General features: G+C 44.6%; 1 protein-coding gene across 2 annotated transcripts; it reads right to left on the bottom strand.

Annotated features, from left to right (window-relative positions):
- Positions 1–6,361: 6,361 nt before the first annotated feature.
- Positions 6,362–116,196, bottom strand: LOC122930385 (transient receptor potential cation channel subfamily V member 1-like). Of its 2 annotated transcripts, none has more exons than XM_044283745.1 (16): positions 115,862–116,196; positions 101,934–102,231; positions 84,051–84,193; positions 61,064–61,216; positions 51,558–51,698; positions 48,318–48,616; positions 47,819–47,995; positions 46,360–46,518; positions 44,513–44,608; positions 42,920–42,990; positions 39,338–39,503; positions 22,652–22,718; positions 20,095–20,396; positions 11,012–11,139; positions 9,492–9,601; positions 6,362–8,668 (listed from the first exon to the last, which is right to left on the bottom strand). In XM_044283745.1, the coding sequence occupies exons 2-16, from the start codon at positions 102,155–102,157 to the stop codon at positions 8,565–8,567; spliced, it is 2,340 nt and encodes a 779-aa protein (XP_044139680.1). In that variant the 5' UTR covers positions 102,158–102,231; positions 115,862–116,196; the 3' UTR covers positions 6,362–8,564. The 2 variants fall into 2 exon arrangements, with proteins under 2 accessions (XP_044139680.1, XP_044139679.1); XM_044283744.1 differs by lacking the exon at positions 115,862–116,196 and adding an exon at positions 114,742–115,080.
- Between the last annotated feature and the right edge of the window lie 27,983 nt (positions 116,197–144,179).

Consider the following 144,179-nt stretch of genomic DNA (forward strand, 5'->3'; position numbering starts at 1 on the left):
GACATAATGATCTCCAGCCTTGTGTTTCGTCAACATTCTCACCTGAGTTAACAAGACGATTACTGAAATGATCTCAGCAGGTCCTTTAATGACACCAATAAAATGCAGTGAAAAGGTTTTTTTGGGATTAAGTTAATTTTCATGGCAAAGAAGGACTATGCAATTCATCTGATCACTCTTCATTATGGAGTATATGCAAATTGCTATTATAAAAAAACTTAAGCAGCAACTTTTCCAATTTCCAATATTTATGTAATTCTCAAAACTTTTGGCCACAACTGTACTATCGGTAACCGCTCCCTCCACGCTAAGTCCCAGTTGCACTCACCTAGTCGACACTCTGGACCGTGACATACTTTTGGGTGAATACCGGCTGAACTGGAGTCGCGATGTCTGTGATGTCCCTCGTCATGGCAGAGAGATTCTTGGAAAGGCTCCAGCGAATGAGTAAAAGCCGCCGTGAAGCGGAACGGTGAGCAGGTGAAGCATTGTTGTGGAGGCTGGACACTGTTGAGTAAAGATGAGGTTGAGGCCTAGGGGATCTGGAGTGGTGGGGAGCAGAGGTGCGACAGCGGGAGCTATCTGCAGTAGATCCTCTTGCTGATGCTACAGGTGGAGGGATTGGGGTTATGAAGGTGTAGCCGCAAGGCTCACAGACTCAGGGGACATACTGTTAACAGTGCTGGGATGTACAAGTGATGGTCTAAAATGGGGTTCAGTATACAGAGGGGACTAGTGACGTGTGTGACAACTGTCAGCTCACTTCTGTCCTTAGGATGGGACTTCCTATATAAGAGGCTCTGTAAATTGCTGCTGCCTCAGGCCTATTGCTGGCAGTGCTGGGGTTAAAGGGAACCTGTCACCTCCCAAAACCATCCCAAGCCAGTCAGCAGTACCCGCATGTAGCCAGCAGTGTGTTTCTGATGATGCCTTTTTTCCTGAAGGCAGATGCAGCAAAAGTACCGAAAACGTTCTTTTATCCCCTGCTGGCGTGCTTCTCCACACATGTTTGAAGTCAAGGGGACAGCGGCCTCCTTGCTTCAAGTCACAGTAACCACGCTCCCTTCCCTGCCCCTTCGCTGTGACTGACAGCCAGCTGTTCAGCAAAGGCAGCCGAACTCTCGTGCACAATCGCTGTCAGTCACAGCGAAGGGGCAGGGAAGGGAGCGTGGTTACCGTGACTTGAAGAAAGGAGGCCGCTGCCCCCTTGACTTCAAGCATGTGTGGAGAAGCGCGCCGGGCAGGGGATAAAGTTTTCAGTACTTTTGCTGCATCTGCCTTCAGGAAGAAAGGCATAATCAGAAACACACTGCGGGCTACACGCAGGTACTGCTGGTGCCTTGGGATGGTTTTGGGAGGTGACAGGTTCCCTTTAATGAGGACAGGACTGTGCAGGGAGGGCAGCACCTGGATGCCGCCGTGGGCTGGCTGGTGAGTGGCCCTGCACTCCTGAACTCTGGGCACAGGAGGAGAGCTCTGGAAGCTTGGCAGGAGGGAGGGGTCTGTGAGTGAGGATGATTGCCCTGAGGAGCAGGCTCTGTGATGATACAGATAGAGGTATGGGGATTATGAAGGTGTCGCCACAAGGCTTACAGACTCAATGCTGGGATAAACAAGTGATGGGCTAACATGGGGATTAGTGATGAGCGGCAGGGTCATATTCAAATTCGCGATATTTTGCAAATATTTTGTAGAACATTCGTCGAAAATTCTAGTTTTTTTTTTCTCTCGAAAAATTGGCAAGGTAATGATTGTGTAATATGATAATTTTCGTAATTCGAATTTTCGGATTCGATTTTTTTATTGCGAATTTTTCAACTTAAAAACTATTAGACAAAGAAGATTATAGCACTATATTAGCTAAATTGCTCTATATTCAATTTTTTTTTTGAATATTCGCTATATTGCTATAATAGTTTTTTTGAATATTCGTAATATTCTAAAACAAAAATATATAGCAATATAGCGAATATTCGAAAAAATGAATATAGAGCAATTTAGCTAATTTAGTGCTATAATCTTTTTTTTTATAGTTGTAATTTTTTTCCAATCTGAACTTCAGATGAGAAAAAAATTACAACTATTAGACAAAGAAGATTATAGCACCATATTAGCTAAATTGCTTTATATCCGTTTTTTTCGAATAGTCACTATATTCCTATAACTTTGTTTTTTCGAATATTCGTAATATTCTAAAACAAGAATATATAGCAATATAGCGAATATTCGAAAAAAAACGAATATAGAGCAAAATTCGCAAACACTACTACTCCTAAAGTCAAGTATATTGCAGCCTTCTTATTGGCCCATAAGCTAGAAGCAGGGAGGGATCATGTGTACTGATAAAAAAAATAAAATTTAATAAAAAAAAAAAGAAAAAATAATTTGAATATTCAAAATTACGAATATATATAACTATATTCGAAATATTAGTGAATTTTCGAAGTGCCTATATTCGCGATAAAAATTTGAATATTCGTGATCAACACTAATTGGGATTAGTATACAGAGGGGACTGGTGACATGCGTGACAACTGTCAGTTCACTTCTGTCCTTAGGATGGGACTTCCTATAGAAGAGGCCCTCTAAATTGCTGCCAGTGCTGGGGTTAATGAGGACAGGACTGTGCAGGAAGGGGCAGCACCTGGATGCAGCCATGGGCTGGCTGGCTGGTGTGCGACACTGCACTCCTGAACCCTGGGCACAGGATGATTGCTGTGAGGAGCAGGCTCACTCTGCTGGGCTCCATAAGCGTCTGCAACTACTCCAAAATTCTCACCATCCCGTGGGGACTGGTGGGGGACATACTAGACCTGATGTGGAGGGGAGGGAGGGGGCTGTGATGGAGGATGATTGCTGTGAGGAGCAGGCTCTGTCTGCTTGGCTCTGTAAGTAGGATGAATGTCAGCAACTACCCCAAAATTCTCACCATCCCGCGAGGACTGATTGGGGGGGATACTACACCCGATGTGGAGGGGGGGAGGAGAAGTGCTCCGGTGTCTGGATGCCATTTATCTCTCCTAGCAGGCTTCTTACCTCTAGACCTCTGAGCCCTGTGTACCGGGCTGGGGCTCAGGCATTGAGGTGGTGATACAGGTGGTGGGGATGATGCAGGGAGTGCAGAGGGTCCCATGTCTTCATGACTCTTGTCACCTTGAAAGACTGAAGCTGCAATGCATTTGTGCTGAAGAACTAACACTGAAGGTAGGAGCTAACCCCTCCCTCCCAAGGGGGGTGACCAATAAGGAGAGGGAAATCAAAACTAGGTTTTGACTGGAATATGTGACCCAGACATGACCCCTGCCTTGCTGGATGCTAGGGCTAGCCATGACCTCCATACAGAGGCCCCAAAAGTCACTGTCTGTAGCTGGGATGCCTCACAACCATAGGTGTGACTTAAGATGTGACACCATGCGCCAAAATTGCGCATTTACTAAATTTTAGACTGCATTAGTAAATCATCCCTAATTTTAACTTGCTGTAAATACTCTTATTTTCAACATACAAACCGGATTCCAGAAAAGTTGGGACACTATACAAATCGTGAATAAAAACTGAATGCAATGATGTGGAGGTGCCAGCTTCTAAGATTTTATTCAGAATAGAACATAAATCACGGAACAAAAGTTTAAACTGAGAAAATGAACCATTTTAAGGGAAAAATATGTTGAATCAGAATTTCATGGTGTCAACAAATCCCCAAAAAGTTGGAACAAGGCAATTTTCACCACTGTGTGGCATCTCCCCTTCTTCTTACAACACTCAACAGACGTCTGGGGACCGAGGAGACCAGTTTCTCAAGTTTAGAAATAGGAATGCTCTCCCATTCTTGTCTAATACAGGCCTCTAGCTGTTCAATCGTCTTGGGCCTTCTTTGTTGCACCTTCCTCTTTATGATGCGCCAAATGTTCTCTATAGGTGAAAGATCTGGACTGCAGACTGGCCATTTCAGTACCCGGATCCTTCTTCTACGCAGCCATGATGTTGCGATTGATGCAGAATGTGGTCTGGCATTATCTTGTTGAAAAATGCAGGGTCTTCCCTGAAAGAGATGACGTCTGGATGGGAGCATATGTTGTTCTAGAACCTGAATATATTTTTCTGCATTGATGGTGCCTTTCCAGACATGCAAGCTGCCCATGCCACACGCACTCATGCAACCCCATACCATCAGAGATGCAGGCTTCTGAACTGAGCGTTGATAACAACTTGGGTTGTCCTTGTCCTCTTTGGTCCGGATGACATGGCGTCCCAGATTTCCAAAAAGAACTTCGAATCATGACTCGTCTGACCACAGAACAGTCTTCCATTTTGCCACACTCCATTTTAAATGATCCCTGGCCCAGTGAAAACGCATGAGCTTGTGGATCTTGCTTAGAAATGGCTTCTTCTTTGCACTGTAGAGTTTCAGCTGGCAACGGCGGATGGCACGGTGGATTGTGTTCACTGACAATGGTTTCTGGAAGTATTCCTGAGCCCATTCTGTGATTTCCTTTACAGTAGCATTCCTGTTTGTGGTGCAGTGTCGTTTAAGGGCCCGGAGATCACGGGCATCCAGTATGGTTTTACGGCCTTGACCCTTACACACAGAGATTGTTCCAGATTCTCTGAATCTTCGGATGATGTTATGCACAGTTGATGATGATAGATGCAAAGTCTTTGCAATTTTTCGCTGGGTAACACCTTTCTGATATTGCTCCACTATCTTTCTGTGCAACATTGTGGGAATTGGTGATCCTCTACCCATCTTGGCTTCTGAGAGATACTGCCACTCTGAGAAGCTTGCATGGATTGTGTTCACTGACAATGGTTTCTGGAAGTATTCCTGAGCCCATTCTGTGATTTCCTTTACAGTAGCATTCCTGTTTGTGGTGCAGTGTCGTTTAAGGGCCCGGAGATCACGGGCATCCAGTATGGTTTTACGGCCTTGACCCTTACACACAGAGATTGTTCCAGATTCTCTGAATCTTCGGATGATGTTATGCACAGTTGATGATGATAGATGCAAAGTCTTTGCAATTTTTCGCTGGGTAACACCTTTCTGATATTGCTCCACTATCTTTCTGTGCAACATTGTGGGAATTGGTGATCCTCTACCCATCTTGGCTTCTGAGAGATACTGCCACTCTGAGAAGCTCTTTTTATACCCAATCATGTTGCCAATTGACCTAATTAGTGGTAATTGGTCTTCCAGCTCTTCGTTATGCTCAAATTTACTTTTTTCCAGCCTCTTATTGCTACTTGTCCCAACTTTTTGGGGATTTGTTGACACTGTGAAAATTTGAATCAACGTATTTTTCCTTTAAAATGATGCATTTACTCGGATTAAACGTTTGATCTGTCATCTACGTTCTATTACAAATAAAATATTGACATTTGCCATCTCCACATCATTGCATTCAGTTTTTATTCACAATTTGTATAGTGTCCCAACTTTTTTGGAATCCGGTTTGTAGTTATGGTGTAAGAGCATGACTGGCTGGGTGGTGGTCATGTGTGGACAGCATCTGCACCAATGGACTGTAATATGTAAAGAACTGCTTAGTACCTTTTTATTTATTTTAAGCACTTATATAGCGCTGCTATATTCTGCAGCACATTACTGACATTCGCATCAAGCTTTCCCCAACGGAGAAGGAGGAAACCAGAGTACCTGTAGGGAACCCACACAAACACAGGGAGAACAAACTAAATCCTTGGTCGAATTCGAACCTAGGACCCCAGCACTGCAAGGCACCGGTGCTAACCACTGAGCCACCATGCTGTACAGTGGTGGACCACCACCTTTAATCTGATGGAAAAGGATGGGGCACAGCCCTGTCTGTAACTCTCTTTAGACTTTCCGTACTCTCTGCCACAGGATGTGGTGATGGTGAACTCACTAAAAGTTCAAGAGGGGTCTGCATGTATTTTTGGAGTGTAATAGCATTACATGTTATAATTACTAAATTTCTGAAGAAGGGTAGTTAATTCAGGGAGTTATCCTGATTGCCTGATAGGAGTTAGGATGGAATTTTTTCCCCCTAAAAGTAGGAAAATTGGCTTCTATCTCATGAGGATTTTTTTTTGCCTTCCTCTGGGTCAACTTTGCAGGATAACAGTCCGAACTGGATGGACGCATGTCTTTTTTCAGCCTTACAAACTATATTAGTAGTAAACTGAAAATCACTAGTAGCACATACCAAAGTTCACCGTTCCTAAAATTCAGATAACAATTTCTGGAACAGAACCATTAAAAGTAATTATCAATAGTAAACCCAATGTAAGAGGTTAAAGTAAGAAACCCAACAGAATCTTCCAATCATGTATTCATCATGTACTGTAGTTATTAGCTGTTTATTCCAGTATAGTGACTTCACAGTCATATGTAAAGAATATTTATTATGAATACATGTAAAACTGATATAAATGCATGATTTCATAAAAAAAAATACAGTACAAGTATAATAAAAGCCAACAAGATTTTTGCTCCAGTGCAGCTAATAAAATAAATGGATAAACTAGCAGCAGCTTTTAACTACTGAAACGTGCAAGGTTATATTTGGCTGATCTAGGAAACAAGTAGAATAAAGCAGAGTGTTGTTCACACACCAGCAGCCGACAATAATTATGATCCAGCACATTGACTAATGGTTTCCATTGCACCATGTTGAGCACACATTGATACTAATGCAAATGAAAGTTACTGTTAAGTCATTTATTTTGGCAGCTCGCTGTCTACATCCCTCCTTTCAGCTGAAGTGTACAGTCAGTTAACTAAATTATTTTAGACAAACAACCAAATCATTTGGTTTAGAATACAACAGGGATCCCCAAAACTTCTTCTGGCCAGGGGACCTCAAAGATCTACTGAGGAACCTTTCTGATAACATCAGCCTTTAATAATAACAACATCTACGCAGTGGTCTGAGGTTGGCCACTATGGCCATCATAATCTGGGAAGTAGACTGTAAGGACAAGGGGGATTGGTGGTAGCGCAGCACAGTAGACATAGGCCAGTATGTAATTACAGTGTAGCATGCACCTTATTTCCCAATAAAGTCATTATATGAGCTATATCCTTCACATCACTGTGAGACGGCCATTACCAAGAACCATTCCATGAGTCCCACCACCAAACCACTGGTAATCAAGAACATTCAGTAAAACTGTTAGGTTTTGAAAATATTGTTATTAAAAAAAGTCTTTAAGTGTTATAATAGGCCTTCAAGGCGACATTGTGTTGCTGCTAGTCATGAGAAGATTGCAGTGTTACCATGATTTCTACACAACCTCAATGTTCTCTTATGGATAGAGAAATCTTGCAATATTTGCAATAATTTGTAGAATACTCATCATTGTTGTGTTTATTGGAAGTTGTCCTCCACTTTCCTTCACAGGGAAGCACTCAGGTCGCCCAGGGAGAAACTCGATGTCAACATGGAACATTAGCTTTAAAGTGCATTTCTGCCACAGGTGCATGCCGATCAGATAAATTGATCAGTTATGTCTCAATCTATTCTGTTTTTGTAATCTCAGCAATTACAGTAGCTCTTTGGAAATTAGAGGGACGTTAGACAGTAGCAATAATTATAGGCAGGTATTGAACCTCTACATGGACCAAAATACCTAAAATGACTCTCCTAGCACTTTTTTTGCCAAGTTTAATCCCTTTTTTAACTTCTGTGAACCATCACATTTCATACCGCCCAACTTTTGAAAATCGCGAAGAGTTACAATATATGCCGGAACACAATGCAGCCATTTTTTTTCATACTATGCCATGCCTCAAACTCCGCCCAAAGCATAATTACTGATTCCATCAGAACTGCAGCAGCTGGGGATCGGTTAGGTAAGTGTAAGCTCCTTTATTCTTTTACAGCATGTGGAGCCCCTGGGACAATTTTCACTTCAATATCCATTTAAATATTAGCACATAAATCATCGGATTATAGATATTTTAAGGTCCAAATTGCACCAAATAGGGAAGGTTATGGTTTAATATACAGGTAGAAACCATACAGGCACTTTAGTGTCAGGTCAGAAAGAGGGACATTTAAGGATCAAAGAGGGACGGAGGGACTTGGGTCAAAAAGAGGGACTGTCCCTCTAAAAGAGGTACACTTGGTAGATGGGACATTTTTGTAAGCTTGCTGTATCTGTATTGTATGTGATACATGGACTTAGTCACCTAGCATAAAAACAGAGAGAGAAAGTTAAGTGCATACACCAGCTGCTGTAGTATCTGATACGTATATTGCAAGGACTGCAGGGAACTCTTGATGAAGCAGATGGAGGAAGTTATGCTTCTAACAACCTACTCTGCTTCTTTGCCTATAGCAATGGTTATGGTCAGTGATGAAGGGGGAAGAGGGGAAGAAATCTAAGAGGAGAAGACATTTGTTTTAGAATTCTCTACTAGAAGTATAGATGTAGTGAAGATGGCCTAGAAAAGTTCTTTGCAATATTGCTTCTATGAAACCAACATTTGAAGTACATTAATATCTCTTCAATCGTGGTGCATTGTCAATATGAATGAGATGTATCATTGGTAAACATAAACTGAATATAGGATGACATTGATCTTAAACTTTTTCCCCGTCTGATGGACTTGTGGACACAGAATGTAATGGCACTTGCTCCTCCTCACGCGCTTTTTCTTGAACTCTGGAAACCCAGTGGCTCCACCCTGTGAAAGTAATAGAATATTTGTGTCAAAAACATCATCCATATTTTCTTCAAATTTATACATATCTGCGAATTGACTTATTCTTTTGTATGTGGTATTGACTATCTTTATTTTCTTTAGCCAAAAAAAGGAATGAATGGGTAAGTTTACACCCCAGGCCCAAAATTATAGTAGATACTATCAAGGAATCTTTAAAATCAAGCAAATATAAGAAAAATAACCAGATGTTAAATTAACTACAACTATTAGGGCTCTTTCACACGACCGTAGGTGTCCCGTTGCCGTATTGCCGACCGCATATGCGGATCCGCACTACATGGGCACAGTTCTGTATGCATTACGCATCACGGATGCGGACCCATTGACTTGAATGGGTCCGCGAATCCGGAGTTGCGGAACGGAAGCACGGAACGGAACACTACAGAAGTACCATGGTGTTCCATTCCGTACATCCATTCCGTACATCCGTTCCGCAAAAAGAGAGAACTTGTTCTCTCTTTTTGCGGAATGGATGGATCGCGGACCCATTCAAGTGAATGGGTCTGCGATCCGCATGCGGCTGACCCACGGTCGGTGCCATGCATTGCGGACCGCAATCTGCGGTCTGCAGCACGGGCACGGAGCCCTTGCGTTTGTGTGAATGAGCCCTTAATAAAATACTCAGTGGTCCCTCAAGTTACAATATGAATTGGTTCCAACTATTGTATGTTGAAACCATTGTAAGCTGAGTAATCCGTTCCAAAGCATGATAGTTGAGGTTCATAAGGCAGTCCAAATACCTCTAGGGAAAGTTAGCATATGGATATATTTTTACTGGCCTTACCTTTGGGTTGTTTGTACATTGATTTCAGTTTTGCTTCCTCTGTGTCACCGGGTTCCTCATTAAGATTGAATGGATTCTTCCCAAATGATCCCCATTGCATTTCCTCCACCCTTTGGAGCAGAAAGACATATCATTTCTTCACATTTTACTTTGGAGAAATACAACATTATGAATCATCTAAGCAGAGGTGTAAGCCATAAGTGGTGCAGAGACCCTGCAGAAGCCAAAGGCCCTGGTAAGTGGGGTCCAGGGGTAAACACAGATCACATAAGGCTCCATAGTAAAACTCAGCATGGGCCTACCCAATGAGCTGTATCACAAACCCTCATTTTTTTAAAGATTTTTTATTTTGTCCTGGAAATTTTTATGGAAAAAGTTACTTTCCTCCCCACTTGCTGTTTTTTAAGTCAGAAAAAGTTGTGTTTTATTGACTACTCTTTCTGAACACCATAGTGATCAATGTATTTCCACCAGATAACTGGCATAAATGCATTGAAAAACCCCTGCATAGGAATTTAGACAGTTCACCACAGAATTTAATAGAAGCTGTGAAAATCACTATGCACTCAGCTCCCCTAATAGTAGCTGCTGGGAAATGCTTTGGATTTGGGTCAGCAATAGAACAAGAAGTTCCTTAACCCCACCTTCCCCCACCATGGCCCCGTGGCAGTTGCATGGAGGTAGGTACACCACTGTTGGGAGGGGGGAACGTCCTGTTACCGATTTAGCATTGCGGCCAGAGAGTGTCGTAACGTGTTAGTCTTAGTTACCGCCACATCCCACTGTCTAATCAGAAATGTGACATCCCACTGTCTAATCAGAAATGTGACATCCCACTGTCTAATCAGAAATGTGACATCCCACTGTCTAATCAGAAATGTGACATCCCACTGTCTAATCAGAAATGTGCCACCGGTCGGCAGTGTAGGAGTGAACGAGCAATCAATGCAATAATGAGCAAACAGGGAAAAATACCCATACACCTTAGAAGTGACAGCCATAGTGTTTTCCAGTCCGCAACGTGCAGATCCAGAAAACATGGATACTGGCCGTGTAGGTTCTGCACTATGATAGAAATGCCTGTTCTTGTCTGCAATTTTTTTGCTCTATCTTTTTTGAGGGGTCGCGGAATGGAACTACGGATGCAGACAGCACACGGTGTGCTGTCCGCATATTTTGCGGCCCCATTGAAATGAATGGGTTCATCTATATACGGTAAGTAATATTACAGGAAATTAACCCACTTCTAAAGGGTTATTTGTATAATGCAAAGACATGTTTGTTACATTACAACAGGGGTAGGCAACCTCCGGCACTCCAGCTGTTGTGAAACTACAACTCCCAGCATGCATACTTCCTCTGCTCTTCTCAGAACTCTCACAGAAATAAATGGAGCATGCTGGGAATTGTAGTTTCACAACAGCTGGAGTGTCAAAGGTTGCTGATCCCTGCATTACAAGTTCTATCTCCAGATCTGGTTTGACCTTTTGTAACTCATCAGTGCTGTTAAGTAAGCCCACCTAAAACACCATCTTTCATCTCTTTTTCCATCAGGTGTTTTCCCCACTGTGAGTCGGCGACCGCACCTCAGTTTTCTCCTAACGAACCTTGGCAGGAACCTTTCAATATCCAATATTGTAGCAGCTCTCTATAAAGAAAATTATATTTAACAAGATATTATATACAAGTTTTCTGACATAAAAAATACATGTACAGTATGCAATTGGAGATAGACACTTAGAATAGATGGATTGCCCTGCACCAGTGTATCTTGATCCCCATGGCTTCAGCTGTCAACCAAACAGAGACTACTCCAGGAGGTAGTGGCCTGGTGGTTGTTGCTAGAGATGAGCGAATCAAATCCCACAAAGTGGAATTCGATCCGAATTTCCGGATAAATTCGATTCGCCTCGAAGACGAATTTCCTCGTGCTTCATGTTAGCGAATTGATTTAACCTGAAATAGTGTAAAAAACAAAAAAAATTATTTGCCTCCATTTGCTCGCGATGGACCGCCAGCCTCCATCTTGATTGAAGTCGAAATCGGTCAGCGGCGTTGTGACGTAATCTCACGCCATGCGAGATTTTGCTCCAGATCTTCAAGCAAGATGGTGATAGCCGGCGAGCGTGTTAATGTCACACTGTTTTTACACTCAGATGCCGCGATCATGTATGAATGTTGCATCTGAGGGCACAATGACGGGGGGGGGGGGGCGGCGCTATTGCAGCTCACTGTCATTTCACCCACTACATACAAAAAAATGCGCTTCGTCATGAAGTTATTTGTCTCGAAGCAATTTTTTTTGTAACATTCGGCGAATCAGCCGAATCGAACTTTTCATAAGTCTACTCATCTCTAGTTGTTGCAGCAAATTCCGGATCCCTATATAGGGACTAAAGGCTGATAACCAGGGGACTGCCAAGATAACACACTTAGGAGTAGTCCCAAGTCAACACCACAGCTCCGTGCCCTCTGCTCACTACTGCCCCCTATCCTCTGCTGGAATGTGTTAGCAATCTGCAGGAGAGGTAAGTATGAGTGTGTTATGTTTAACCACTTGCATTTGTTTTTCCCCCCAGTCATAACCATTAAATACTATAATATCATTTAACTTTATAGCGAGGCTTTTTGCATGATTATTACAGGTATATATAATGGGTTACTATTTTCATGCAGAATTTGATATTAATGAAGTATAGGGAAAAAGTCCATAATGACTACAAACTACGCGTGGAGTATAATACAGTAATGAGTATACAGAAGAAGTGAATCATGTGTCATGCAGTATAGGGTTTTCAACCAGCTCCATAAGACTAATATTGAAAATGTGTAATGCTCAGCGCTAGACAACCACTAAGAAGTCAATTCTAAACCTAATAATAGATCATACGGTAATTCATAGAGCTGAGCCCCACACCCTGTCACTGGGTTCATCCAGATAAAAATTTGAGTATGATCTAAATTCCTGTACTTTGCATAACTAGTCTTCTAGTCCCCAGCTACAGCCGGCATTATAGCCCAGAGCTGCATTCACAATTATGCCGGTGTCTACTGATATCAGCTAACACTCTCCGTTATATCAATGGAAGATACATACATCTGGCTGTTTCCAAAAATCTCCCAGACTATAATAGAGAGTGTTCACACATGTGCACCTACATATACCATAAACTTTATTTTTCAGAAAACTGCTTTCACTGTGTCCCTATAATGCAATGTATTATTGCTTACTCTGCAATGTTACTGTAAAAACGCTGCAGCCAGTCCCTGACCTCAGTGGGCTGGTGCTGTAAACCACCAATGCCAGTAATTGGCTGCAGCGGTTACCTGGGTAACTGTACATGTCAGTGCTGCAGCATAGTAGGCAACAACTGATGGGGATGACTGGACAGATGGTACAGAAACAGCAAGGGATTTCATCAGGAGAGTAATGAGTCTTTTATCATTTTATGATATTTGCCACCTTAGCCAAATTTTTGCTGATCTCATAAAACCAGTTTTCCATTTCTCCATGTCTTAACCAGGAACTGAAATATGGACTGTAAGCAGGGTCCTTACCATGCACAGATGTTTAAATCCCTGGTTATTCTGGATCTAGACATTAGTGACCTATCCTCATGATAGGTCATCCTCAGGAGAGGTCATCTATATCAGATCAGTGGTGGGCCAACACTCGCCACCCCACCGATCAGATGTTTTCAGCAGCCACCAGCGCCTGAAACTAAACAGTGGATGGAGATGGATGCAGAAGGCGCCATCCACTGTGTAGTAGCTATGACGGCGTACTGTATATCAACTCCCATTCAGTATCTATGTCAAGATGTATAAGCACTGGACACCACTACAATCTCCATCTCACGGCACCATGGTAATGCAGGTACTTCTTTTTATATAATTTGGAAAACTGGTTTTGGCTCCCCAGCTGTTTAAAGGTTACGACAGCACCTCAACGTGAAAGCATCTTTTGCTGAAACGTCCATTGGGTTGGACGCCATCCTATAGTCCGTGTAATGGAACTAATGCACTTTATGCACACTTTACATTACCATATATATATTCTGAGGTTCCATGTCTTGAGGGATATTTTTATATATTACTTTTTGTTCTGAGAATGTTGTGCTGTCTGTGTTTGCTATTATCTAATAAAGATAATTTTTATGTACGTCTGGCTACTGTGTGCATTTCTATGTGTAGGTAGAAAATGATCAATTCGAATGCATTCTACGGAATGTTTATGTTATGCCAAAACCTGAGCTTAGAGGCTTTTCCAGATCTTAGAATGAAAAACTGCAAAACCGAAACGTCATCTGATGTATTTCTGTATCTTATGAGTAGCCTAATGACAACAGTGTCTAAAACCCCCGAAGTGGGAGTCATACTCATCACATTTGACTGAGGTATAAGACTACTTTGTGTGACACTCAATGTCTCTACTGGAATTAAGAGTAAGTTTGTTCTCTTTTTCGGTTTCTCACTAGAACTAGGTATTTAAATTAGGTTACGTAATACTGTATTTCTGTCTATCACAAAGCATAATCTTTCTTTCCATTTTGACTGGTGTAAAAGCAAGTGTGGGAAATTGCCCTTCATCTGCAATTTACAGAATATAATCATCTACAGCAGTAGTCCCCAACCGCCGGGCCGCAGCCCAGGACCGGGCCCTTGAAGATTGTTTGCCGGGCCGCGGCAATACAGAAGAGCGGAAACGCCAGGCGCATGCACGCCCAACAATCACATCACACACAGTGGGCGGCCGTACAGCAGGAAGGAAGGAGAGCGTTCCTTCCTTCCAACTGTGATGCCGGCCAGCCACTGCCACCAATAAGGAGAGAGTGGGCGGAGGAGGGGAGGGACTGTGGCCACTGTGCCACCAATGATAATTAACCAGAGAACCTTTCATGGGTCTGGACTTTATTAACTAAGTAGAAGGACATGTAGAGGGGCGCCCAGGGATCTCCCTGCACTTACTATTATTTCTGGGCGCCGCTCCGTTCGCCCGCTGTGGCCCCATTACCGTCTCCCGCTCTGTATGCTAATTACTACTATCGGAACACCACGGAGGAGACATCAGTTTCTCTCCCTGGGAGTTCCTTCTCCCTGGCTGTAGCCCTGTCTAATCACTGCGCAGAGCGTCACAGCCAGGGAGAAAAAAAAAACTCACATTCTTCCTGGCTGTGATGCTCTGGCTGTGAGGACACATTTATCTGATGCTGGCGGTGCCAGGGGCCTGGACATAGGGCTGCTAACTGCCCCTTGACCACGGAACCCATGGACTGTGAGTTTGCTCGGCGGTCTTCATTCTATGCCAGGCCTGTCTGTACTGCAGACACCATGATGAGCGCTGGTGAACCTCCCATGTGCCAGGTGTCCATTAACGGGTACCAGATTAACGCACTGTTAATGCACTCCAGGAGTCTAGCGACCCTAGTGCACAGATCACTGGTTTGTCATAAAAATCCCTCTGAACAAAAGGTCTCTGTTATCTGTTTCCATGGGGATATCCGAGATTATCCAACAGCGATGGTTGTCATGGGCACGGCAGCGGGGAGGTACAGCACGTGGTGGGAGTGGTAAAGAATCTTCCATACGGGGCTATTTTGGGAAGAGACTTACCCATATTCTGGTCCTTATGGAAGGGCGGAGTGCGATCTCTTGTGAAGAAAGACTCTCCAAGTCCTGAACCCGAAGACTCCGATTCCGGGGTAGCGGCCGTAGGGGTCCCCATCATAGGGCCAGAGTGTAACCCCAATAGGTTTCTCCTAGAGGTATTGGCCGGTGAGGCCGAAGAGGCCACATCTATCCTGGAGCTGGAGGTGTCCTGGAACAAGTTTGGGCCGCCCAACTCCAGGACCCCACTCTGGTACGGGCCAGAGAAAGAGTGACTGTAGTCAATGGGGTAACCCAACAACTGGGCACAGAAGCGGTGTTTCGCCATATGGCTGTTTCCCAGGACTTATTGTTCCGCGTCGAACAAGGTCCAACAGGAGGTAATGGAGCAGCTAGTAGTACCACAGCCCTACCGCCGGGCAGTATTAGACTTGGCTCATACACATGTAATGGGAGGTCATCTTGGGGTCAAAAAGACACTAGAGCAAGGGTGGCCAACCTTACAGACACAAAGAGCCAGAAAAAAACACAACGTATGACTACCAGGAGCCACAAGCTATATATTTACACACGAGTCACCGTATTTTTCGCCCTATAAGATGCACCTAGGTTTTAGCGGAGAAAAATAAGAAAAAAATATATTTTTCATCAGACTCCCAGACTCAGACTCCATGCTCCGACCAGACTCCCCCATGCTCTGACCAGACTCCCATGCTCAGATCAGACTCCCCCATGCTCCGACCAGACTCCCCCATGCTCCGACCAGACTCCCCCATGCTCCGACCAGACTCCCCCATGCTCCGACCAGACTCCCCCATGCTCCGACCAGACTCCCCCATGCTCCGACCAGACTCCCATGCTCAGATCAGACCCACAATGCTTAGATAAGACCCCCCCCATGCTAAGATCAGACCCTCTATGCTGAGATCAGGACCCCCCATGCTCAGACCCCCGTGCTCAGATCAGACCCCCTCCGTGCTCAGATCAGACCCCCTGTGCTCAGATCAGACACCCTATACTCAGATCAGACCCCCCATGCTTAGATCAGACACCCTATACTCAGATCAGACCCCCCATGCTTATATCAGACCCCCCATGCTCAGATCTGACTTCCCCATGCTCGTAATCTGACCCCCTATGCTCAGACCAGACCACTAATGCTCAGATCAGACCCCCATTGCTCAGATAAGATACCCCCATGCTCGTGTAAGACCCCCCATGCTCAGAAAAGACCCCCCATGCTCAGATCAGTCCCCCTATGCTCAGTACTATAATTTAAAGAAATTGCCTACCTCTCCTGATCAGGCACCTGCTACTCTGCAGGTCTGATACGGTCTCCACTGTGACCTAATGCGCACAGCGTTAGGTCATAGTGCGCGTCTCCACGCACAACGTTCTAACACTGTGAGCATCAGAACGTAGTGGCAAGCGAGCTGGAGCTGCAGAGTAGCAATGGTGCCCAATCAGGAAAGGAGATCTGAGAATGGGGTGGAGAGTGCGCTGCCCTGACTTCTTCCCAGCTCCACCGCTAGAGCCGCACTTGAAGAGGCAAAGAGCCGCAGGCGGCTCGAGAGCTGTGGGTTGGCCACCCATGCACTAGAGCGAAGAGCGTGTACTCCAGCGGTTCTTTTGGCCTAGTGTCTATGAAGAGGTTAGGAGGTTTTGTGAGTCGTGCCCAGAGTGTCAGATTACTGCTCCCACAGCTAATTTCCGTAGTCCACTGATACAGTACCTCTTCCCATTATAGAGGTACCATAGTAAAATATGATCCATACTGTGATTTTCGTTTCCCATGCAGCCTACGTATGCAGGACAGCACTTTACATTACAGCATGGTCTGAGGACATATGCATATTTTACTGAGACAATAGCTCTCCTTATATGTATATAAGTTGTGTCTTACTATGTCTGGTGCATGTCATTTCCTTCCTCTTGTTGTGGTATACTGCTACTCTTCAGTACTGCTGTGCGGTTTTTTGACAGTGCACAATGAGCACAAGTTTGCACACCTGCGACACACTTTGCAGCATATAACCTAGTTTCTAAAGAAAACCTGTCACCTCTCCTGCAATGCCTCTTTTAGTAACTATTTGAATTCACCCTATAATAAGAATTCTGGAGCATCTTTTCTTATACTGCTATCTTATTCCATTCTTCAGTTATTGCTACTAGAAGTTTATTAATGAATACTCCAGTTACCAGTTAGAGGTGTGTCTCTGCACAGTCAGTCTGGCACTGGCAGCACTGGCTGAATGGGATCGCACTGTGCAGGGTCACACCCCCAACTGGTAATACCCAGTTGCAGGTTCATCAGTAAACTTCTATGAATATGTTATATGAAAATATGCCCAGGAATTGTTATTAAATGGGGAATAAAATGATTTAGTAAAACAGACATGTCCGCAGTGTTGACGGATGCTCTTTAATCTATTGCACAGATACAATACAAAGTTAAAGGGGTTATCTAACCCCTATAATGCCCCCCCCCCCCCAAATGCCCAGGCCCCTCACACAGATTGTACTTACCTCGCTCCCTGACACCCTCGTCGCTTCTGATGCCCGCACGGCCGCCGCTGCATCTCCCTTATAGGGAGGTTCGTCCCTGTTGCAGCCTGCTATTGGCAGTTTTCATCCGAGCGACAGGGAGATCCCGGAGATGCAGAGGCGGCCGTGCAGGCATCAGAAGCGACGCAGGTGTCGGGGAGCGAGGCAAGTACAATCTGTATGAGGGTTCCAGGCATTTGGGGGGGAAATCATTGGATGACCCCTTTTAACTAAAATGTTTCCTAAAATACCACTGAAAATGTGAATTGGCAAACAGTGGACAAATCATCAACCTTGGACACAGGTGGCACGTTTTCTGTCTCTCTGAGACTCTGGCGTCTGCATCTACATGTGTCTGCATGCCACCTGGGCCCTGCTCCCAGTCATACCCAGTGCCAGCCGATGCCTACTGATAAGGATATTTATTAGTACTAAAGCAACCCCCATCATGCACATTCAGCATCTTTGATTGGACTCTCCCCCGATAGCAGATGCTGGGGGAGACAAGAATGAAGCTGTTGGGTGTCAGGAGTGAGAGGGATCAGTTTGATTCTTTTCGGCAGGTATGCGGCTGCCAGAGCCTCTTTATTGAGGTCTTGTATGTTGAGCCAACAATGGGATCAGATCTCATCAGAATTCCAAACAAATTGTCAGGACAGTGTGTGTATGCAACACGCATTTACATGGAATATAGCTAGCAGCAGACAGTCCTCTAGTGGGCACAGAATCTAAAACACTAAGGCCCCTTTCACACGGGCGGGATTTCCGCGCGGGTGCAATGCGTGAGGTGAACGCATTGCACCAGCACTGAATCCGGACCCATTCATTTCTATGGGGCTGTGCAGATGAGCGGTGGATTTCACACATCACTTGTGCGTTGTGTGAAATTCGCAGCAAGCTCTATTTTGTGCGTTTTTCACGCAACGCAGGCCCCATAGGAGTGAATGGGGCTGCATGAAAATCACAAGCATCCGTAAGCAAGTGCGTATGCGGTGTGATTTTCACGCATGGTTGCTGTGTGACAATCGGGATGGGGACCCGATCTTTATTATTTTCCCTTATAACATTGTTATAAGGGAAAATAAAAGCATTCTTAATACAGAATGCTAAGTAAAATGTGGATTGAGGGATTAAAAAAAAAAAAAAATTAACTCACCTCCTCCTCTTGATCGCGTAGTTGCCGATCTCTTCTTACTTATTTAATCATGAGCTGCCGGCTAAAGGACCTGTGGTGACGTCACATCACATAGTCCAATCGCATGGTCCATCACCGTGGTGATGGACCATGTGATTGGAGCATGTTATCTGACGTCACCACAGGTCCTTTAGCCGGTAGTTGATCATTAAAGAAGTAAAGAAGAGACCGGGAACTACGCGATCAAGAGGAGGAGGTGAGTTAATTTTTTTATTTTTTTTTAACCCTCAATTGATCACCTACTAAGCATTCTGTATTCAGAATGCCATTATTTTCCCTTATAACCATGTTATAAGGGAAAATAATAACATCTACACAACACCGAACCCAAACCTGAACTTCTGTGAAGAAGTTCGGGTCTGGGTACCACAGTCGGTTTTTTATCACGCGCGTGCAATACACATTGCACCCGCGCGATAAAAACTGAACATCGGAACGCAATCGCAGTCAAAACTGACTGCAATTGCGTACCTAATCGCGCGGGTTTGCCGCAATATACCGGGACGCATCCAGACCTAATCCGGACACGCCCGTGTGAACCCAGCCTAAGGCCTCTTTCACACGAACGTAACGGATTGGCTCCGGATGCGTTCAGGGTGCATTCAGTGAAACTCGCACCATTCTGCTAGCAAGTTCAGTCAGTTTTGTCTGCGATTGCGTTCAGTTGTTCAGTTTTTTCTGCGCTCGTGCAAAGCGATTTGATGCGTTTTCACGCGTGTGATAAAAACTGAAGGTTTACAAGCAACATCCCTTAGCAACGATCAGTGAAAAACGCATCACACCCGCACTTTCTTGTGGAGGCAATGCGTTTTTCACGCAGCCCTATTCACTTCTATGGGGCCAGGGCTGCGTGAAAAACGCAGAATATAGAACATGCTGCGATTTTTACGCAACGCAGAACTGATGTGTGAAAAACAACGCTCATGTACACAGACCCATTGAAATGAATGGGTCTGGGTTCAGTGGGGGTGCAATGCGTTCACGTCACGCATTGCAACCGCGCGGAAAACTCTCTTGTATGAAAGGGGCCTAAAGTATATGATGAAATTAAAAATATAGATGCACATATAACTGCACATACATCCAATATAACTGTTTGCAGGGGTCCCCATGTAAAGGGGTATTGGGCATATATAAATGTTGCATCAATGAAGGTCTACAAAGATACCTTTCTAGTCTCATTGAGAGGACTGAGTAATGGAAGCTACATGCTGGAGGCACCAACTACATTCAGGTAGTAAAACATATTCAACCCACCTGGAGTTTCCAAATGTTCTTACTCTCACTAGAGATTTTGTTGACAGTTTCACTCATTAAGGCGATGAGCATGTTAAGGAGGAGAACGTATGTGAGGACCACATACAGGATGAGCAGGAACATGAAGAAGTGCTTGAACTTCAGATTCTCGTTAAACTCCAGATCTCCCATGCCAATGGTAAATTTGAATAACTCCAAGGAAGTGATGTAAAGACCAGAATATGAGCTCGCTGCTTCTTTTTCACCAGCTTCGGTGCTGTTTGCTACCTCTTGTGGTGCTTCATTGATAAGTGTTACCAGCGCTGTGATGGGTAAAATTAATTGTTAATTACATGATTTTTTGATTAAGATGCAACACCAAATGTAACATATTTTTCCTTAGGTTGGGTGGTGCCATGTGCAAAACCTTTTACTGATCTACCTCTCTTTCTAAGGCATCATTCACACGTCCACAAAATGGGTCCGCATCCGTTCCGCAATTTTGCGGAACAGGTGCGGACCCATTCATTCTCTATGGGGACGGAATGGATGCGGGCCCCGATCTACGGGTCCGCAGCTCCGCAAAAGATAGAACATGTCCTATTCTTGTCCGCAGCTGCAGACAAGAATAGGCATTTCTATAGGGGTGTCGGGCGGGTGTGTTGTGGATCCGCAATTTGCAAAACACGGATGGCGTCCATGCGCGTTCCGCAATTTGCGGAACGGCACGGACAGCCTTTAGGCCCCTTTCACATGGGCGAGTATTCCGCGCGGATGCGATGCGTGAGTTGAACGCATTGCACCCGCACTGAATACCGACCCATTCATTTCTATGGGGCTGTTCAGATGAGCGGTGATTTTCACGCATCACTTATGCGTTGCGTGAAAATCGCAGCATGCTCTATTTTGTGCGTTTTTCACGTAACGCAGGCCCCATAGAAATGAATGGGGTTGCGTGAAAATCGCAAGCATCCGCAAGCAAGTGCGGATGCGGTGCGATTTTCACGCACGGTTACTAGGAGACAATCGGGATGGAGACCCGATCATTATTATTTTCCCTTATAACGTGGTTATAAGGGAAAATAATAGCATTCTGAATACAGAATGCATAGTAAAATAGCGCTGGAGGGGTTAAAATAAATAAATAAATTAGTAACTCACTTTGGTCCACTTGTTCGCGCAGCCGGCATCTCCTTCTGTCTGAACAGGACCTGGGGTGAGCATTAATTACAGGTAAAGGACCTTTGGTGACGTCACTCCGGTTATCACATGGTACGTCACATGATCTTTTACCATGGTGATGGATCATGTGATGACCGGAGTGACGTCACCAAAGGTCCTTTACCTGTATTTAATGCTCACCACAGGTCCTGTTCAGCAAAGGAGACAGAAGGAGATGCCGGGCCGCGAGCAAGTAGACTAAGGTGAGTTTAAAAATTTTTATTTTTTTTTAACCCCTACAGCGCTATTTTACTATGCATTCTGTATTCAGAATGCTATTATTTTCCCTTATAACCATGGAGCTTCACTTGAAATGCTTAGGACATACCGGACTGTCACATTAGAAGATGCCAAACATTTAAAAAACGATATAAAAGATAGCTTCATGTCAGACCAACAGACTACACTACACACTAGCAGAAAAGTGCCAGTAGATTTAGGTTTCATGGCAGAATGACAGATCTACTTTATTGCATGAGCCAAGATAAGCAGAATTTACAATGACATAGGGTTTTAGGTAGCTAACACCAAACAAAATGAGGGTTAGGGTTATTCGGCTCCTGCCTCTGTTTATTCCCATATTCAGTGGCAAACCCACTGACTCATGCCAGATCACAGGGATCAGCAACCTTCTGCACTCCAGCTGCTGTGAAACTACAACTTACCAGCATGCACACTTACTCAGCTATTCTTGTAACTCCCATAGAAGTGAAAGGAGGATTCTGAGAGTTGTAGTTTCAGAACAGCTGAAGTGCCGGTTGCTGATCCCTTCCCTATCATGTTGTCCTGAGAGGGTGCTGAGCAATGAGCAGCTCCTTTAATTACCTCCACCCCGCGCCCCTCCCCCCCCCCCCCCATTGCCTGGGCACCTCGTATAGGTCATACTTACCCTGCTCCCAGGCACCCACATTGCTCCTGATCCCCGCACAGCCACTGCTACATCTCCCTGTCACGGAGATCAAAACATCCAGCAATAGCAGGCCGCGATGGGGACAGGAGGCTCCTATAGTGCACTGGTAATATTATTACTATAAAGCATTGATTATCTTTGATGGTTAAACAAATCAAATGTGATTGGCAAAGTGAGCAAACTCCAAAAACTGTATAAGTGACGGCATCCTCGTTTGTTCCCATTTCAAACACGTGCCACAAACAGCGAGAGTGACATCTACTGGTTGAGATAGAGAAAGACATGCAAGAAATAAAAGCTTGGCACAGCCTACGAAAATAATAAATAGCTTATTTTTAATTGAATATTGACAGTCATCGCTACAATGAGTTTTACATTTTTCCGCATAAAGATAGTTTCAAATCTGTGACAAACAGTGTACGCACTGCCACCCACTAATATAATTACCTGCTGCAAAACCAAAGAGGAAAACTATGTAGACAAGCAGGAAGCGAAGCATGTCACGCAGAATCGTCTGGAAAAAAGATATTGCATATTAATAGCGGTTCTCTAATGGTTTTCCAAGCATTAATGAGAATGTATAGCTAAATCTCCTGGAAATTAGCACCCAACTTATTTTTGTGAATAAATGACTTTCCAAACTTTTCATCTGCTCCATGCATTTAAAGGGGTTGTCCCACGATAAACCAACACCTGGATCTGAATACTTTTTGTGGTGATAGAGGGATCCAGATAATACAATTATTGTTAGGAGTAGGCAACTCCTCCCTTTACTCAGGCCATGTGTATGCTTCCATGGTATTAAAACCTAATCAATCTCAGCTCAGTAACAGGAAGCAATTAGATAACTCCATCTATCCTGCCATTACCTCCGCCGTGTATGGTCCGCACGTGTAAGGGACACTCAGACGGAGTGGATGGACGTAATATGAAATTGCTGAAGTGAATATCCAAAAAGATATTTCGATACAAAGATTTTGAGGCCGACTTGGTTCCAGTGGTTGTAAAAATTTTCATAAAGTTCATTACATTACTCCCTGGCCTCCTCGGACATCACAGATAGGGGGGCGATGGGGTGGAGGATACTGACCCTTTTTAACACATGCATGACGAGAAAAAAAGTGTCATTTCTTTGGGGGTCACTAGCTTGATGGACTGACCGATATTTCTGCTTCCCCAGGCAACCGACGTGTAAAGTATTAAGTTCTGTTTTTATCCCATTTATTTTACCAACTGTTATTTTGCACTGTATGTATATGTCTGTGTATGTTATGTTATATTTCCTATGATAACCCCATTGTTTGTACGTGCTGTCCTTTTTTTTATATTAAAACTTCTTGTGACCCTTCTTGTGTTCTAACGATTCTATGACCTTAGAAGAAGCGTTACCTATATTGAGTAATTACCCCTGTGAATGCTAGCGGTTGTAGCATGTATTTAGGTGATATTTCATGCAAAGGTATCTCGTCAGCCTGATATGACCAGTGGTGGCAGCTAAGATTGATTCGTTTCAGGAAGGAGTGCTGACAAAGGGAGGTCCAGTGTGACCCTGCATGCTCCCCTCCTGAATCTAGGTCCGCAAATCCTGACACTTTTGTAATTGCATGTAATAAAAAATGTAGCATAGCCACTGAACTATTCAATAAAATCAATCTGTATAGCGCCACCTGCTGTTTGCTTCTTTCTTCTTCATTTGTCCTGCTCACTGAGAAGGCCGCACATGCTCTGTTTCATCTTTCAACTGTCTCCTGAACTGTGATAGGGAGAGCTGAGACACGCCCCCTGAGCTGTGATAGGGAGAGCTGAGACACGCCCCCTGAGCTGTGATAGGGAGAGCTGAGGCACGCCTCCTGAGCTGTGATAGGGAGAGCATGGACACACTCCATTTGGCTGAAGCAGAAAGGACACTCCCCTTGAGCTGTCAGCTTGATATAAATCTAGCAGAGCAATGAATGGGGAGATCTCTGGATCCATATGAGGTACAGAGCTGGTTCTAGCTTAGATTTTTTACATTAGCCATGGGATAACCACTTTAACCACCTCCGGACCGCCTAACGCAGATGTGCGGTCCGGAGGTGGCAGCGCTGCGCAGAGTCACGCATATACGCGTCATCTCGCGAGACGCGAGATGACGCGAATATGCGCCCGCGCATGCGCAGTTCGCGCCGGCATTTCGTACAGGAGTATTTCGTCAGCAACCTGCCAGCCGCGATCATTGGCTGGCAGGTTGCTGATTTTTAAAAAATCCAATCAGAAGCCAGATAACAGATCATATTTGTAAATATGATCTGTTATATGGCTGCCTGCTCCTCTGCTGGTTCTTTTCGTCGGTTGGATCCAGCAGAGGAGCAGGCTTCACAGTGAGTACACCAAACACTACACTTTAGCCCCAGATCACCCCCCTGAACCCCAATTAACCCTTTGATCACCCCTTTGATCGCCCCTGTCAATCACAAGTGAAAAGAAAAAAGTGATCAGTGCAAACTGTCACTTTTTTTTTTCACTGGTATTGACCGTTAGGTTTCAGTATAGTTTAGGCCCCTTGGTTAGGTAGTTTAGGGATCGGTTAGCGCCCAGCCCACCGCACCGCAGTCCGTTATTCGCTGATTAGCGTATCGCTAATCAGCATTTGTACTTTTATAGTATCTGGAAGTGATCAAAACTGATCACGGTCAGATCTATAATAGTACTAGTGTCACTTTAGTTCTCCCTCCACCCAAAACGCAGTGTTTGCCCGATCAGGCCTGATCGCTCGCCCACACGTGCGTTCGCCCACACCCGCCCCACCGCAGTGACAAAAAAAAATTTTTTTTTTGATCGCTGCACATTCACTTTACACGCACTGCGGCGATAAAAAAATCTGTTTTGATATTTTTTATCAACCGCAGCGGCCTCCGGTACTTCGCTAGGATCCCCTTTGTAAGACAGGCTTGCTTTTTTTTCTTGGGTAGTCTCAGGGAATACCCCTAAATTTAGTTGCCCACATGTCTAACAGGGGGTATTCTTCTGAAGAGGCCTACAGGCTTCTGACCCAGTCGGATGAGGAGTGGGAACCCTCATCTGATGAATCCAGCGGGTCAGAATACGAACCTGTAGAAAGCAGTGGCTCTCTGACCCAAAGTTCAGATGAGGAGGCTGAGGTCCCTGATAGCACCAGGCGTACCCGGCCCCGTGTCGCTAGACCGCAGGTTGCGCAGGATCCGCTTCAAGAGCAGCAGAGTGGGGCTGGTGCTGTCGGATTACGTGGTGAGGCATACACCAGCAGCCCAGCCCTCCCTGGACCTAGTACCAGCACTGCCGTACAACCTGGTGAAGTGGCGAGCACCAGAAGGGCAGTTGAAGCTGGTACGGTGGCACGTGCAGTAGTGACCCCGTCGCAGCCACCGCAAAGACGTGCCCGTAAAGCCCCTAGAATCCCAGAGGTGCTGGCAAACCCTGATTGGCAGTCCCCAACTTCAGCCGCACCTGTAGTTTTCCCTTTCACCGCCCAGTCTGGAGTTCGGGTTGAGACAGCTCCGATCGGTTCGGCCCTGGGATTTTTTGAGCTGTTCTTGACTGCGGAGCTCTTAGACTTAGTTGTGGCAGAGACAAACCGGTATGCCACACAATTTATAACCGCTAACCCGGGAAGCTATTATGCCCAGCCTTTCCGGTGGAAACCAGTCCAAGTTTCCGAAATTAAAACTTTTCTGGGCCTCCTCCTCAACATGGGCCTGACAAAAAAGCATGAATTGCGGTCATATTGGTCCACGAACCCGATTCATCACATGCCCATGTTCTCTGCTGCTATGTCCAGGACACGATTTGAGGTCATCCTGCGTTTCCTGCACTTTAGTGATAACAGCACCTCCCGTCCCAGAGGCCACCCTGCTTTTGACCGGCTCCACAAAATTCGGCCCCTCATAGACCATTTCAACCTGAAATTTGCAGATTTGTATACCCCAGAGCAAAACATCTGCATATACTATGCAGTATAACTACGCCACAAGTGACCCCATTTTGGAAAGAAGACACCCCAAGGTATTCCATGAGGGGCATGGCGAGTTCCTAGAATTTTTAATTTTTTTTTCGCAAGTTAGTGGAATATGAGACTTTGTAAGGAAAAAAAAAATAAAAAATCATCATTTTCCGCTAACTTGTGACAAAAAATTAAAAATTCTAGGAACTCGCCATGCCCCTCATGGAATACCTTGGGGTGTCTTCTTTCCAAAATGGGGTCACTTGTGGCATAGTTATACTGCCCTGGCAATTTAGGGGCCCAAATGTGTGAGAAGTACCTTGCAATCAAAATGTGTAAAAAATGGCCTGCAAAATCCGAAAGGTGCACTTTGGAATATGTGCCCCTTTGCCCACCTTGGCAGCAAAAAAGTGTGACACATCTGGTATCGCCGTACTCAGGAGAAGTTGGGGAATGTGTTTTGGGGTGTCATTTTACATATACCCATGCTGGGTGAGAGAAATATCTTGGTCAAATGCCAACTTTGTATAAAAAAAATGGGAAAAGTTGTCTTTTGCCAAGATATTTCTCTCACCCAGCATGGTTATATGTAAAATGACACCCCAAAACACATTCCCCAACTTCTCCTGAGTACGGCGATACCAGATGTGTGACACTTTTTTGCTGCCAAGGTGGGCAAAGGGGCACATATTCCAAAGTGCACCTTTCGGATTTCACCGGTCATTTTTTACACATTTTGATTGCAAAGTTCTTCTCACACATTTGGGCCCCTAAATTGCCAGGGCAGTATAACTACGCCACAAGTGACCCCATTTTGGAAAGAAGACACCCCAGGGTATTCTGTGAGGGGCATGGTGAGTTCCTAGAATTTTTTATTTTTTGTCGCAAGTTAGTGGAATATGAGACTTTGTAAGAAAAAAAAATAAATAAAAAATCATCATTTTCCGCTAACTTGTGACAAAAAATAAAAAGTTCTATGAACTCACTATGCCCATCAGCGAATACCTTAGGGTGTCTACTTTCCGAAATGGGGTCATTTGTGGGGTTTTTCTACTGTTTGGGCATTGTAGAACCTCAGGAATCATGACAGGTGCTCAGAAAGTCAGAGCTGCTTCAAAAAGCGGAAATTCACATTTTTGTACCATAGTGTGTAAACGCTATAACTTTTACCCAAACCATTTATTTTTTTTGCCCAAACATTTTTTTTTTATCAAAGACATGTAGAACAATAAATTTGGCGAAAAATTTATATATGGATGTCGTTTTTTTTGCAAAATTTTACAGCTGAAAGTGAAAAATGTCATTTATTTGCAAAAAAATCGTTACATTTTGATTAATAACAAAAAAAGTTAAAATGTCAGCAGCAATAAAATACCACCAAATGAAAGCTCTATTAGTGAGAAGAAAAGGAGGTAAAATTCATTTGGGTGGTAAGTTGCATGACCGAGCGATAAACGGTGAAAGGAGTGTAGTGCCGAAGTGTAAAAAGTGCTCTGGTCATGAAGGGGGTTTCAGCTAGCGGGGCTGAAGTGGTTAAAGAGGTTTCCTGGACCCAATCCGTTTTTACATAGCCCCCTAGAGTGTTTAGTTTACTATAAGAATCTAAAACTATGTCAAACGACTAAGTACACAAACCTTTACAGAATTGTAAAGACAATTTCTAATCGATATGCTAATATAATGTGGCAAAAACATTACATTAACTGTAATGGACCAATGTATAGGTCCTTGTTGAGGTGGTGGGAAGGATAAAGGCATCTGTCAGCAGATTTGTACCTATGACACTGGCTGACCCGTTACATGTACACTTGGCAGCTGAAGGCATCTGTGTTGGTCCCATGTTCATATGTGCCCGCATTACTGAGAAAAATGAGGTTTTACCATATGCAAATGGACCTCTAGGGGCAACCATTACACCTAGAGGCTCTGTTCTCTGCATCTGCCGTGTCCTCTACACTTTGATTGACAGGGTGTGATGATGTTTACACTGCCATGCCCCATCAATTAACCGCCTCCCGACCATGTAACGCACGGATGCGTCCGGGAGGAGGTCGATTCATTCCTCCTGGACACATCCGTGCGTCATCTCGCGAGACGCGAGATTTCGGACTGAGCCGGCCCGCGCATGCGCATCGCGGGCCGGCAAATGAACGAGAACAATTTCGTCACCAGCCTGCCAGCCAATGATCGTGGCTGGCAGGCTGGCGATTTTTAAAATGACAAGTAACAAGCCATCTAACACATCATATTAGTAAATATGATGTGTTAAATGGCTTCCCTGCTCCTCTGCTGGTCCTTTTGGTCGGTTGGTTCCAGCAGAGGAGCAGACTTCACAGTGAGTAGCACCAAACACCACACATAGCCCCAGATCACCCCCCTGCACCCCAATTAACCCCTTGATCACCCCTTGTTGCCCCTGTCAATCACTAGTGAAAGGGAAAAAAGTGATCAGTGCAAACTGTCACTTTTTTTTTTCACTGGTATTGACCGTTAGGTTTCAGTATAGTTTAGGTCCCTTGGTTAGGTAGTTTAGCGATCATTTAGCGCCCAGCCCACCGCACCGCAGTCACTGATTCGCTGATTAGCGTATCGCTAATCAGCATTTGTACTTTTATAGTATCTGTAAGTGATCAAAACTGAATCACAGTCAGATCTATAATAGTATTAGTGTCACCTTAGTTCGCCCTCCACCCAAAACGCAGTGTTTGCCCGATCAGGCCTGATCGGTCGCCCACACGTGCGTTCACCCACGCCCGCCCCTCCGCAGTGACAAAAAATTATTATTTTTTGATCACTGCACATTCACTTCACAAGCGCTGCGGCGATAAAAAAATCTGTTTTGATATTTTTTATCAACCGCAGCGGCATCCGGTACTTCGCTAGCCTCCCATTTGTAAGACAGGCTTGCTATATTTTCTTGGGTAGTCTCAGGGAATACCCCTAAATTTAGTTGCCCAAATGTCAAACAGGGGGTATTCTTCTGAAGAGGCCTACAGGCTTCTGACCCAGTCGGATGAGGAATGGGAACCCTCATCTGATGAATCTAGCGGGTCAGAATATGAACCTGTAGAAAGCAGTGGCAGTTTGACTCAAAGTTCGGACGAGGAGGTTGAGGTCCCTGATAGCACCAGGTGTACCCGACCCCGTGACGCTAGACCACAGGTTGCGCAGGATCCGCTTCAAGGGCAGCAGAGTGGGGCTGGCGCTGTCGGATTACGTGGTGAGGCATACACCAGCAGCGCAGCCCATCCTGGACCTAGTACCAGCACTGCCGTACAACATGGTGAAGTGGCGAGCACCAGAAGGGCAGTTGAAGCTGGTACGGTGGCACGTGCAGTAGTTACCCCGTTGCAGTCACCGCACAGACAGGCCCGTAGAGCCCCTAGAATCCCTGAGGTGCTGGCAAACCCTGATTGGCAGTCCCCAACTTCAGCCGCACCTGTAGTTCCCCCTTTCACCGCCCAGTCTGGAGTTCGGGTTGAGACAGCTCCGATCGGTTCGGCCCTGGGATTTTTTGAGCTGTTCTTGACTGCGGAGCTCTTGGACTTAGTTGTGGCAGAAACAAATCGGTATGCCACACAATTTATAACCGCCAACCCGGGAAGCTTTTATGCCCAGCCTTTCCGGTGGAAACCAGTCCAAGTTTCCCGAAATTTAAATTTTTCTGGGCCTTCTCCTCAACATGGGTCTAACTAAAAAGCATTAATTGCGGTCATATTGGTCCACAAACCCAATTCATCACATGCCCATGTTCTCTGCTGCTATGTCCAGGACACGATTTGAGACCATCCTGCGTTTCCTGCACTTTAGCGACAACACCACCTCCCGTCCCAGAGGCCACCCAGCTTTTGACCGGCTTCACAAAATTCGGCCCCTCATAGACCACTTCAACCAGAAATTTGGCTTCAAACAATACATCCCAAGCAAGCGCGCCCGGTATGGGGTCAAATTGTATAAGCTCTGTGAAAGGGCCACAGGCTATACCCACAAATTTCGTGCCTATGAGGGAAAAGATTAGACCCAGGAGCCGGTCGGTTGCCCTGACTACCTGGGGAGCAGTGGGAAGACAGTCTGGGACGGACTTGGTGTCACCCTTATTTGGCAAGGGGTACCATCTTTATGTGGACAATTTCTACACAAGTGTGGCCCTCTTCAGGCATTTGTTTCTAGAACAGATTGGCTGCTGTGGCACCGCGCGAACTAGTCGCGCAGGCTTCCCCCAACGGCTCGTTACCACCCGTCTTGCAAGGGGGGAGAGGGCTGCCTTGTGTAACCAAGAACTGCTCGCGGTGAAATGGAGAGACAAGCGTGACGTTTACATGCTCTCCTCCATTCACGCAGACACGACAATCCAAATTGAGCGAGCAACCCGTGTCATTGAAAAGCCCCTCTCAGTCCACGACTATAACCTTCACATGGGAGGGGTGGACTTCAATGACCAGATGTTGTCTCCGTATTTAGTTTTCAGACGCACCAGACGCTGGTATAAGAAGGTGTCTGTATATTTAATTCAATTGGCTCTGTATAATAGTTTTGTTCTCTACAGTAAGGCTGGGAGAACACAATCCTTCCTCAAATTTCAGGAAGAGATCATCGAGAACCTCCTGTATCCAGGAGGTTCCGTGACCCCAACCACCAGTGTAGTTAGCCGTCTACACCAGCGACATTTCCCCAATGTCGTTGCTGGTACCTCAACCCAACCGTCACCCCGAAAAAGATGTCGTGTCTGTAGCAGGAGTGGAATAAGGCGTGACACCCGCTATTTCTGTCCTGACTGCCCTGACCACCCTGCCCTATGCTTAGGGGAGTGTTTCCGGAAGTACCACACACAGGTACACCTAGCATAGGGATCACATCTAACCAGGACAGGCACACAGGGCTATTAGGGCCCATTCACACACAGAGCTGCTGGCAAACCTCTCCTTTCACCTGGGACAAAGTGCATAATGCACTTCGCCACATCTTTGGGCGATTTGCGCTTTGCACATTGTCCCATGGGGAAGGAGAGGTTTGTCCTATAAAGGTAAAAAAAAACAAGCAAAAAAAAAAAAACACCAGTAAGCAAAAAAGTTAACGTTCAGTTCAAAAAGTTAAATAAAGTTTATATGTTCTGTTCAAAGGTTATTATAAAGTTAATAAAATTATTGCGTTGCGGCCTGGTTTTTTCTTTTTGTTTATTTTTTTTTACCTTCCAGGTGGACCAACCGATCAACCAGCTGCAGCACTGATGTGCATTCTGACAGAAGCATTGCGCTGCTGTCAGATTACACACAAGTCGGTGTATGCAGCGCTGCAAGACGAGATTTCTCCTCTGCAGTACAAGATACGTTTGCCGAGGCATATGAGCTGAGGAGGTGGCGGTGTTCATATGCTTTGGCAAACACTTTGTATATAAAAAAAAATAATTAAAAAAAAATCCCGGCAATGATTTATTTATCCACATCGATTGATGTGAATGGAGAAATCTGGTTTGCCAGGGCATACGAGCTAAGTGGGTATGGATGTTGGGCAGGGCTCCTATGTCCTGGCAGACGCCTTTCCCCTCCTTTTTTTTTTTGGCAGAGATTTTTTCATCCACATTGATCGATGTGAATGAAGAAATCTGTGCTGTCAATTTTTTTCTTTCAGCCCAGAGGCTGAACGGAAAAAAAAATCTCATTACCTGTATGCTCAATATAAGGAGAATAGCAGAAACTCCTAATGCTGGCCATACATGTAATGATTGCGGAGACCCTCAAATGCCAGGGCAGTACAAACACCCCACAAATGACCCCATTTTGGAAAGAAGACACCCCAAGGTATTCGCTGAGGGGCATATTGAGTCCATGAAAGATTGAAATTTTTGTCCCAAGTTAGCGGAAAGTGAGACTTTGTGAGAAAAAAATAAATAAATCAATTTCCGCTAACTTATGCCCCAAATTTTTTTTTTTCTATGAACTCGCCAGGCCCCTCATTGAATACCTTGGGGTGTCTTCTTTCCAAAGTGGGGTCACATGTGGGGTATTTATACTGCCATGGCTTTTTAGGGGCCCTAAAGCGTGAGAAGAAGTCTGGGATCCAAATGTCTAAAAATGCCCTCCTAAAAGGAATTTGGGCACCTTTGCGCATCTAGGCTGCAAAAAAGTGTCACACATGTGGTATCGCCGTACTCAGGAGAAGTTGGGGAATGTGTTTTGGGGTGTCATTTTACATATACCCATGCTGGGTGAGAGAAATATCTTGGTCAAGTGCCAACTTTGTATAAAAAAATGGGAAAAGTTGTCTTTTGCCGAGATATTTCTCTCACCCAGCATGGGTATATGTAAAATGACACCCCAAAACACATTCCCCAACTTCTCCTGAGTACAGCGATACCACATGTGTGACACTTTTTTGCCGCCTAGGTGGGCAAAGGGGCCCACATTCCAAAGAGCAACTTTCGGATTTCACAGGGCATTTTTTACAGATTTTGATTTCAAACTACTTCCTACACATTTGGGCCCCTAAAATGCCAGGGCAGTATAACTACCCCACAAGTGACCCCATTTTGGAAAGAAGACACCCCAAGGTATTCCGTGAGGGGCATGGCGAGTTCCTAGAATTTTTTATTTTTTGTCACAAGTTAGCGGAAAATGATGATTTTTTTAATTTTTTTTATTACAAAGTCTCATATTCCACTAACTTGCGACAAAAAAAAAAAAATTCTGAGGAACTCGCCATGCCCCTCACGGAATACCTTGGGGTGTCTTCTTTCCAAAATGGGGTCACTTGTGGGGTAGTTATACTGCCCTGGCATTTTAGGGGCCCAAATGCGTGTGAAGTAGTTTGCAATCAAAATGTGTAAAAAATGGCCTGTGAAATCCGAAAGGTGCTCTTTGGAATGTGCGCCCCTTTGCCCACCTAGGCGGCAAAAAAGTGTCATACATGTGGTATCGACGTACTCAGGAGAAGTTGGGGAATGTGTTTTGGGGTGTCATTTTACATATACCCATGCTGCGTGAGAGAAATATCTTGGTCAAGTGCCAACTTTGTATAAAAAAATGGGAAAAGTTGTCTTTTGCCGAGATATTTCTCTCACCCAGCATGGGTATATGTAAACTGACACCCCAAAACACATTCCCCAACTTCTCCTGAGTACGGTGATACCACATGTGTGACACTTTTTTGCCGCCTAGGTGGGCAAATGGGCTTACATTCCAAAGAGCACCTTTCGGATTTCACAGGCCATTTTTTACAGATTTTGATTTCAAACTACTTCCCACACATTTGGGCCCCTAAAATGCCAGGGCAGTATAACTACCCCACAAGTGACCCCATTTTGGAAAGAAGACACCCCAAGGTATTTCATGATGGGCATAGTGAGTTCATGGAAGTTTTTATTTTTTGGCACAAGTTAGTGGAATATGAGACTTTGTAAGAAAAAAAAAAAATCATAATTTTCCTCTAACTTGTGACAAAAAATAAAAAGTTCTATGAACTCACTATGCCCATCAGCACCTTAGGGTGTCTACTTTCCGAAATGGGGTCATTTGTGGGGGTTTTCTACTGTCTGGGCATTGTAGAACCTCAGGAAACATGACAGGTGCTCAGAAAGTCAGAGCTGCTTCAAAAAGTGGAAATTCACATTTTTGTACCATAGTTTGTAAACGCTATAACTTTTACCCAAACAATTTTTTTTTTTTACCCAAACATTTTTTTTTATCAAAGACATGTAGAACAATAAATTTAGCGAAAAATTTATATATGGATGTCGGGTTTTTTTGCTAAATTTTACAACTAAAAGTAAAAAATTTCATTTTTTTGCCAAAAAATCGTTAAATTTCGATTAATAACAAAAAAAGTAAAAATGTCAGCAGCAATGAAATACCACCAAATGAAAGGCTCTATTAGTGAGAAGAAAAGGAGGTAAAATTCATTTGGGTGGTAAGTTGCATGACCGAGCAATAAACGGTGAAAGTAGTGTAGTGCAGAAGTGTAAAAAGTGGCCTGGTCATTAAGGGTGTTTCAGCTAGGGGGGTTGAAGTGGTTAAAGAGCAGAGAGAGCGGCAGTTGCAGAGAGAGCACAGAGCTTCTAGGTGTAACAACAACGCCCCCGTTGCTCCTAGAGGCTCATTTGCATATATTACAAAAAAATTCTCAGCAATGCGGGCACATATGAACATGGGACCAACACAGATGTCTTTAGCTGCCAAGCGCACATGTAACAGGTCAGCCAGTGTCATAGGGACAAATCTGCTGATAGATGTCCTTTAAGACTAGCCACACAATGCTAAATCACACTAATCACAATAGATAGGGATTATGTGTGCCATTTTTGGGTGATCCGACTATATCTGTGTTGGCAGTGGTTGATCTGTCAACATGATATACACAAGGGTCACTTGACTTTAATATGGTGCGTTGAGTTTTATTATGTAGCCTCAAACGCAAACGTGAACACAGTCTAATTCTATATACACCGATAACATAAAACAATAAGACCTTCAAATATATTTTAATACAACCCATACTACTAAAATATTAACCCAACAAACTACATTACATTCATGTCTCTACATACTGTATAACAGCTATTATTCCACTATAAGGCCTTTAAGGGGTTGTTCACCTTTATGATGTTCACCTTTACAGACCCCACAGCATGGCCAGACCTGTGGTGGTGATCATACTTACCTGATCCCTGCTGCTGGTTCCTGCTCTTTTGCAGCCCCACCAGCTCTGCAGGTCATGGGTCTCCCCATATCAACATCCAGTTTAACACAGAGCATGAGATCACTGCAGCCAGTCATTGGCTGCAGCAGGAACATGTCATCCGTGTGGCACGTTACTCAGTGACATACCGCACTGGTGACATGTGACCACTCCAGACAGTGATTGGTTGCAGGGGTCATGTGCCATGTGTCAAACCAGTTGTTGATACAGGAAGACCCTGGACATGCAGAGAAAGGCCTCATGCACACGACCGCTGTTTCATTCCGTTGTCCGTTTTTCATGATTTTCTGCGGACCCATTGACTTTCAATAGGTCCGTTGAAAACTCGGCTAATGCACCGTTTGTCATCCACGTCCGTGATCAGTGGTTCCAGTCCGTCAAAAAGATATAACCTGTCCTATTTTTTTCCCGGAAAACGGTCCTCGGACCCATTCAAGTCAATGGGTCCGTGAAAAAACACGGAGGCACACAAGATTGTCATCCGCGTCCGCGGCCATTTTTTTGCTATCATTTGCATGGCAAACTTGACTTAGACTTTTTTTTTACTTTCCTTCATGTCTGGTGATCCTCCAAAAATAAAGGAAGACACACGGAAACAAAAACGGAAACGGATAACGGAACAACGGAACCCCATTTTGCGGAACGGAACACAACGGTCGTGTGCATGAGGCCTAAGTATGATCACTATCGCAGGTCCAGCCACTCTGTGGGGTCTGTAAAAAACATCATAACGGTGAACAATCCCTTTAAGGTCCTATTCTGTCCTCCGAATAGGTAGCGGCCTTTCTCATATGACAAAGAAGGGCTAGCTTGGTGAAGTCTCAATTTGACATGCAACCATATTATATCACGTCCTGACATTTGGTGTCATCAAGAAAGCATTAACTGGAATATTCCCTTATTATTTGCACTTATAGAAAGTGCATTTATACAGAAATAAACAGTGCCTTGAAAAAGTATTCATGCACCTTTAACTTTTCCACATTGTTTCACCTTACACCAACAAGCATCTGTGAATTGCAGTTTTCAGGTCTTGCCACAGATTCTCAATGGAATTTAGGTCTGGACTTTGACTGGACCATTCTAACACATGAATATGCTTTGATCTAAACCAATCCATTGTCGCTCTGGCTGTATGTTTAGGGTCGTTGTCCTGCTGGAAGGTGAACATCTGCCCCAGTCTCAAGTGTTTTACAGCCTCTACTAGGTTTTCCTCAGGGACTGCCGTTTATTTAGCTCCATCCATCTTTCCATCAACTCTGATGAGCTTCATTGTCCCTGCTCAAGAAAAGCATCCCCACAGCATAATGCTGCCACCACCACGTTTCACGGTGCGGATGGTGTGTTCAGAGTGATGCCCAGTTAGTTTTCCACCACACACAGCATTTTGCATTTAGGCCAAAAAGTTAATCTTTGGTCTCATCTGACCAGAGCACCTTTTTCCACATGTTTGCTGTGTCCCCTACATGGGTTGTGGCAAACTGCAAACGGCACTTCTTATGGCTTGCTTTCAAAAAGGTCTTTCTTTTCGCCACTCCTCCATAAAGGTCTGATTTGTGGAGTACACAGCTAATAGTTGTCCTGTGGACAGATATTCCCACATGAGCTGTGGATCTCTGCCAGTCCTTCAGTGACCATGGGCCTCTTGGCTGCTTCTCTAATTAGTGTTCTCCTTGCCTAGGCTATGTTTAGGTGGACGGCCATGTCTTGGTAGGTTTGCAGTTGTGCCATACTCCTTCCATTTTCAGATGATGGATTGAACAATGCTCTGTGAGATGTTCAGAGCTTGGGATATTTTTTTTATAACCTAACCCTGCTTTACACATCCTCATAACTTTATCCATGACCTGTCTGTTGTGTTCCTTGGTTTTCATGATGCTGTTTGATCACTAATGTTCACTAAAAAACCTCTGAGGCCTTCGCAGAACAGCTGTAGTTATTTTGAGAATAAATTACACACCGGTGGACTCTATTTACTAATTAGGTGACTTCTGAAGGCAGTTGGTCACACTGGATTTTATTTAGGGGCATCAGAGTAGCCGGGCTGAATACAAATGCACGCCACGCCTTTCAGATTTATATTAATGAAAATTTTTGAAAACCATGTATCATTTTCTTTTCACTTTACTCATACTTGCTACTTTGTGTTGGTATATCATGTAAAATCTCAATAATATACATTTAAGTTTGTGAGTGTAACATGAAAACATGTGGAAAAGTTCAAGGGTTATACAGTGCCTTAAAAAAGTATTCACTCCCCCTTGACTTTTTTCGTATTTTGTTGCCTCACAACCTGGAATTAACATGGATTGTTTGAGGATTTGAATAATTTAATTTACAGAACATGCCCACAACTTTGAAGATTTTTTTTTTATTGTGAAGCAAACAAAAAATAGGACAAAATAACAGAAAAAGTCAATGTGCATAACTAATCACCCCCTAAAGTCAATACCTTGTAGAGCCACCTTTTGCAGCAATCACAGCTCCAAGTCGCTTTGGATAAGTCTCTATGAACCTGCCACATCTTACCACTGGGGTTTTTGCCCATGCCTCCTTGCAAAACTGCTCCAGCTCCTTCAAGTTGGATGGTTTGCGCTTGTGACCAGCAATCTTTACTGACCACAGATTTTCTATTGGATTGAGATCTGGGCTTTAACTAGGCCATTCCAACACATTTACATGTTTCCACTTAAACCACTCAAGTGTTGCTTTAGCAGTGTGTTTGGGGTCATTGTCCTGCTGGAAGGTGAACCTCCTTCCTAGCCTCAAATCACACACAGAGTAGTACAGAATTTGCTCAAGAATATCCCTGTATTTAGCACCATCCATCTTTCCCTCAACTCTGACCAGTTTCCCAGTCCCGGCTGCTGAATCATCCCCACAGCATGATGCTGCCACCACCATGTTTTACTGAGGGGTTGGTGTTCTTCCGGTGATATGATATGTTGGGTTTGCGCCAGACATAGCATTTTCTTTGATGGCAGAAAAGTTCAATTTTAGTCTCATCAGACCAGAGCACCTTCCTCCATACATTTTGGGAGTCTCCCACATGCCTTTTCGCATGCCTTTTAGCTGAAAGTAATGGCTTTCTTCTGGCCACTTTGCCATAAAGCCCAACTCTATGAAGCGTATGGCTTATTGTCGTCCTATGTACAGATACTCTAATCTCTGCTGTGGAACTCTGCAGCTCCTCCAGGGTTACTTTAGGTCTCTGTGCTGCCTCTCTGATTAATGCCCTCCTTGCCCAGTCCATGGGTTTTGGTGGGCGGCCGTCTCTTGGCAGGTTTGGTATTGAGCCATGTTCTTTCTATTTGGTTATGATAGATTATGATTTGATGGTGCTCCTGGAGATCATCAAAGATTTTAAGATTTTTTTATAACCTAACCCTGACTTGTACTTCTGAACAACATTGTCCCTTACTTGTTTGGAGAGTTCCTTGGTCTTCATGGCAGTGTTTGGTTAGTGATGCCTCTTGCTTAGGTGTTGCAGCCCCTGGGGCCTTTCAAAAAAGGTGTGTATATGTAATGACAGATCATGTGACACTTAGATTGCACACAGGTGGACATCATTTCATTAGTTATGTGACTTCTGAAGGTAATTGGTTGCACCAGAGCTTTTTATGGGCTTCCTAACAAAAGGGGGTGAATACATACGCACATGCCAATTTTCTGTTTTCTATTTCTATAATAGATTTATTTATATATTTTTCTCATTTCAGTTCACCAACTTAGACTATTGTGTTCTGATCCATCACATAAAATTCAGATTAACAAAACATTGAACTTAAGGCTATAATGTAACAAAATACGAAAAGAGTCAATACTTTTGCAAGGCACTGTAAATACTTTTTCAAGGCACTGTATGGTAAATTGGCTGTAGGATCAGCTGTTATTCCCCAGGGAAAACGTGCCTAGGCTTACATTTCTTCTGGAGAAGCCACTAAATAGAAAATGCAGCATTTTGGCCACCCAGGGGAATCACTGTCTATGTAATGCATGGTTCAGGGGGGTGGTTGGAGTGGGAAAATCTCCTCTATGATGTCCATATGCCCAATTAAGGCGTGTAGACAGACATAGTCATTGTCAGACAGTCATTTAATATAGGCATACAGTATGTGCATGATCTGAGTAAAGTACCATCTCTCTACTGTTGAGATTAAAAATATATTGGCTCATAGTAAACACTAGGGGACACATTTAATTTCTGGTCTTAATAAACCCCTAAGCTGGCGGTGGCTCCGCCGAAGTTATGAAGAGTCGCAGTTTCCGAGCTGTCTTACATTTAGACCATTTTCTACGCCTGAAACAGGCGTGGAAAATGGTAAATAAGATAGACCTGCTGACCCATCCCCTTCCCCACCCACGCCATGCCCACTTTTTTTTAGAAGTCGCAGATATAGGCGTATTTCAGCTTAATAAATGACCCCCTAGATGATAATTAAATTATTATATATGACATTAAAGAACATACAGGACAATCTCACCTTTTGAATCATCACACTGTATATTCCAGTCTGCTGGAAGCCACGGGTGTAAAATAAAATATCCACCCAGCCAATCACCAATGAAAACACCATTAGAGGCACATAGAGTTCGCTTCCTGCAAGGTAGATTATGCCGCTGCATAGAAGAAGGGTTGCTTGAAGAAAACTGTAAGAAGAAACATTATGTTTGCTGTAATTTTGTAATGTATTTATTTTACCTTTATTGCTCCTATCTCCTGTTCTGGGCTGTGGTCACATGACCATGTCCATGCAGCTTTTTCTTATTTCCTGTGATGTTATGTCCATACAGGGGCAGTGATAGGGGAGTGTCTATGTAACTAGCTGGGTGGGAGGGGCTATAAATTACCTGGTTGTGGCAGAAGAGGGAGAAGTGCATCATGGGTATGGTTGGATACAGCAACAGGAAGTGCTACATACAGGATGGAAACATACCAGAGGGATTTGTTTACATAGTGAAAATGGGTCAGGAGGGTCCAAATTAGAAAAAAATAAATAAAACATGGGGTAGATGTACAAAAGGTAAGCAACTACATGAGCATATCTGTTAAAGACCATAATAATCTCAGAAAACCCGTTTAAAGCTTGTGCCAACAAAGTCAGATTACTCCATTCCTCTTCTAGTGGGTCCAGATTTTTATCCCTTTGCTTCCAGCACCGTACATGAATGGTGCTGAAGCGATGGGCAAACATGGGGCCCGCTCGTACGTGTCGTGGGCATCATGGCTGGCGGGTCTCCGCTGTTTAAAACAGCAGAGAGCCACGGCTAATAATGCCGATCGCGGTCATTAAAGCCTTTAGATGCCGTGATCAAGTGAGATCACGGCATCTTAATGGTCAAAAACCCGGAAGCTCGCTCTGCGGCCAATGAGGATGCCGATAATTGAATTTAATGACCTAGGTCTTGCTGAAGTGACCAAGGGTATTTAAGCTGCAACTCTTATTTTGGCCGGCAGGACAATATAAGAAATGAGCAATTCTGAGCAATAAATGGATGTAAAAAATCAGAATAAAAAAAAAATATTTGGATTTCACCGTGACTGAAAACGCCGGTACTATAAAAATATAAAAATATTTTTCCAGAAAAAAGGGTCAAAATGGCCAATTTGCCCTTTTTTTCATTGCTTCTCTTACCCCTAAAAATTTAATAAAATGAGATAAAAAATTTACACACCAAAATGGTATCAATAAAAACGACAGATTGTCCCACAAAAAATTAGCCCCCACACATCTCAGTAGATATAACTATTATATATTACATAATATTATTATTATATATTATATTATATATAACTTTTGTTAGTCAAAAACGTTCTGGGGGTCAGAATATGATGATGTAAAAAAAATTGTTTTGCTGAAAGTTGAAATTTCTTTTTACACTATTTAGACGTATAAACCTATGCATATGTGGTATCGTTGTAATCGTACTGACCCAGAGAATGAAGAGCACAGGTCAGTTTTGCCGCAAACGGAACACTGTGCGAGCAAAACCCTTAAAGCGGTGGAGAAATTGTGTTTCTTTTCCAATTCAATCTCATTTGGAATTTTTTCCTGCTTTCCACTACATCAGGGGTACTTAACTGGTGGACTGCGGTCCGAATCCGGACCTGGGATGCCAACTGTCCGGACCCACTGAGGAGAGAGAAGCAGCAGAGAAAGGACCTGCCGTACAGCCAGTGAGGGGAAGAAGCAGGACAGGACCTGTGAAGTGTTCCAGCCAATCGATGTGCTGCACACAGGCAGCTTTACCCAAACTACCAATCACTGGTAGGAAGGGAGGAGTTGGCTCTGCCTACATAGTTTCTACCCTGAGTGAGTCTGGGATGGCAGTCTGTGGATGTGCAGAGCAGGTTTCTTCAGCTCCTGCACTGGAGAGGTGGCTTCCACATGTAAGGAGGAGATGTCTCCACAAGACCAGGGCTGCAGGGGAGAGAATGTCTGTCTAGCACTGGGAGGAGGAGGAGAGGTCAGTGTCTGCACCAGGTCAGGGCTGCAGGAGACAAGATGGCTGTCCAGCACTGGGAGGAGGAGGAGAGATCAGTGTCAGCACCAGGTTCGGGCTGCAGGAGACAAGATGGCTGTCCAGCACTGGGAGGAGGAGGAGAGGTAGGTGTCTGCACCAGGTCAGGGCTGCAGGGGAAAGGATGGATGTCCAGCACTGGGAGGAGGAGGGGGAGAGGTAAGTGTCTGCACCAGGTCAGGGCTGCAGGGGAAAGGATGGCTGTCCAGCACTGGGAGGAGGAGGAGAAGTCAGTGTCAGCACCAGGTCCGGGCTGCAGGAGACAAGATGGCTGTTCATCACTGGGAGGAGGAGGAGAGGTCAGTGTGTTCACCAGGTCAGGGCTGCAGGGGAGAGGATGGCTGTCCAGCACTGGGGGGAGGAGGCTTCCCTCCTTTGTAATACATTTGGACATGTCCTGCCAGCAATCATCTCCACTGTGCTATCTGTGGGCAGAACTGAGGACTGTGGACGATCTCCCTGTCTGTATGACCTGTATGAGCCTGTCTGAGCTGTCATGCACATGCCCCTAAAACACAAGCACTAAACCCCCCATAAAATTAGCCAGAGTGTCCCTATAGTCAGTGAGTAGTCAGAGTGCCCCCATAGTCAGTAAGTGGTCAGAGTCCCTCTGTATGGCAGTATCAATAACAGCAGAGTGCCCCCACAGTTAGTGAGTGGTAAGTGGCCTTCCTAGTGGCATGCTAGAAATGTGGAGTACTAGAAATGTGAGGTAAATAGGACTATTAATTTAGTGGCCCCCAATGAGTGTGCGGTACCCGCACCTCTTGGCGTTTGGTCTGGACCTCCACCTCACAGCAGGTTTAATTATGTAGACCTTTACAGAAAGTAGTTGAGTACCCCTGCACTACATTGTATTCCATATTAAATGGTGGCTTTAGAAAGTACAACTTGTCCCACAAAAAATAAGCCCTCCTACAGCTATGTGAATAGAAAAATAAAAAAGTTATGGCTCAAGGAAGATAGGGAAGAAAAATTATACATATATACATCTGAAAATACTCCTGACGTACACCTCTGATGGAAGAATCAACCCTGATTTTAAAAGACACTAAATTATGTCACTTGCGGCCACAATGATAAAGCCTTATTCACGCGTCAGTGTGTAAGGTATAAGGGAAAGATCTGTACCTGTTCTGTGTTTAGAGCCGCACCGGTTTTGGCTCAAAATAACTGAAGAAACTCACTGACTGCATCGGGCCGCCGGCGGGGCTATTGTCCCGCACTCATAATATCATATGAGTGCAGGACAATAGTCCCGCGGGCGGCCCGATACGCACAGCATCATAGTAACCTATGATGCTGTGCGCTCCCGTGCGCACGATGTATGCCGCTCCGGGACATATGGGCATACGGTCGTGTGCATAAGCCCTAAAGGCGTAATAACAACAAATCATTTAGAATATCATCTGACATGGCCTCTCACATTTTCTGAGTACATTGATGTAAGCTCTCATTTCCTCTAGGGGCTCCAGGCATCATCCACACCCTTGCTCTATAGCTACAATACACCACTGATCCCACAAGAGAGACAAAATACTTACAAAAGGATTTCAAAGTAGCCATCCATCATTAATATTTGTAGTGACGGTCGTCTCTTCCAAAAATATATGATCTGTACAAAAACAAAGACGGATATCCAAAATGTGATCCAAGGTTTATACCACATACTCTTGTATCTATTGATACACAAAACTTTTAATACAAAAGCACTAAAAAGGAGATACATTTTTATTACTATAGAAATTTAGCACAATAACTTTGACCTTTGAGCTTTTCACTAAGCACTGGCTTTAATAAACTCTCCCCACTGTTGTCTATTGTCTTTCTATTCTTGCACAAATGTATATAAAACCATCTTGTACTGTTGTAATATGCAAGGTGGCTAGCGCCATCTGGTGGAAGTGGCTCCCTATAAATCAAAATCTGACTTTCTAACGTACTGTTGTAATGAAATTTGTATTTATTATTAATTTATATAATCCAGTGCTAATATTTATAACTAAAATTACATGTAGGCTACTTTCACACTTGCGGCAGGACGGATTCGACAGGCTGTTCCCCCTGTCGGATCCGTCCTTCCGCTATTTCGCCATGCCGCCGGACCTCCGCTCCGTCCCCATTGACTATAATGGGGACGGGGCGGAGCTCCGGCGCAGTACGGCAGTGCATGGCGAAAGGCCACCGGACTAAAAGTCCTGCATGTCCGACTTTTTAGTCCGGCGGCCTCTCACCGCGAACTGCCGTACTGCGCCGGAGCTCCGCCCCGTCCCCATTATAGTCAATGAGGAGGGAGCGGCGGTCTGGCGGCACGGCGGAATAGCGGAAGGACGGATAAGACATGGTGAACAGCCTGTCGGATCCGTCCTGCCGCAAGTGTGAAAGTACCCTAAATCACCTCTATGGTCGCTGTCGTTTCAACTGCATTTAGTTCAAGCAATTTTGATGCACTATTCATCAAAGCAACATCCACCTCAAATTACACTAATGTAACCTAGTGTTGTACCTACCTTAGAGGTCTTGTAGACGAGTGCCACAACTGAACCACCATACTTTCACTACTTGCTGTGACACATAGTTGACTTCAGGTAGCTACCCCTAGGCATTACACTGTCTATAGAGTTCGAATTCAACATTAGTTAAAGGGGTATTCCGGTTAGAACAAGTTATCCTCTATAAACTTGATAGGTGATAACTATTAGATCAGTGGAGGTCAGATCACATGGACCCCCATCAATTATGAGAATAGGGGACGTATGTTCCCTGTTTGAGCATGTGTACCACCACTCCCTTCAAAGTCTATGGGATTGCTGTACTCGATTATCTCTAACAGTCCAAAAGAGATGAATGAAACAGCTTGAAAAATCTCTAGTATTAAGGTCTTGGAGAAATATTGTAGTGGCCAAAATAGGGAATAGATCACAAAAAGAGAAGTAAACCCCTGTTTTGGTGTAAGAAATTACTAATATTTTCAGTAATTTTTTTACACCAAAACAGAAGTTTGTTGTCAAATAATTCACAAATGTCCATTGTAAAGTGGATTATAGAGAACTACTGTATAAAGACAGTCTTTATGCAAAAGTTTAACCTAAAATGTCCACAAGCACAGGCTGTGGATCCTTGAGATGCCTGTGTACCTGGCAAATGAAGATGTAAACTCCGCCAAGCATGATGAAGACTTCTCCAGCTCTACGTGCATTATCTTTGGCAGTTCCTTGTAGTGGAAAGGGGGGCTGAAATAAAATACCACGTGTTATCAATCAGAGGCATTAATCGAGCACAGAAAAAGTAGATAAATGTTTAAAAACGTAACTTCTTGAGGACCAGGTCAATTTTGAACTTGAGGACTAGAACAAATTTTGGACTTTTTTTTATAGATTTTTTCAGCACAGTTGTTGGTTTGAGGCCTCGTTTTTGCAGGGTGATTTGTGTTTAATGTAGGTGTCGTATTTGGTATATACATGCATCTAAGGCTACTTTCACACTTGCGTTGTTAATTCCGGTATTGAGATCCGGCTGAGGATCTCAATACAGGAATTAAACAGATCTGTTTTGATTTTGCACATCAGGAGGAATCAAAATACATTGTCTAAAAACATTGAAAGTCAATGGGTGATAGATCCATTTTTTAGGCTCCTAAAAAAAAACGGATCTGTCACCATTGACTTACATTGTTTTCAGTGCTGTTTTTTTCCGTTTTTATGACAGGACACAAAACCGCAGCTCGCAGCGGTTTTGTGTCCGGTCACAAAACGGAATTCTGCGAGACTGGAAGACATCCTGATGCAACCTGAACGAATCTGTTTCCATTCAGAATGCATGAGGACTAAACGGAAACGTTTTTTTTCTTTTTTACAGTATTGAGATTCTCTGCCGGATCTCAATAATGGAAAACAACAACGCAAGTGTGCAATTAGCCCAAGGGAGTGTTCACACCATTGATAATGATTTCCGTTGTTGTGCTCTGTTATAAGTACGTAACAGAAGCCAAAAGCAGCAGACGGACTCCACGGACTATAACGGGGTCTGTCAGGTTTCCATTAGGAAGTCCACCATTTTACTGGACAATTTTGACACATTCTGCCTGAATGGAGCCTCGGATGCAGATGTGAACACAGTCTAAGTGGTTATGTAGGGTGCTACCTCTCTTACACTATTGCCCCCGCTACATTATCATGGAGTGCTAATGGCTTGCTTGTCCTGTGCACATGTGCCGCAGCCACTTCAAACAGCTGATCAGCAAGGGTTCCGGAATTCGGACCCCCACCGATCTGATATTGATGATCCTGAGGATAAGTCATCAATGTACCACCACTTCACAACCCTTAGGCCTCTTGCACACGACCGTATGGCTTTTTCAGTATTTTACGGATGACGTCCGTGTGCATTCCGTTTTTTTGCGCAACGGAACAGCTGGCCCCTGATAGAACAGTACTATCCTTGTCCATTATGCGGACAATAATAGGACATGTTCTATATTTGAAAAGAAAAATGGAAATACGGAAACGGAAGGCATACGGAGTACCTTCCATTTTTTGTACGGATCCATTGAAATTAATTGTTCCGTATACGGAACGCAAAAAACGGAACTTAAACGAAAAAAATTAAAAATCCCTACCATTAGAGTGGGGTATAAACTGCATAATACAGCCAGCACCCGTTAGTGATTACTGCGCAATAATGGTGCGGGGATTTGGGGGAACTTCATAGCAATGTGCAATTATGGCGCAGGGTGCTAAGGGGTTAAAAAGAAGAGAAATAAGCTGTATATATAATGCTTAAAGAAGTTACATTTACATTGGCCCATGCAGAGGAAATCTAGCGTTAGATCGTGGACAATAAAATAAACGGTCGTTCACGCTCCTGGTACTTACAGGGGGGGGGGGGGGGGTTATATAGCTGCTCTGCATTCTGGTACATAGAGGGGGGTCCCATGGATCTAAAATGACCCCAATCATTTTCTACCATGTATTAAGCTTCATACCTGCCCTTCCAGAGGCCTGTGGTAAGCTGTGGCTGTGAATATAATCATATATACAATGTACAACAAGAACTTCAGATAAAATATCTTTCCAGCAAAGCAGTCCCACTTCTCCTGCAGCAAATGGTTCAGGGGTTCCAGTACTATCATTTTATGTCGGTTCTATAGAAAAGAATCAGAGAGACGTGTGTTAGATGATGGCGGTGAGGCATTCATTGTAACTTGTAATAGGAGCATACACTTGTGACCGTTTTGGGTAGGAGGAAATGAAAAATTCCAGGACTAATGTATTTTTTGATTATTATAGATTATGTGCACCTTTGCAACTGATTCAGTAATTTTTCCAATGATTTTAAAATACTGAATGAAGCAAATCTGCAGACAATTTGGTTTAAGAATATCCTACCATTCTCTGTCTACAGACGTAGGTGTTATCTCATGTACATCTTCCCCATGCTTTCAAATTTAGACTCTCCTGACCCGTTTTCTCCATGTAACCCAAACCTTCTGGTTTGTTTCCCTCCTGTATGTAGCACTTCCTGTTGCTGTCTCCAACCAAACCCATGATGCACTTCTACTTTCTCTGCCACACCTCCAGCACCGCCACTAACAATGCCCAGCTAGCTTATAGCTCCTCCCACCCAGCTAGTTACATAGACCATGCCCTATCACTACCCCGCCCATGGACATAACATCACAGGAAATAAAAAAAATCTGCATGGACATGGTCATGTGACCACGGCCCAGAACAGGAGATAGGAGCAATAAAGGTAAAAAAAAAAAAACATTACAAAATTAAAGCTAAGTTCTTAAATGATTATTTTAGAGAATGTTGCTGCAAAGCCAAAAAACCCTTAAAGGGGTTGTCTCATCTCAGACAATGGGGGCATATTGCTAGTCTATGCTCCCATTGTCTTAAACAGAGCCCCGCAAAGTGGCGGCTGGAGGACTCCAGTCCAGCCAACATATAGCGCTCTCCCCATAGAAGTGAATGGGAGCGCACCGCACATGACCGGCCACCGCTCCCATTCACTTCTATGGGCCCCACAGAAATAGCCGAGCCAGCGCTCGGTTATTTGCGGGGGGCCCTATAGAAATGAATGGAGGGCTGCTGCGCATGTGCAGTGCGCCCTCCACCACTTTCGGGACTCCGTTCTTGATATAGGTGCAGGTCCCACTGCTGGATTCCTAGTGATATGCCCCCATTGTGTGAGATGAGACAACCTCTTGAAAGGTTCCATAGGAACTTTAGACACCAATTGTAAGATAGCTTTTAATGAAAACTATTTAGAGCTTTATTTTATATTTTAGATAACTTGGAGCAATAAAAATAGGTTGCAAAGGTGGACAACCTCTTTAAGCAGAAATGTTAACAAGTTACTAGCAACACTAAAAATATGACTAATATCTCCTGTATAGCAATTTTGAAAATTTTGGATGAATTAAATCAAGTCTTACTCACATAGGCATTACTCTTAAATACAATGGTTTCCAGAACAGAGTCTTGCTCGTGTGTATCTACAGATGAGATGTCATACAGAGAAGTGTGAACAGGGCCATATGTCCATTCTGTAAACTTCCGAGACAAATGTCTATACTCTGGCTCTTCAATCTCCCTCCGCATTATGTGCTTTAACAACTAAAATTGGAAAAAATTCATGTAACAAATGACAAACATGAAGCCATATCAAAATGGTCACTAACAGTCAAAGACATATTGCATTGAATGTGCTTTAGAGTATACAACAGTCATGGACAGGGGTTGTCTTCATGAGACTCTCCCTTTAAAATAAAATGGTTTCCAGTGGTGGACAGTCAGCTAATATTTTTACAAAGTTTCCATAAATCTCTTCGGTTTTTCGTCCTTGATTCCCAGAGCTGTTTTAGTAGTTGTTAGGTTGGCTGTTCTACCAACACAGACTACAGACAATAGTACAAAGATTAACAGACCTTGGACTAACCTCAATTTTACCCAATTTTGCTGCCAGCTTCATAGGAGTAAGTCCTTCTATGTTATACTGTTCTTCAAGTTTCTTCTGTGGATCAATCTGGACTGACTTCTTCAGAATGTCATCATACATATTGGTAATAATCTCAGTATTCTCTTCAGAGTCATCAGCCACTAAGACCAGAGCATGCAGGACTGTATTTCCATGACTATCCTTGGCGGCCAAGTCAGCTCTCCGATGTGGATTATTTAGGAGATAGTTCACAATATTGAGCTGATTAGTGCAGGCAGCAAGTGAGAGAGGGAGTTCTCCTGTAAAGAAAACATAATCTCAGGCTATTACGACTCTATGGACAAGAATTTGGATTATATTTAATAGGGAACTGGGAAACTTAGAGTTGTGAGTAGGTAAAGTGACCATCTCTGAGGAAAAACAACTCCAAAACACTGCTGTCTACTGATGGGTGTTTCGGGTTTGGCTGATAATTTTAGATGTCTAGATCTTGACTTACCATCAGCTGTTTTTGGCAACTCCAGAAACGACAAAGAAGACAAAGCCAGAAGCAGAAAGCTCTGTCCACCATGCAGTGTTCATGCTGAATTACTGAAGCTCAGCACCCATGCATGACCACTTTGAACAGAGCTGTGCTTCCAGCTCGTTCTCAGTGGTGGTTATGGCACCAGCGGTTGCAGGGAACATCTGATCTGTGGGGGTGCTGGGTGCTGAACCCCACCAATCTGATAAGGATAGCTTATCCTGAGGATAGGTCATTAATATTGGGACATTGGAAAACTCCTTTAAAATGTGGAATGACATGTGGAATGGCAATACTCAGTTGCCATTTTTTTCAATACATTTGGAGGAGGAATGACCAGGAACATTGCATTGCAGAGTTGGAAGAAAAGATTCTTCAGAATTGTCATTTAATGGTAAATGAAAGTACAGGGAGTGCAGAATTATTAGGCAAATGAGTATTTTGACCACATCATCCTCTTTATGCATGTTGTCTTACTCCAAGCTGTATAGGCTCGAAAGCCTACTACCAATTAAGCATATTAGGTGATGTGCATCTCTGTAATGAGAAGGGGTGTGGTCTAGTGACATCAACACCCTATATCAGGTGTGCATAATTATTAGGCAACTTCCTTTCCTTTGGCAAAATGGGTCAAAAGAAGGACTTGACAGGCTCAGAAAAGTCAAAAATAGTGAGATATCTTGCAGAGGGATGCAGCACTCTTAAAATTGCAAAGCTTCTGAAGCGTGATCATCAAACAATCAAGCGTTTCATTCAAAATAGTCAACAGGGTCGCAAGAAGCGTGTGGAAAAACCAAGGCGCAAAATAACTGCCCATGAACTGAGAAAAGTCAAGCGTGCAGCTGCCAAGATGCCACTTGCCACCAGTTTGGCCATATTTCAGAGCTGCAACATCACTGGAGTGCCCAAAAGCACAAGGTGTGCAATACTCAGAGACATGGCCAAGGTAAGAAAGGCTGAAAGACGACCACCACTGAACAAGACACACAAGCTGAAACGTCAAGACTGGGCCAAGAAATATCTCAAGACTGATTTTTCTAAGGTTTTATGGACTGATGAAATGAGAGTGAGTCTTGATGGGCCAGATGGATGGGCCCGTGACTGCATTGGTAAAGGGCAGAGAGCTCCAGTCCGACTCAGACGCCAGCAATGTGGAGGTGGAGTACTGGTTTGGGCTGGTATCATCAAAGATGAGCTTGTGGGGCCTTTTCGGGTTGAGGATGGAGTCAAGCTCAACTCCCAGTCCTACTGCCAGTTTCTGGAAGACACCTTCTTCAAGCAGTGGTACAGGAAGAAGTCTGCATCCTTCAAGAAAAACATGATTTTCATGCAGGACAATGCTCCATCACACGCGTCCAAGTACTCCACAGCGTGGCTGGCAAGAAAGGGTATAAAAGAAGAAAATCTAATGACATGGCCTCTCCTTGTTCACCTGATCTGAACCCCATTGAGAACCTGTGGTCCATCATCAAATGTGAGATTTACAAGGAGGGAAAACAGTACACCTCTCTGAACAGTGTCTGGGAGGCTGTGGTTGCTGCTGCACGCAATGTTGATGGTGAACAGATCAAAACACTGACAGAATCCATGGATGGCAGGCTTTTGAGTGTCCTTGCAAAGAAAGGTGGCTATATTGGTCACTGATTTGTTTTTGTTTTGTTTTTGAATGTCAGAAATGTATATTTGTGAATGTTGAGATGTTATATTGGTTTCACTGGTAAAAATAAATAATTGAAATGGGTATATATTTGTTTTTTGTTAAGTTGCCTAATAATTATGCACAGTAATAGTCACCTGCACACACAGATATCCCCCTAAAATAGCTACAACTAAAAACAAACTAAAAACTACTTCCAAAAATATTCAGCTTTGATATTAATGAGTTTTTTGGGTTCATTGAGAACATGGTTGTTGTTCAATAATAAAATTTATCCTCAAAAATACAACTTGCCTAATAATTCTGCACTCCCTGTATTTGCTAATATCAAAAAGGCTTTCCAACAAGCAGGGATTGTATAAAAGTGGGGAACTAATTGCAAGTAAATTATGTTTTTGATTTCCATAACTAGGAGCCCCAACTGAGAAAATTATGCCCATTGCCGTATTACAGTATGTCTTTGATGTAATAGGGCGCTCATAGAAGTATATAAGCCCATACTGTACCTCTGTATGCTTACATATGAATATAGAATTCACAAAAAATTGTGTCTTGTGATGTATTCAGTGTCTGATTGACCCACCAGAATACCAGAGCATTCATCAGTAGGCCTAGCCTTTGATATCATAGGGAGCCCCAAAGGTCCAGGAGAAAAAAATCCCATTTGGAGATGCCTTTGGAACCAGTCATTTTCTACTAAGGTCTATTTCTTTTAAGCAAAACCTATTAGACTTTATTGATATAGGGTTTGGGCTCTGAGAATATTTTTTTCTGGTTGGCCCAAGGAACCCAAGTCCGGCACTAACTGTATTACAGAGGTATTGTCTCCTAAAAGCATTGTTTTTAAGAGGAGAATATTTCCACAATACAGTCACATATGGAGGCGTCATTGGGTGGGACTTAGAGTTCTTACACCTCCTTAGTACAAAGCCATAGGGACCTTGTGTGCTTCCATACAAGCTTGCAGGCTCAGTGTAATACTGCAGTGTTGGATACTTACATTACATATGGTTATTCATTAAATTTTTTAGTCCATGACTCCATTAGTGAAAACACTTACCAAAGTAGAAACTGACGCCTTTCTTTTTCTGCTGGAAAAACAGCCCATCTGCCGTTGCGTGCACATCAGCCTTGTTTTCCATTAAAAGCTTCACTAAATGGAAATTTCTTCTTTCTATTGCAATGTGAAGTGCTGTCTGTCCTGTGGGAGACATAGAGAAAACAGCCGAGGTATTACAAATAACAGCTTGTGGCAACTAGTCTGCACTAAAAAAGGTGCCATAATAATGTGAGATATCCCAAGCGTGAGCGTTAAAGGGGTTATCCAACCCCTATAATGTCCCCCCTAATGCGCTGGCCTCTCATGTAGGTTACACTTACTCAGCTTCCTGGCACCCGCGTCGCTCCTGATGCCTGCACATCTCCCTGTCGCGAAGATCAAAGCATCCAGCGACGGGTGGGGATCGGGGAACGAGGCTAGGGCAGCCAATAGCATATTGCAATGAGGACGAGCCTCCCTAGCGTCACCCGCTCCCTGGCACCCACATCGCCTCTGTTGCTCACACGGCCGCTGCTGCCTCTCCCTGTTGTGCCGTTCATAACGTCCCAATTGGGAGGAGCCTACCTAGCATCGCTCGATCCTGTTGCGGCCTGCTATTGGCTGTACTCCACAGTCGCCGGATGTTTTGATGCGCGACGAGGAGACGCAGCATTGTCCGTGTGGGCATCAGGAGCGAGGTAAGTATAACCTACATGAGGGGCCCCGGTATTAGGGGGGACATTATGTTTTTGTTTTGTTAAAAGGCACAGGTTTAGACCATAGTGGTTGTCCACTCCAAGGCCATACAACCCCTTTAAGACTGTCATACTTCAGCAAATAGAATTTATTATGTGGAAGAAGTTACTACAAGGCACTTACTAATGTATTAGCATCCATATTGCTTCTTTTGGTGGCTGAATTAATTTTTCCATCATATTATGCGCTGGTTTCCATGGTTACGACCACCCTGAAATCCATCAGTGGCAGTTGTGCTTGCACACTATAGGAAAAATAACCAGCCTACGTGTGCTCCCACAGTCCCAGCCACCAAATAGACCAGCGCTTTTTCCTATATTGTGCATGCACGACCTCCACTGATGGATTGCAAGGTAGTAATGACCATGGAAACGACCAGTGTATAATGTGAAGGAAAAATGAATCCAGCCAGCAAACGAAGCAATATGGACAATAACAATACATTAGTAAGTGCCTTGTATTAACTTTCTCTATATAATAAATGCTATTTGCTGAAGTGTAACAACCCTTCCTATAGGTGGCATAACCTTGTTCCATTACAATACTGGACTATTACGTTTTACACTGTAGAGCACTCCAGGACATCTGTCAGCAGATTTGTACCTATGACACTGGCTGACCTGTTACATGTGCACTTGGCAGCTGAAGGCATCTGTGTTGGTCCCATGTTCATATGTGCCCGCATTGCTGAGATAAGTATTTGCAAATGAGCCTCTAGGAGCAACGGGTGAGCTCTTGAATGACAGGGCCAGGAAGTGTAAATGTGATCACACCTGGTTCTGTCAATCAAAGTGGAAAAGGCACGGAAGTTGAAGAGAGAGCTGAGCTTCTAGGTGTAATGGAAACGCCCCCGTTGTTCCTAGAAGCTCATTTGCATATATTAAAACATAATAATTTTTCTCAGAAATGCGGGCACATATGAACATGGGACTAACACAGATGCCTTGAGCTGCCAAGTGCACATGTAACAGGTCAGCCAGTTTCATAGGCACAAATCTGCTGACAGGTGCCCTTTAAATATGTCTGTGTGAATGATAAGTGATGTTGTGATGCTATTTTACACTGTACTGTATTATTGGTTACCATATACCAAGAGAATCCAGACACACCAGGAAAAGGTTCCTGGATATCATTCTACAGGACGAAGCGTCAGTCAGAAGGGGCCGTTTTCCTGGTGACCTGATGGTGGTAGGGTTGAGGTGCATTCATAAATCTGTGTGTGTCTGGAGCTTTTTTTGAGTGAGTGCCCAGCAAGGGCTCATTCAGATGCGCACTCCAACATATGACAGCGTGTGCGCACTAGAGGAATTGGACTTGCCGAGATCAACGGTGCAAGTGTAGTGCAGTCATACGTTGGAGTGCGCACACGCAGGATCTCAGCGCTAGACCAGTGAGTCTAGCGCTGTCAATCAAATAAATGGGAGTGTTTTATTACATACAGGGCGGCACTAACAGGCGGTGCTCGGAAGCAATAAGCACTCTGTTTGCTCATTAGCAAAGTGGATTTTACAGTGTGATCGGATCTGAAATAAGGGAAAGAAAGGTATGTTTGTGATCAGCGTTTGGAGACCTACCTCCTCCTATACATCTAGCATGCTATACTTTAAACAGGTGACAGAGCCTCTTTAAAAAAAAAAAAATTAAACACAAATTTAAATTTGTATTGTATTATTGTTAATAAAAACAAGTCTGTGCCACATACTGTACATTTCCTTTCTTTCTCTCATACAAAGGATTACCGTTTATCACAGATGTCTGGGCTGCACCTTCCCTCTGCTGGAACATTTTTAACTTTAATCATTATGTAAATTGCCAAAAGCACATCTGCAAATAAATCCGATAAGAGATAACGGAGCTATTCAGTGATTATCAGATTTATCTGTTTCTTTCACCTCCGCCTTTGAACAAATAACATTAGCAAAGCATAATTGCCATTAATGTATTGTGATTGTGAACCATTAAGTCTAAAGGCATTACAAGAAAGAAGAAATGCTCTCAGAAGTATTAATAAGAAATGATGTTTTATTTTCCTTTCTGGGATTGATTTTACCCTTTTAAAAGAGCGGTCAACCTGACAGTATTCACAGATTTAAAAGGTACACTAAGAAGAAGTTATCCCCTATGCACAGGATAGGGGATAACTGTTATTTCGGTGAGGGTCGAGTCTGAGAGAGCATCACAGGGTAGTCTCCTCCTCCCCGTTCCGTTACAAAAATTAGCATACCAGGCGGGAGAATTTAAAGGGGGCTACAGTGGGCGAATGGAGCAGCGCCCAGAAAAAATAGTAAGTGCACTATGCCCTACATATCCTGATACTTAGTTTATAATGTCTGGACCCATGAAAGGTCCTCTTTAAGTGATGCCTCCAGTGGCTGCAACTGTTAGGCAACTTTCACACGAGCGAGTCCCAAGCATCGGACTCGCATTGTGTGTCTGGGAGAGCACTGTATTGATTTGTGATGCTGTGAGATGGGAAACAGCTCTCATTGTTTGAACACTGTTTATGTGGGTTAAATTAAATGTTCTGGACTGACATTCTGCTGTTTGGCCACAAGATGCCGCTGTTTCTTAAACACAGCTAACAGACTGCAGATATTTGAAAATTCAAAGGAGGTGGGGGTTTTGAGAACCTGCTAGAAAGGAGACAGCATCCATCTTAGAAGCTGAGCTGAGACTGAGGAGCTGTGTGTGTGAGCAGAGAATCTGATGGATCCAGGAGCAAGAAGTCCCCTCAGTGACCACAGCTGCAGCTGAGTGAAGCTGATCGTTGCCCAAAACCAAGATCCTGTGCAGAGAAAGGAGGACTGTTTCCAGGAAGGCTGATAAGAGCTGAGGAATAAAGCTGCATACCCTGTGGGATCTCATGTTTGCTGGAGAGACTGGTTGTTCAGTTCAGTCTCATCAGCGGATGAAGAGCAGACCCGGGTCAGTAAGATTGTGCAGGCACTTCATTGCAGAGTTGGCACCTAGAGACTGAGACCAGGCCTGTAGTTAGCTAGTTAGGGTCTCTGCTTTGTGCCAGGCCTAAAGTGTTGCTATGGTTACTACAAGGACTCCATGACTAAAAAGGACATTGTACGTTTGAGAACTGATAAACATCTCCCGAACTCCACCCAGTTCAGAGTTTTTGCTCAGAAGCAATAATCAGGCACGTGCTACCGTACTAGTTATGAGAGGGGGTATACTATAGAGCACGGCAAAATTCTAAACTGTTGTGTTGCACCGCAGGCTAGCCCGTACTAAGCACCCAAACAATTGATCGTGTTTGCTTTAGGGTAATAATAGGTACGGCAAGGCAGTTTTATTTGTGCCTGCCAGTAGGTAAATTACCGCAAAATTTCCTCTGGCATCCATCAGAGGGCACCGTGCTGTGCAACACAGGAGTCTCAGCCTTTGGGCTGGGTGTATGTAAATTTATTTTATGTTCTTAAAATTCGTGGTTGTGTTCAGTACCACGTGTTAGTAAAATTCTGTTTTGGCAAAAGCTGGTGTCGGAGTTGCTTTCCTCGTTCGTGACTTCGCTGTATCCTGGAGAGCCCACCCCGGTACACTACTTACAACTTGGCGTAGTCGGCAGGAGACCTTCCCCCAACGCCAATGACACCGGTCCAGGACCCAGCTCAGGGTGCACCAGTGCAAGGCCAACTTGCCCCCGCCATTCCCGCCCCAGTAGGATACTTCCCCGTGGGGACACTGTTGCGTCATCTGCCAAAATTTGACGGTAAACACATGACATTGCAGGACTGGACTGAAAGGGTGCGAAGTGCGGTTAGAGTGTGTAACCTGACCCCCGAGCTGCGGGCAAAGGTTGCATTGGGGGCTCTAAAGGGTGACATCAGACAGACAGTGATGGTAAGACCCAAATCCGAGAGACACCCTACAAAAAATATTCTCCCTGCTGGAGAGAGCCCGGGGGGGGGGGGGGGGGAGATAGGGGCGTGCTAAAGTAGTGCAGTTGCAGAGCCACTTCTTTAACCGACCACATCAAGAGGGCGAGACCCTGATGAAGTACTCCAATGCCTTACAGGATATGCTAAATTAAATACAGCGGCGAGACACAGAGGCCATGGGAGCTTTTCGGGAGGTGGACTGGCTACTAAGAGACCAGCTCATAGTGGGGCTCTCCAACAAGTTCTTACAGGACAAATTGCAAGAGATGAGCTGGACGACAGCCGACATGACATTCTACAGTGTCTACCTAGCCGCCGTAGAGAGAGAGGAAGAGTACATGCCTGTGGCGGTGAAAGTAGCAAAAAGTACCCATGATACAGGAGGTCAGTCTGCATCTGAAGACTCAGAGTCCTTAAAGCATGTGGCCCAGGCCAGACAGAATTGAGAGAACTTTGGCTGGAAGTGTCCGAGATAAAGGCAGAATCATCCCAGCTTCCGAAAATGACCCCAGCACCCTGTGCCACTCCACCCAGGATAACTCAGGCGCGGATGAATGTCAAAAGGAGGCCCCACTATTGAGCTTGTCGACAGTATGGCCATATGGCCAGAGTGCCATGAACAGATAAGGTCCAAGCCGACGTTAAACTTCCGACCGCCACAGGAGCTGAGCGTCCTGCGGCTGTACACCAGAAGCTAAACCCTATGCGTGACGTGAGGAACACGACCTGTATGCAAGCAGCCACCTTATGGAAGCTGAGTTGGAAGGCCAGAAGGTATGCTGCCTAGTTGATACAGGGTTGGAGTGCACCCTTATGCCTCTTGAGTTCTTCGAAAGACACTTTGGACATATGATGGAGCCGGAAGACGGGAGCTTCATCAGGCTGATGGCTGCCAATAACAGAGATGGACGTCCGATGAATAGTCTGGATGTGGGTACGACTGTTTGGGCAAGACATCGGCAAGAAGGGGGTCGTGCTTGTGGACTATTCGTCCCGGATCGATGTGACACTAGGTATGAATGTACTGAGAGACCTAGACCATCAACTCTATGCCAAAGTAGGGCCGAAGTATTGGCAACAGGCCACCATGCGCCAACCAACCCAGAAGGTTGTACAACTCATGAACAGCGCCCTCTATTGGTTGCATAGTCTTATGACAAGACTATTCGCTGTTGTGAGTTCGTGAAAACTCAGATCCGATGGTATATTGTAACCCCGAGGCGTTCCCATGGTGATGGGGATGCTCCATGCACACGGCAATGGGCACTGACTGGAGCGGGCTGAAATCCTAGGGAGCCCGGACAGATAAGAACAGTTTTTTTGGGAACCAGACACCCTGAGCAGGGAGGAATCATGTGTACTGTTCACTTTAGATGGATGATGAAAAATGACGAATAATCTAAAAAATATTCAATATAATGCTATATATTAGTTTTTTTTGAATATTCGAGAATATACGACGAATATTCAAAAAAATATTTGTCAAATATCACGAATTCGAATATAGCCCCTTCCGCTCATCACTATTGATCACCCAGGAGGGGGTAAAGCTGGCCCCCAGCAAGGTGGAGGCCGTCCAGAAGTGGCCCCAGCCGAGTACACTACGAGAGGTGCGGGCGTTCGTGGGACTGGCCGGCTACTACAGGAGGTTTATACCCAAATTTACTAATTTGGTGGGCCCGCTAAATGAGTTATTAAGGGGCGCTGCAGAGGGCCCGAAGAATCGTCTCATCAAGTGGGGACCCCGGCAACAAGAGGCCTTTGAAGCAGTGAAGGAGGCACTGACAAGTGCCCCGATTCTGGCTTATATGCGGTGCGACACCCCATTTCTGCTGTACACTGACAGAAGTCTACATGGTCTGGGGGTCGTGTTATCCCAAGTCCAGGATGGACGTGAGAGAGTTATTGCCTATGGCAGCCAGTCTCTGAGGGAGTCAGAGCGCAATCCTGACAACTAAAGCTCCTTTAAATTAGAACTACTGGCACTGGTGTGAGCCATGACGAAAAGGTTTGCGGAGTACCTGACAGGTGCAGAGGTAACCGTGATGACGAATAACAACCCGTTAGCACATCTTGAGAATGCCAAAGTCGGTACGCTTGAGCAGAGGTGGTTGGCTCGCCTTTCCAAGTACCAATACCGCATTAAGTTCCGGTCAGGCAGCGAGAACGGAAACGCCGATGCACTCTCCCGAGTCCCTGTTGGGTTGTCGACTCAGAATGCCAATGAGGAGCTAGAAGATACTGAAACTCCTGACCTTGGTCGATTACCCATGTTCCAGGACGTGGCACATTCAAGTGGGGTGGCGTCCGGGATGCCAATGGTGCTGGGAAAGACGTTGGCTGATTGAGAGAGGGTCCAGAATGGCTGTCCGGACTTGTGGAAAGTGAAAGAATGGGTTCAGACCAAGAACTGGTCTCGGCCAGAAGAGCGGGCTCGTTTGACTTCCGAGGGCCAAAAGTCGTTGAGGCAGTGGGATAAGCTGACTGTTACCCGGGGCCTCCTGTGTCGGACCATATATTTACAGTCAGAGCTGCAGTACCAGCAACAGATTGTTCTCCACATGTCATTAGGACCAGAGGCCGCCCAGGAAGCCCATGAGAGGGGCGCCCATTCCGGGAGCGACAAAACTTTCAACTGGCTCCAACGGCTGGTATACTGTCCAGATCTGGCAGACATGATGGCCGAGGCATGTCTTTAGTGTCGGCCCTGCGGGCTGAGTAAGAGTACTGAACAGCGAGCTCCTGTCCAAGCCATCCGGACCTCAGCTCCCCTAGAGCTCCTTACGATCGATTACGTACAGATTGGGTACTCTACCTCGGGACACTCATACTGTTTAGTCATGACAGATCATTTCACAAAGTATGCTGTGGCTGTGCCCACCAGGGATCAGACGGCAGAGTCGGCCACCGAAGCTGTCTGCAAACACTTTATACAGGTGTTCGAGTGTCCACGAAGGATACATTCGGACCAGGGGGCATGTTTTCAGGGTACTCTAATGAATGAGTTGTACCAACTGTATGGGATCAAACGTTCCCGCACCACCGCATATCACCCCCAGGGAAACAGGGCGTGCGAGCGATTCAACCGCACCTTGCTCTAGATGCGGTGGACTCTGAAGGACAGCCAAAAAGCTTGGTGGCCCGAGTACCTACCTGAACAGATGTGGACCTATAACAACCGGGTCCACAGTACCACCGGATACTCCCCACATATGCTCATGTTTAGGAGAGCCGGGCGGGAGATTGAGGATCTCCACATGCCCGATCCGATGGAGCCACCACCGAGAAATACCACCACATGGGTGCAAGAGCACAACTGCCCGGCTGAGAGCAAACCACAAGGTTATGGGGGAAAGCCTGGGACAAGTGGTACACCCTAACCCAAGACCAGTGCAGAGGGATGGGTGTGCCCTGGGTGATCGAGTGATGGTCATAGCCAAACGGCCGTCTGGGAAGTTGCATGGGCGGTGGGAGGCGGTCCTATACATGGTGAATAGGAGGGTAGACCTTGCCATCCTGGTCTATGAGCCAATAGGGACTGGGAGGCCCTCACGAAACTTGCACCGTAACATGTTGAGGCGTTGTAATTTTGATGAGCCAGTGGGCTCGGAGGAGGTGCCTCCTCCTGCTCAGAGTACAGAGGAAATTCCCTTAGACGAGGAGGAATGGTGGGTTTTCCCTGCCCCAGTACCCACAGAGGCTCTAGCTGTGGCAAGTTTGCCACCCAGGGAAAGTGTTGAGCGGTCAGTAGTTCCTCTCCCCTTAAATGCGCCTGACGTCCCCAGTACTTCTGAGCCTATCACTCTACGAAGGTCAACGAGGCCTAATGCTGGTGTGCCCCCACAGCGTTATGCCCAGGATGAGTTTGTATGGGGAGAGTTGCCCAGGACTACAACCTCTAGTGGGGTTTATGTGGATTAGATTAAAGGTTCTGGACTGACATTCTGCTGTTTGGCCACAAGATGCCGCTGTTTCTTAAACACAGCTAACAGACTGCAAATATTTGAATATTCAATATTCGAATATTCAAAGGAGGTGTGTTTTTTGAGAACCCGCTAGAAAGGAGACAGCATCCATCTTAGAAGCTGCTGAGACTGATGAGCTGTGTGTGTGAGCAGAGAATCTGATGGATCCAGGAGTGAGAAGACCCCTCAGTGACGACAACTGCAGATGATTGAAGCTGATCGTTTTTGGTCAAGAGTAATAATCAGGCACATGCTACCGTACTAGTTATGGGAGGGGGAATACTATAGAGCACGGTAAGATTGTAAACTGTTGTGTTGCAGCGCAGCCTAGCCCGTACTAAGCACCCAAACAACTGTTTGTGTTTTCTTTAGGGTAATAATAGGCACGGCGAGGCATTTTAATTTGTGCCCGCCAGTAGGTAAATTACCGCAAAATTTACTCCGGCATCCATCAGAGGGCACCGTGCTGTGCAACACAGGGGTCTCAGCCTTTGGGCTGGGTGTATGTAAATTTATTTTATGTTCTCAGCATTTGTGGTTTCCTCGTTCGTTGTATCCTGGGGAGCCCACCCCAGTACACGGCTTACAATGCTATGTAAGCCTTACAGTTCTGGAATGTATTGGATAACACTGACAGCATTATGTCAGTGTCATACCGTACTATACATTCCAGACCTCTAAGGGTTACATAGCAACATAAATCAATATAATGCTATGTAACCCTGTTACTGCTGGGAGGTCAGAACAGGAGCTGCCGCATACTCATGCTGCGAGTAGGATGCATGGGACCTGCTCGTCTGAAAGGGGCCTTATGTACCTGTTATCTAAGCATGCTCAGGCATCACCTGCTGTATAAAGCTTGCAAAAAAAAAAAGTTAGAATAGTAAATAATTATTATTATCTTGGCTTCACTTACCATGATAATAGTCATTAGTATATGGTGCATTAACCAGTTCTTCCAAATGACCCGTGTTCTTTGCAGCATCCAGCAAAATTGGGATGGTGTCATTTCTTCCATTTCTTAAATTCCACATAGCCTTTAATAAACATGTCTTTCCAGTGTCGGGATCTGAATATTAACAAGAAATATGTATCTGGTTTATGCTTGCACAGTACAGAAGTTCATTACGTATTTAGCCTACTATAATGTATACCCTTCTATGGATCTGTTCAACGAGGTCGCACGAAAAGTACCAAAAGATGGGTTGTTCTGTCTTGTTTCAAAAATGTTGCTTTTGAAGCAAGTTAATCGGTCAACTGATGAGGACAACACAGACCAGAGATAATAAAAAAGGAAAAATACTGGTCAATTTTACTCACAATAGTACTGACAAATCCATAGATGAAGACACAAATTCATTGCTCTACTGTCACGGCCTTTGGTGTGCGCTGTGACACTGTTGCCACACTTGCGGTTGCCCACGGCAACGTGTTGCTGTGGGAGAATGCGGTGGCAGTGTCTTGGCCTTCTGGGTGATTGCCGTGACATTGTTGCCACACATGCTGTTGCCGGTGGTAACGTGTGGCTTAGTTTGCATGTGTGTGCACTTCCCCTTTAAGTGGCTTCCTTACCCTGCCTGGTGTTGGAAGGGTTAACTCCCTTCCTAGTTTTCTGTGAACACTGGGTTTAAGTGTGTGTGGGTGTGGCTGCTTGGGCTATTTAGCCTCTGCTGGATGCCTGAAGCTGGGGGTTCCTCCAGCCTTGGTGTATGCTGGTGGTTCTCTGTTCCTGGCTTTTACCATCTGTCCAGTGAGGGCCACCCTTGTGGTCATCAATGTTATCCCGGTGTCTCCTTCCCTTCCTGTCCCTATTTGTATGGAGTGGGTTAAGTTCAGGGTGTTTGTATGTCTAGTTTGGTGTTACATGTCCGGTGGTGTTTGGTGTCATGTTTGCTAGACATTCCCCTGTCTTATGTTTATTGCAGCTATGGGTGTCCTGGGTCCCTGTGTGGTTTGTGGTGTGTGCTGTGTCCTTTAATGTTGGTGTGGACACCAGCACTTGTGCACAGATTCCAGTCAGTGTGTCTGTGGCAGGTAAGTGTGTTATGGTTGTCGCTTACCTGCCATCTCCATATGCTGTATGTGTTCCCCTCTCCTTGCAGCCTGGCCTCAGATAGAGACACCTGTTCCTCCATTACTGGGATGAAACGGTCGTCTCTTCCCTGCGCCTTGGTGAGGGATTACCAGGGCGACTTAGGGTTTCTAGGAATCATGAGTATGAGTCGTCCTACCATCGGGGTCCGCTCATACGGTGAGGAGTCAGGGAGAGGATTAGGGAAGCTGTAGGAGGTGACCTGCTTCCCTTTGACACCGCACTGGGTGGGGGGGTTCCCCCACTCGCCGCCGTGACATCTACTAGATTTATATCAAGCTGGCAGCTCAAGGGGAGTGGGTTCTCTGCTGCAGATAAGGGGCGTGTCTCCCTATCACAGCGGTTCGGCTGAGGTTCAGGATCCATCTTCCCAGCCTGAGTCATCTACCTCAGCTGGACAACCAGAGAAGCACCATCCACAGAACAATAGATCTCCAGGAAGAAGACACTATACCCTGCGAGCTGTCCTGTGAGTACAGATCCCAAGACCAGGAGAAGATAAGTACCTCCTCAGCTAGTCAGGCCCATAACAAGCAGAAGACAGACAGTGCAGAAGACTAATACCTGCCAGATCTATAGGCGTATGTACCAGAAGCAGAATAGATCTAAATTCCTGCCACATATTGCCAAAACCTGCTGGGACCCAAGACTATTGCTGTTAACTTGTACGGATTTAAAGCTGCCATTCAGTAAAGACGAGTTGGACTATATCTCTTTTCTGGATCTTAATTATTCCATCAAAACTCCTATTAACAACACTCAATTTGTTGTAAGTGAGCCAGGATACAGGAGTCCAGCCGTACCAAGGTAGGAGACACCATTGACACTGCATAGAGACATTATTCCCCCTCTGGCATTCCTCACCTGGTATGTGAGCTATACCATCTTAAAGGGCCCTGCTACAGTACCTGCGCAAGCTGCAACTGGCGTCACAAACTATTACATATATAAACTGACCCACTGCATAGCAACCCCACTGACTCAGTGTCCTGCTCATTGCACTTTCACCCCTCTGGCCCGCCCTAGGTTTTTCAGAAATCCAGCGCCGTTCACAAGATTCACCGCGCCTGCGCACTTCATTCCCCATTATGGGCAGAGGCACAAGAGCAATTAATGCGCATGTGCCGGAATGGGGAATGAAGTGCGCAGGCGCAGCGAATCTTGTGAACGGCACTAGGGCTGGATTTCTGAAGAACCTAGGGCGGGCCAGAGGGGTGAAAGGGGAGGGGTTTCATATGAATAGCGACAAGGGGCCTGGGTACCGGCCGCTTGAACGCCACCCCTGGGCACCTTCAGACCTAATTTGCATATTGAATAAAAGTGTTTAAAAAATAATAATAAGCGACGGACAGCTGAACAGTAAGTAGCATTCTAATATGGGGACTATAATGCTGATAATGGTGTTAGTGTTCTATAATGGTCAGTATAGGTGAAAGACTCCCTTTAAATGCTCAGATGCTAACTTCAGGGGGCTGCCTGAGTGAAATTATGGGTATGTTCAGCTCTGAACCCGGAGACAACCTCTTTAATCATGAACTTAAATTGCTTGCTATACTATAAATGGAGAGTATCCTAGTGTTAAATGTGCAAAAAGATATTCTGCAAAATCAGCTGTTGGCCTATCATAACTGCTTATCATTAAAAGTAAAATCAGCAATCATTATCAGATATACTGGGTGAGATTTATTAAAACTGGTGTAAAGGAAAACTGGTTTACTTGCCCTTAGCAACCAATCAGATTCCAGATTTCATTTTTCAGACATCCCTTGGAAAATGAATGGTGGAATCTGATTGGTTGCTATGGGAAACTAAACCAGTTTTCCCTTTACACCAGTTTTAATAACTCTCCCTAATTGTATTTCTGAAGGTTAGCTACGGGTTTGTCTGAGGTTTCAATTATCTACCTTTTGGTAAAATGACTTAAAGGCAACATGTAATTGAGCAAAATATTTTGTGTCTTTTAATCTTTCAGATTTCTTATAACGCTTCTGCGTAGATTTCTGACGGCGCTGCTGTCTCAGAGATGTGCTGCTCACAAACAATCATTTCATAAAATGCGATCAGTGTTTGCTCATTTGTCAGCTGACTGCCAGGCCTTCTACCGCAGACTGTGATGCCTACGAACATTTGTTCAGCCAATAGTCAGCCCATCTAAAAAGCCCTTAACAAAAACGAATTTCCAGTGAAAACACAGAGGGGGAGATTTATTTAAAATGGTGTAACTGTAAATGAGAACTCGATTAGTTGCCCATAGCAACCAATCAGATTCTACCTTTCCACCATTCAGAGCTCCCTCGGAAAATAAAAGCTGGAATCTGATTGGTTGCTATGGGCAACCAGACCAGTTTTCTCTTTACACCAGTTTAGATAAATCTCCCGCAGAGTGCGTGTTACAAGTCATGTAATGCGTTTTATTGAGTGCTTGTGTTTGTGTTTTGGAATGATTTTACTGGTGGCTATAAACTCCACTGATTTCTGCTGACCTTCCTCCTCTTTTACCGAACATTTTGCAAGGCTTGGCGTGGAGGAATAAACAGGGGTGGACAGGAAACTTAAAGTGGCCCTGGAGAAAATAATAAAAGTGACACCGTTTTGTAGTCGGGTCCAAATCGATAGAAGGCAGGGCCAGCAATACCATCTTGTGGCACATTATACGACCCCAACAGAGCCAAATACCACAGTCCATCACAAAATACTGCCAGCAGCACAAAATACATCCTCTAAAACTTCCACTGGCCGACCGTGAGGAGGCCTCAGGCGGACCCCTAGGCTTCGGCCCACCGGGAAATTTCTGTGTAAGGTCTATGGCCAATTTGCCCCTGGGCATGAACATTACAGCGTACTGTGGCCTGTGCGTTCCCCTCTGTCTCTCTGTACATGAACTGTAGATTTCTCACTGTACCTAAAAGGTATACCGTATGTCAATGGAAGAAGAATCCAAAGATTATGCAACTATGTAGACTTGTAGGTTAAAAAAAAAAAAAGGACTTGGACACCATGGCTGCTGCTTAGGAACATCTAATAAATATGACATATGGCTGTATCTTTAAGAAAAGATTATACATTCCCTAAGGGTCCATTCACACGTCCGTAAGTGTTTTGCAGATCCGCAAAACACGGACACCTGCAATGTGCGATCTGCAATTTGCGGACCGCACATCACAGACACTATAATAGAAAATGGCTTTTCTAGTCCGCAAGTGCAGACAAGAATAGGACATGTTCACTTTTTTTCAGGAACGAAATTGCGGATCCTGAAAAAACAGATTCCGAAAATGCAGATGCGGATCCAGGAAATGTGGATTTGTATCCGTTCCAGCCCCATTGAAAGTGAATAGGTCCGCAAATTGCGGAACGAATGCAGACCCAAATTACGGACGTGTGAATGGACCCTAATAGAAAATGCCTTTTCTGGTCTGCAATTGCGGACAAGAATAGGACATGTTCTATTTTTTTCAGGAACGTAATTGCGGTTCCCGAATAAAACAGATGCGGATCCCGAAAATGCAGATGCGGATCCCGGAAATGCGAATTTGCATTCATTCCAGCCCCATTGAAAGTGATTGGGTCCGCAAATTGCGGAACGAATGCGGACCCAAATTACGGACGTGTGAATGGACCCTAAGTTTTATTATCCTGTCAGTCTCAAGTTGCCCATACACATTATACTTTTGTCGGCCAAACCCACTGAGAATGGCAGCCTCAGCCGACACGCTAATGTGCATGGGAAGCTCCCGACGCTCCACCGACAGATGATGATGTCGGGGGAGACAAAGATCGGGCAAAATAAATATTTTCACCCAATCCTTTTGTTCTCCGGGGAGATAAGACACCGCCACAACAGTCTGGATGCAGCTTTCTCCACTGACCCTAAGGCCTCATGAACACGACCGTAGTTCTGGTCCGCATCCGAGCTGCAGTTTTTGCGGCTCGGGTGCAGACCCATTCACTTCAATGGGGCCGCAAAAGATGCTGACAGCACTCTGTGTGCTGTCCGTATCCGTTGCTCCGTTCCGTGGCCTCGCAAAAAAAATATAACATGTCCTATTCATGTCCGTTTTGCGGACAAGAATGTATGGATCCCGAAATTATATAGAGGGATCCGCATGGGATTATAATCATCCCATTAGCTTTTATTAGTTTGTGGCGGGAAAATTTCCCGCCTAAAAGTGTGTTAGGTGAGCTAAAAATAGCTGGTTACTGGGGGTCTGGGTCATTCATTGGGTCAGTAAGTGACCTATGAAGTAGTGTTGCTGGGCAGAGTGGCCTGAGATGCCCAGCAACAGTTGGGTCATTGGTGGGACAGTTTCAAGGCCCCCCATAGTTAGGGCTATATAGTAGCGGTAGCGGTCAGTGTTAGGCTGTCATCTCAACAGCATCTGGAGGAGGTGCTGCCCCCGCCCGCCCTTCCCTGTTGAAAGTTTGTTTTCATTGTCACGGCTGCTTTATTAGAAGGAGGGTGTAAAGTCGCTCACTGTAATGGTGAGCGGACGAGTTAAGTCTGAAGTTTAGGCCGAGCTTATGGCTGGTCTAATTATTGTTTATGAAGTTATTGGTATATATTGATACAGTTTAATTTTGGATTAAGCTAATCTTTAATAAAGCTGGCCGTGGCCTAATTTATTCCACCAAAAATATTTGTGTCCACGTGTTTTATTACTTATTTATAGAGTTGAAGATGTGTAAGTAATGTTATGGTACATTCATATGATTTATAATCCCATAGGCATTTCTATAATGGGCCGCCCATTCCGCAAATTGCGGACCGCAAAAAACGGAAACGGTCGTGTGCATGAGGCCTTAAGCAGAGACGAACGTGTATGTGTATGGGGAAGCCGGGAAGGAGACAGGAAGAGATAGCTGACGGCAGATCGTTCAGCCGACAACTATCGAATGTTTATGGCTAGCTTTAGGCATTCACTTCATCTGCAGACTGTTGCTTTTTCTTCTCTGATGGCGCGATCTCTAATCCCTGATAGCTCCACACTAATTTAAAGGGGTTTTCTGAGATTTTTATACTGATAGGTGGGCATCCGACACCTGGGACCCCTGCCAATCAGCTGTTTGAGAAGGCAGTGGCGCTCACAGTAGCGCCGCTGCCTTCTCTCAACTTTTCCTAGGCCAAGTGACGACACGTTCATGCAAATGGAGCTGAGCGCGATACCAAGCACAGCGCTTGGTGAGCTGCAAGAAGGCAGCAGTGCTCACAGAAGCGCCGATGCCTTCTCAAAACAGCTGATCAGTAGGGATCTCAGGTGTCGGTCCCCCACCGATCAGATACTGATAACCTATCCAGAGGATAGGTGTCCATGACCTTTATGTATATATTAAAGGGGTTGTCCCACAAAAAGTATTCTACAGTTTTCAAACCAGTACCTGGATCTGAATAATTTTGTAATAGCATGTAATTAAAAAATTTGTATAAACACTGAGTTATTTATTAAAATGTATCTGTATATCGCCACTTGCTCTTTATTTATTTTTTATTTCTTTGTCCTGGTCACTGAGATGGCCGCACATGCTCAGTTTTATCCTTCAGCCGCCTCCTGGTGCAATTAATGTGGAGGTCTCTGGATCCATGTGAAGTACAAGGCTGGTTCTAGCTTTGTTAGAAAAAGATTGCCATTTACTATGTGATGTAAGAGTGAGGAGGCGGCTCTCTATGGCTCAAAAGGGTGGAATAAGGTGCTCAATCCAGACAAAGCATACCCAACGCTTGTAGTGGAGGAGAAGTAAGTGGAAATAGAGGGATGGCACTCAAAACATTTGTGATGTATGGATGAATTATTTATTAAAGAGTGGCTAGGTATGCCTGATTGAATAAAAGCTAAATAAAAACAATGTCATAAAACAAATCGCTGATAAATATAAATATCCACAAATATCCAAACGTATAATCAATATATAATCGACATATTGGTGGTAAAAATTGTGTATTTGAATGTCAATTTAGTGAAATCCTGTTGGAAAAAAAATCCTATTGAAAAAAGAAGGTTTTATAGATCTGTTGGAGAAGAATCTGTAGAAGGAAAATCCAGTCTCATGATGCGGTATCCAGTGGAAAAAATTTAGATAATAAATCCTGATAAACAATGTCCTGAAATGTCAATTGTATAAAAGTCCTGTTGTAGAAAAAATGTCTGGTAGACTTGTGAGATAAGTGTCTCCTTGTAACATGGATATCACATTAGATTTGGTATAAAAAGTTCTTCACAGGTCCAATAAAATGGGCTGTATATAAACAACTACTGCTATGTAAGCAGGTACATTACCCTCCTGATGGCCGTTGATGGGATGGTGAGCGGCTCCTGCCTGCAGAGCAGCGTACACGTGCGAAGTTCCCGCCCGCTGAGTGTTCCGGCCGTGCAGTCGTCACTTCCGGTGACGTTACATGCGTTTGAAGAGAATTTTCCCGCTCTATTTGGTATCGGCTTGCCACGTGGAGGCTAGTGGCGGGAAAAGGCACTGCAGTTTTACAGGAGGGGAAAAAGATGGCTCCGGAGCTTCTGTTTAGTTGTAGGATCCTTTTTACTTGGTGCTAGCTAGTTTGAATAGGCTGACTCAATACCCGCCACTAGCCTCCACGTGGCAAGCCGATACCAAATCGAGCGGGAAAATTCTCTTCAAACGCATGTGACGTCACCGGAAGTGACGACTGCACGGTCGGAACACTCAGCGGGCGGGAACTTCGCACGTGTACGCCGCTCTGCAGGCAGGAGCCGCTCACCATCCCATCAACGGCCATCAGGAGGGTAATGTACCTGCTTACATAGCAGTAGTTGTTTATATACAGGTCCTTCTAAAAAAAATTGCATATTGTGATAAAGTTCATTATTTTCTGTAATGTACTGATAAACATTAGACTTTCATATATTTTAGATTCATTACACACCAACTGAAGTAGTTCAAGCCTTTTATTGTTTTAATATTGATGATTTTGGCATACAGCTCATGAAAACCCAAAATTCCTATCTAAAAAAATTAGCATATCATGAAAAGGTTCTCTAAACGAGCTATTAACCTAATCATCTGAATCAACTAATTAACTCTAAACATCTACAAAAGATTCCTGAGGCTTTTAAAAACTCCCAGCCTGGTTCATTACTAAAAACCGCAATCATGGGTAAGACTGCCGACCTGACTGCTGTCCAGAAGGCCATCATTGACACCCTCAAGCAAGAGGGTAAGACACAGAAAGAAATTTCTGAATGAATAGGCTGTTCCCAGAGTGCTGTATCAAGGCACCTCAGTGGGAAGTCTGTGGGAAGGAAAAAGTGTGGCAGAAAACGCTGCACAACGAGAAGAGGTGACCGGACCCTGAGGAAGATTGTGGAGAAGGACCGATTCCAGACCTTGGGGGACCTGCGGAAGCAGTGGACTGAGTCTGGAGTAGAAACATCCAGAGCCACCGTGTACAGGCGTGTGCAGGAAAGGGCTACAGGTGCCGCATTCCCCAGGTCAAGCCACTTTTGAACCAGAAACAGCGGCAGAAGCGCCTGACCTGGGCTACAGAGAAGCAGCACTGGACTGTTGCTCAGTGGTCCAAAGTACTTTTTTCGGATGAAAGCAAATTTTGCATGTCATTCGGAAATCAAGGTGCCAGAGTCTGGTGGAAGACTGGGGAGAGGGAAATGCCAAAATGCCTGAAGTCCAGTGTCAAGTACCCACAGTCAGTGATGGTCTGGGGTGCCATGTCAGCTGCTGGTGTTGGTCCACTGTGTTTTACCAAGGGCAGGGTCAATGCAGCTAGCTATCAGGAGATTTTGGAGCACTTCATGCTTCCATCTGCTGAAAAGCTTTATGGAGATGAAGATTTCATTTTTCAGCACGACCTGGCACCTGCTCACAGTGCCAAAACCACTGGTAAATGGTATACTGACCATGGTATTACTGTGCTCAATTGGCCTGCCAACTCTCCTGACCTGAACCCCATAGAGAATCTGTGGGATATTGGGAAGAGAAAGTTGAGAGACGCAAGACCCAACACTCTGGATGAGCTTAAGGCCGCTATCGAAGCATCCTGGGCCTCCATAACACCTCAGCAGTGCCACAGGCTGATTGCCTCCATGCCACGCCGCATTGAAGCAGTCATTTCTGCAAAAGGATTCCCGACCAAGTATTGAGTGCATAACTGAACATAATTATTTGAAGGTTGACTTTTTTTGTATTAAAAACACTTTTCTTTTATTGGTCGGATGAAATATGCTAATTTTTTTAGATAGGAATTTTGGGTTTTCATGAGCTGTATGCCAAAATCATCAATATAAAAACAATAAAAGGGTTGAACTACTTCAGTTGGTGTGTAATGAATCTAAAATATATGAAAGTCTAATGTTTATCAGTACATTACAGAAAATAAAGAACTTTATCACAATATGCTAATTTTTTTAGAAGGACCTGTATATGCACGATAATGAGTTCAGAATGAAATATGAATCCATTGCTAATAAATTTTCATTGGATCTCATCCTGTTAAATATGGAATTCCTTCAAAAGGACTTGTGACCTGTGAAGAACTTTTTATACCAAATCTAATGTGATATCCATGTTACAAGGAGACACTTATCTCACAAGTCTACCAGACGTTTTTTCTACAACAGGACTTTTATACAATTGACATTTTAGGACATTGTTTATCAGGATTTATTATCTCAATTTTTTCCACTGGATACCGCATCATGAGACTGGATTTTCCTTCTACAGATTCTTCTCCAACAGATCTATAAAACCTTCTTTGTTCAATAGGATTTTTTTTCCAACAGGATTTCACTAAATTGACATTCAAATACACAATTTTTACCACCAATATGTTGTTTATATATTGATTATACGTTTGGATATTTGTGGATATTTATATTTATCAGCGATTTGTTTTATGACATTGTTTTTATTTAGCTTTTATTCAATCAGGCATACCTAGCCACTCTTTAATAAATAATTCATCCATACATCACAAATGTTTTGAGTGCCATCCCTCTATTTCCATGTACTATGTGATGTCTGAATTTCATTTTTTACATTAGTTATGGGATAACTCCTTTAATAACAGTTTGTTGCCTCCTTAAAACCATCCAGCAGCTTCTTCCTGTCTGTTAGCATGTCAGACAGAGTTCATGAATTTTATAGCTCACAATTACTGGTGCTATGGTGAAAAGACCTAGGATCAGCTATTGGGGACCAAGTGGTCTATACACTATTTTAATCAGTGGCCCTCTTCTGTCTGAGTCTACGCCAGATAATTTTGGGGTTTGCTGATTTCGGGACCATATCTATTGACTCAAAGTTTATACAGGATATTCATTTTTTTGTATCCAAATGCATGATGCAACCACCATTATCTGCTTGTAATTAGAGTTGAGCGAACACCTGGATGTTCGGGTTCGAGAAGTTCGGCCGAACATCCCGGAAATGTTCGGGTTCGGGATCCGAACCCGATCCGAACTTCGTCCCGAACCCGAACCCCATTGAAGTCAATGGGGACCCGAACTTTTCGGCACTAAAAAGGCTGTAAAACAGCCCAGGAAAGAGCTAGAGGGCTGCAAAAGGCAGCAACATGTAGGTAAATCCCCTGCAAACAAATGTGGATAGGGAAATGAATTAAAATAAAAATTAAATAAATAAAAATTAACCAAAATCAATTGGAGAGAGGTTCCATAGCAGAGAATCTGGCTTCCCGTCACCCACCACTGGAACAGTCCATTCTCAGATATTTAGGCCCCGGCACCCAGGCAGAGGAGAGAGGTCCCGTAACAGAGAATCTGTCTTCATGTCAGCAGAGAATTAGTCTGCATGTCATAGCAGAGAATGAGGCTTCACGTCAGCCACCACTGCAACAGTCCATTGGCATATATTTAGGCCCAGCACACACACAGGCAGAGGAGAGAGGTCCCGTAACAGAGAATCTGGCTTCATGTCAGCAGAGAATCAGTCTGCATGTCATAGCAGAGAATCAGGCTTCACGTCAGCCACCACTGCAACAGTCCATTGTCATAAATTTAGGCCCAGCACCCAGGCAGAGGAGAGAGGTCCCGTAACAGAGAATCTGGCTTCATGTCAGCAGAGAATCAGTCTTCATATCATAGCAGAGAATCAGGCTTCACGTCACCCACCACTGTAAGAGTCAATTTTCATAAATTTAGGCCCAGAACCCAGGCAGAGGAGAAAGGTCCCGTAACAGACAATCTGGCTTCATGTCAGCAGAGAATCAGTCTTCATATCATAGCAGAGAATCAGGCTTCACGTCACCCACCACTGTAAGAGTCAATTTTCATAAATTTAGGCCCAGAACCCAGGCAGAGGAGAAAGGTCCCGTAACAGACAATCTGGCTTCATGTCAGCAGAGAATCAGTCTTCATATCATAGCAGAGAATCAGGCTTCACGTCACCCACCACTGTAAGAGTCAATTTTCATAAATTTAGGCCCAGAACCCAGGCAGAGGAGAAAGGTCCCGTAACAGACAATCTGGCTTCATGTCAGCAGAGAATCAGTCTTCATATCATAGCAGAGAATCAGGCTTCACGTCACCCACCACTGTAAGAGTCAATTTTCATAAATTTAGGCCCAGAACCCAGGCAGAGGAGAAAGGTCCCGTAACAGACAATCTGGCTTCATGTCAGCAGAGAATCAGTCTTCATATCATAGCAGAGAATCAGGCTTCACGTCACCCACCACTGTAAGAGTCAATTTTCATAAATTTAGGCCCAGAACCCAGGCAGAGGAGAAAGGTCCCGTAACAGACAATCTGGCTTCATGTCAGCAGAGAATCAGTCTTCATATCATAGCAGAGAATCAGGCTTCACGTCACCCACCACTGTAAGAGTCAATTTTCATAAATTTAGGCCCAGAACCCAGGCAGAGGAGAAAGGTCCCGTAACAGACAATCTGGCTTCATGTCAGCAGAGAATCAGTCTTCATATCATAGCAGAGAATCAGGCTTCACGTCACCCACCACTGTAAGAGTCAATTTTCATAAATTTAGGCCCAGAACCCAGGTAGAGGAGAAAGGTCCCGTAACAGACAATCTGGCTTCATGACAGCAGAGAATCAGTCTGCATGTCATAGCAGAGAATCAGGCTTCACGTCAGCCACCACTGCAACAGTCCATTGTCATAAATTTAGGCCCAGCACCCAGGCAGAGGAGAGAGGTCCCGTAACAGACAATCTGGCTTCATGTCAGCAGAGAATTAGTCTGCATGTCATAGCAGAGAATCAGGCTTCATGTCAGCCACCACTGCAACAGTCCATTGGCATATATTTAGGCCTAGCACACAGGCAGAGGAGAGGTTCATTCAACTTTGGGTAGCATCGCAATATAATGGTAAAATGAAAATAAAAATAGGATTGAATGAGGAAGTGCCCTGGAGTCCAATAATATATGGTTATGGGGAGGTAGTTAATGTCTAATCTGGACAAGGGACGGACAGGTCCTGTGGGATCCATGCCTGGTTCATTTTTATGAACGTCAGCTTGTCCACATTGGCTGTAGACAGGCGGCTGCGTTTGTCTGTAATGACGCCCCCTGCCGTGCTGAATACACGTTCAGACAAAACGCTGGCTGCCGGGCAGGCCAGCACCTCCAAGGCATAAAAGGCTAGCTCTGGCCACGTGGACAATTTAGAGACCCAGAAGTTGAATGGGGCCGAACCATCAGTCAGTACGTGGAGGGGTGTGCACACGTACTGTTCCACCATGTTAGTGAAATGTTGCCTCCTGCTAACACGTTGCGTATCAGGTGGTGGTGCAGTTAGCTGTGGCGTGTTGACAAAAGTTTTCCACATCTCTGCCATGCTAACCCTGCCCTCAGAGGAGCTGGCCGTGACACAGCTGCCTTGGCGACCTCTTGCTCCTCCTCTGCCTTGGCCTTGGGCTTCCACTTGTTCCCCTGTGACATTTGGGAATGCTCTCAGTAGCGCGTCTACCAACGTGCGCTTGTACTCGCGCATCTTCCTATCACGCTCCAGTGCAGGAAGTAAGGTGGGCACATTGTCTTTGTAGCGTGGATCCAGCAGGGTGGCAACCCAGTAGTCCGCACAGGTTAAAATGTGGGCAACTCTGCTGTCGTTGCGCAGGCACTGCAGCATGTAGTCGCTCATGTGTGCCAGGCTGCCCAGGGGTAAGGACAAGCTGTCCTCTGTGGGAGGCGTATCGTCATCGTCCTGCCTTTCCCCCCAGCCACGCACCAGTGATGGACCCGAGCTGCGTTGGGTGCCACCCCGCTGTGACCATGCTTCATCCTCATCCTCCTCCACCTCCTCCTCATCCTCGTCCTCCTCGTCCTCCAGTAGTGGGCCCTGGCTGGCCACATTTGTACCTGGCCTCTGCTGTTGCAAAAAACCTCCCTCTGAGTCACTTCGAAGAGACTGGCCTGAAAGTGCTAAAAATGACCCCTCTTCCTCATCCTCCTCCTCCTCCTCCTGGGCCACCTCCTGTTCCATCATCGCCCTAAGTGTTTTCTCAAGGAGACATAGAAGTGGTATTGTAACGCTGATAACGGTGTCATCGCCACTGGCCATGTTGGTGGAGTACTCGAAACAGCGCAACAGGGCACACAGGTCTCGCATGGAGGCCCAGTCATTGGTGGTGAAGTGGTGCTGTTCTGTAGTGCGACTGACCCGTGCGTGCTGCAGCTGAAACTCCACTATGGCCTGCTGCTGCTCGCACAGTCTGTCCAGCATGTGCAAGGTGGAGTTCCACCTGGTGGGCACGTCGCATATGAGGCGGTGAGCGGGAAGGCCGAAGTTACGCTGTAGCGCAGACAGGCGAGCAGCGGCAGGATGTGAACGCCGGAAGCGCGAACAGACGGCCCGCACTTTATGCAGCAGCTCTGACATGTCGGGGTAGTTGTGAATGAACTTCTGCACCACCAAATTCAGCACATGCGCCAAGCAAGGGATGTGCGTCAAATTGGCTAGTCCCAGAGCTGCAACGAGATTTCGCCCATTATCACACACCACCAGGCCGGGCTTGAGGCTCACCGGCAGCAACCACTCGTCGGTCTGTTGTTCAATACCCCGCCACAACTCCTGTGCGGTGTGGGGCCTGTCCCCCAAACATATGAGTTTCAGAATGGCCTGCTGACGTTTACCCCGGGCTGTGCTGAAGTTGGTGGTGAAGGTGTGTGGCTGACTGGATGAGCAGGTGGAAGAAGAGGAGGAGGAAGCCGAGAAGGAGGAGGTGGCAACAGGAGGCAAAGAATGTTGCCCTGCGATCCTTGGCGGCGGCAGGACGTGCGCCAAACAGCTCTCCGCCTGGGGCCCAGCTGCCACTACATTTACCCAGTGTGCAGTTAGGGAGATATAGCGTCCCTGGCCGTGCTTACTGGTCCACGTATCTGTGGACCTTGCTACAGATGGCGTTGCGCAGTGCACACTTGATTTTATCGGATACTTGGTTGTGCAGGGAAGGCACGGCTCTCTTGGAGAAGTAGTGCCGGCTGGGAACAACATACTGTGGGACAGCAAGCGACATGAGCTGTTTGAAGCTGTCTGTGTCCACCAGCCTAAATGACAGCATTTCATAGGCCAGTAGTTTAGAAATGCTGGCATTCAGGGCCAGGGATCGAGGGTGGCTAGGTGGGAATTTACGCTTTCTATCAAATGTTTGTGAGATGGAGAGCTGAACGCTGGCGTGTGACATGGTTGAGACGCTTGGTGACGGAGGTGGTGGTGGTGGTGTTGGTGGTACATCCCCTGTTTGCTGGGCGGCAGGTGCCAACGTTCCTCCAGAGGCGGAGGAAGAGGCCGAGGCGGCAGCAGCAGAATAGGCCGAGGCGGCAGCAGCAGAAGAGGTAGCAGGGGGAGCCTGAGTGACTTCCTTGGTTTTAAGGTGTTTACTCCACTGCAGTTCATGCTTTGCATGCAGGTGCCTGGTCATGCAGGTTGTGCTCAGGTTCAGAACGTTAATGCCTCGCTTCAGGCTCTGATGGCACAGCGTGCAAACCACTCGGGTCTTGTCGTCAGCACATTGTTTGAAGAAGTGCCATGCCAGGGAACTCCTTGAAGCTGCCTTTGGGGTGCTCGGTCCCAGATGGCGGCGGTCAGTAGCAGGCGGAGTCTCTTGGCGGCGGGTGTTCTGCTTTTGCCCACTGCTCCCTCTTTTGCTACGCTGTTGGCTCGGTCTCACCACTGCCTCTTCCTCCGAACTGTGAAAGTCAGTGGCACGACCTTCATTCCATGTGGGGTCTAGGACCTCATCGTCCCCTGCATCGTCTTCCACCCAGTCTTGATCCCTGACCTCCTGTTCAGTCTGCACACTGCAGAAAGACGCAGCAGTTGGCACCTGTGTTTCGTCATCATCAGAGACATGCTGAGGTGGTATTCCCATGTCCTCATCATCAGGAAACATAAGTGGTTGTGCGTCAGTGCATTCTATGTCTTTCACCGCTGGGGAAGGGCTAGGTGGATGCCCTTGGGAAACCCTGCCAGCGGAGTCTTCAAACAGCATAAGAGACTGCTGCATAACTTGAGGCTGAGACAGTTTCCCTGGTATGCATGGGGGTGATGTGACAGACTGATGGGGTTGGTTTTCAGGCGCCATCTGTGCGCTTTCTGCAGAAGACTGGGTGGGAGATAATGTGAACGTGCTGGATCCACTGTCGGCCACCCAATTGACTAATGCCTGTACCTGCTCAGGCCTTACCATCCTTAGAACGGCATTGGGCCCCACCATATATCGCTGTAAATTCTGGCGGCTACTGGGACCTGAGGTAGTTGGTACACTAGGACGTGTGGATGTGGCAGAACGGCCACGTCCTCTCCCAGCACCAGAGGGTCCACTAACACCACCACGACCATGTCCACGTCCGCGTCCCTTACTAGATGTTTTTCTCATTGTTATGGTTCACCACAACAACAAATATATTATTTGGCCCAATGTATTGTATTCAAATTCAGCGGGATATAAATTTGAGGCCTAGTATTTAGGCGCTGGGTGACCGGTATGGATTTAGTGACAGAATTAGACTTGGAAATGCACAGAAGCGTGTGTGTGAAGTTATTCTGAATGACCCAATGTGCACCTTGAATATTATATACCCTTTTTGGGATAGATTTCAAATAGCTCTGATATAGCAGGAACCACTAAATTATGAAATTGCTAAATTGGGAATTGTACTTCAACCCAGAACAAAAAATGTGCTTTGACGGGCACTAAATAACTTTCCCAGCTACAACAGGACAGCGGTAACGAGAGATTTAGAGGGATTTAAATTTGAGGCCTAGTATTTAGGCGCTGGGTCACCGGTATGGATTTAGTGACAGAATTAGACTTGGAAATGCACAGAAGCGTGTGTGTGAAGTTATTCTGAATGACCCTATGTGCACCTTCAATATTATATACCCTTTTAGGGATAGATTTCAAATAGCTCTGATATAGCAGAAACCACTAAATTATGAAATTGCTAAATTGGGAATTGTACTTCAACCCAGAACAAAAAATGTGCTTTGACGGGCACTAAATAACTTTCCCAGCTACAACAGGACAGCGGTAACGAGAGATTTAGAGGGATTTAAATTTGAGGCCTAGTATTTAGGCGCTGGGTCACCGGTATGGATTTAGTGACAGAATTAGACTTGGAAATGCACAGAAGCGTGTGTGTGAAGTTATTCTGAATGACCCTATGTGCACCTTCAATATTATATACCCTTTTAGGGATAGATTTCAAATAGCTCTGATATAGCAGAAACCACTAAATTATGAAATTGCTAAATTGGGAATTGTACTTCAACCCAGAACAAAAAATGTGCTTTGACGGACACTAAATATCTTGCCCAGCAACAACAGTACAGCGGTGGGTAACGAGAGATTTAGAGGGATTTAAATTTGAGGCCTAGTATTTAGGCGCTGGGTCACCGGTATGGATTTAGTGACAGAATTAGACTTGGAAATGCACAGAAGCGTGTGTGTGAAGTTATTCTGAATGACCCAATGTGCACCTTCAATATTATATACCCTTTTAGGGATAGATTTCAAATAGCTCTGATATAGCAGAAACCACTAAATTATGAAATTGCTAAATTGGGAATTGTACTTCAACCCAGAACAAAAAATGTGCTTTGACGGACACTAAATATCTTGCCCAGCAACAACAGTACAGCGGTAACGAGAGATTTAGAGGGATTTAAATTTGAGGCCTAGTATTTAGGCGCTGGGTGACAGGTATGGGTTTAGTGACAGAATTAGACTTGGAAATGCACAGAAGCGTGTGTGTGAAGTTATTCTGAATGACCCAATGTGCACCTTCAATATTATATACCCTTTTAGGGATAGATTTCAAATAGCTCTGATATAGCAGAAACCACTAAATTATGAAATTGCTAAATTGGGAATTGTACTTCAACCCAGAACAAAAAATGTGCTTTGACGGACACTAAATATCTTGCCCAGCAACAACAGTACAGCGGTAACGAGAGATTTAGCGGGATATAAATTTGAGGCCTAGTATTTAGGCGCTGGGTCACCGGTATGGATTTAGTGACAGAATTAGACTTGGAAATGCACAGAAGCGTGTGTGTGAAGTTATTCTGAATGACCCTATGTGCACCTTCAATATTATATACCCTTTTAGGGATAGATTTCAAATAGCTCTGATATAGCAGAAACCACTAAATTATGAAATTGCTAAATTGGGAATTGTACTTCAACCCAGAACAAAAAATGTGCTTTGACGGACACTAAATATCTTGCCCAGCAACAACAGTACAGCGGTGGGTAACGAGAGATTTAGAGGGATTTAAATTTGAGGCCTAGTATTTAGGCGCTGGGTCACCGGTATGGATTTAGTGACAGAATTAGACTTGGAAATGCACAGAAGCGTGTGTGTGAAGTTATTCTGAATGACCCTATGTGCACCTTCAATATTATATACCCTTTTAGGGATAGATTTCAAATAGCTCTGATATAGCAGAAACCACTAAATTATGAAATTGCTAAATTGGGAATTGTACTTCAACCCAGAACAAAAAATGTGCTTTGACGGACACTAAATATCTTGCCCAGCAACAACAGTACAGCGGTGGGTAACGAGAGATTTAGAGGGATTTAAATTTGAGGCCTAGTATTTAGGCGCTGGGTCACCGGTATGGATTTAGTGACAGAATTAGACTTGGAAATGCACAGAAGCGTGTGTGTGAAGTTATTCTGAATGACCCAATGTGCACCTTCAATATTATATACCCTTTTAGGGATAGATTTCAAATAGCTCTGATATAGCAGAAACCACTAAATTATGAAATTGCTAAATTGGGAATTGTACTTCAACCCAGAACAAAAAATGTGCTTTGACGGACACTAAATATCTTGCCCAGCAACAACAGTACAGCGGTAACGAGAGATTTAGAGGGATTTAAATTTGAGGCCTAGTATTTAGGCGCTGGGTGACAGGTATGGGTTTAGTGACAGAATTAGACTTGGAAATGCACAGAAGCGTGTGTGTGAAGTTATTCTGAATGACCCAATGTGCACCTTCAATATTATATACCCTTTTAGGGATAGATTTCAAATAGCTCTGATATAGCAGAAACCACTAAATTATGAAATTGCTAAATTGGGAATTGTACTTCAACCCAGAACAAAAAATGTGCTTTGACGGACACTAAATATCTTGCCCAGCAACAACAGTACAGCGGTAACGAGAGATTTAGCGGGATATAAATTTGAGGCCTAGTATTTAGGCGCTGGGTCACCGGTATGGATTTAGTGACAGAATTAGACTTGGAAATGCACAGAAGCGTGTGTGTGAAGTTATTCTGAATGACCCTATGTGCACCTTCAATATTATATACCCTTTTAGGGATAGATTTCAAATAGCTCTGATATAGCAGAAACCACTAAATTATGAAATTGCTAAATTGGGAATTGTACTTCAACCCAGAACAAAAAATGTGCTTTGACGGACACTAAATATCTTGCCCAGCAACAACAGTACAGCGGTGGGTAACGAGAGATTTAGAGGGATTTAAATTTGAGGCCTAGTATTTAGGCGCTGGGTCACCGGTATGGATTTAGTGACAGAATTAGACTTGGAAATGCACAGAAGCGTGTGTGTGAAGTTATTCTGAATGACCCAATGTGCACCTTCAATATTATATACCCTTTTAGGGATAGATTTCAAATAGCTCTGATATAGCAGAAACCACTAAATTATGAAATTGCTAAATTGGGAATTGTACTTCAACCCAGAACAAAAAATGTGCTTTGACGGACACTAAATATCTTGCCCAGCAACAACAGTACAGCGGTAACGAGAGATTTAGAGGGATTTAAATTTGAGGCCTAGTATTTAGGCGCTGGGTGACAGGTATGGGTTTAGTGACAGAATTAGACTTGGAAATACACAGTAGCGGGTGTGTGTGAAGTTATTCTGAATGACCCAATGTGCACCTTCAATATTATATACCCTTTTAGGGATAGATTCCAAATAGCTCTGATATAGCAGGAACCACTAAATTATGAAATTGCTAAATTGGGAATTGTACTTCAACCCAGAACAAAAAATGTGCTTTGACGGACACTAAATATCTTGCCCAGCAACAACAGTACAGCGGTAACGAGAGATTTAGAGGGATTTAAATTTGAGGCCTAGTATTTAGGCGCTGGGTGACAGGTATGGGTTTAGTGACAGAATTAGACTTGGAAATACACAGTAGCGGGTGTGTGTGAAGTTATTCTGAATGACCCAATGTGCACCTTCAATATTATATACCCTTTTTGGGATAGATTTCAAATAGCTCTGATATAGCAGGAACCACTAAATTATGAAATTGCTAAATTGGGAATTGTATTTCAACCCAGAACAAGAAATGTGCTTGAACGGACACTAAATAACTCGCCCAGCTACAGCACTAGGGACAGATTTAGCTGGATATAAATTTGAGGCCTAGTATTTAGGCGCTGGGTGACCGGTATGGATTTAGTGACAGAATTAGACTGGGATATGGCCAAAAAATAAACAGACTATTGCTGGTTAAATGCACTTGGTGTGACAGCTTCACCCTGATGTAGGCTTTAGCCAAAAAACAACCACACCATTGAGGGTTAAATGCACTTGGTGACAGGCGCAGCTTGCCCCTGATTTTGTATATGGCCAAAAAATGAACAGACTATTGCTGGTTAAATGCACTTGGTGTGACAGCTTCACCCTGATGTAGGCTTTAGCCAAAAAACAACCACACCATTGAGGGTTAAATGCACTTGGTGACAGGCGCAGCTTGCCCCTGATTTTGTATATGGCCAAAAAATGAACAGACTATTGCTGGTTAAATGCACTTGGTGTCACAGCTTCACCCTGATGTAGGCTTTAGCCAAAAAACAACCACACCATTGAGGGTTAAATGCACTTGGTGACAGGCGCAGCTTGCCCCTGATTTTGTATATGGCCAAAAAATGAACAGACTATTGCTGGTTAAATGCACTTGGTGTGACAGCTTCACCCTGATGTAGGCTTTAGCCAAAAAACAACCACACCATTGAGGGTTAAATGCACTTGGTCGCAGCTTGTGCTAGCGCACCACAAGACACAAAATGGCCGCCGATCACCCCAGAAAAATGAGACTGACAAACGGTCTGTGCAGCCTAAAAACAGTGAGCAATTGAGGATCAGCAGCTCAATGATCCACAGCTGCAGATCGATCAGTTAATCAAGTCCTTTGGAGGAGTTAATCTGCCTAATCTCGCCCTACTGTCGCAGCCGCAACCTCTCCCTACGCTAATCAGAGCAGAGTGACGGGCGGCGCTATGTGACTCCAGCTTAAATAGAGGCTGGGTCACATGGTGCTCTGGCCAATCACAGCCATGCCAATAGTAGGCATGGCTGTGATGGCCTCTTGGGGCAAGTAGTATGACGCTTGTTGATTGGCTGCTTTGCAGCCTTTCAAAAAGCGCCAAGAAAGCGTCACAAAAGCGCCAAGAAAGCGACGAACACCGAACCCGAACCCGGACTTTTACGAAAATGTCCGGGTTCGGGTCCGTGTCACGGACACCCCAAAATTCGGTACGAACCCGAACTATACAGTTCGAGTTCGCTCATCCCTACTTGTAATCCTTAGTTGAGGACGTCTACAGCAGTGTGATAATCTGCAAAGTACAGAGAGCATCAGCTGATGCATCCTCATGTGGCTAGGCTTCAGCTCAAAGTGCCTTTTCAGGAAGCATAGTTATATAAAGTGGATTAAAGCCCTTAAATAATCTTTTAAGTGTTAGAAATCAGAAGTGAAAACTGAATTACCTAATCAACTAAGCAATTTAAATCACAGCACTAATTTTAAGTGAAAGCCCCACACTGTCTCACTTAACTGTCAAAATGCTACAATAAGCAAAACATATTTAATTATGGACTCTGAAAAAGTTTATTTTGCTTGTCTGTTTTATTACTTGCTTTGAAAAAGCAAGGAATTCTGGGTAATTTCAGATACATTATATAATATAATTTACTGTGCCCCAGGAAGAGTATAAGGTAAGCAAAGGAAGTTTTCATATAAATTGATTTTATTGGTGTATAAACTTTAATGGGAAACTCAGAAATTCCCATTTGAGGAGTCCCAGTTTCTAATTTTTAAAAGAGTTCCCTTGGTTCACTGAAGCCCTTATTTAACTAAAGAAAATCAGGTATCAGGTAACTAAATTTCACAAATCAGGTATCATTTTGGTTAGAAGGATCAACTCTACCATGCAGTATATTTGGTTTAAGACGGTTGATCCTGCTGACTGTTCCTATTTAGCCTCTTCCCAACATTCACTGTACCTGTACGGCAGATGTTAAATCTTTAAGGATGGTGCCTGCTCAGGAGCTGAGCTGCCGCCATAGCCACTGGATGTCGGCTGTTTTACTGTAAACCCCTGCTGTAACCCCTCAGATGCTGTGGTCATTTGCGATCACATCATCTGAGCAGTACAAATTTGCGGGGGCTGTTCAGTTGCTATGACAGTCTTGTGGCAGGGCTTGATAGAAACACAATGGGGTAAAAAAAAATGGGGTAAAAAAAATGGGGTAAAAAAAAAAAATTAAAAACTTAAATTGCTCCATTTTACTAATAAAAATAAGCAATAAAAAAATAAAGATCATTAATATCAGCATGTCTGAAAATGCTTGAACTTTTAAAATATAAAAGTATTTTTCTAGTACAGATCACCCAGCAAAAAAAAAGTGCCTTTACACAGCACTGTAAATGTAAATATAAAAAATTCATGGAGGTCAGAATATGGCGATGCAAAGAAAAAAATATTTATTTCAAACTTTTGAAAACAGATAAACTATAAAAATATGGTATTGATGTAATTGTACTGTCCAACAAAATTAAGGTAAGGTCAGTTTTACTGCATAGGGAACACTATAAAAACAAAACCATTAAAACAATTGCGGAATTGCGTGTTTTTTTCCAATTCCACCCCATTTATTTCCAGCATCCCTCTACACATAAAATTGTGCCACTGGAACAACTTGCCCCACAAAAAAAAAAGCACTGTTGCGGATATATGAATGGAAAAATAAAAAAGTTATGGCCCCTAAAAGAGCAGGAGAAAACAAATAGAAAAAAAAACTATGGAAAACGGCTTTGTCAGGAAGGGGTTAATGTGGCCTGTTGTCCCAATTTATTTTTTTATTGAACTTTAGCTATTGATGACTGCACAAAGGTATTTTGTACGTAAAATCCAAACAGTAATTTGACGAGGAAGCAACAACAAACATGTCTATAAAGTTCTAGACATTAACTACAAAGAGCTCTGATAGCACGTAGGCTGAACATTGCATCACTCTGCCCTACTTTACACAAATCAGAAGAACGTCTCATAACTCCTAACATTGTCCTCCCTTACCTGTAAATTCAGCATTCGTTAGTTTCTTCATGGTTTTCTGCAGATAGCTTTTTAGTCCAGCTAGGTCTTCAGTATCTTCATTTGTCACCGCAGCAAAGATCCTGTCTCTTGTGTAGACATCTTTAGGATCAATGTCGGGGGCTCTGTTAATATGAAAGTATTATTTATATAAAAACTGGGTCAACACAGAGGCTTAAAGGGCTATGTACACCTTTAGGGGCAATTTTTTTATTATTGTATTGTACTCATTATGAGGTAAAAATCTTTTTTTCAATTGGTCTTTATTAAAAATATGGAGACCTTTTTTCTGTACAGAGCAGAGATGCTCTAATAGAGGGATCTAAATTTTTTCTCTCTTCCATCAGTTGGGCAGCTGACAGCCTCCTCATATCTGCTTTCTGACATTATAAAAACTTATTATAGTTCTTATCTTACTGATAAAAATGTGGCTTAAATAACTGTTTATGACCTTTTAGTAAATTACAGATAAGGGTTATTGGATGACTGGCACAAAGTGAAAGTAGAATGCACACAGCTAGAAAAACAGTTAAGGGCACTTTCACACTTGCGGCAGAGGATTCCGGAAGGCAGTTCCGTCGCCAGAACTGCCTGCCGGATCCGGCAATCCTGACACAAACGGATGGCATTTGATAGACGGATCCGTATGCGGATCCGTCTGACAAATGCATTGAAATACCAGATCCATCTCTCTGGTGTCATCCGGAAAAACAGATCCGGTATATATATATATTTTTTGCATCTTTAAAAGTCTGGGCATCCGCAGACCGGAACCGGATCCGTTTTGCCAGAACACTTAATGCTGGATCTGGCACTAATACATTTTAATGGAAATTAATGCCGGATCCGTCATTCTGGCAAGTGTTCAGGATTTTTGGCCGGAGAGAAAACTGCAGCATGCTGCGGTATTTTCTCCAGCCAAAAAACGTAAGAGGGACTGAACTGATGCATCCTGAATGGAATGCTCTCCATTCAGAATGCATTAGGATAAGAAAAACGCTAGTGTGAAAGTACCCTTACACTTTATGACAGAACGGCTCAATATTTTTAATAAAGACCAATTGAAAAATATTATTTGTGGCCCAAAATGAGTAAAATGCAATCATAAAAAAATTGCCCCCAAAGGTGTACATAGCCTTGAAGGTGGTTTGTGCATATTGAATATGTTAAAGCGGTTGTCCAGGAATAGTAAAAGTTAGCTGCTTTCTTCCAAAATGAGCACCACTCCTGTCCACAAGTTGTGTGCGGTATTCCAGCTCAGCCACACTGACTTCAATGGAGCTGAGCTGCAATAACAGGTACAAACCAATGAATAGGTGTGGGGCCATTTTTGGAAAAAAGCAGCCATTGTTTTCTATTCTTGGACAACCCCTTTAAACTGGCTCAGTATTCCAGAGGCATTTACAGGTATGTACACCAATGCAACCTATTGTCACGGTGGGGAGTGGGGGAAACTCCCCCCCGTACGATAATGGGTATGCAGGGAAGTAGCTAGGCCAGGATGCCAGAATTAGGGAGCAGGTCACTTCCTAAAGCGTCCTTAATCTTCGCCCTCACTCCTCAGCAACAGCTCACAAACTTGACATTTGGTTCACCCCTCCGGGAAACCATGAAGCCCCCTTCCGGAGGAATAACACATAGGGAAACGTCTTGCATACGTGCTGGGACAAACAACACCAACAGACCAGACATGTAACTACAACAAGACGTACAACACATCCTGAACCCAAACCCACACCGAACATACAACAAGTGAAGAAGGGTACAAGCCCTCAAGGACTGGGAAGGTTCACCTAGGAAAGGCGTAGAGCTCCATTACCAAACAAGGCTGGAGTACAACTGACTCCAGCCTGGAAGCCACAGGTAATATAAACCCCGTGGCCACAACCAGGACACACCTAAATCCCCACAAGCTAGATAATTAACACCTCTGGCACCAGACAGGGAAGGCCGAAGGAGAAAGGAGGAGGCAGTTACATGCTGAAACCACAACAGGATGCCGCTGGGAACAGCATGCACGGCAACCGTGTCACGGCGCACACCAAAGGCCGTGACACCTATGTCTTTACTTATTAAGATTGCTTCTAGCCAGACTGCCACACCTGCGTTAAAGTTTTCCGGCACCACCTGCAGGAGTTTACCGTATCCGGCCTAGCCAGATACTGCAGTGCACCAGCAGACCTCTCTGACTATAATGGTATCCGTCAGGGATATGGCCAATTTCAGCCATGAGTGCCGGGTTTCAGATGGGCAAAAATCAGTGTGTGCGCCCCATTGGATCCCATTATAGTCAATGAGGGGTGGACGGCTTTATCGACTAGGCCGGATATGGTGAACTCCGGCAGGCTGTTCCTCTGCTGGAACAACCTGCTGGATAGCGTTACTGCAGGTGGGGAACTAGTTTTATGTATTTCCATATCGACTGACAAAAAATATACTCTGTAGTCTAATCCTGCAGTCATATACCTTCCATCTGCCCCCTACTTAGTGCTAAACAGGGACAATTTAATAGAAAATGTGTTCCTGGTCAACAACCAAAGATGGTCCCTTTTGTACAATATCCAGATAACTACAACAACATTCCCCACAAGTACTGCCTGTTCATTGTATGCCGGTAAAATTGTACTAACGGCATACAATGAATACACTATAATAGCAAAGGGTTAATAGTAAAGTCACTGGTGGTCCAATACTAAGGTGTCCCCTAGGAAAAGGGGGCTCTGTGTAATCACCCAGCAGAGCCGTAACTACCATAGTGACAGACCATGCGACTGTTATGGGGCCCAGGGCAAGAGGGGGCCCAGTCTTAGTTCAGATTATCTCCTCTTCTGCTGGAGGTGAAAACTTGGTCAGGACTCTACCCTTTAAAGCAGGCATGCTCAACCTGTGGCCCTCTAGCTGTTGCAAAACTACAACTCCCAGCATGCCCGAACAGCAGGGCATTGTGGGATTTGTAGTTTTACAACAGCTGGAGGGCGGCAGGTTGAGCATGCATGCTCTAACGCTGGGTTCACACCTGAGCGTTCTGAAAGGAGCGCTCTGTATGCGCGATTGTACCAGCGTTTGCAATCGCGCATACAGAGACAAGCGAACGCCCATTGTCGCGCGTTCCCGAAAGTCTATGTACGGGAACGCGCGACAAGACGCCCCAAAGAAGCTCATGGACTTCTTGGGGCGTCGGGCGTTTTACAGCGCGATCGTACGCGCTGTAAAACGCCCAGGTGAGAACCATTCCCATAGGAAATCATTGGTTTCTCCTTGTTGAGCGTTTTACAGTGTGTAGGAACTCGCTGTAAAACGCTCAAGTGTGAACCCAGCGTAAAGGAACAACTTTTAGCTAATGAGTCAGTAGACAAATGGCCCAAGGGTCATTAAAAAGGGTTTAGGCAGAGACCCTTCTGTCCTGTGTGGGGGGCCTGGTTTGATCCTTGCTATGGGGTCCTTATGTACACCGCTGTCACCCAGTTTGCCACCTCGTAAAACCTGCATTGCTAAGAAATGTAGGTTATGAATGTAGTCTGACACCAGGCCAAATGTGAGACAGTTCAGAATTTGTTTCTAATCTATTACCATGAAGACATGTGAAGTGGTGTGAAGACATAAAAAAGTAAAATATGATATATTTAATTCAACCTCACATAAAAAACCTCAACTATATGCAGCGTCCCACATATGTGTGTAAAAGGGACACTTTAAACATCTGCCTATTTAGTTAATGTATTTGCAATGTATAGTATTTCCTATTTATCATGCTGGCATTGTGATTACACCTATTTACCCCTAGGTGGTGCTGTCATTACTTAGTGCTATAGAACGTGGACTTAAAGTAAATCGAATTATTCTTGCCTGTAAAGCTAAAGTACCAGAGAACTCCCTAACTGACAATTGACTAAACCTGATAAAAGGAATACTACCGAACCCATTTCTGAGTCATCACTCATGCCATGCAAATGAACTGTATTTGTACTGACTACCTGAAGACAATTGATTTAGTAAACGTTCAACTGATTATTATAACGGACTCCTTATTCTTACTACTACTCTCAACATTTTCACGAACACAGGGGCCCAGCCGCAAAAGCACCTTACACCCATTACTATCAAGGGCACCTCAACTTCCACCTGGCTGGCGTTTCCTGCAATAGAGAGTGCCCCAGAGGATTTAGTGCTGTCTTCCCCTTCACTGCACGTCGGCCCAGGGAGGCTCTGCTAACTGTGAGTACAAACAACTACTACCCCCATTCGGCACACCACCGTAAGACTCACTATCCCCTGTGGCCTGGTCGCCGCATATATGATGACAGAGGGTCCCTTTAGTGCAGGGGTTCACAACCTTTTCTGGTTGGGGGCCACATTGTCAGACTGAAGGAATCGCAAGGAAAATAAAAGTTAAAGGGGTATTACCAACTGAAATACTGTATTTATGGTGTATTGGACATACAGTATATGCAACGGGCGCCTCCCCCCAGGGCCCTCTCTATAACGCGTCCCAAGTGTAGGAATGCCGAGTGGTATAGTGCAGCCTAAAATGTCTCTTATTGTGTCGCGGTGCTTCTACCTGGATACTGCTGGACCCCAGGCTTTGGCTACGAAGCAAAAAATAGGGGGAATAATTGAGGGATAAAAGAATAACTTGAGTCCAGACCTTGAGATGAAGTTTAATGGCAGCTTTACTTTGAATTAATGTTCTCCAAAACAGTGTATAGGCTTTGTCTTGGTTCCAGCAGGCTTTAGCATTAAACCGGCAGGCAAACTTAACTCTATCTTTCTCTCACTCTGCTGTACTGACAGGCTGTATGGATGACTCAACTTCTTCTTGATGCTGCACTTCACTCTGTAGTCCGATTTATCTTCAGCTGAGGAACTAATCTCCTGGCTCTTGAGGTTTTAGGCTTTTGCCTCCATGACCAGCAGAGCTTAGGGTCCTCTGGCTGGCGTGGGCACTTCCAGCAGAGACGTGCCCCTGCACACCCTTCCCCTTCAAGGGAGTAAACCACACTGACTCTAACTGGTCCCCACTCTTCCTGAAGGAAGAAGAACAAGCCCACTTCTCTCCAAAGGGGGGTTAGAATGGCAAGTTCCATTCTCTCCAAGATAGCTCTGCTGTGTTTGCTGCACCTGCTGGTGGCCCAGGTACATTACATGAGCATAACTGTTGCAAACAGATTAAGAATGCACAGTGTAGCCTATTAGAGATAGTAGCAGGGTGCAGGATTGGTAACACCACTCTTACTATAAATGTCTGGTAAACCTCCAGGACTCCTATCTAATGGGAGAATCCATGAAAAATACACGTGAGCAGCCACAAGACATAGACATACCCGTCTGTTACCAGATGCCTGCTTCAATGAAAACTATTAGCAAAGTTGCTTCATTTTCCTTTTAGATACAAAAAGCACAAAACTAAAAATAGTTGGAAAGATCTCTTTGACGTAAAATGTAAGTAATCCTAGAGACATTGGGGGAGATTTATCAAACTGGCTTAGTTGCCCATAGCAACCAATCAGATTCCACCTTTCTTTTTTCACAGGTCCTTTGGAAAATGAAATGTGGAATCTGATTGGTTGCTATGGGCAACTAAGCCAGGTCTACTTTACACCATTTTGATAAATCTCCCCCATTGCATTTTCTTTAAACCTTAAAAAAAAGTAATGTCTAAATACATGATGTGGGCCTCCTAATTCTTCATCAGAAAATAAAGGAAGAATTTTGAAATGTTCTGCACAGAACAAGTCGTGTTTTGCAGCAAACTGTATTTATGACTCATCGTAACATTTGTAATGGCAACACAAAATCTACCTTACGAATAAATCTTTAAAAGCGTGTGTTATCTACTGCACAATCTGTAATACACATCATAAACAGCTCTAAAAAGTAATTACCGGAGCACGTCGACTGGAGCTCTGGTATCTCCTGATGTAGGCTTATTTTCCTCTTAATCCCTCTACCATTCTTTCCTGCTTCTCTGTCGGTCACTAGTCAGACCTTTAGGTGGCAAATTCAGCCACATATTGGTTGATGGTTCTCTTGGTGGGTATTTTAGAGGCTACTTACACAGGCCGAAGATTGTACCAATTATCAAGAACTAACATTCATATGAAAGCTCATTCCCAATAATTGCCCACGTTTATGGGCCAGCAAGTGCTCGGAAAATCCTTGATTGTTGGTCCTTGACATCTTCCCATGTAAGCAGGGATATGGTGCCATAAACAGTTAAACTAGCAGGTCGCGACGGGGATGAGCCTCACTAGCATCGCGGTAAACGCTAGGAAGGCTCGTTCCCATCGCGGCCTGCTATTGGCTGCCCCCCCCCCTGTCTGCAGATGTTTGATGCGCACGATGGGGAGATGCAGCGGCGGCCGTGTGGGCATCAGAAGCGACGCTGGTGCTGGGGGCGAGGTAAGTAGGATTGGTTGGATAACCCCTTTAATGTTTTACCAAATTGAAAATCTAACAATAGCTAAGTGTCAAAATAAGGGACATTTTAAGTGCTCTTTATGAAGTATCACTGTCCATGCACTTACTGCAGTTTCCTTAAGGGGTTGTCCAGTATTTATTTTTGTACATGTGCGGGAGAACAGGCAGTAGGCAAGTATGGCTTTCTCCACAGGTACAGCAGGCCAAGGGGCAGGTCAGCGGTGAGGCCTGGTATTGACTGACCCCCACCTTCGCCATCGCCAGATGTTGTGATCTGCATGTTGGGGAGATGCTGCAATGGCCATGGAAGGAAGGACACAGACATTGGGGACCAGGTAAGTATTCTCTGTATGAGGGGTCCGGGCTTGGGGGGGTTTACAAGTTTGGATAACCTCTTAAGGCAACCTATGCAGATGCCTAATATCCACTAGGTACAGGGTGGGGCAAAAATTAGGACTAAGGCTTCTTTCACACTGGCGTTAGGCTTGTTAGGGACCAGTCTGCCGGATCCGAACTAACGTTTGCAAACGTGTGCTGCCGGAAGTCTGCCCCTGCCCCATTCACTATAATGGGGACGGGCCAGAGATGTGACCGCGGCACAGCAAACATGTGGAGAGGCAGCCGGACAAAAACGGCAGAGTGCTTCCGGCAGCACACGTGTGCAAACGTTAGTACGTATCCGGCAGGCTGTTCCCCTGCCGGAACAGCCTGTCAGACGAGCCTAAGGCCAGTGTGAAAGAAGCCTAACTTTACTTACAATACTTGGATAATAACTGCCTGATAAGAATAACTTGGTTATCTTCTATATACTGGTAATGACAGTATATGTATAGAACAATATAGAAATATATAATTATATAATTATGTATATCATATACTGATTAAACATTTGAAGCTTTTTGTTTTTGGTGACCTTTATAGGAATGTGCAGTAGAAAGGTAGACATAGGGTTTTGTGTATGGATCTTTAATGATGTACCAGGGCATGCACAGTTTTATTAACCCCTTAGTGACCACACACTTTTTCTTTTTTTTTTTTATTGCATTCCAAGAGCTATACATTTTTAGTTTTTCATCAATGTACTTGAATGAGGTCTTATTTTTTGCAGGACACGTTATAGTTTTTAATGCACCGTTTTCAAGTTCATGTAATTATTGAGTAAAGCAAGCTGTTTAGTCAGTAAAAAGGCATTTAAGTTGTCACTAAGGGGTTAATGATGAGTAGTAGCACTGGAAATATAGACATCTATACTAAGGATAGGCTCACGATATGGTTTCAACAGGGTGTTTTTGCAGCATGCACAAGGAATTCTGCAAACCCTGTTCAGGTGAATGGGACATTCTTCAATAACAACCCTTATCATCTAGAGTGTCCCCAGGATTGGTGATAAATGTATGACTGCTGAAGGTCTAAATGCTTGGACCCCCCTCTGTCAAGACAACAGGGGTCCATGAGTCTTCAGTGTGAACGGATTGGTAGTGTGCACACATGGCCACCTCTCCATTCACTGTCTATATATCTCCGTCAGTCTCATAACCAGTGAAAGGAGAAGAGGTCACGTGGGAGCACTACTGCTCCATTCACAGTAGGGGACCCGGGAAACCCCATTCTCAGGTCCTGTGGATAGGTGATAAATGGTGTTCATGGGAAAACCCCTTTAAGAACTCAGAGTTATTTACAGAACCAGGCTTTCATATAAAATTGTTAAAAAAGGAAACAGTTGTATTTGAAAGGTCCTATCTAGTTCTGCAAATGGCTCAAGGTTCTAAATACATCATCACAGTTTTCCAGGAGCTGATGAGGAAGAACAGACATCATCACTTCATGTAGAGAAGTTGGACTTGCAACCATTGGTGATTAACATTACAAGACTGCACCATTATTACACTGCTTGTAGAGTTGAGCGAACACCTGGATGTTCGGGTTCGAGAAGTTCGGCCGAACTTCCCGGAAATGTTCGGGTTCGGGATCCGAACCCGATCCGAACTTCGTCCCGAAGAGCTAGAGGGCTGCAAAAGGCAGCAACATGTAGGTAAATCCCCTGCAAACAAATGTGGATAGGGAAATGAATAAAAATAAAAATAAAATAAATAAAAATTAACCAATATCAATTGGAGAGAGGTCCCATAGCAGAGAATCTGGCTTCACGTCACCCACCACTGTAACAGTCCATTGTCAGATATTTAGTCCCAGGCAGAGGAGAGAGGTCCCTTAACAGAGAATCTGGCTTCATGTCAGCAGAGAATCAGTCTTCATGTCATAGCAGAGAATCATGCTTCACGTCACCCAACACTGGAACAGTCCATTGTCAGATATTTAGGCCCCGGCACCCAGGCAGAGGAGAGAGGTCCCGTAACAGAGATTCTGGCTTCATGTCAGCAGAGAATCAGTCTGCATGTCATAGCAGAGAATCAGGCTTCACGTCAGCCACCACTGCAACAGTCCATTGGCATATATTTAGGCCCAGCACCCAGGCAGAGGAGAGAGGTCCCGTAACAGAGGATCTGGCTTCATGTCAGCAGAGAATCAGTCTGCATGTCATAGCAGAGAATCAGGCTTCACGTCAGCCACCAGTGCAACAGTCCATTGGCATATATTTAGGCCCAGCACCCAGGCAGAGGAGAGAGGTCCCGTAACAGAGAATCTGGCTTCATGTCAGCAGAGAATCAGTCTGCATGTCATAGCAGAGAATCAGGCTTCACGTCAGCCACCACTGCAACAGTCCATTGTCAGATATTTAGGCCCAGCACCCAGGCAGAGGAGAGAGGTCCCGTAACAGAGGATCTGGCTTCATGTCAGCAGAGAATCAGACTGCATGTCATAGCAGAGAATCAGGCTTCACGTCAGCCACCACTGCAACAGTCCATTGGCATATATTTAGGCCCAGCACCCAGGCAGAGGAGAGAGGTCGCGTAACAGAGAATCTGTCTTCATGTCAGCAGAGAATTAGTCTGTATGTCATAGCAGAGAATCAGGCTTCACGTCAGCCACCACTGCAACAGTCCATTGGCATATATTTAGGCCCAGCACCCAGGCAGAGGAGAGAGGTCCCGTAACAGAGAATCTGTCTTCATGTCAGCAGAGAATTAGCAGGTACAGGCATTAGTCAATTGGGTGGCCGACAGTGGATCCAGCACGTTCACATTATCTCCCACCCAGTCTTCTGCAGAAAGCGCACAGATGGCGCCTGAAAACCAACCCCATCAGTCTGTCACATCACCCCCATGCATACCAGGGAAACTGTCTCAGCCTCAAGTTATGCAGCAGTCTCTTATGCTGTTTGAAGACTCCGCTGGCAGGGTTTCCCAAGGGCATCCACCTAGCCCTTCCCCAGCGGTGGAAGACATAGAATGCACTGACGCACAACCACTTATGTTTCCTGATGATGAGGACATGGGAATACCACCTCAGCATGTCTCTGATGATGACGAAACACAGGTGCCAACTGCTGCGTCTTTCTGCAGTGTGCAGACTGAACAGGAGGTCAGGGATCAAGACTGGGTGGAAGACGATGCAGGGGACGATGAGGTCCTAGACCCCACATGGAATGAACGTCGTGCCACTGACTTTCACAGTTCGGAGGAAGAGGCAGTGGTGAGACCGAGCCAACAGCGTAGCAAAAGAGGGAGCAGTGGGCAAAAGCAGAACACCAGCCGCCAAGAGACTCCGCCTGCTACTGACCGCCGCCATCTTGGACCGAGCACCCCAAAGGCAGCTTCAAGGAGTTCCCTGGCATGGCACTTCTTCAAACAATGTGCTGACGACAGGACCCGAGTGGTTTGCACGCTGTGCCATCAGAGCCTGAAGCGAGGCATTAACGTTCTGAACCTTAGCACAACCTGCATGACCAGGCACCTGCATGCAAAGCATGAACTGCAGTGGAGTAAACACCTTAAAAACAAGGAAGTCGCTCAGGCTCCCCCTGCTACCTCTTCTGCTGCTGCCGCCTCGGCCTCTTCTGCTGCTGCCGCCTCGGCCTCTTCTGCTGCTGCCGCCTCGGCCTCTTCTGCTGCTGCCGCCTCGGCCTCTTCCTCCGCCTCTGGAGGAACGTTGGCACCTGCCGCCCAGCAAACAGGGGATGTACCACCAACACCACCACCACCTCCGTCACCAAGCGTCTCAACCATGTCACACGGCAGCGTTCAGCTCTCCATCTCACAAACATTTGAGAGAAAGCGTAAATTCCCACCTAGCCACCCTCGATCCCTGGCCCTGAATGCCAGCATTTCTAAACTACTGGCCTATGAAATGCTGTCATTTAGGCTGGTGGACACAGACAGCTTCAAACAGCTCATGTCGCTTGCTGTCCCACAGTATGTTGTTCCCAGCCGCCACTACTTCTCCAAGAGAGCCGTGCCTTCCCTGCACAACCAAGTATCCGATAAAATCAAGTGTGCACTGCGCAACGCCATCTGTAGCAAGGTCCACCTAACCACAGATACGTGGACCAGTAAGCACGGCCAGGGACGCTATATCTCCCTAACTGCACACTGGATAAATGTAGTGGCAGCTGGGCCCCAGGCGGAGAGCTGTTTGGCGCACGTCCTTCCGCCGCCAAGGATCGCAGGGCAACATTCTTTGCCTCCTGTTGCCACCTCCTCCTTCTCGGCTTCCTCCTCCTCTTCTTCCACCTGCTCATCCAGTCAGCCACACACCTTCACCACCAACTTCAGCACAGCCCGGGGTTAACGTCAGCAGGCCATTCTGAAACTCATATGTTTGGGGGACAGGCCCCACACCGCACAGGAGTTGTGGCGGATTATAGAACAACAGACCGACGAGTGGTTGCTGCCGGTGAGCCTCAAGCCCGGCCTGGTGGTGTGCGATAATGGGCGAAATCTCGTTGCAGCTCTGGGACTAGCCGGTTTGACGCACATCCCTTGCCTGGCGCATGTGCTGAATTTGGTGGTGCAGAAGTTCATTCACAACTACCCCGACATGTCAGAGCTGCTGCATAAAGTGCGGGCCGTCTGTTCGCACTTCCGGCGTTCACATCCTGCCGCTGCTCGCCTGTCTGCGCTACAGCGTAACTTCGGCCTTCCCGCTCACCGCCTCATATGCGACGTGCCCACCAGGTGGAAGTCCACCTTGCACATGCTGGACAGACTGTGCGAGCAGCAGCAGGCCATAGTGGAGTTTCAGCTGCAGCACGCACGGGTCAGTCGCACTGCGGAACAGCACCACTTCACCACCAATGGCTGGGCCTCCATGCGAGACCTGTGTGCCCTGTTGCGCTGTTTCGAGTACTCCACCAACATGGCCAGTGGCGATGACGCCGTTATCAGCGTTACAATACCACTTCTATGTCTCCTTGAGAAAACACTTAGGGCGATGATGGAAGAGGAGGTGGCCCAGGAGGAGGAGGAGGAGGAGGAAGAGGGGTCATTTTTAGCACTTTCAGGCCAGTCTCTTCGAAGTGACTCAGAGGGAGGTTTTTTGCAACAGCAGAGGCCAGGTACAAATGTGGCCAGCCAGGGCCCACTACTGGAGGACGAGGAGGACGAGGATGAGGAGGAGGTGGAGGAGGATGAGGATGAAGCATGGTCACAGCGGGGTGGCACCCAACGCAGCTCGGGCCCATCACTGGTGCGTGGCTGGGGGGAAAGGCAGGACGATGACGATACGCCTCCCACAGAGGACAGCTTGTCCTTACCCCTGGGCAGCCTGGCACACATGAGCGACTACATGCTGCAGTGCCTGCGCAACGACAGCAGAGGGTCCACTAGCACCACCACGACCATGTCCACGTCCGCGTCCCTTACTAGATATTTTCCTCATTGTTATCGTTCACGACAACAACAAAAATATTATTTGGCCCAATGTATTGAATTCAAATTCAGCTGAATATAAATTTGAGGCCTAGTATTTAGGTGCTGGGTGACAGGTATGGGTTTACTGACAGAATTAGACTTGGAAATGCACAGTAGCGGGTGTGTGAAGTTATTCTGAATGACCCTATGTGCACCTTCAATATGATATACCCTTTTAGGGATAGATTTCAAATAGCTCTGATACGGCAGAAACCACTAAATTATGAAATTGCTGAATTGGGAATTGTATTTTAACCCAGAACAAAAAATGTGCTTGAACGGACACTAAATAACTTGCCCAGCTACAGCAGTAACGACAGATTTAGCTGGATATAAATTTGAGGCCTAGTATTTAGGCGCTGGGTGACAGGTATAGATTTACTGACAGAATTAGACTTGGAAATGCACAGTAGCGTGTGTGTGAAGTTATTCAGAATGACCCTATCAGCACCTTGATTCTGATATACCCTTTTAGGGATGTATTTAAAGTAGTCCTGATACAGCAGAAACCACTAAATTAGGAAATTGCTAAATTGGGAATTGTATTTCAACCCAGAACAAAAACGGTGCTTTGACGGACACTAAATGACTTGCCCAGCCACAACAGTACAGCAGTAACGACAGATTTAGCAGGATATAAATTTGAGGCCTAGTATTTAGGCGCTGGGTGACAGGTATAGGTTTACTGACAGAATTAGACTTGGAAATGCACAGTAGCGGGTGTGTGAAGTTATTCTGAATGACCCTATGTGCACTTTGAATATGATATACCCTTTTTGGGATAGATTTTAAATAGCTCTGATACAGCAGAAACCACTAAATTTTGAAATTGCTAAATTGGGAATTGTATTTCAACCCAGAACAAAAAATGTGCTTGAACGGACACAAAATAACTTGCCCAGCTACAGCAGTAACGACAGATTTAGCTGGATATAAATTTGAGGCCTAGTATTTAGGCGCTGGGTGACAGGTATGGGTTTACTGACAGAATTAGACTTGGAAATGCACAGTAGTGGGTGTGTGAAGTTATTCTGAATGACCCTATGTGCACCTTCAATATGATATACCCTTTTAGGGATAGATTTCAAATAGCTCTGATACAGCAGAAACCACTAAATTTTGAAATTGCTAAATTGGGAATTGTATTTCAACCCAGAACAAAAAATGTGCTTGAACGGACACTAAATAACTTGGCCAGCTACAGCAGTAACGACAGATTTAGCTGGATATAAATTTGAGGCCTAGTATTTAGGCGCTGGGTGACAGGTATAGATTTACTGACAGAATTAGACTTGGAAATGCACAGTAGCGTGTGTGTGAAGTTATTCTGAATGACCCTATGTGCATCTTGAATATGATATACCCTTTTAGGGATAGATTTCAAATAGCTCTGATACAGCAGAAACCACTAAATTATGAAATTGCTAAATTGGGAATTGTATTTCAACCCAGAACAAAAACTGTGCTTGGACGGACACTAAATAACTTGCCCAGCCACAGCAATTTAGCAGGATATAAATTTGAGGCCTAGTATTTAGGCGCTGGGTGACAGGTATAGATTTACTGACAGAATTAGACTTGGAAATGCACAGTAGTGGGTGTGTGAAGTTATTCTGAATGACCCTATGTGCACCTTCAATATGATATACCCTTTTAGGGATAGATTTCAAATAGCTCTGATACAGCAGAAACCACTAAATTATGAAATTGCTGAATTGGGAATTGTATTTCAACCCAGAACAAAAAATGTGCTTGAACGGACACTAAATAACTTGCCCAGCTACAGCAGTAACGACAGATTTAGCTGGATATAAATTTGAGGCCTAGTATTTAGGCGCTGGGTGACAGGTATAGATTTACTGACAGAATTAGACTTGGAAATGCACAGTAGCGTGTGTGTGTGAAGTTATTCTGAATGACCCTATGTGCACCTTGAATATTATATACCCTTTTAGGGATAGATTTCAAATAGCTCTGATACAGCAGAAACCACTAAATTATGAAATTGCTAAATTGGGAATTGTATATCAACCCAGAACAAAAAATGTGCTTTGACGGACACTAAATAACTTGACCAGCCACACCAGTAACGACAGATTTAGCTGGATATAAACTTGAGGCCTAGTATTTAGGCGCTGGGTGACAGGTATACGTTTACTGACAGAATTAGACTGGGATATGGCCAAAAAATAACCACACTATTGATGGTTAAATGCACTTGGTGTGACAGCTTGACCAACCACACTACTGAGGGTTAAATGCACTTGGTGACAGGCGCAGCTTGCCCCTGATGTAGTATATGGCCAAAAAATAAACAGACTATTGCTGGTTAAATGCACTTGGTGTGACAGCTTGACCAACCACACTACTGAGGGTTAAATGCACTTGGTGACAGGCGCAGCTTGCCCCTGATGTAGTATATGGCCAAAAAATAAACAGACTATTGCTGGTTAAATGCACTTGGTGTGACAGCTTCACCCTGATGTAGGATTTAGCCCAAAAACAACCACACCATTGAGGGTTAAATGCACTTGGTGACGGGCGCAGCTTGCCCCTGATGTAGTATATGGCCAAAAAATGAACAGACTATTGCTGGTTAAATGCACTTGGTGTGACAGCTTGACCAACCACACTACTGAGGGTTAAATGCACTTTGTGACGGGCGCAGCTTGCCCCTGATGTAGTATATGGCCAAAAAATAAACAGACTATTGCTGGTTAAATGCACTTGGTGTGACAGCTTCACCCTGATGTAGGCTTTAGCCAAAAAACAACCACACCATTGAGGGTTAAATGCACTTGGTCGCAGCTTGTGCTGGCGCACCACAAGACACAAAATGGCCGCCGATCACCCCAGAAAAAAGTGACTGACAAACGGTCTGGGCAGCCTAAAAACAGTGAGCAATTGAGTATCAGCAGCTCAATGATCCACAGCTGCAGATCGATCACTGGATGGAGTCTTTTGGAGGAGTTAATCTGCCTAATCTCGCCCTACTGTCGCAGCTGCAACCTCTCCCTACGCTAATCAGAGCAGAGTGACGGGCGGCGCTATGTGACTCCAGCTTAAATAGAGGCTGGGTCACATGGTGCTCTGGCCAATCACAGCCATGCCAATAGTAGGCATGGCTGTGATGGCCTCTTGGGGCAAGTAGTATGACGCTTGTTGATTGGCTGCTTTGCAGCCTTTCAAAAAGCGCCAAGAAAGCGACGAACACCGAACCCGGACTTTTACGAAAATGTCCGGGTTCGGGTCCGTGTCACGGACACCCCAAAATTCGGTACGAACCCGAACTATACAGTTCGAGTTCGCTCATCCCTAACTGCTTGTCATCCACCCACTAATTTTTATCCTCTTTCAAAAACAAGCTTCTTTGATCAGAAGATGGTGGTCATGGAAACATGTCATAGGCCTATATCCCCTATTCTGTGGCTACTTTAGAGGCAGAAACAAAACTTGACAACAGCACTATGTACATAGTAGGTCATCCACAATATCCATATCAACCAAGCCATCTACCTGTTTAATATAGTCAAATATCATCATGCATCATATGATGTTTTTTAATATATGGGTTGCTCAATTTATGTTCCTTTTATGTGCTGACAGTAGCTCTATAGCCATCTACAGTACTCTGACTACAAGAAGAAGAGAAAGAACCAGCTTTCTTGGGCCCATGGCCACCACCACAATCACTTTCCTCTTTTATCAGGCAACCCCCCAAGTAGGCCTAATTGTTTAAGGGCCATCTGCTACATACAAATCGATTCCTGTCAAACAGGTGACATTCCCAAACTATGGAGCACATTTGGATAATTACTCAATGTCCCCTCATACCCGATATCTAATGGATTATCAGTTACTTTGTTTCTGAGAAACGTTAATACAGATAATTGCCCCACCCAACCCCCTTCCAATGTTGCCCTAGGCCCAGGGTTACTGATATCACAGGCGGTGTCCTATTTTACATGCTACCGAGGATCACTGACGAAATGCTAATACCTGGATAATGGAATCTTAAGCCATATTCATCACTGTAATATTTGCATCCTGTAAGCTGAGTACAGGCACAACCCCATGAACAAACGACATAATCCATAGCTTATTTCTTCACCATAGAACACCACACATAAAGAATATAGTTTGGGAATATCGAATAAAGATAAACAACCCCACCACCACATGCAGTTCTTCACATAGTCATAATTTTTTATGTTCACTTAAGATATAGGAAGAAAGATTTAGAAATGAAGGGTTAATGCAGGCCATGTCATGTGACAAGTTTTGGCTGCCACCAGTACAGAGTTTTTCAAATTGTGGCTGTAACCATGGATTTTGTTTTGTGGGTCAGGGAAGGATCTTATATCAGCAATAAAAGGGGAGATGGAGTAGAAACATGTAATTTATGGGCTGTCAGTAAATTCACGCAGCCCAAAGTGCAAGAATAAAACCAAGGCAACCAAGCTTACATTTCTAATACCATGTTGTCACTTCTGAAAATTACAAGCTTGTGAATTAAAGTTTTTTGGGTATTTAAAGGGTTTCTGTCACCCCACTAAACCTTTTTTTTTGCTTACTTATAATCCCTACACTGCGATTTATGGCTACATAATCTAATTAATCATTTTGGTCCTGTAGATTTTGTTAAAAACATGCTTTTAAAATATGCAAATTACCTTGCTACCAGCAAGTAGGGTTGCTACTTAATCTAATTAAGATTTTTTCTCACATTTAAGCTAAAAAAAGCCTGAGTGCAAATTGGAAACTAATTAAGAAACTTTAACGTTTTTCTACTTTTAGTTTAAGAAAAACTGCATTGGTTCCTTCGTGAGATTAGTTGTACAATATAATACATACTGAGAATTTTTGTTATATTTTTATACCTTTTCCAACAGTTGCACATATTTAATTCTGGCTCCATTTTCGTGTCAATCAGGTCAAACTTCACCACCAGAGGTCAACCTACAACATTGGGGTCTCAAATGACTTTATCCATGGGCCACTTAGTCTACTCAATGTCGTATTTTAAGGTCATTCTTGACATGGAAAGGCAAGCCAGTGAGCACAGTATTTTTTTTTTTTTACTTATCCCCCGATCAATATTACAAAGGATAACATGGTGCACAGCCATTTCGCTCCTGCAAATAGAGGATATAGAACTCATAGGACTACAGTAGGGTCCCAGTATTCATTAGGACTCCCACAAACTAGTGATATATCTATCACTACATTTTGCTACACTCACCTTTTTATGGGAGGTTTCCTTGAGGAGATCCTTAAGGGGTGGGGCTCACCAGGAATTAATATTAAGGGGGCTGACAGGACATTCACCATGGATGCTGGGTGCTTCAGAAGGTACCAACATACCAGTCTACCTTGGTTGAGGTATTCAGATACAGGTTTTAGACAGAGAACTGATCGTGGCACCAGGTGAAGAAAACACTAGCTACAGCTCTGAGGCTTACCAGGAAAGTGGATAAGACTTGTTTCAGTGTTCACTGGACCATATTGGACCATACCATTAAACAATGAAGACCATTGTTCACTGGACAATATGGACTATATTGGACCATACTATTAAAAAATGAAGACAACCAACATCATTATTCAGATATGCCAAAAAGACAACAGATAAACTTACTTGCTACCATTTCCTTGTAATGTCCCCAAAAAATCAAGATTAAAGCCAATATTTGGAGGAATATTGTCATTTTCTTTCTGCAGTGCTGAATCCATTGGAGGTTTTGCTTCTCTCTTTCCATCTTTTTCTCCTTTCTCAAAGGCAGCAAGTGAGTCCTTGTCATGAGCCTCTAAGGAGAACCTACGCCTAGGAGAGTCGGCGTCTTCAGAGTCCGAATTAGACATGGTGTATTCTAGACGTGCAGCAATATGTCTAGAATTATCCTGGCAGAAAAGCAATCCACATCTGCTGCTAATACCTGTGGCACAAAACAATGTTTAAGTTAGATGAAGATGGGACAATGACACTGCAGCAGTTCTGTTTACCCACTACCTGTGAGTCACCTGCAGGAACAGCAGCTGTTAGGTGTATACATAAGCAAATCGACAGTAGTACGTCTTCATAACCACATATATATATAGAACGCCAAGGTTTGATTTCATTGCTGGTTGGTTGCTCTACTGTGCACTATGTGTGTTTATTAAATTATTCAATTAAAGTGAACCTAGCACTAGGTTTGGAGCCATTGCACCACCAGCATATCATTGGGCACCTGGAGTAAGTATTCCAAACCTGTCCATATCAAAACCAGACATTTCTGTATTTTGCTTAGAAAAAGAATAACTTATCAGAGAGGAGTCGAGGACTCATATCTGCATGTGCAAGGTAAAGCTGAGGACAGTGCACCTTGCTTCACTCAGTATGCCATTTATTTCACTAAGAAATAAAGAAACCACCAGTTTTGATAAGGACAGGCTTGGATCACGAAACCTCAGCTGCACTACAACATGCTGGACTGGTGGCTTAGTCGTTCCAATCCTACAGAGCTACAGTAGGTAAGTAACAGGTTTCGTTTAAAGCAATGCTCTTAAAGGTATTGTCCATTTTATGTGAAAGATCTCCTGAGGATAAGCTGATCTTTGGCTATGACTAGTGGGGGGCTCAAGGGGCATGTTCCCATCTAGCTCAGTGCCAAGATAAGAAGCAAGATGCCACACTGCCTGATGAGAATTTTATGATACAGGGCAAGGAAACAATATTTTCCCCTGGAGAAGGAAGGGCTAGTTATGACTCAAAGCTTATCAGTAGGTGATCGCAGCTGGGATCACCAGTGATCAGCTAAACCCAGCTTCCAGTGTGGAAGTCCTGTAAAGCATTGTAACAGGAGACATAAAGCATTACACAGTTTTTATTTAAAATCTTTGGACACCTGTCACATGTAAATAAAATGATGTTTATATATGTTAATGGGAACTATGAGTTAAAAAAAATTGCACTAAAGACGCATTTCCACAGTGCCAGCAAGCAGGCAATTATCGGGAAGGGACCATTTCTTCTTGATAACTGCTTGCTCTTCTTTATATACTCCTCTAATGTATGAGGATGAACAGTCGTTACTGCTATTACTCGTCCTCATACAGATTAATTGTTTCAGGGTAGCAGTGTGATGTTTAGATTTACAACCTGCTGCCCAGAAATGATTAAGGTGTCCACATCAAAGATCATTTCATCTGATGAACAAGCATTTTGCTCATTCATAGGCCAATACGAGTGTATTACTGTAGTGCAGCGGCGGCATGAAGCGCACGGCGTCATAGCAACCAATGGCGCCGTGCGCTCCTGCTCTCAAGAGGAGTCCAGGCCGTGTTACCACGGACCACTCTCGGCCGCGGAACACGGCCGTGTGCATGAGGCCATAGGGTGATCTGTGGCACCAACATGAGTCAATTATCGGGAACGAGCATTCGCACAAACGTTCATTCCTGATAATCAGTAGTGTTGAGCGCGAATATTCGAATTACGAATTTTAATCGCCAATATCGGCACTTCGAGAATTCGTGAATATTTCGAATATATAGCACTATATTCAAAATATTCACGAATTCTCGAAGTGCCGATATTGGCGATTAAAATTCGTAATTCGAATATTCGCGCTCAACACTACTGATTATCAGTAGAATATTTGTCATTTTTTTCTATCTGAAGTCATGATTCCTCCCTGCTTAAGTTGCTTGTGGGCCAATGACTCATTGTCCCACAAGCAAGAAACAGGGAGAAATGATGTGTTCAGATGGAAAAAATGATGAATATTCGAAAAAGGAATGTATAGCATTATATTCTATAGTGCTATATATTTGTTTTTGACCCACGCCTGTATTGATATATTATGCATATTATGCAATCATTACCTTGCCGATTTTCAAGTAAAAAAAAAGAATGTAGAATATAACGAATATTCGAATTTGCAAATATTCGACGAATATTCTACAAAATATTTGCGAAATATCACGAATTTGAATATGACCCCTGCTGCTCATCACTAATAATCAGACCATATAAGTCCAGTCATACATTGTGGATGTGAGGTCTGTGTGCCCAGGTTGCTGCTGCCTTCACTAGGTCTAATGTCTCATTCACAGCTTAATTTCTGGACTGATCTACCCTTCTACAGCTCATGAAAGATCTCTTGTCCCTTTGACATTGATGCTTGCAGTGTGTGATTCCCCTACCACACCACAAAAGATAGTAGATGTCCTGTGTTTCACCGTATCTTGCGGATTGCGGATCCATTGTTGCGGTCTGCAACACAGGCACCACGGCCCCACGGTCGTGTGCATGATGAGGTGACCCCATTGACAAAAGCTTGGATGCTATTCTCTCCATCTCTTATGCCAAGGATAAAATATTAACAAACCCCAAGCAGTGAGAAGTTTTCAGGTAACCTGAGAATATAAGCGTACATAAAGTGGGATCCTGGACTTCTACTTTATTTAGAATTTAGAAATACTTCCAATTAAGTCCTAAAAAGTATCCAAATGGCAACACAACATAAAAGCAATTGGTTTCCAATGCATCCTAATGCAGAAAAAAGAGACACCATGTTCTCTTCCCCTTTGGCCTTGTCAGCTGACAGGATGCTGTCATGAATCCATTCAGTAGTACTAACATGTGAGGTCATGGTCTTTGAGAAGTAATTATTCACTTGCCAAAATGGAAACCTGAATTTTATCCAAAGTTACAGAGCAGGATATACAGGAAGTGACTGTCATCTTGTGAACTCATACATGTGGCTTTAGTCCATGTTGTAGTTTTTTTTATTTTTATGGAAAACTAGCACAAAGGAAATGTGGAATTTTCCCTATAGTATTTCTGTACTTCGGGTTATATAAAAGATTAAAAAAAAATATTCAGCTTATAAGATTCCTGGGAATAATACATGTCTTTCTCACTAGTTTTCATAAATATCCCTCACTGGATGAGAATTATAAAAATGAGTGCAAACTAAAAAATAGAGAATATAGCTCTCATTTTTGGTGGACATTTTGAAAATGAGGACGAGGACTTGACTGGATGACAAGAGCTCAGGTCAATATGCCCCATTTGGGTAAATGGACTGCATACAGTGTTCAGCCCTGCTCCCCTCCATTGCACTACAGCTCATCTTTGTGTCTCATGGAAGGCCATTAATCGTAATGATATATTCCAGGGAAAATGCATGCCTAGACATGGCTTCTCCTGGTGATGGCGCGATGCTGGGTTGAGAACCTGGACACACACAGCGATCAGCCAGTTGCCATCTTTAGGGAATCTGTCACCTATTTGAGGCTGCATAAAGTAGGGACTGAGATCCTGATTATAGCCAGGGGCATAGCTATAGGGGGTGCAAAGCTAGCAGTCGCAATCGGGCCCAGGAGCCTGAAGGGGCCCAAAGACCCTTGTGCCACATAAGAAGACACTGGTAGATTTTGCACTAGGGCCCATAATTTTCAAGTTACTCCTCTGGCTGAAGGGAAGGGGTTAGGTCAAAAATTTGGCAAGGAGGGGACGGGGCACGCTGTTTCAATTTTTGCCTCAAGCAGCAGGAAGCTATATGCTTCCCTGCCACTTGCCACAAACCATTGAGGGAGGGGGGCCCAAACTGAACTCTTGCACCAGGGCCCATGAGCCTTTAGATAAGCCCCTGACTATAGCAATGTGTTACTTACATGTCAATGTGCACAGGTTTTTATAAAATAGGTAGCAGTCCTCATATTCATGAGAGGTGGGCTTCTCTCTCCCTCCCTCCTACCAGTGATTGACAGCTCTCTCCCAATTACTGTGCATAGGGAGAAAGCTGTCAATCAGCAGAAGTGCCGAATTCAGCTTGTGAACACAAAAGACTCCAGAGCGTGCACACATCATTGAGAGGGCTCAGGCAATTGGCTCATGCTGCAGCTGGTAAACAGTGATTTTTTTTTTTAAACTGCTGCATACTGACAAGTGACAACACAGCTATACTCGGGGAAAGGTGAGCATGGCTTAAAGGATAACTGTCATATTTACATTTAAAAAAAAATATATTTTAGCATATGTTACTGCTGCAGCAGCATTATGCATAAAGCAATCTTTAGTTCCTTCACTTAACACTGTTTTCCTTGAGTTTTAACTTTTAGTTACGGCTGTTTTGAATCCTACATTATGAGGACCTTCTCAAGATGGCTCCTCTGCCAGTTCTCTGAGGCCAAAACTGCATTCCCTCAGGTCACATACAAACTTGCTGTAGCCAGCAGCTTTCTGCCAGCCAATCAGATTGGATTACTGAGAGACATGCCTCCTCACTCTGAAGCCTAATGCAGGCATGCAGTGTGAAGGACCGCCCCTCTGTCTTCCTAGCCAGAGACAGATGAGCCATAGCAACGGTCTTTCAAGGGAGCAGTGGAAAGGGACAGGAGACATTAATGAAAGCTGTTATTATAAGGTAATTACAGATCTTTTGGCAACCATTGACAGACTAACTCAGGTTTACATCCCTAGCTCTAATAAACTAGCAAATAAATAAAAAATTACAGTTATCCTTTAAAGGGGCTGTGCAGGCAATATATATTGATGACCTATCCTCATGATAGGTCATCAATATCTGATCTGCGGACTTCTGACACCCGGCACCTCCTATTCATTACATGGCCCGTCGTCTTCAAAGTCTTGCTCCATTCACCTGAATGGAGCGAGTAATTGTAATTACACTGTGCCGCCGCTGCAAAGGAGACGACGTGCAGTGTAGGCTAAAGCTACATGGCAACATGTGTCGCGCAACATTTTCTGTAATGATAAAGTCAATGGTGTTGCACTGCGACATGCTGCATGCTGCGACGCGATAGTTGCTCAGAAATCCAACTTGGATGAATATTTTACCACTGTCGTGTCACAGTCGCAGCATGTCGTTTGTCACGTGTTGCCGTGTATCTCTAGCCTAATGAAGAGGAAGCAGCGCTTGCATGGAGAGCCACCTCCTCTTCAAACAGCTGATTGGTAGAGGTGCCGGGTGTCAGACACCTGCCAATCACATATTGATGACCTATCCTAAAGATAGGTCATCAATATTTATTGCCTGCACAAATTCTTTAACATGTGACATTTTGCACAAAGTAAAAGCCAACCAATAGTTGGTATAAAGTTAATAAAAAGTGCCTATCCTTGCAACTAATTTATCATCCAGTCTGAGCCTCTGATAAATTTGACACATCTTTAGACTGCCTACATTTTACACAGAATTAGTAAATTTGGGCCAGTATTCTGTGCCGAAATGTTGGCACAAAAATGGTACATCTTAAGCCAACCCAATTTTTTTTTCTGAGTCATGTTTCTTTTCTCCTCAACCACACTCCCTCAACAGGCAAGGTGCCGTGGATTATTATTTTGGCTTACTTGCTTCATAAATATGTTTAAAATGAAATAAGTCAAATTGTGCCAAAAATGCTGGAAAGATGATTTAAAGTATTATGTTTGTGAAGGTTCTCAGTAGTAAAAACTCAGAGCAACTTTTTTTCTTGAAGACATTTCAATAGTCACTTGACTGGCTTTCTCAATTAGAATGGCTTGTATGAGTATTCTCCTGCATTAAATACTGGTGATTTATACAGACCAGTAACTGCTGTTTGACTCCCACCATTGTCTGGATCACAAACTGGGGGGTCATCAAAACCCTACACCACCACTAAGATAAGGAAATTCAAACACCTCAAGGGGGTTCTTAAAACCTGCGGGTATCCAGACTGGGATTTTGTTAAAGCTGAGAAAAGAAGATTCAAGATTGCCAGTGAAGGTGCGAAGCAAGACAGAAGGAAGAACGTGGTTCTTTTTGTAGTGTCCCACTAGGTAGGGGTGGGCACTACACGAGGGTCAATTGGTGTGCGCGTTACTCCTACTCACAAGGGACAGAAATGTTATATTTAATTGTGCATTTAATGTATTTTCTAATGTGTTTTTATATGCAATGTTCCCCTGTATGATGCAATAGCAGGCCTAGTTGGGTGTAGTTAGACATCCCAGATACTAGAGGGAGATAGGGAGCCCCTAGTATAAATGTCCAGGCCCAGACAGGGAGAGTTAGTGCAGAGTCAGGAGTCTGAGAAGACAGAGGTTAGAAAGCCTTCTCCTGACATGCAGCTTGATAGCCCTGGCAGCTAGCTATGACCAGGAGGCTAGTGAGGAGACCTAGCCTGCCTGAAGCCAAGAGAGCCTTAGTTAGCTCTGAAGACACCCCAGTAGCAGGACAGAACCTCCTGGGAGAAACCCACAGTCATCCACCAGACAAGTAAGGACATCCCAGGGAAAGATAAGTAACCCTGATGGGCAGATGCATTAGAAAGTAAAGCAAGGATTTAATACCAGAGGAAGATATATATTTACCAAGGATTTAAGCCACCATTTAGGCATCCGGGCCTTGGGATAGAAAGCCAGACAGGAGTTCTAGAAAGAACAGTGTACACTATTTCTGAGGAAAGGTACAACCTGATTCTGAGTGCATTGTGAATTTACCCTCTGAGTATCTTGCATAATTAATACCTGCCATTTTGTGGAGAAAGCCTACTTGTGAAGCTGTGATTTAAAGGAATGTGTTACCATCTGATGTACAAAGTTGGACTGTTTAGTAAAGCAACGTTTGGTTCACTATACCACCTGTGTACCTCACTTATTCCAACTATCAACCGATGTGCCACCGTCAAAGGCACTGGCGTCACGAACCTTAAAGGGACCTTGCCCCAGGCACTCAAAATACCCGTAACATCCAGGGCACCTCATCCACCATCAGGCCTGGTCCCTACATACAGAGTGTGCCCCAGAGGAACCGTGTCTACCTCTCCTTCACTGCCACATGCCTGCCCAGGGTTCTCCAATACAGTGAGCAACCCTCGATTGCCCATAACCGTGACCTCACTTCGCTATATCCTGCAGGTCTGGCGTGTTGCATTTTGTACATAGCTGAGGTGTCTGAAAAACACCTTACCTCCATGACTGAAGCATGAGCCACCAGTATTTAATGCAGGAGAACACTGATGATTAGAGAACTTCTTCAAGACAAAAAATACAAGTCCAGTTGCTCTGACTTTTTAATACTTCTTTAAATCATTAAAGGTTCATTCTTCCCCGTCGTTCACATGTACATACCAAGAAGGTTCTATATACAGAATTACAATAAATTGTGCAGTAAATTTTACTATATAGCAGTAACAGCAGTATGAAAAGTATGAGAAAAACTCATAGAACTTGACAGAACGATCATTTTACTTTTGTAGAATATAGAAGCACCACGCCTTTTGTGCAATATTCCCATTTTTCTTTTAAAATCTGTTGCACATATTTTCCATAAATGCAGGCTACATGAATTTTTTCTAAAAGGTCAGTGACTCAGGCCTTTCCTGTGCCATAGATGCGTGTCTGGCATGCAATGGAATGTATCCAGAAAGGTGTACAGCATGACAAATTCATTGTTTTCTTTCCACAGTCCATCTAACATGGAAACAGATATTTTATGCATGGAGGATGAGGAGTGGCTCCCTTTTATGCTTCACATATAATATTATCTACAAAATGCAGTGTAATCTCCAGGCAGTATGTTATAGAGGTGGAGGAACTGAGCAGATTGATGTATAGTTTTATGGAAAAAGATTTAGTAAAACTCAAGTTTTTTCTGACTTCAGTTGTATGTGGGGATGGTATTATCAGGGATTGAGAGTATTCCCTGTGTAAGCGTGTATTCAAAGAAAAGATCTATTGCTTCCCACTCAGCATAATTTATATCACTTCCCATCACAATTTATAAACTGCATACAAGCCATTTGTATACATTTAGATAAAATGCATAAGCCCAGTCACCTCGTCAAGGTTGCCTCTTTCGAGTGGGTCCCTACTCCAATTTGGCACAGCGCTACGTGGCAGCCACCACTACCACCACAAGACAGTGCCCACTGGCGGTGAGACTCAGTAGTCCAACAGCAGCCTAGTGTCAGACTTGTTACTGGTCATTGGTGTGGACCACTTTAGCGATCAACTGGTTTGGCTTTGGGCTAACTCTAAGGACATTGTACCCTGGTATTCACGCTTTAATCCTTATACAGGGATCTGTACTTCACTGCAGGAGAGCTACCAGGCTGCTACCTCTTGAGATAGTCCCTGTGTGGTTGGCGGCTGACCCCACCGGTTCGAAGTACCGAGAGGTAGCTTTTCAGTGAAACAAGTTTGAGGTTAGGTCGTGCGGCAGAAGGACAATCTAAGAAACAGACTAAGGTCAGGGCAGGCTGAAGTATGGTACATGGGTTGTCAGACAGAGAATACACCTTTGCTGGTTACTAGAGAGTAGGAAACTTACTACTGGGGAGGGTGCCTTAAATACCCAGGGACAGCCAGCCATTGCCTGGGGAAACAATAGACCTGTGTGGGCAGTCTTTTTAAGAAGGCAAGAGTATGTACGCCCTATAGAACAAGCCAGGATGCCTAACAAGATGCGCAGGGATGGTAGTGGCTAAGAGCGCCACCTGCAGAAAAGCACTTGGCAGGGTGAAGAGTGTGGCATCCTTGCCCACAGGGGAGGGCTGAGCAGTGGCAGGCATGAACTGCTAGCGCAAAAGACTAATGCCCCCCTTGCACTGGGTCCCTCGAAGCCACAGGTAAAGCACCACAGCAATCATGCAGTGCCGCACCATGTGAACAGATGTCAAAAGCTATCTCAAAACCTAAACTGAGACCCGGTATGTTTTATATTTTTTGCAGTCTTTTGCTAATTAAAAACACCTGGGACAAATGGGAGGCGCACTGATACTATGGAAAAAAGCATGAGACAAAAGAAAAAAAACATGGATCATATACGTGTGATGCAAGCGTATATTCAGAGATAGCTGTCAGTCACTGATAGCTGTACACAGGCAGCTTAACTATAGAAAGAATAGAGATATAAATGTATAAATTACAGGTTATACTAAATCTTTTCCTACAAAACTATGGGGGTCATTATAAAGCTGAAATCCACCTATATTAGTTAGTTGCGCCTCAATCTGCAAATTTTCCCCACTCACGCCAGGTCTAAAAAAGTGGCCATGGCGTGGGCGGGGAAGGTGACAGGCCGGCAGGCCCGTCTCATTTACCATTTTCTACGCCTGTTTCAGGTGTAGAAAAAGGTCTAAATGCAAGACCAAATCTAACATATATGGCCACCTTATGAGTTACCACCTACGAACAATATGGTCATGAGTCCCTTACCAACCATACACTTGAGATGGGTTAACAAATTGGGGGAGATTTATCAAAATTAGGGCACGCTCTGACACCAAGGTTCCTTTCCTCAATGCAAGAGTTTCAGCTAGAATTCTCCTATTGATTGTAGCAGCAATAGGAAAGCTTTTCTACTGAATATGGAAATCTTGAAAAAAAGAACAGCCATTCATCTGGATTTCTGTAGTTTATGCACAGCTTGTAGTTAAGACCCCCAGGAGGGTTACAGTATGCTGCAAAAGTTTTGAAAGAAAGCGGCTTCTGAAATAAAGTATATCTAGAAGTTTCATGTATGTTTTGGCTAATTTCCTATATTTTGTATGATCATGTTATTTTTGTGCATGCAGCTACTTATGAAGAACTATATACAGTGAGGGGAATTAGCTAGTATCTACACTTGGAAACACATGGAAACTGATTTCAGTGGAAAAAGCTGTAACCATTGGCAAAAATCCAAAAGAGTACTCTGGATTCTCTGTTATTTTCAAAGCTTGGCTGAAATGAAGTACAAGAAAGGCTCAGCAGAGATCCTTTTCCTTATATGAACCTATAAGAAGTCTTGATCTTAAAGGGGTTTTCCAAACTCCTGACCTCGATGACCTATCCTCAGGAGAGATCATTACCATTCGATCAGTGAGGGCCTGACCAGCCTTAACCCTATCGATCAGATGTTCCCTGCAGCCTCCAGTTCTGGAAATAGCACTGTGAATGGAACAGGAAGCACTGCTCCATTCAAAGTGCAGTGGCCATGCTGGGTTACTGCAGCTCAGCTTCCATTCACTTTAATGGGAAATGAGCTGTAGTAAGCAAACATGGCCACTACAGTTTGAATTGTGCTGTGTTTTCTGCTCCATTCCAAGTGTTAATTCCAGCGCCGGAGGCTAAAGGGAACAACTGGTCAGTGGGGATATGGAGTGTTGGACCTTCACCAATTGGATATTAATAAACTATCATGAGGATAAGTCATGTCAGGAGCCTGAAAAAAAAATCTTTCATTCAGCTTTAGAACATCACTAGGCTTCCTTATTAGTTACCATGCAATGCTGTAACCCAACTCAGTGGTGAAATGCAATTATCCAAGGGGCAAACTGTTTAAATGATGTATACTTTTAAATTATGAAATGCCTCATTTTATAAGAACTTAATGTTTAATACATCTCCCTAAAAGGAAACTTATAAGAATCAGGCATGAACCATGATTTTGAGCAGAAACATGATTATTCAAGTGGGACTATAGCTACAGGAAACTGACATTTGTTTCGTAGGATCCTTATATAAATGAGACTTGCAGAGATGAACTCTGGAGGACTCAGCGCAATCATGTATTACATGGTACTCCTTCATTTAAGTTGACACAGTGTAATTCCTGATCTGTCCTGCAGTGGCCACTGCAAGAGAAATGTGTAGCCCCTAGAAGCCTTCTCTATTGATAACAGCTGATTGCCTGGGATTTCAGCTCCTGTCACTGTGTCTTCATGGGACTGAGCTTTCAAGATTCGACTGAAACAATTTTTTTTTTTTAACTCCCAAAGACTATAATGGAGAGTGAACTAAAGGCATGGTCAATTATCCAGTCTTATCCATCCTTCCTTCATGGATCTAATCTAAAAAAAATGGCAGCAGAGGGCTCTTATGATTGAAGGAGATTTCAGCAGTTGAATCTTTTCCGATTACACATTGATGGTATACACGGTGGAAAGGCTATAAATGTTTTTAGTGTATAATCTCATACATCTAATTTACCCAGTTCATCCAGTAAATTATGAAAAAGACCATACCATCATGTCCTACTGCTATACAATGGCACAATCATTATAGTTCCCTATATGCAAAATGGATACTGAAGGTATGGGTGATATTGAGATATCAAATTAATGTCAGATAGGAACATACCTCATAATACAGTGATATAATAGAGTCAATGACAGAATTATAGGTGGAGACGAGGGGTGTTATCTGGCATATTACTGGTGCAATAAATTATATATGTGTGTGTGTGTGTGTGTGTGTGTGTGTGATATGCCACTTCTTACCCCTTGTCCCTGTTTATAATTGTGTAATTGACTCAAATATATATATATATATATATATACATATATAATGACTTAAAAAGGGTAAACCATCAATAACACAAACCTATGTCTAGTGAAGGAGTTAAACCCTGCAGACTATAGTGAGATTCCATTTTTTTGTGTCTATGTCGCATCTAAAAATGACCATAAACAGACCTATCTGTGATGAAGCTTTTCCAGTCTATCACATTTTGGCAAGCCCTCACAAGCCCTTACAGCCTCCCAGAAATGAAGGCATTTACTACCCTCACATACTTCACTGACTCTGAATGATCTCTAAGAAAAAAAATGGACATTTCTGCACTAAGGAAGAAACCCAAAGCATGCACTCAATGCAATCACAGACACATCCAAATATACGGTAAACCCAAGTAAATCAGTGTACATTTTCTGATGTCGCACACTGCTCACAATTTTCAGACAAGTTCCTGTGGGAACCAACACTAGTTGTTTTTTTCCCATGCAAAATATCTCATCTCCTACAATCTCCCCCACTGCTGCTCTGCAAATATCCTGCTGACCATATTGTAAGAGGAGAAATTCCTATGTGTAAACTTGTAGAAACTAGGACCCATGGCTGAGACACACCCTAGTTCATATTCTAGAAGGCTAGAATAAGAGCTGGTGCCTTCCATATGGAACCTAAAATGTTTTCCACTAGAAAAAAGCACTCAAACAGTGTAGAAATGATCATATCTAAAGAGTAAGGTAAGGTAACATGCCTAATTCAAGGCACTTGAGTACTTGCATAAACTCTATATATAAACACCATTTTGGCATTATGTGAATATTTTTCAAGACTTCATCCATGGAAAGGCTACTAAACCTTTTCATGAAAGCAGACATGGATTTTTAAGACTGATTCCTAGTCATACCCAGACAGAGGATCCAAGAATCCCACCAAAACATCTTATCATAGCTTTTCTCTTTCTTCTACCTTAAATATAACTCCATATTCTACAGAAATTGGCAATCCTTTGACTGCTAACATCTCAAGCCTTGCTTAAAACCTCTAACTATGGAGACATTTTACCTAATCTCCTCTCTCTGTCCACTCCCCAGCTCCCTGGTAAACTACATCAGCTTGCATTAGTCTTACATTTTAAGCTATAACTGAGGAGAACAGGTAGAAAAGTCATTACTAAAAGGGGAATAAAAGATCCACTTACTGTATAAGCAAGTCTGAGCTCCCACTCCTTGTAGATGAAGCCACCAAACAGGCAGAAAGTGACACCACTGATCAAGTCCTATGTGCAATGTTAAATCTCCACCGATGAAGATCCAATGCAGAGCAATAGGAGCCTAGCACACTCCTTTGCCTAAAATCCCATCTACAAGCCTTTGCATGCCATTGGATGGACTGTCTGTCTTTATAAGTCACGTTGTGAGAGGTTAACCCTGTGTGCTGAGGAGGGAGGTAGTGCATAGATGGAGGGATATTCACTTTCTTCAGCATTTTTATGTATATATACTGTTTTAGGTCTTGTATGACCATTGTATAGACTCTTTATATGAACTTTGCAGTGTAGAGAAACTTCCCTTGCACCAAGCAGATAACCCAGTCCCTTCTGTAAAACCCCTCTTACCCCTCCCATGTTACATCTGAGTGCCCCCTTTTCTTCTAGCTCACACAATCCCTCCCTTTCTTCTCTCTGCTCCTCCATTGTACTCTGTTCTCTGCAGTTCTTTGCAGCCCCTATGAGTTATTATGTTACTTTTAGTGGTTATTTATTTCACACTTCTATCTCTGTGCACAGAAGCTTGAGATGTACTTTCTTTTAATTTCTAGCTGCAGTATACAACATAAACCTTTCAGAAGAAGAACATATCTGCCTTTTTAGATATATTTCCTGGGTTTGCTGAACCACCCATGCTGTGCTGGGCTCAGAGATAAGAGCACACCCAACATAACCACAAAAAGTCACAAAATGAGGAACTGTAGAGGATGCAGCTGACACCATGTACAGCACTGTCACAGTGACCTGCAAACTGACACACTCCATCTCATGACCATCAGTCATGGTAGTCCTATAACATACAGATTGGCATAATGAACCCACATTAAGCCTCCTTGGATGTTAACGAGATAAGAAATTTAGCATATAGGGAACAGAGAGAATACTAGGGTTTGTAGTTCTCAAAGTTGACTTTTCCTATAAACTTATACACAACTAATCAATATAAGAAGTGTTCTACCAAATAACAGACCAGGAATGAGTCATGATCAAGATGTTTTATTGTGAATCATCCCTTGGTTAGAATTTTACATTCTTCTTGTTTTCTACTTACATACAGAACATCCACTGGAGTTCAATCCATTATCCTCATTGTCCAACCACTGACTGTTCACTCTCCAGTGCTGAAATGGCAGCAGTGTCTTATTGCTTCATATTGCAGCCTTGCCTATAGTCACACACTGAGATTATATAATATCCATGTTTCCAGAGAGCAAAGTTCTGCTTTCCCATTAATTAATCCCTCACATCAGTGGCAGTAGCATTACAAGTGCAACATAAGTGCAAAATGCTCCCCAATCGTCCTGATGACAGGTCTCCACTGTGTTCTTCAGCTCAGCCCTGGTCACTGATTCTTCTCTCTTAGAGACTGAGCTGTAGATGCAGGAAGTTCTCTATAGAAATGATGCACAACTGAGCACCCAGCAAAATAAGAGAACTGACACCAGGAAAGGAGGGGGATGGAGCTCCTCATCATCATCACTGAAGCCTTATTGTTGGAAGTTTACATCATGCCCTTGTGCAGATTTGTGTCTAGACTCATTCTCACTTTGTATGTAGGTTATTACTTAGGGCTGCACCTGACGTCTTTGTCAATGCCGAACATTTAGGTTGTTTTCTTTAGTAAAATGTCTTATATGTATAATATGTATAGGAACGAATGATGAAATGGTTAATGTGCAGATGTCACCCCCCCCTCACTGCAGAATTTGTTTACTCCACAGTATGTGAACAGAACAGGACGTAGAGTGACTGGGGGGATGTATCTGTATGAATACGCATTTATGGGTGATTCATTAATTGCGATATTGAATAGAGGGGGGACTGGCCATAGACCCTACAGTATGATTTCCCAGTGGATTGATGCCCAGGGGGCTGCCCAAGCCCTCCTTAGAGCTGCTTGTTGGGTAACGATCTGATGCTCTCATCGGAAATTAACGCTGGGAACATCAGGTAATTACGTACCTGGCCAGTGGCCACAGATGCCTGCCAGCCCTGGTGTTCACCCTCATAGGCCATAGGCTATTACACGAGACAGGGACATAGGCGTCTCAGGCTGCAGGTTGGAAAAATACTGTGGCCTGCACTGGAAATCCCGACATGGACCGGGACTCGGGTATTTATTTTTTTCCTTCTTTCCTTGCTCAGTTAGGGAGCATACTACTGGGAGCACTACATGGGTCATTACTAGGGAAGGTCCAGGCAGCATACTGAAGGTAGGGTTGGCTTCGTGCAGTGGCCCACATCTCACCTCCTAAGCCTCTTGCTCCATATCTAAATTAAAGACAATAGAAGAAAGAGGAGGACGGAACATGGCAGCTTCTGGGGAGGTTTCTTTGAGCTGCACTGTGGTATTTATTTCTACTGGTCTACTGGGATGGTATTTTCTGCTGCACTATGGTGTTGTTGACCCAACCTATGGTACTGCTGACTCCCCATTTTGTCGGTCCTGCCTACTTGTGTTGCCCCACTTTCTGTCAGTGTGAACACGCCTACAACATGGGTCCAGTTTTAGTATTTTTTTTCCCAGGGCCACTTGAAGTTCCCATTCTACCGCTGACTCAATGCATTTACCATAGTGAGTAACTCACTAGACATATTAGACACATTTGCCTATCCTACACCAGCTCATAACTGACATACATGAAAAAAGTGGGTCTCCTGCAGGGTATGGTTTAAAATAGCAAAACAGGGTCTGATGCACACGACCATAATTTTGGTCCGTGTCCAATCTGCAATTTTTGTGGCTTGCATACAGACCCATTCATTTCTATGGGTCTTCAAAAATTCTGGGTGCTGTCTGCATCCATGTGGTTGCTCCTCAAATTTTTAGAACATGTCCTATTCTTGTCCATTTTGCAGACAAGAATATCCAGCTCTAGTAGAAAAATGTGGTATGCAAACGACTGGTTTGCGAAACTGCGGTTTGGGACAGCAAAATGGATATGGTTGTGTACATGAAGCATAAGCATAACTTACCTGTAGAGTCCCCCACCTGCCGTTCCTTTTCTCCCTGCCAGCCTCTGTTTACAGGACTGCAGAGGTGACATCAATGCAATGTCAGTGCTGCAGCCCTGTATACAAAGGTCGACAGAAATGGCAGCATTGGAATGGCGGATGATTCAACAGGTACCGTAAGTAATGCTTATTTTGTTATTTTACACCATCACTGCCCATGTTCCACTTGTACCTAATCTCAGACAACCCCTTTGAATTTGGCTCACTTATTTTCACCTTTTGATCACACTTCTTTACTTTTTAACACTGTTGAGGTGGATATAGACTCTTTCTAAAACACAATTTGTCATATGATGTAGTTGATAAATAGTTGACAAATAGTATACAATTTTCTAATATGCTTTTGGTATCCATCACTCACAGCTTTCATCTGCTTACGGCTGGCAGTAGGTGCTTTCATTTATTTCCAGGCAATAGTAACTGGCCTGGCCATGTGATGACCACTCAGGCGCATATGTGGCTGACCTTGAAGAGAGAGAGAGCTAACCACGTGCTTATCTCCCGTCATTCTACAGATTGTTGGGGGGTCTCAGCGCTCAGAACCCAACAATCTAAACTTTTGATATGTCCCTATAACATATCAAATGTTTACTTAACAAGGGGTTGTCTCATCTCAGACAAGGGGGGCATATCGGTAGGATATGCCCCATTTGTCTGATAGATGTGGGTTCCACCCCTGGGACCCGCACCTATATCGAGAACAGAGCCCTGAAAGTGGCGCATGAGCAGTTCGCCCTACACCACTTTCAGGGCTCTATTCTCGGTATAGTTCTGGGGTCCCTAGCGATATACCCCCATTGTCTGAGATGAGATAACCCTTTTAAAGTACAGTGACCTGTTAAGGCCCCTTTACACAAACAGATTATTGGGAACGAACATTCGTATGAACACTCATTCCCAATAATTGCCCTGTGTAAAGGTGCCACCAATCACCGGCTCAAGCATTGGGGTAGCAGATCATCCAGTGTAAACAGGGATCTGCTGATCAGAGATACTAAATCTGTACCAGTATGAACAATCACAGTAGCGATTGCCTATACAGAGGAGACAATTGCTGCATGTAAATGAAGCTCTCACTTCCCTTGATGACCAGGCAATAATCAGGAATGAACAGTTAATTCCCTATAATTGCCTGCACAGCCTTTAGGGGCATGTGGTCACACAGTGCACATCTTTTGTCACTGCTGAACAGGACAAAGCTGACCATTTAGGCCTCGGCACCTAGAACAAGAGCATGAAATTAGAGCAGATTGTTATACCTCAGGGGAAAATAAAGGAGGTCCCCAATGAATGAAAGCAAGCAGTGATCTTGAAAACTCTGAGGAATTAATATAGAAATCACGTTAGAAAACTATGTTTTCTTCTTCTTCTTGAAACTGTAATTCCTCTCGAAGTTTCTAAAGCTTTTAATGCCGTCCTCCTCTATACCACACAGGAAGTGGTGTGAAGAAAATGACAAAATGTGCGATTTTGACTATTTAAATATTTAATGTGTTTCCAAATAAAATAACACTGTCTACAATGTAAGTTTGTTTTGCTGTTTTTCAATAAGTAATGAGGCAGAATTAGCTGCAGCTGTTAACCACCACATTACACTGATGGGTTAACAGCGGTTCCCGTTGTCTGATTTACAGAAAATACGTTTGGACATGAAGATAGTTATTGTTATGGCAAGAAAAGAGAAGACAAAACCATCTTGCCGTTATCAGCACTTTGCTGCTCCTGCCACAAGAAGGAATATATCTGTATCATTAGAGCATGAAGAGAAGGTATTTTCATGGCCATTGTGAAAGCTTAATGCTGGTGCCGGCACGTCTTTACTTCAGAAGACATTACTTCTGAATCACACAGTATCCTTTCAGACAGACCGTTTTGTACATCTGGAGCTCATCAGTGCAGGTGATAGCATAGTTACAGTACCCGGCCTTACAGGAAAGGCTGGCTCTTTGAGTAGTCATCTCCCCACATGTACAGTGCCTTGAGGGGTCATAACTACTGTATGGGAGCACTAACAGTGCATTCTACTGTGTGGGGGCACTAAGGGGGCATAATGAATGTGCGGGGGTGCTGAGGGAATTCTACTTTGTGGGGGGCACTAAGGAGACATAACTAATGTATGGGGGCATTAACAGTGCATTCTACTGTGTGGGGGCATTAACAGTGCATTCTACTTTCTGAAGGCACGAAGGGGGCATAAACAATGTATGGGGGCACTAAGAGAGCATTCTACTTTGTGGAGGCACTAAGGGAACATAAGTACTTAGTGGGTGGGGGCAGTATGCCGAACATGGATGGTCTTAACAAATCGTTGAAGGGGGTGCAGGGAAGTTGCTTGGAGGAGGGGGGCATTCAAAAATTTGCTATGGGGCACAACCTTTTCTAGTTACACCGCTGTCTCGGATTAAAAAAATATAATGGCATTAACTAATTTTGCCTGATTATGGAAACTAGTATTTTTTTATTTAATCAAACTTTCTCCCATTGATTAGATGAAAAGATGGACTCCACCAGTATCTATTGCTGAGGTCCTATCAGTATTCACAGAAATGTAGCCAGCTAGCTCTCATAATGTTCTTTGTGTCGTGTTAGTGATTTGACGTCAGTTAAAGGGAACCTGTCACCTCAAAAACGCATATAAAACCGCCAGCATTACCTTATAGTAGCCCCCAGTCTGTTCATAATCATATGTTTGATCTGGTAGTCTGATGCTCAATAGCAGCCGGAGACGGGATCGCGCCTTACCAAGGAGCGCACCGTGCATGCGCGAGACTTCTGGCTGTCAATCAAACAAGAGAGGGGATGGTTAGGGGGCATGGGATCGCACAGTAAAACAGAGGGCACCGCACATGCGTGAGACTTGGGAAAGTGAAGCCGAATTGCAAGTTGTCACTCAAAGCCAAGAGGGGGCGTGGTTACCTTGACTTGAAGCAAGGAGGCCGCCGCCCCCTTGACTTCAAGCTGACATGCAAATTAGCGCAGACAGAGGATAAAAGATCGTTTTCTGACTTTATGCAGCATCGGACTGCAGGATGAAAAGTATGATTAGTATCACACTGCAGGCTACCCTGAGGTACTGCTGGCGGGTTTACATGCATTTAGGAGGTGATAGATTCCCTTTAATGTAAATTTAATCCAGAAAACCAGCGTCTGGTGCTCCTTGGGCCTTCCAGAAATAATTCTAAACACCTACCCTCCATTTATACACAGAGTACAACATTAATTAGCTCAAGCAGGCTATTTATGAATAAATCAAAGAAACGGTCCCTAGTGTCAAGTGATGGGCTCCAAAAGTTTGCAGCAATTTGGATAATCTATAACTCTGATAGGTCCGTCTGTACAAAATGCCTAAAGCACATTCAGTGGGCATGCATTCCAGCTTTTGTCTAACTCTGTGCTGAGGCCAAATTCCTCAGATAAAGAAAACATTCTGAAGTACTGTAAATCATATTATTTCCTAAGATTAGCCGCAGTCAAACAGTACAAATATGAACACATATAAGGACTGTAGAGTTTGGGGTGAAGTTAAACCCCTGTGATTATAGGACTTTATTCATATCCAACAATAATTAGTCATGTTGTAAATCACATTTATTCAGAGCTGTCCATGCAGTACCCCAAAAGGACTACTGCAACGGAATAATTACTGGTAACAGAGTGGATGCAACGTTTGTGAGTTAAATGTCGTGATTTATTGTGCCTTACGTACAATGTATATGCAACAAATAGTCAACAAATTGGCAGACAGTTTTTTCCCCCTGGTTAGTTAGAGAGTCTAGTCTAAGCAGAGCAGGAGAGAAGACGTGTGTATGAAAGCTTCTGCTATCTAGGCCCAAGTTGGGGAACCTCTGTCTTTGAGACTTTAGCTGCCAAGGAAAGACTCTACTACCAGTGTATCTCTACTACCAGGTATTTGCTTATTTATGGCATACGAGACTTTACTGCTGTGGAAAGGATTATTGTTTTGACGCCTAACACACTTTGAGACGGACTTGCCATCTGTATCGAAGATCTGTAACCCTGAATCTGGGAATTACAGAAGGAGTTAACAAGAATCCAGCTGCCTGCCTGGGGTTCTGTCCTTAGAATAAAAGAGGGAGTACTACAACTACCATCATTGATACTGCCTATACGCTGCTATTGGAATTGGATTGCACTGTGATATATACTTTGGAACTGTGCCTTTTACTGCCGTATGTACTACTACCCCCATCTTCAATTCAGTAAAGAAAGACCTTATTTACTTCAACATGAGACCTGGTTATTGACTCTATCATACATTAGCCAGCACTCTGCATCTGTACTCCTGCCTTGCAATCTGCCAAACTGTTCAACATTAAGGGCACCTCAACTAACACCAGACAGGAGCACAAAAATACCAAGGGTTTATCCCCAAATCACTGCACTTTCTCACCTCCATTCAGCCAGCCAGAAACCCAGCTAATGGAACAGGAAAAATCTCTCTGCAGGGGGTCTAGGACATTCCCCAGTTCAATGAATAATATCAGACATCATGGAACTGGCGATTCATAAGGAATTATGAATCGCCCGTCCATCACAGACATAAACCAGATGCATATTTGTGTCCCTGTGGCCATGATGAACAGGCCTGTGGTCATAGTTTGGTGGTGGGATGCCAGGGTACCATACTTGGACTCTACTGGTAGCCGGAACCCAGGCAGACCCATTGGTCCCAAAACAACCTCCCTGCGACATTCTGGTCTGGAGCCATGAACCCTAATCAGTTTTGTGGCTCAATTGCTGCCAGCCCAGAAGAGGGGGAGTTGACCCCTCCCAGAGGCCGGAGGGAAGGGGCCGGCTACAGGTTAAAAGGCTTGTGCCAGCAAGCGGGCGTGTCTTTCTCTGAAGGGAGGTCACATCGTGCCTAGAGGGACCTGCAACCAGCTGACATCACTGCTTCCCATGTGACCACAGCTAAGAACTCATCACAACCCAAAGGACTCCTATACCTGGTAAACTGACTTTTGTTCTGCTTAACCCTGTTTGTACCACGCCATCTGTATTTCTAACCTCAGACCACTGTATATATTCTATGTGTGTATAGTGTTATTTCTAGAGAGCCCTTAAGGCAATTAAATATATAATTTAATATTGTGCTGTCTTGTATCTCGATCACGAATCCCCACGTCCGTGTTTCGGCCTAGGAATATGCTACCGCGAGTTGGTTTCTTACCCTATATAATCTAGTTAGCGGACCAGGCTTATATCAAACAAGTAACTGGTGGCAGTATACACAGGCTGAGAACGCGCTGTTTCACTGGGGCAGTGAAAAGGCTCTCTCTGCTCATTAGGGTTGTAAGCAAGTGTCTCCAACCCTCTGCCTCACAGGGCCTGCGTGGACAGGAGGCAGCTGTGTAAACTGTAGACTGACCTTACACGCTGCTCCAGGAGGGCATAACGTCACAGCTTGGTAACCAGTGACCATATCGTATCTCACTGGCTCTATGTATTTGACGTCCGACGTCAGTCGGGGTACGGTATTTGTCACACCAGCGCTTTGCTTCCAGCATCAAGCTCCCTTCTCGTCCACGCCGGACTGGAAATGTAGTGTGCTGTCTTTTCTGTGGCCAGACCCTCTCTCGCTGTTTTGCCACTACCTGCCTCTGTCATTCAAAGCAGCCAGAGAGGAGCTAGTCACAGAAAGGAGTGGAGCTTGGGTGCAACAAGAGAAATGGTGACGCCCCCATTGCACCAAAGGCCTAATTTACATCCTAATAAAAAGTATCATAACTCGTGACGGAACTCTGGATCAACAAAATAAAAACAGCATTTTAATCAGCTGAACCACAGCTATGTCAGAGAAATCAGAGAGGTCACTGGTGATAGATCCCCTTTTAATATATCTTTCTAGAAAACTCACTAAAGATTTTTTTATATTGACCTTAAAAAAAAAAACTACTCAACGGGATAACCCTTTCTCTGCCACAGATCTAACAGCTGAAATCCAGACAATCAACTATTACTGCTAGGGAACACTATGGACCATCGCTGCAGAATGTAGTATACAGTGCTGACGATACATGTGGGGACGCTCGCTCTTCCTTCCATTGCCAGCACTGTATTTATTTAATTTATATGTATTTTATTTAAGTTACCGGTATGAAAATATAAATATTTTTAAAGTGCCTATGCTCTAAGAATTATTGTTATTGGTACTGGATTAGTGGATTACTGTTTGCTCTTATATGAGCACTGACTGTTTTGAATATCGTGGCATTGCTGGTACTTGTGTGTATTGTACTCTATGGCGGAGGGGAAAAACCCGACCTGTAATGTACAGGAAGGGTGCGATAAAGTCCATCACTGTCTAAGTACCAGAGTACCATATGTCATAGACTGAGATTGCTCTAACAGTGCTAGGAGTCCATATTACTTTTCAGTTCTGAACATTACTTAATTATCAGCAAATGTCTTCATGTAATTCACAGAGGGACTGTCATATGCCATTTAATTTAACTGGTGCTTGCTCATGTCTACATACATTAGAGGGAGATAAATGCTGAACACAGACCAATTTACAGTATGTCAATTGCCATTAAAGAGTCCATATGTATTATGTAATTTATAAATTGAGCTAAAGGCTACAGAATGGAACGTCAGCAAATCTATTCCAGAAAGATTGAGTGATTAGTTCTCTATTTGAATAAAGCTAAGTGTCATGCAATCAATGACAATGTCAGTATACAGTATAGGAACTCACAACATAACAATCCAGCTACTACTAACTACAACACAATCATTTCCAAAGCCATGGATGTGCTGCCAGATATTAGCATTTTGCTGAATACTATATGTATTATGATTGAGAAGTAAACATTTACTGGCTGCCTTTCTTCTTAATAGCATTATTTGCACATAATAAAGTGGCCTAAATGGTAGGAAATGCTCAGAACCCCAAATACTGTAGCGTATTTATAACCGGGGGAGCAAAACCTCCACATGTGATCCGCTGCAAACGGCAAACTCCAGCAAATAATGCATACAATAGAGGATGCCGGCAGCGGACCACATGTGCCACAAAAAAAAATCCTACACAAGATGGAATAATGTGTGGATTAGACTATGAAAATAAATATATCACTGCAAAGGTGCACTACAATATATGTAAATGAAAATACAAGGCTAAACCCTCACGCTAGATGTTAAAATGAGACTTTAGCCAATGTATTCCATTCAAGAACATATCGGAGCCCGCGCACCCCATCAAGGTATCTGTCACGGACGTGGCAGGTACCAGGAGATCGGAGAGACTGGCAACTCGTGGGTTAAATTGAAAAGTTCCCTGTGGATCTTATTGTGTCTGTGTTTTGGTGAATGCCACTCCCCTTGCTTTAGGTGTTGCTTGTTGGTAATTTACCATAAGTAGCCGCTTCTCACTCTTGGAGGTGCGATTTATAGATTTTCTTCCTGTCTTCTTACTAGCTGGTCGGTGGTACTCTGTGGTGTTTATGGAGTTGCCAGTTTTCTATTTTCAGCTAAGTCTTGTCTTTTCTTATTGTATTGTGTTTGTTATATTCCCTGTTGTTTGTATCTGGGCCTGAGACAGGAACTTTCATTTGTCCATCTGGGGAGTAATGGGTTGTCTCTGATCCTAACCTCATTCCATGGCCTTATAGGGATATAAGGGCCTAGGTATATAGCATATAAATATTCCTACCTTCAATTCATATTGATAGGTAGTTAGGGCTCGGATTAGGGTTGTTTAGGAGGTGACCTGTTCCTTCCCTAGTTTCCAGGCTCAGTTACTGTTCCCCTTCCCTCCTGTGTTCAGTGTGGAGTTTTCCCCCCACACTGATCGTGACAGTATCTCAGTTAGCGCGGGACCTACCGCTAAACCTACCTATAGTGTTTGAACACTGTCTGATAGGTTCTAAGGTCCGACTTACAGCCAGGCTTCCACAAATCTCCAAAGTAAGATCAGAAATACAATGGAAGGAGGGAGGAGGCTGTGAGCCCCCACCTATAATGTTCTTGAATGGAATATATTGGCTAAAGTCTCATTTTAACATCTAGTGTGAGGGTTTAGCCTTGTATTTTCATTTGCATATATTGTAGTGCACCTTTGCAGTGATTTATTTATTTTCATGATCTAATCATCCACACATTATTCCATCTTGTGTGGGATTTTTTTTGTGGCACATGTGGTCCGCTGCCGGCATCCTCCATTGTATGCATTATTTGCTGGGGATTGCCGTTTGCAGAGGATCTCATGTGGAGGTTTTGCTCCCCCAGTTATAAATACGCTACAGTATTTGGGGTTCTGAGCATTTCCTCCCATTTAGGCCACTTTATTCAGTGATTTGTCTGTATATGTATGGAATGTGCCATTTTTTTTCTTTAGTGACATTCTGGTGCACCTGGTAACCTGTGTCACACTAGCCTGTTATAGGTGGGGCTCACAGCCTCCTCCCATTGTATTTGTTATCTTACTTTGGAGATTTGTGGAAGCTTGGCTGTGAGTCGGACCTTAGCACCTGTCAGAGGAAAGCTTAGCGGTAGGTCCCGTGCCAAGTGAGATACCTTGACGGGGTGTGCGTGCTCTGATATGTTCTTGAATGGAATATATTGGCTAAAGTCTCATTTTAACATCTAGCGTGAGTGTGAGGGATACCACCCCTCGTGCCCGCTTGACGTCAACTACGTCAAGCTCACGAGACGCGGTATGGTCCCTGGTTACCAAGACGTGACGTTACGCCCTCCTGGAGGGGTATGTAAGGTCAGCTTGGTACAGTTTACACAGACACCTCCTGTCCACACGGGCAAAGAGAGGCAACAAGCTGAGAGAGCCTTTTCACTGCCACAGTAAAACAACGCTTTCTCAGCCCGGGTAATCTGCCACCAGCTTGTAGTTTGATAAAAGTCCAGTCCGCTAACGGGATTATATAGGGTGGGAAACCAAACCGTGGTAGCTTATCACTAGGCCGAAACACGGACGTGGGGATTCGTGATCGAGATACAAGACAGCACAAGATTAAATTATATATTTAATTGCCTTAAGAGCACACTAGATAACATAATATACACTAAGAATACATACAGTGGTCTGAGGTTACAAATACAGGTAATATGGTACAAACAGGATTACACAGAGTGCAAGTCAGTTTACCGGGTAGTTGAATGTTCCTTTGGGTTATGATTAGTCCTTTGCTGTATTCACAAGTAGGGGAGGGATGTCAGCTGGTTGCAGGTCCCTTTAAACACATGGCATGATGTGACCCTCCTTCAGAGAAAAGACACGCCCGCTTGCTGGCACAAGCCTTTTAAACTGTAGCCGGCCCCTCCTGTGGGAAGGGTCCACTGCCCCTCTTCTGGGCTGGCATTAAATGACCCACAAAACCCTTTAGGGTTCATAACTCCAGATCAGAACATCACAGGGGGATGTTTCTGGGACTGACAGATCCGCCTGGGTTCCGGCTACAAGTAGAGTCCAAACATGGTACCGTCATTGGGTTTCTGTGGGGAGATATGTATATCTCCCCTCCCTGGCCTCCCACTACACTAAGACCATGGACATGTTCATCGTGGCCACAGGGACACAAATATGTATCCGTTTTGCACCTGTGATGGCCGGACGATTCATAATTCCTTATAAATCGCCGGTTCCATGCTGTCTGCTAGATTTGATTGAACTGGGGAATGGCTTAACCCCCTGCAGGGAGGTTTTCCTGCAGGATCCGTGCTGTCTGAATGGGTGTGAAATTGTAAACAAAGGTGGCCTGCAAGAAGTTCTCTGCCATATGGCTGGGGCTTTAAAGCAGGGCCTGTGGAGTTCACTAACTCTGTTGTCTGACAGCTGATGGCTGGTGTGGGAACATGGCTGACATGAAATAATAATCCATATTCCTCACAGTGAGGGTTTAGCCTTGTAATTTAATTTTCATATATTCTAGTGCACCTTTACAGCGATTTATTTACTGGTTCTAGCGACTGCCCAAAACATCTGATCAGGAAGGGTACAATAAAGGCCATCAATGCTTAAGTACCAGAAAGCTCCTTTAAGAATTATCAGAGCAAACTGTACCTTTCACCATTCTAAGAGAACTAAATATACAAATGCTCCTTGTCTTGTGGTCAACGTGTGATGCAGTAAGTTTGGACCCACTGTGCTTCCGAACAGATTTGACTTTTGGCTACTCCTAAGGGCATTGTCTAAGTGACCCCCTGGTTTTCACCTTTTAACCCCTGTAAAGGGATCTTCTGCAGAGGAAGTACCAGGTCACTACCTCTTGAAGTAGTTTCTGTTCAGTGACAGTGGACCCAGGCAAGTCTTGAGGCACTGGTGTGTGGCACAAGAGGACAGGAGAGAGTAAGGTCAGTGGACAAACTGAGGTCAGGGCAGACAAAGTTTGTTCAATCCAACAAACAGGCAGTAGGTCATGGCATGCAGTACAGGGTCAATGCTGAAGTGATGCAACAGGCAGGACAAGCAGTCTGAAAAACAGGCAGAGGTTGGGCACTGGACATCAGGACAACACTATAGTGTACCTCAGGGGTGAGCAACCTTCAGCACTCCAGCTGCTGTGAAACTACAATTCCAAGCATGTTCTATTCATTTCTATGGGTGTTTGGAGAAAAGAAGAGTAATAATGCATGATGGGAGTTATAGTTTTACAACAGCTGGAGTTCCGTAGGTTGCCCACCCCGGTGTACCTTCACAGGACAAGTTAAGAACCTATTGATGAGGTCCCTCTCATAGAGGAGGGCACCTTAAGTACCCAAGGGAAGGTCGGTATTGGCTGGGGACCAATTAGACCGCAAGGCCGCTGACCCTTTAGTAAGTCAGGGATAGCTTGCATGCCCCCAGGGATAGCAGAGAATAGCAGGCAAGAGGCAGGGACGCGAGAAGAGGCCTACAGCATGCAGCAGACAGAACTACATACACTCTGGCCATGAACCACCCGCAACACAGTGTTGCAGGAGAGGTGAGTACTATATTCGTAGGCGTGCTCACGGGGTGTGCCGGGTGTGCCTGGGCACACCCTAATCAAGCCTGCTGGCCGGTGAATACTAATGAAGTGCTTCCATTTTGGAAGCACTCATTAGTACCGGAGGACCAGGAAGCGGTGAACGATATGTACTTACCACTTCCTGGTCCTCGGCTGTCGAATGTGCAGGAGTGGGAACAGCGTGAGACGCTTTGTGATGTCACGCTGTGCGAGCCAGTTCAGAGCACAGTCGACAGCAGGAGAAAGAGGATTGCGGGCGGCGTCCAGGAGCAGAGAGATAAGTGTTTTTTTATTTATAAAAAATGAGGCTGCTGGGGGCATAATGGAGGCATAATGGGGGCTAATGAGGCATTTGGGGGCTAATGAGAGGCATAATGGGGGCCAATGAGAGGCATAATGGGGGCTAATGAGGCATAATGGGGGCTAATGAGAGGCATAATGGGGGCTAATGAGAGGCATAATGGGGGCTAATGAGAGGCATAATAGGGGCTAATGAGAGGCATAATGGGGACAAATGAGGCATAAGGGCTGATAATGGGGGCTTATGAGGTATAAGGGTTGATGATGGGGGCTAATGAGGCATAAGGGTTGATGATGGGGGCTAATGAGCCATAATAGGGGCTAATGAGAGGCATAATGGGGGCTAATGAGGCATAAGGGCTGATAATGGGGGCTAATTAAGAGAAGAAACGCTGAACTTTACGTCGAGCGTGTGGACCTTAGAGGGCGCACTAACACAACCGGTCATAAGCAATATTTAGGTTTCAGCAATTTTCCGTTTTATTCAATGCGTTTCGGGGTACTGGAGACCCCGTTATCAAGTCTAGGTCGGATCAGCAGAGCGGATGCCGTGGCTGAATCCAAGTTGCACGAGGAGGACGCTGGCATGAATGAAGGATATATATATATATCTCAATCAATAAATTGCAGTCTTTGGGCTTGGACTCCCATATTGTTGAATGGATTAGGCAGTGGCTGAGGGACAGACAACAGAGGGTTGTAGTCAATGGAGTATATTCAAACCATGGTCTTGTTACCAGTGGGGTACCTCAGGGATCTGTTCTGGGACCCATACAGGGCCGGCGCCACCTTAAGGCGACCTAGGCAGCCGCCTAAGGCGCAATTTAGCATTTACCGTGCGGTTTAAAAAAAAAAGCGTTGGTTAAGTGGCGGCCGGTCCTGCTGCAAGTTTTTTTTTAAAGCACAGCGGTGGGCCCTGCCGCACTGCCCAGGCTGGCGCGTCTATGATTGTGCACCGGCCCGGGCGCAGCCTGAAGAGAGGGACTGACAGGAGGGAATTGCCTCTAATGTAGCATGGCCGAAGCTCTGTTCGGTCCGCGGTACAGGAGCTTTTGTTTCCTGTACCCGGCCGGACTGACAGGAAGTGCTCACTTAGTGTGCTCTTCCTTTCAGTCCGGCCAGGTACAGAAAAAAAAATGCTCCTGTACCGCGGACCGAACAGAGCTCGGCCACGCTACAGTACACTAGAGGTGGGGGGGAATGAGAGTGACAAGGGAGGGGGGGAATGAGAGTGACAAGGGGGGGGAATGAGAGTGACAAGGGAGGGGGGGAATGAGAGTGATAAAGGAGTGGGGGGAGAATGAGAGTGACAAGGGAGTGGGGGGGATGAGAGTGACAAGGGAGTGGGGGGGGAAATGAGAGTGACAAGGGAGGGGGGAATGAGAGTGACAAGGAAGGGGGGAATGAGAGTGACAAGGGAGGGGGGGAATGAGAGTGACAAGGGAGGGGGGGAATGAGAGTGACAAAGGAGGGGGGATGAGAGTGACAAAGGAGGGGGGGAATGAGAGTGACAAGGGGGGGGAATGAGAGTGACAAGGGGGGGGGAATGAGAGTGACAAGGGTGGGGGGAATGAGAGTGACAAAGGAGGGGGGAATGAGAGTGACAAGGGAGGGAGGGAATGAGAGTGACAAGGGAGGGAGGGAATGAGAGTGACAAGGGAATGGGGGGGATGAGAGTCACAAGGGGGGGTGAGAGTGACAAGGGAGGGAGGGGGGAGAAGAGAGTGACAAGGGAGGGAGGGGGGAGAAGAGAGTGACAAGGGGGGGGAGAAGAGAGTGACGGGGGGGGGGGAGAGTGACAAGGGAGTGAGGGGGGAGAAGAGAGTGACAAGGGAGTCCCCAGAGCCAGACCAAGAGCCAGACTGCAGCCAGAGACCAGATCATCTTATTGTCCTGGTGGTAAGTAGACAATGCAATATGTTTATTATTTAATTGTTTAGTTATTAATACTACATTGGAAACTAATTTACCTCACATTAAAAGGACACTATAGTCCCAGAACCACTACAGTTAATGTAGTGGTACTGGTGTCTATAGCCTGTTCCTGGGGAGAAAAGACACTGTGCAGTACTGCTGTTAAAGGAGCACTATAGGGCCGACTCATTTAAGCTTATAGAAGAGCAACGTTGACTGAAATAACCACTCGTTACAACCGAGGTATGCAGAAAAGCATTTGTGAAGCCACAACATGCACAACCTTGAGGCGGATGATAATATATATATATATATACACACACACACATGCACATGCGGTGTGTGTGTGTTTGTGCTTTAGGGTGCACACCCTAATGCAATACACTGCGCACGCCTATGACTATATTTAGTATCCATCAAAAATCATAAAACTGTGTTTTTCTGACCATGATTTCTGCTTAACAATTTCTACTCCTAGGTTAATTTTATCTTGTTTTTCCAGCACCAAAGCTGGAATATTTATAGTAAATATTTTTATGATTTCTTGTGATTAATGTTCCAAGCAAAAACCTTCCAAAGACCTTGTATCTTTACGTTCTTTTTGCTTGAAAGCTTCAGCAATCAAAATTGTCTCCGTTTTTTACATTTTCTGAAAGTATCTTCAAAGAGAATGGCGCATGTCATTATTTTAGCGAATTCACACCAGGATATAAAAACTCTTTCAGAAAAAGACTACATCTAAATTTTTAAGGATCAGAAAATTGCCTATATTAGGCATATTTCTGGCACAGATTGCTGGACAAAGGTTATTTGCTCTGCAATCTGCTACTTTTCCCAGCTCACGTCAGGTCTAAAAAAGTGGGCGTGGCATGGGTGGGGAAGTGGATGGGCCGACCCGTCTCATTTATCGTTTTCTACGCCTGTTTTAGGCATAGAAAATGGTCTAAATGTAAGACAGCAAGGAAGTTGGCTTACATTTAGAACGGCGCTGGAGGCACCAAAGTTATGTGGAGACCAGTGCCTATTCATAACTGTTGTGGATCCACCACCAGCACAGGGGCTTTTTAGACGCCGGTCTTAATAAATTACCCCTTTATGTATATAGGGGCAAGATTTGAATGCAGGAAACAGTGATTTTAGCAGGAGAGGAGGGGAGCTGGGATTGGTTAGGAGTTGTGGGCCTAGGCACTTTAAAAGGTAAAAAACAGCCACCTGGGCAGTGGGTGGTTTATTTGCATACCAACGTTCTTTTTCTGCAGGACGCAAACACCAAAAAGATAAATAAAGGTATGTTTTACATGATGTGGAAGTGAACTGCAGTGCACTCCTGTTAGTTTATTATGTTACATCGAGGTGACACCCTTCAACTTACACTTTCCGTAGCAGGTCGCTTCACAGTTACCTCCAAAAAGGGGCCTCAGGAAATTACAGAGGAAACAAGTGGCGTGTCTTCATTCCCTATTTGATTTTTGTTAGGTGCACTCTTGTGTTGATGCTTCACATAGTTGAATTATAAGCCTATAAACTGGCCATATAGATGGGACAAATGTCAACAGATCTGGTCAATTTTGATGAGATCTGCCATGAATCAAATATAAATGGAGGCATCTCAACTGTCCACCAGATGTCTACTACTATTTGACCTGTAGAAAAGTGAGGAACCGCACTCTGTTCAAGTAGTATCACCGGTGCCGATCAAGGGCTTATTAGGCCGTATCCAAGTGATAAAATATTGAGGCACTCAGTCTGAAAGTTTTGCAATTCAAATGTATTATATGTTTTTTCATTTTTCTGCATCATCCATTTGCCCATGGTATATTAAGGAATGACAGACTATTTCTGACCAGACGTTTCGGTCACGGTGGACCTTCATCAGTGGTCATGTTATCTGTGTATTGGATAGAGGTTTGCTTGGGAATCCAGCGCCCAGGCAAACCTCTATCCAATACACAGATAACATGACCACTGATGAAGGTCCACCGTGACCGAAACATCTGGTCAGAAATAGTCTGTCATTCCTTAATATACCATGGGCAAATGGATGATGCAGAAAAATGAAAAAATATATACATTTGAATTGCAAAACTTTCAGACTGAGTACTACTATTTGACCATCTTGTAAACTGGAAGGGCTTTCAGCCACCCAACATTAGTGATGGACGAACATCGGCCGGGAAGTTTCGTGAACGCTCGTGCACGATCAAATGTTTGCAAACGACGAGTTTGCGGCGGGCCCCATTCACTTTAATGGCAGGCGAACCTGAAAAACCTTCAGGTCATATTTGCAGCCACCAAATACTTACTAGAAGTGCACAAATAGTCCCACAGCATGGACAGTGACATACTAGAGGAGGATCAATAGCAAAAATTCCCACAAAAAATATGTATTTTAATCAGGCGATATTTTTATGTGTTTAAAGGGAAACTCTCAAAATGTGCCCTGCTGGAGCCTAGAAATTTTTTGTTTTAGGCTATGGGAGTACGGGCCCCACAAATTAGGCATTTACCTGACAGAAAAGAACAAGTGATTATGTGGCTGGAGGTATATTAGATGGTCAGTGGATAACAATTTTACTGCAGGCCAGTGGAGTACAGGCCCCAAACATTAGGCATTCACCGGTCAGAAAAAAACAAGTGTTTTGTGGAAGCAGGTATATCGCACCCCTCAAAAAAAAATTGGGGGGGGGCAACAGGTATATCACACCCGTTGCAAATATTTGTTCCACTAAAGCTTGTCCCTCCATATACCTGCGGTATCGCAGCAGAACCGCACACAACTGCTGCACAATACAAATGCACTATAATATACTTTCTATGTTAGAAAATATATTATAGGTATATCACACCCCTCAATCAGTTTTTTGGGGGGCAACAGATATCTCACACCAGTTGCAATTAGTTATTCCAATAGCATGTTCTTGTTAGTTCAGTTGATTCCTACTGGATTACTTTATCGTGTCTACCCTGTGGTTCCTGGGTGACAAGCTGGACCCACCCTTTGGTAAAGTTGTGGCTAACTAGTTTCATAACAGATGTACAGATGTTTTTCTTGGTTTTCATACCTTTTAGTACCTATGTGCTCTTGCTTGTTTAATATTTAAAGGGTTATCCCATGATTAATATAAAAACTCAGATATATAATACATGACAATATCTAAAAAAAAACTTAGAACCAGCTCTGTAACACATATGGATCCAGAAATCTGCCCTTTCATTACTCCAATTGCTGTGCTAGATTTATTTCAGGCTCGCAGCTAGGAGAAGGGCAACCACTTTCTGTTGCAGATGGTCGCAGTTGAAGGATTTAACTGAGGATGTGCTTCCATCTTAGGGCTCTTTCACACCTGCGTTCTTGTCTTCCGGCATAGAGTTCCGTCGTCGGGGCTCTATGCCGGAAGAATCCTGATCAGGATTATCCTAATGCATTCTGAATGGAGTGAAATCCGTTCAGGATGCATCAGGATGTCTTCAGTTCCGGAACGGAACGTTTTTTGGCCAGAGAAAATACCGCAGCATGCTGCGCTTTTTGCTCCGGCCAAAAAAACTGAAGACTTGCCGCAAGGCCGGATCCGGAATGAATGCCCATTGAAAGGCATTGATCCGGATCCGGCCTTAAGCTAAACGTCGTTTCGGCGCATTGCCGGATCCGACGTTTAGCTTTTTCTGAATGGTTACTATGGCTGCCGGGACTCTAAAGTCCCGGCAGCCATGGTAAAGTGTAGCGGGGAGCGGGGGAGCAGCATACTTACCGTCCGTGCGGCTCCCGGGGCGCTCCAGAGTGACGTCAGGGTGCCCCAGGCGCATGGATGACGTGATCGCATGGCACGTCATCCATGCGCATGGGGCGCTCTGACGTTACTCTGGAGCGCCCCGGGAGCCGCGCGGACTGTAAGTATACTGCTCCCCCGCTCCCCGCTCCTACTATGGCAACCAGGACTTTAATAGCGTCCTGGCTGCCATAGTAACACTGAAAGCATTTTGAAGACGGATCCGTCTTCAAATGCTTTCAGTTCACTTGCGTTTTTCCGGATCCGGCGTGTAATTCCGGCAAATGGAGTACACGCCGGATCCGGACAACGCAAGTGTGAAAGAGGCCTTAGTAAGTAGAGTTGAGCGAACACCTGGATGTTCGGGTTCGAGAAGTTCGGCCGAACATCCCGGAAATGTTCGGGTTCGGGATCCGAACCCGATCCGAACTTCGTCCCGAACCCGAACCCCATTGAAGTCAATGGGGACCCGAACTTTTCGGCACTAAAACGGCTGTAAAACAGCCCAGGAAAGGGCTAGAGGGCTGCAAAAGGCAGCAACATGTAGGTAAATCCCCTGCAAACAAATGTGGATAGGGAAATTAATTAAAATAAAAATTAAATAAATAAAAATTAACCAAAATCAATTGGAGAGAGGTTCCATAGCAGAGAATCTGGCTTCCCGTCACCCACCACTGGAACAGTCCATTCTCAGATATTTAGGCCCCGGCACCCAGGCAGAGGAGAGAGGTCCCGTAACAGAGAATCTGTCTTCATGTCAGCAGAGAATTAGTCTGCATGTCATAGCAGAGAATGAGGCTTCACGTCAGCCACCACTGCAACAGTCCATTGGCATATATTTAGGCCCAGCACACACACAGGCAGAGGAGAGAGGTCCCGTAACAGAGAATCTGGCTTCATGTCAGCAGAGAATCAGTCTGCATGTCATAGCAGAGAATCAGGCTTCACGTCAGCCACCACTGCAACAGTCCATTGTCATAAATTTAGGCCCAGCACCCAGGCAGAGGAGAGAGGTCCCGTAACAGAGAATCTGGCTTCATGTCAGCAGAGAATCAGTCTTCATATCATAGCAGAGAATCAGGCTTCACGTCACCCACCACTGTAAGAGTCAATTTCATAAATTTAGGCCCAGAACCCAGGCAGAGGAGAAAGGTCCCGTAACAGACAATCTGGCTTCATGTCAGCAGAGAATCAGTCTTCATATCATAGCAGAGAATCAGGCTTCACGTCACCCACCACTGTAAGAGTCAATTTTCATAAATTTAGGCCCAGAACCCAGGCAGAGGAGAAAGGTCCCGTAACAGACAATCTGGCTTCATGTCAGCAGAGAATCAGTCTTCATATCATAGCAGAGAATCAGGCTTCACGTCACCCACCACTGTAAGAGTCAATTTTCATAAATTTAGGCCCAGAACCCAGGCAGAGGAGAAAGGTCCCGTAACAGACAATCTGGCTTCATGTCAGCAGAGAATCAGTCTTCATATCATAGCAGAGAATCAGGCTTCACGTCACCCACCACTGTAAGAGTCAATTTTCATAAATTTAGGCCCAGAACCCAGGCAGAGGAGAAAGGTCCCGTAACAGACAATCTGGCTTCATGTCAGCAGAGAATCAGTCTTCATATCATAGCAGAGAATCAGGCTTCACGTCACCCACCACTGTAAGAGTCAATTTTCCTAAATTTAGGCCCAGAACCCAGGCAGAGGAGAAAGGTCCCGTAACAGACAATCTGGCTTCATGTCAGCAGAGAATTAGTCTGCATGTCATAGCAGAGAATCAGGCTTCATGTCAGCCACCACTGCAACAGTCCATTGGCATATATTTAGGCCTAGCACACAGGCAGAGGAGAGGTTCATTCAACTTTGGGTAGCATCGCAATATAATGGTAAAATGAAAATAAAATAGGATTGAATGAGGAAGTGCCCTGGAGTCCAATAATATATGGTTATGGGGAGGTAGTTAATGTCTAATCTGGACAAGGGACGGACAGGTCCTGTGGGATCCATGCCTGGTTCATTTTTATGAACGTCAGCTTGTCCACATTGGCTGTAGACAGGCGGCTGCGTTTGTCTGTAATGACGCCCCCTGCCGTGCTGAATACACGTTCAGACAAAACGCTGGCTGCCGGGCAGGCCAGCACCTCCAAGGCATAAAAGGCTAGCTCTGGCCACGTGGACAATTTAGAGACCCAGAAGTTGAATGGGGCCGAACCATCAGTCAGTACGTGGAGGGGTGTGCACACGTACTGTTCCACCATGTTAGTGAAATGTTGCCTCCTGCTAACACGTTGCGTATCAGGTGGTGGTGCAGTTAGCTGTGGCGTGTTGACAAAAGTTTTCCACATCTCTGCCATGCTAACCCTGCCCTCAGAGGAGCTGGCCGTGACACAGCTGCCTTGGCGACCTCTTGCTCCTCCTCTGCCTTGGCCTTGGGCTTCCACTTGTTCCCCTGTGACATTTGGGAATGCTCTCAGTAGCGCGTCTACCAACGTGCGCTTGTACTCGCGCATCTTCCTATCACGCTCCAGTGCAGGAAGTAAGGTGGGCACATTGTCTTTGTAGCGTGGATCCAGCAGGGTGGCAACCCAGTAGTCCGCACAGGTTAAAATGTGGGCAACTCTGCTGTCGTTGCGCAGGCACTGCAGCATGTAGTCGCTCATGTGTGCCAGGCTGCCCAGGGGTAAGGACAAGCTGTCCTCTGTGGGAGGCGTATCGTCATCGTCCTGCCTTTCCCCCCAGCCACGCACCAGTGATGGACCCGAGCTGCGTTGGGTGCCACCCCGCTGTGACCATGCTTCATCCTCATCCTCCTCCACCTCCTCCTCATCCTCGTCCTCCTCGTCCTCCAGTAGTGGGCCCTGGCTGGCCACATTTGTACCTGGCCTCTGCTGTTGCAAAAACCTCCCTCTGAGTCACTTCGAAGAGACTGGCCTGAAAGTGCTAAAAATGACCCCTCTTCCTCATCCTCCTCCTCCTCCTCCTGGGCCACCTCCTGTTCCATCATCGCCCTAAGTGTTTTCTCAAGGAGACATAGAAGTGGTATTGTAACGCTGATAACGGTGTCATCGCCACTGGCCATGTTGGTGGAGTACTCGAAACAGCGCAACAGGGCACACAGGTCTCGCATGGAGGCCCAGTCATTGGTGGTGAAGTGGTGCTGTTCTGTAGTGCGACTGACCCGTGCGTGCTGCAGCTGAAACTCCACTATGGCCTGCTGCTGCTCGCACAGTCTGTCCAGCATGTGCAAGGTGGAGTTCCACCTGGTGGGCACGTCGCATATGAGGCGGTGAGCGGGAAGGCCGAAGTTACGCTGTAGCGCAGACAGGCGAGCAGCGGCAGGATGTGAACGCCGGAAGCGCGAACAGACGGCCCGCACTTTATGCAGCAGCTCTGACATGTCGGGGTAGTTGTGAATGAACTTCTGCACCACCAAATTCAGCACATGCGCCAAGCAAGGGATGTGCGTCAAATTGGCTAGTCCCAGAGCTGCAACGAGATTTCGCCCATTATCACACACCACCAGGCCGGGCTTGAGGCTCACCGGCAGCAACCACTCGTCGGTCTGTTGTTCAATACCCCGCCACAACTCCTGTGCGGTGTGGGGCCTGTCCCCCAAACATATGAGTTTCAGAATGGCCTGCTGACGTTTACCCCGGGCTGTGCTGAAGTTGGTGGTGAAGGTGTGTGGCTGACTGGATGAGCAGGTGGAAGAAGAGGAGGAGGAAGCCGAGAAGGAGGAGGTGGCAACAGGAGGCAAAGAATGTTGCCCTGCGATCCTTGGCGGCGGCAGGACGTGCGCCAAACAGCTCTCCGCCTGGGGCCCAGCTGCCACTACATTTACCCAGTGTGCAGTTAGGGAGATATAGCGTCCCTGGCCGTGCTTACTGGTCCACGTATCTGTGGTTAGGTGGACCTTGCTACAGATGGCGTTGCGCAGTGCACACTTGATTTTATCGGATACTTGGTTGTGCAGGGAAGGCACGGCTCTCTTGGAGAAGTAGTGCCGGCTGGGAACAACATACTGTGGGACAGCAAGCGACATGAGCTGTTTGAAGCTGTCTGTGTCCACCAGCCTAAATGACAGCATTTCATAGGCCAGTAGTTTAGAAATGCTGGCATTCAGGGCCAGGGATCGAGGGTGGCTAGGTGGGAATTTACGCTTTCTATCAAATGTTTGTGAGATGGAGAGCTGAACGCTGGCGTGTGACATGGTTGAGACGCTTGGTGACGGAGGTGGTGGTGGTGGTGTTGGTGGTACATCCCCTGTTTGCTGGGCGGCAGGTGCCAACGTTCCTCCAGAGGCGGAGGAAGAGGCCGAGGCGGCAGCAGCAGAATAGGCCGAGGCGGCAGCAGCAGAAGAGGTAGCAGGGGGAGCCTGAGTGACTTCCTTGGTTTTAAGGTGTTTACTCCACTGCAGTTCATGCTTTGCATGCAGGTGCCTGGTCATGCAGGTTGTGCTCAGGTTCAGAACGTTAATGCCTCGCTTCAGGCTCTGATGGCACAGCGTGCAAACCACTCGGGTCTTGTCGTCAGCACATTGTTTGAAGAAGTGCCATGCCAGGGAACTCCTTGAAGCTGCCTTTGGGGTGCTCGGTCCCAGATGGCGGCGGTCAGTAGCAGGCGGAGTCTCTTGGCGGCGGGTGTTCTGCTTTTGCCCACTGCTCCCTCTTTTGCTACGCTGTTGGCTCGGTCTCACCACTGCCTCTTCCTCCGAACTGTGAAAGTCAGTGGCACGACCTTCATTCCATGTGGGGTCTAGGACCTCATCGTCCCCTGCATCGTCTTCCACCCAGTCTTGATCCCTGACCTCCTGTTCAGTCTGCACACTGCAGAAAGACGCAGCAGTTGGCACCTGTGTTTCGTCATCATCAGAGACATGCTGAGGTGGTATTCCCATGTCCTCATCATCAGGAAACATAAGTGGTTGTGCGTCAGTGCATTCTATGTCTTTCACCGCTGGGGAAGGGCTAGGTGGATGCCCTTGGGAAACCCTGCCAGCGGAGTCTTCAAACAGCATAAGAGACTGCTGCATAACTTGAGGCTGAGACAGTTTCCCTGGTATGCATGGGGGTGATGTGACAGACTGATGGGGTTGGTTTTCAGGCGCCATCTGTGCGCTTTCTGCAGAAGACTGGGTGGGAGATAATGTGAACGTGCTGGATCCACTGTCGGCCACCCAATTGACTAATGCCTGTACCTGCTCAGGCCTTACCATCCTTAGAACGGCATTGGGCCCCACCATATATCGCTGTAAATTCTGGCGGCTACTGGGACCTGAGGTAGTTGGTACACTAGGACGTGTGGATGTGGCAGAACGGCCACGTCCTCTCCCAGCACCAGAGGGTCCACTAACACCACCACGACCATGTCCACGTCCGCGTCCCTTACTAGATGTTTTTCTCATTGTTATGGTTCACCACAACAACAAATATATTATTTGGCCCAATGTATTGTATTCAAATTCAGCGGGATATAAATTTGAGGCCTAGTATTTAGGCGCTGGGTGACCGGTATGGATTTAGTGACAGAATTAGACTTGGAAATGCACAGAAGCGTGTGTGTGAAGTTATTCTGAATGACCCAATGTGCACCTTGAATATTATATACCCTTTTTGGGATAGATTTCAAATAGCTCTGATATAGCAGGAACCACTAAATTATGAAATTGCTAAATTGGGAATTGTACTTCAACCCAGAACAAAAAATGTGCTTTGACGGACACTAAATATCTTGCCCAGCAACAACAGTACAGTGGTGGGTAACGAGAGATTTAGAGGGATTTAAATTTGAGGCCTAGTATTTAGGCGCTGGGTCACCGGTATGGATTTAGTGACAGAATTAGACTTGGAAATGCACAGAAGCGTGTGTGTGAAGTTATTCTGAATGACCCTATGTGCACCTTCAATATTATATACCCTTTTAGGGATAGATTTCAAATAGCTCTGATATAGCAGAAACCACTAAATTATGAAATTGCTAAATTGGGAATTGTACTTCAACCCAGAACAAAAAATGTGCTTTGACGGACACTAAATATCTTGCCCAGCAACAACAGTACAGCGGTGGGTAACGAGAGATTTAGAGGGATTTAAATTTGAGGCCTAGTATTTAGGCGCTGGGTCACCGGTATGGATTTAGTGACAGAATTAGACTTGGAAATGCACAGAAGCGTGTGTGTGAAGTTATTCTGAATGACCCTATGTGCACCTTCAATATTATATACCCTTTTAGGGATAGATTTCAAATAGCTCTGATATAGCAGAAACCACTAAATTATGAAATTGCTAAATTGGGAATTGTACTTCAACCCAGAACAAAAAATGTGCTTTGACGGACACTAAATATCTTGCCCAGCAACAACAGTACAGCGGTGGGTAACGAGAGATTTAGAGGGATTTAAATTTGAGGCCTAGTATTTAGGCGCTGGGTGACAGGTATGGGTTTAGTGACAGAATTAGACTTGGAAATACACAGTAGCGGGTGTGTGTGAAGTTATTCTGAATGACCCAATGTGCACCTTCAATATTATATACCCTTTTTGGGATAGATTTCAAATAGCTCTGATATAGCAGGAACCACTAAATTATGAAATTGCTAAATTGGGAATTGTACTTCAACCCAGAACAAAAAATGTGCTTTGACGGACACTAAATATCTTGCCCAGCAACAACAGTACAGCGGTGGGTAACGAGAGATTTAGAGGGATTTAAATTTGAGGCCTAGTATTTAGGCGCTGGGTCACCGGTATGGATTTAGTGACAGAATTAGACTTGGAAATGCACAGAAGCGTGTGTGTGAAGTTATTCTGAATGACCCTATGTGCACCTTCAATATTATATACCCTTTTAGGGATAGATTTCAAATAGCTCTGATATAGCAGAAACCACTAAATTATGAAATTGCTAAATTGGGAATTGTACTTCAACCCAGAACAAAAAATGTGCTTTGACGGACACTAAATATCTTGCCCAGCAACAACAGTACAGCGGTGGGTAACGAGAGATTTAGAGGGATTTAAATTTGAGGCCTAGTATTTAGGCGCTGGGTCACCGGTATGGATTTAGTGACAGAATTAGACTTGGAAATGCACAGAAGCGTGTGTGTGAAGTTATTCTGAATGACCCTATGTGCACCTTCAATATTATATACCCTTTTAGGGATAGATTTCAAATAGCTCTGATATAGCAGAAACCACTAAATTATGAAATTGCTAAATTGGGAATTGTACTTCAACCCAGAACAAAAAATGTGCTTTGACGGACACTAAATATCTTGCCCAGCAACAACAGTACAGTGGTGGGTAACGAGAGATTTAGAGGGATTTAAATTTGAGGCCTAGTATTTAGGCGCTGGGTCACCGGTATGGATTTAGTGACAGAATTAGACTTGGAAATGCACAGAAGCGTGTGTGTGAAGTTATTCTGAATGACCCTATGTGCACCTTCAATATTATATACCCTTTTAGGGATAGATTTCAAATAGCTCTGATATAGCAGAAACCACTAAATTATGAAATTGCTAAATTGGGAATTGTACTTCAACCCAGAACAAAAAATGTGCTTTGACGGACACTAAATATCTTGCCCAGCAACAACAGTACAGCGGTGGGTAACGAGAGATTTAGAGGGATTTAAATTTGAGGCCTAGTATTTAGGCGCTGGGTGACAGGTATGGGTTTAGTGACAGAATTAGACTTGGAAATACACAGTAGCGGGTGTGTGTGAAGTTATTCTGAATGACCCAATGTGCACCTTCAATATTATATACCCTTTTTGGGATAGATTTCAAATAGCTCTGATATAGCAGGAACCACTAAATTATGAAATTGCTAAATTGGGAATTGTATTTCAACCCAGAACAAGAAATGTGCTTGAACGGACACTAAATAACTCGCCCAGCTACAGCACTAGGGACAGATTTAGCTGGATATAAATTTGAGGCCTAGTATTTAGGCGCTGGGTGACCGGTATGGATTTAGTGACAGAATTAGACTGGGATATGGCCAAAAAATGAACAGACTATTGCTGGTTAAATGCACTTGGTGTGACAGCTTCACCCTGATGTAGGCTTTAGTCAAAAAACAACCACACCATTGAGGGTTAAATGCACTTGGTGACAGGCGCAGCTTGCCCCTGATTTTGTATATGGCCAAAAAATGAACAGACTATTGCTGGTTAAATGCACTTGGTGTGACAGCTTCACCCTGATGTAGGCTTTAGCCAAAAAACAACCACACCATTGAGGGTTAAATGCACTTGGTGACAGGCGCAGCTTGCCCCTGATTTTGTATATGGCCAAAAAATGAACAGACTATTGCTGGTTAAATGCACTTGGTGTGACAGCTTCACCCTGATGTAGGCTTTAGCCAAAAAACAACCACACCATTGAGGGTTAAATGCACTTGGTGACAGGCGCAGCTTGCCCCTGATTTTGTATATGGCCAAAAAATGAACAGACTATTGCTGGTTAAATGCACTTGGTGTGACAGCTTCACCCTGATGTAGGCTTTAGCCAAAAAACAACCACACCATTGAGGGTTAAATGCACTTGGTCGCAGCTTGTGCTGGCGCACCACAAGACACAAAATGGCCGCCGATCACCCCAGAAAAATGAGACTGACAAACGGTCTGTGCAGCCTAAAAACAGTGAGCAATTGAGGATCAGCAGCTCAATGATCCACAGCTGCAGATCGATCAGTTAATCAAGTCCTTTGGAGGAGTTAATCTGCCTAATCTCGCCCTACTGTCGCAGCCGCAACCTCTCCCTACGCTAATCAGAGCAGAGTGACGGGCGGCGCTATGTGACTCCAGCTTAAATAGAGGCTGGGTCACATGGTGCTCTGGCCAATCACAGCCATGCCAATAGTAGGCATGGCTGTGATGGCCTCTTGGGGCAAGTAGTATGACGCTTGTTGATTGGCTGCTTTGCAGCCTTTCAAAAAGCGCCAAGAAAGCGTCACAAAAGCGCGAAGAAAGCGACGAACACCGAACCCGAACCCGGACTTTTACGAAAATGTCCGGGTTCGGGTCCGTGTCACGGACACCCCAAAATTCGGTACGAACCCGAACTATACAGTTCGAGTTCGCTCATCCCTATTAGTAAGCTGGACAGAGAATTTAGAAAAAGAGAAAAACAGCAGGTGGCGCTATACAGATAGATTTCAGTGATGGTGAGTACAACAAAAAAATTCAAGAGGGGCCTGGATGTATTTCTGGAGTGTAATAATATTACAGGCTATAGCTACTAGAGAGGGGTCGTTGATCCAGGGAGTTATTCTGATTGCTTGATTGGAGTCGGGAAGGAATTTTTACCCCCTAAAGTGAGGAAAATTGGCTTCTACCTCACAGTTTTTTTTTGCCTTCCTCTGGATCAACTTGCAGGATAACAGGCCGAACTGGATGGACAAATGT

This window comes from Bufo gargarizans, chromosome 3, assembly GCF_014858855.1.
Source record: "Bufo gargarizans isolate SCDJY-AF-19 chromosome 3, ASM1485885v1, whole genome shotgun sequence".
Lineage (NCBI taxonomy): Eukaryota > Metazoa > Chordata > Amphibia > Anura > Bufonidae > Bufo > Bufo gargarizans.

Bases quoted from the DNA above. Each gene is read 5' to 3' on its own strand.
- LOC122930385 (XM_044283745.1), bottom strand. From the start codon at position 102,157: ATGTCTAATTCGGACTCTGAAGACGCCGACTCTCCTAGGCGTAGGTTC. The intron at 51,699-61,063 runs GTAAGTGAAGCC...TGTCTCCCACAG, and splicing joins TACTAATGACTATTATCATG to GACAGACAGCACTTCACATT. The intron at 48,617-51,557 runs GTAAGTGTTTTC...TTTTCTTTACAG, and splicing joins AGGCGTCAGTTTCTACTTTG to GAGAACTCCCTCTCTCACTT.